This window comes from Phacochoerus africanus, chromosome 2, assembly GCF_016906955.1.
Source record: "Phacochoerus africanus isolate WHEZ1 chromosome 2, ROS_Pafr_v1, whole genome shotgun sequence".
Taxonomy (NCBI): Eukaryota; Metazoa; Chordata; class Mammalia; order Artiodactyla; family Suidae; genus Phacochoerus; species Phacochoerus africanus.
The window spans coordinates 132,371,868-132,490,856 of NC_062545.1; the positions used below are offsets into that span (position 1 = coordinate 132,371,868).

Here is a 118,989-nt window from a genome sequence, read left to right on the forward strand (position 1 = left end):
AGGGACTCGTTCCCTCCACCAGGCCCCACATGCACCTCCGGAGGGTTTGGGGCCTCATCAGGATGCACCACAGCTGGAGCCCAGAGCTAAGTGGGTGGCCCAAAGCCTGCAAGACTCGTAGGTTTTTGCCTCATTCTTAACCCTGTGTTATGTTCCTTCCTGCTTCCTAAGAAAATCTTGTTCCTACTTTATACTCCTGTTATCTCATAGTTTTGTAGACCCTTTGGAGCTGCCTTTAAATCCTTCCCTGGGAAGTACAGGCAAAAGCAAACAAAACCCAAGTAACTCGCAATAAAATCAATGGGAACGTCTTCACCTGGAACCTGCAGGCCCCTCACTTTCTGCCAGGTTCTCCTGAAGCTGCCCTCCTCCCCTCGGCCCTGTTTCTGTTGGTGGTGGCGGTGGGCTCCTGGGACAGAAAACCTGAAGGCCCCACTGACTCAGCATCTCCCTCTGCCTGAGCCAGTCATCAAGGGCTTCTCCTTTCCCCCAGAACTCCAGAAGCTCTGTCTCCCTCTCCAACCCCTGTTTCTGTCCCACCTCAGAACTTCCTGACCTGATGAGTTGTTTCTTTCTGAACTAGATCTCAATATTTTTTTCAAAATGTAACTTTTTCTATTTGGGGGCAGTGCCTGTCACATGCGGAAGTTCTGGGGCCGGGTATTGAACCCATACATGCCACAGCAGTGACAACACCAAATCCTTAACCTGTTGAGCCACTAGGGGACGCCAGTGAACTTTTTCTTTCTTTCTTTCTTTTTTTTTTTTTCCGGCATATGGAGGTTTCCAGGCTATGGGTTGAATCAGAGCTGTAGTCACTGGTCTATGCCAGGGATCCGAGGCTCGTTTGGACCTACGCCACATCTCACGGTAATGCCAGATCCTTAACTCACTGAGCGAGGCCAGGGATCGAACCCACATCCTCATAGATCCTAGGTGGGTTCGTTAACCACTGAGCCACGAAGGGAACTCCAGATAACTTTTTCTTATTACAAAAGTAATAGATAGTCCTTGTAGAAAATTTAGAAAAGGAAGATTGACAAAAAGAAGAAAGTGAAAATCACCTGTGATTTTATCTATGCGAGAGAAACACTTTGGATATTTGGGTAAATGTATTTTTTCAGTTTTGTTTTGCTAAACATATTGCCTTTTAAAATATTATTAGTATTTTAGCTCCATGACAGGGCAGGTGGGGGGGGTGCCCTCAATTTCTTTCCCAGTCTATTTTCATGGTCTTCCTGGGTCTGGGCCCCGCTGTCGGAACCCCAGGAGCCACTGTATGTGGGGAAGGAGAGACTGTGGGAGAGTTTGGGCCACCTCCAGGGCTGAAGTGGGCTTCCGGGTCTGGAGTTTCCAGGTAGCGCTATTGACCACAACACTTTGGGGGGTGGGAGTTGGGAGAGCTGAGAGGTGACTTCCCAGGCTCCAGTCTAGCTGCGGTGGGTAGGGAAGGGAGTGGTCTTGTGCAACAGGGCGCACCACTCCGCATTCACGGTTGTTTGTTTAAGTGGGTAGGGGTGAGTTTGGGAGAAACAACCCAGTTTTTGTCAGTGTTTATTTGAACTGTTGGGACCAATATGTTTTGGAGAAACTCCTCCGTATGAGGAAGTCAGGATGAGTTATAAGGGGTAAGATGATGGGCGTCTCAAAGTTGAAAGCCCAGGAGAGCACCTAACCTTGGGAGCAGCAGGCTGGGTGGGGGCTGAGGATGGTCAGCGTGGGAGGGGTTCAAGAGGACCTAGCGCTTCAGTTGCTTCAAGGATGAGGCCCCGATGGCCAGTATCCCAAGTTTTCACAAGAAGCTAGAAATATGGATTTTTTTAATTTGGCTTTTTTTTTTTTTTTTTCGCTGCACCTGTGGCATATGTAAGTTCTCAGGCCAGGGAACAAATCAGAGCTGCAGCTGAGACCTGTGCCATAGCTGTGGCAACGCTGAATCCTTAACCTGCTGCACTACAGCAGGAATTCCCTAAAATATGGATTTTTCTTTTTCTTGCATTTTTTTTTTTCTTTAAGGGCCGTACTTGCGGCATATGGAGGTTCCCAGGCTAGTGGTCGAATCAGAGCTACAGCTGCTGGCCTACGCCACAGCAATGCAAGATCTGAACCCAGTCTGTGAACTACACCACAGCTCACGGCAATACTGGATCCCTAACCCACTGAGCGAGGCCTGGGATCGAACCCTCATCCTCATGGTTCCTAGTCGGATCTGTTTCTGCTTCACCACAATGGGAACTCTCTAAAATATGGATTTTTTAAAGTTTCCTGATTCTTTAAGTGTTAGAAACTAAATATGTTAGTAACTAAATATGGATTTTAAAAACAGTTTCCTGATTCTTTAAATGTTAGTAACTTAAACTAAATGGATTTCTTTGGGTCACAGCCCGTTGGTTGCCAGTGTGCAACCTTTCCGAAAAAACTACTACACATCTACTCTATGCCTCCCACAAGTTACTCTACCCAATTTACTCATTGTGGTTTCCTCCTCCTTTCCTGATCCTATTACAACCTCTAGTGATATGGCCTGCTTACCTGTCTACTCTTTAAAGCTGAGTTTGCATTACTTCTTCCCTTGTCCCCTTTTGCCCAAATCCTCAAGTGCCCAACACCGTGACCTCACCTATCAGCCTCTCAGCTTCTCCTCTCAATGACTGAGCCAAACTGAACAGCTTGACTGGACCACAATTAAAACAAAACCTATGGGAGTTCCATTGTGGTACAGTAGGTTAAGGGTCTGGTGTTGTCACTGCAGCACCACAGCAGCTTGGGTTTCTGCTGTGGTGCAGGCCTAGGAACTTCCGCAGGTGTGGCCAAAAAAAAAAAAAAAAATGATCCCCACTGAACAGCTTTGCTCATTGTGACTTTGTTTTGCCTGGAACACCCACACCCACCTGCTCGTGCCATTTCTTACCTCCTTCATGAAGCTGTTTCTCAACTTCCTTAATCTCCATGGCTTACAGCCTCTGTTTTATTCAACAGCCATTTGTGGGATTGCTTGGATCCAGTGCAGATCCTGGCATGGTGGATACAGAGATAAATAAGACCCAGATCCTGGCATGGTGGATACAGAGATAAATAAGACCCAGATCCTATCCTGGTCCCGAGGAGCCTTGTCCTGATAAGGACAGATGAAAGGCAACATGGGTCATGTATTTGTGGCGGAACTCTGAGTGGAGAGAGCGGTGATGAACTTTTGCTGGGGAAACATCAGAGGCTTTTTGAGCTGCATCGTGGGGTAAGTAGGAGCTTTCCAGGAGCAAAGAGGCCTGTGAGGTGGAGGCAACAGAACGGAGCCGGGAAAGTTCTGAGAAAGGGAATCATTTGGCTGGGGATAGAGCAGAGAACAGCTGGGGAAATCTCAGTGGTTTGGGGACCAAGTTGTTTTGTTACATTATTTGCATTCCTTTGGCCTGCACTCCAGAGTGTAAGCTCCGAAAGAGCAGGTGCTGTGTCTCAGCTTTCCTCGCTGCACACCTGACACCTGCCTGGGACTGAGCTCTGGATCAAACCCTTACAGCAAAGCCAGCGCCCAGCAGTGGTGAGAGCGCCCCCTCGTGGCCCCTCTGCGCTCTCACCTCCCATCACCTGGCTGACCCAGACTTGGCCTCCTCCATCCCAGGGCAGTGCTTTTTTTGCCTTCATCTCATTTCATCTTCACCCCTTCCTAAAAAGAGGATGTTCCCCTTGGTTCAACAAACACTTACCAAGCTCTTATTCCATGTTGATGACTCTTCTAGGCATTAGGATACCGAATATACTTCAGCCTGGAAGTGCTCATAGAGAACTAAGGGGTAATGAGAGTTGTTCCTGGTACTGGGGAAACCAGAGGAGGAATCAAGAGCCTCAAAGGATGGATGAGTGGCTGGTGAAGTATGAAAAAAAAAAAAACCACAGTGCCTGGTGAAATAGGAACTGGTGAAGTAAGGTAACAGCCCTACCCTCCGCCATCTACTCAGTGTTTATTGAACCACTACCATTTATTAAGGTTATGGGGGGTGTGGGTTGCTGGAGACCCAGAGAAAATTAGGATGCCATCTGTGTCTCCAGGAGCCCACACACCCAATGCAAAGACAGATAAGTTGGCGTTCCTGTCGTGCCTCAGCAGAAATTAATCTGACTAGTATCCATTTACAGAAATTCATTGAACAGTACACTTAAGGACTCAAATATTTATTCACCTGCTGCACTTTAGTCCTTTACAAGTAGCCCCCAACCTCCTACATGCCACTTGAGTTCCAGCTGTGGCACAATGAGATTGGCAGTGTCTCTGCAGTGCTGGGACACAGGTTCAATCCCTAGCCAGGCATAGTGGCTTAAAGGTTCTGACATTGCCGAAGCTGCAGTCGCAACTGTGGCTTGGATCTGATCCCTGGCCCAAGAACTCCATATGCCACGGGATAGCCAAAAAAGAAAAAAAATCATGTTAAAAAAATGCAAGCATACATTGCCATTTGTTTTTTTCTGTACAGCACTGATCACAATCTAAAATCATCTCTTTTGTAAGACTAGACTCCGGAGACATAATGTTAGGGTTTGAATCCATTCTCTTGTACCAGCTCTAGGACCTTAGGAACTGAACTTTGCTGAGTCAGTTTCCTCGCCTGTAAAATGAGGATCATAAAAGTACCTTCATTCCAGGGTTGTGTGCTGAGGCCATCACTTGAGACATGTACTTACATAGTGCTTCCTGTGTACTTAACACCAAATTTCTAATGATTGGTGGTACCTGGCACATAGGAGCTTAATAATTTTTAAAAAAATCTTTTTAGGCTGCACCCATGGCAAATGGAAGTTCCCAGGCTAGGGGCTGAATCAGAGCTGCAGCTGCCGGCCTACGCCACAGCCACAGCAACACGGGATCCAAGCCATGTCTGACCTACACCACGGCTCACTGCAATGCTGGATCCTTAACCCACTGAGCGAGGCCAGGGATCAAACCCCCATCTTCATGGATACTAGTTGGTTTGTTACCCCTGAACTCCCTAATAAATAATTTGTTGAAGAAATGAATTAAAAGGATTTTGTTTGTTTGTTTTTGGCACCAGGAGGTGGGTAGCTCCAAACAAATGGAGGGGAGCACCTCCACTAAAAGTTCCTTCTGGACAGCTTAGATCTTGGGGAGCAGCTACATTCCTTCTGTGTATGGCCAGATGGGACCCCTGTCCTCATCCCCCACACCAGTGGGAGCAGAGATGAGAAGCAGGGTTCAAGCCGGTGCACCCCCACCCCACCCCCCAGTCCTCAACTGTACCCCCAGGTGACTGGCCTCAGCTGCTGAGCAGGCTTGTTGACAGGCTCAGACCAGGAGGAAATAGTGCCCTGCAGCCTCCCTAGGCCCCTACTCCCATGGCCTTCTCTCCCCTCCCCTCTGGGGGTCAGACTTGGTGCTTCTCTCTGCCTTCAGGGGCTGGGGCTAGCACAGTTTCGGGAAGGGTGGGAAAACCTGCTGAACAGGGTGACCAAAGCAGGAACCGGTTGGACAGGGCAGTCCCATCCCCCCCCCCCCCCCCCGCCCCGCAGCAGCTCTGTCCCTCTCCTGGCCCACACAGCAGAGGCAGGAGACTGAAAGAACAAATCATTTTATTACACGGTGGGTGGACTGGGCCTGTGGGAGGTAGGGGAGCAGGGAGGGTGATGCTGGAGAGCCCTGGGCGGTGGAGGCTCTGGCTCTGTGTGCCGGCCCGGCTGGGCTGGGGTTCACTCTCAGGGGAGGGGGAAGAGGAGGCAGGGGCCAGAGAGCCACTTGTCACTCCTCTTGCCCACCCCCGCAGCATTAAATAAACAAAAAGTAACTCTGTACAACACAAACTATACAGGGAAGTTCTTCCCCCAGCCCTGGACTGTGCAGAGTGGGAGGGGTGGTTCTGGAAGACAGGGTCATGGCCCCAGCTTCGGATGTGCCCTGGGCCGCTTCCCAAGGTCAAGGGGTGGGGGCGGGCAGCGCTGAACCAAAAGCAAAACTCCAACTTCTTCTGAAATCCTAGGCAGACAGGTCCAACTGGGTGTGGACCCTCTGGCTCAAAGGTTTTCTGCTCTTCTCAGACCCTTGGGCTTTCTCAGGAACCAGTGGCCTGAGCTTAGCTGAGTGACCTCGGAGAGGGGCTGGAGGCCTGGCCTTGGAGGTAGAATGGGCCTGGGAAACAGGCGGGAGGAGTCTGGTCCCAAAGTCTTGCCCAGACCTCCATCTCAGCAAGAAGGAAGCAGGGCCAGGTGAGAGCTGGCCAGAGCTCTCCAGAGCCCCAGGCCCGAGGGCCAAGGCAGCCCCAGGCTCAGAGGGGGCGGGTTGTTTGGTAATAGACCAGGTGCTCCATGTCCTCAGTGGTGGAGACCTTGGAACTGGTCGGGGTAGGGGGTGGGGGGTGGCGGTGGTGGTGTCTGTGGAAGCTCTTTCTCTGGCTCTTGAAGAAACAGTAACCCAGGATGGCCACCACCACCACAATGCAGGTGCCCAGGAGCACGGCAATGGCCACCTCTACAGAGCCTGGGGGAAAGAAGAGGCCGAATGAGCTCCCAAGGCCTGCTCGGTTCAACGCCCACTCTTGGCCTGTATCAAAGAGACCACGGCAGGTAGATGCCAGGTGTGGAAGGACCTTGGGCACTGCACGGCTGAATGGGTCCATTGGGAACTCAGCAGGAGAGATTCCCATGAGCCTCGGTCTTAGCTCCAGGTCACTCCACTTGCAGGTGGTATGGGGAGAGGGCAGGGGACTCTATGGCACACATCTGGCATGCATTTTTATGCTCCTCTCCTTGCCCATGGCAGGTGTCACTATTCCCCCCACACACACCAATTTTAGGGCTGTGCCTGCGGCATATGGAGGTTCCCAGTTTAGGGATTAAATTGGAGCTGTAGCTACTGGCCTATACCACAGCCATAGCAACGCCAGATCTAAGCTGCATCTGCGACCTACACCAGAGCTCATGGCAATGCCAGATCTTAACCCACTGAGGAAAGCCAGGGATCAAATCCACATCCTCATGGATTCTAGTCAGGTTCTTAACCCACTGAACCACAACGGGAACTCCTGGCAGGTATCACTATTGATTGTGGTGCTCTGTCCCTTTAACAAACCTCAGGATCCTTCTCAACACAGGTTTAGGCAGTCACAGTCAATTATGTGGAGTTGATCCTTGAGTTGCTACCTACTCAGTAGTGACAAGGCAGACCGGGGCTTACCTGCATTGGGAATGGGGCTTTCCCGCCGCAGACCAAACACATCCTTCTCTGCAAAATGATGGGGGTGAGAGGGAAGAGACAAGTTAATACTCAGAGACTCAGCTGCTCCTTAGCAGTGCCCAGACCCCCCCCCCACCCCAATGCTACCCTCTCCCACCCCCATTCCTGGTGCTCTGAGAAAGAAATGTGACCAGCCCAGGCCTAGGGACTGCTCTAGTGCTCTAGCTAAGCCTTTCCCCTCCCCATTTTCCATCCCATAACGCCTGGCTCACTGGAGATCCCACGACAGGACTCCAGGCACTGCTCCTCCTCCTCAAAGTTGTTCTTGTTGCCATAACATCCACCGTAGGTAAAGCGGGCACAGCGTTCAGTGAAGGGGTTGTAGTACCACCGAGGGATGCTCTCCAAGCAGAGGCCGGTGTCTGGCAGATCCACGCAGTGGCCTGGTGGGTAAGGAGCAGACAAAGGGGTGTGTGTTCACAGGGCCTCCGTGCCATCAGTAGGCTCCACATGGTTGCTACCTGCCACCTCCCTACCCGCCTCACACTGAGGCCCACATATCTGGCCCATCTGCAGTATTGCCAGAAGCAAGTATGATAAATCCAGCACGTAATCTTAGGCCCAGAATTACCCCAGGCTGCCTCACATAACTCTTTTTCAATTTTCTTTCAGCCTTCCTCATTATATCAGTCTTAGTTGTCTCTCCAACACTGGATGGTCTACCTTTTTATAAAGAAGGCTCAGGGTCTGAGCCTTGGCAGGCAACAATGTCCAGGTAAAATTTATTACCATGTTTTATTATACTTATTTTTAATTTTATATTACTATTACTATTACTTTGTCTTTTTAGGGCCACAAGCACGGCATAAGAGGTTCCCAGGCTAGGGGTTGAATGGGAGCTGTCACCGATGGCCTATGCCATAGCCACAGCAACTCCAGATTCAAGCCGCGTCTACAATCTACACCACAGCTCACGGCAACTCTGGATCCGTAACTCACTGAGCGAGGTGAGGGATCGAACCTGCGTCCTCATGGGTACTAGTCAAATTTGTTTCTGCTAAGCCACGATGGAAACTCCTATTATTATTTTTAATTATTAAGTACATACAAACAAATGTTATGACATTGCCATTACTTTTAAGTTCTTTGCTTGCTGGTCCCTATTTGAGTAACTGCTATCTTTTTTTTTCTTTGAGTATTTAAAAAAATTTTTTTTGTCATTCCCACCGTGGCTCAGCAGGTAACAAAACCAACTAGTATCTATGAGGACTTGGGTTTGATCCCCAGCCTTGCTCAGTGGGTTAAGGATCCGGTGTTGCCGTGAGCTGCAGTGTAGGCCACAGAAATGGCTCAGATCTGGCGTGGCTGTGTCTGTGGTGCAGGCCAGCAGCGACAGCTCCCATTCAACCCCTAAGCCCCTAGTCTGGGAAACTCCATATGTCATGAGCGTGGCCTAAAAAGACCAAAAAAAAAAAAATTTAAATTATAGTTAATTTACAATGTTCTGTCATCTACTGTACTGCAAAGTATAGTCGCATATATACATCCGTTCTTTTTCTCATAGTATCATCTATCATGTTCTACTTATTGCAGAAGTCAATCTCAGTTGGTAGCATATAAGAGTGGCTTTCCATTATGGTAGTGATATGAAATTTCCCTTTTTTTGTTGTTTTTTCCTTTTTTACGGTTGCACCTGCAGCATATGGAAATTCCCAGGCTAGGGGTCGAATCAGAGCTGCAGCTGCCGGCCTACAACACAGCCACAGCAATACTAGATCCAAGCTGCATCTGTGACCTATGTTGCAGCAATGCTGGATCCTTAACCCACTGAGTGAGGCCAGGGATCGAACCTGCATTCTTATGGATACTAGTCAGGTTCATAACCCACTGAGCCACAACAGGAACTCCCTGAAATTTTCTTTTTAATACATTAAGTTAAATCAATAACATCTCAGTGATATGTGGGCATGGCTAAACTTCTGAAGGTGTTAAGAGGATGTCTGATGCTTGGGAAATTCAGAACGCAAGCCCAGGAGCACCCCCGACACCCGCCCTGGCTTTCTGCCCACAGCCTGGTACACACAGCACACTCCTTCAGCACGCTGATGCCAGTCCTGACCCAGGGGACATGCTCAGGGTCTCACCTTTGTCCCTGGGGAAGTGGATCCTCTGGAGTTTATCAAATCCCTTGGTATCTGTAAAGATGAAAGATCAGAGGCGTGGACCTGACAAGAGTCTCCCGGAGGTGCAGGCTGAGTGGTCTGGACCTGTGCTGCTGCCACCCACTGCCCTGCGTCCCCAGGCCTCACATTTTTCACAGGTGGCCTCATCGGAGGCATCGGGGCAGTCGGGTGTGTCGTCACATTCCAGGAAGCTGTCGATGCAGCAGCCATCCCTGCAGCGGAACATGCTGGGGTGACAGGTACCAGAGCACACTAGGAGGAGGTGGGACAGCATGGAGAGGGAGGTCAGGTTCAAGCAGAGTGCAGCAAGTACCAAGGGTCTCTCCCGTACCTGGCCCTCTCCACCTCAATGCAGCCTCATGACACGACCCCTGTTCCCTTTCCACCCCCAGCCCCCAAACCCTCCTACACTCAAAATGGGCAGAGCCTGACAGGAGGATTCTGGGCTGCAAGGGGGTGCTGTGGGCCTTCTTGTCCTATGAGGGTAGCAATGGGTTGGGCCAAGGCAGCGTGGTCAGGGGCCTGGACTTGATATGGGCTGGAGAGCCAGCGGGGGGAGGGGAGTAGGGAAAGGAGCAAAGCCCACCTGGATGGTGCCTTTCAATCGAGGGGCCTAGGAGAGAACGACAGAGGAATGAGAGGAGGCAGGGCCAGGCCCCTCCAGGGACGAGCTGATGGGGGACCTGGGCACAGGCACTCCCACGCCCACCTTCCCGACCTGTGAGGAAAGAACACCTACCCTGGGGGAATGTCACCTGAGCCCTAACACTGCTTCGCAAAGGCCCACCTTGCACGTCTTGGCAGGCGAGCTTGCACTCTTCTTCTCGAAGGTAGTTGTTTTTGTTGCCCAAGCAACCTCCATAAACGAAACTCTTGCAGATCTGTTCTGTGGGGTCGTAGTACCAGCGGGGGAAGGAACCACGGCAGCGGCCCACCTTGCGGGATGCGAGGCAATATTCTGGGGGGGTGGGGAGCTGGTGAGGGGGATCTGAGGGGCCATCAACGGGGGTGGGGTGTATCCCCGCTGCTGCTTCCCCACCCCCTTCCTCACCTTCTGTCTGCTTGGGAGACAGCACAGTGACCGTGATGTTGGATGTGCTATCTGGCTCATCTGAACCGGCCACTGTCAGCTGGAACAGGTAGCTGCCTTCCTTCAGTCCCCATAGCTCCACCTGATCCGGTTCATTCCTCTACACACAGGAGTGGCCATCAGGCCAGGACGCCCGATGGCCTTGGATTGCCCCAGGCCCTCCCCGTCAGCGCCCTCCCCCACCAGAAGAGCAGAAGGCTTTGGTAATAAGTGGCTCCTCAGCTTCTATCCACCTCACCCAGTCTGGAGCCACAGTCTGGCCTGTGGCCCCAGAAGGGGGACCCTGAGGAGCTAAAGTGGGGGTCAGGGACCCAGCCCAGGGTCTCACCTCCACCCTGACGTCTGTGTCACCCTGCAGTAGGTGCCAATCTGTGTCTTCCACACCCTTCAGCACCAGGGGTTCCTGGGGCTGTACCTTCAAGTCTATGCCGTCCCAGGCCTTGGGGATCCGGGACCCTGGAAGGAAGTGGGGTAAGGTCAGCTCTCACTGAATGGACAGGGTCTCTCCTGGAATTGGGGCTGGTGTAGAATGGCTCACTAGACCAGCCTAGGATTCAGCCACAGGCATGAGGCACAGATGGGCATTCACAACTACACCATCTTCTGGACCTCTGTTTACATATATTATACTTAAGACATTTTATAGTGTAAAACCAACTTTCTGAAGCAAATAACTGAACAGCATTGCCATCTGATCCCATATAGGAAGGGAAAAAAAAATACATGCACATATATTTGGAAGGAGGGGGCTTTTCCTGTTTTCTCCAATAAACAGGTACCTGGCTAAGTGCTTTTATGTATTAATTCCCACCCCCACCCCCCGCCTTTTTGGCCACACCTGGGGCAGGCAGAAGTTCCAGAGCCAGGGATTAAACCCAGACCACAGGAGTAACCAGAGCCACATCAGTGACAATGCTGGATCCTTAAGTCACGGAGCCACCAGGGAACTCCTAACTGCTTAAAAAGTTAGAGTGGGAGTGTCCGCTGTGGCTCAGTGGGTTACCAACCCAACTAGTATCCATGAGGATGCAGGTTCGACTCCTGGCCTCACTCAGTGGGTTAAGGATCCAGTGCTGCCGTGACCTGTGGTACAGGTCACAGATGCAGCTCAGATCCTGCATTGCTGTGGCCATGGTGTAGGCTGGCAAGCTGCAGCTCCGATTAGACCCTTAGCCATGGAATTTCCATATGCTGCAGGTGTGGCCCTAAAAACAAACAAACAAACAACCTTGAAAAAAAAAACCCCGCAAAACCCCCCCAAAACAAAACCCACAATACTTTTGAAAAGCCAAATAAGTTAATGTGTAATAACACCATCACTGCTCACTCTGCAGCCCAGATCACTGCTGAGAAGCCCATCCTGATAGAGGCCCTAAGTAGAGTTCCTGGGTGGCACTGGATCAAGTCCCCATGTCCCAGGATGACTGGCCATGAGGACGGTGTCTCTGCCTCCAGTTATAAGGGGACTCAAGGGAACCATGCCCTTCCTCAACCAAACAGCGCTTGTACCTGAGGCTTTCTCCAGTCTCAGTTTAGGGGCTGGAGACAGAAACCAGCACAAAGCAGGATTCCAGCCTATAGTGGGTTGAATGGTGGCCTCCTTCCCCCTCAAATGTATGTCCATGTCTAACCTCCAGAATTCGTGCTATGACCTTATTTGAAAGAAAGTTCTTTGCAGAAGTCCACATGAGATAATCCTGGTTTCACTGGAGAGGCCCTACATCCAATGACAAGTGTCTTTATAAAAGAAGAGGAAAAGGTAGAGGAAGGGAAGGGAAGGCTGTGTGAAGACAGAGGCAGAGATTGGAGTGATGCAGCCATGCTCCAAGGAATGCCTAGAGCCACCAGAAGCTGGAAGAGGCAAGGAAGGATACTCCCCTGGGGTCTTCAGAGGGAATATGGCCCTGCTGACACCTTGGATTCGGTCATTTGACCTCCAGAATGGTGAGTCAATACATTTCTCTTGTTTTAAGTCACCCAGTTTGTAGTAATAGGGACAGCAGCCCCAGGAAACTGACCCACTGCCCTTGAGGGTATTATGGTTCATTCAGGCAGATTAGACCCAACAAGATGAAGGGGCTTGTGGTACATGTACAAGACAAGGAAGTGCATATTCAGAGAAGGGAAAGAGACAGCGAGCTAAAGGAGAAGGCAAGGCTCTATGAAGAAGGAAGAGAGAATTATTTATTTATTTATTTATTTTTTTAGGGCCACACTTATGGCATAAAGAAGTTCCCAGGCTAGGGGTTGAATAGGAGCTGTAGCTGCTGGCCTGCAACACAGCCACATCCACACTGGATCTGAGCCACATCTGGGGACCTACACCCAGCTCATGGCAATGCCAGATCCTTAACCCACTGAGCGAGGCCAAGTATAAAACCCACATCCTCACAGACACTATGTCAGGTTCTTAACCCACTGAGCCACAAAGGGAACTTTTGGTTTTGTTCTTACTCATTTAGTCGTGGAAGAGAATTTCTGTGTTGTTGATGACAGCAGAAAACATGATGAGCCAGAGCAAGGAGTTGGGAACTTGGTGGACATTAAGGAGACCAGCTGGGCCAGGACAGACCTCAAAGGGCCCTGGATGCTGGGTCCAGGGCATGTGGACACAGCAGGAGTGATACTTAAATACTTAGCAACTGGTAGAACAGGAAGAGGACAGACATTGGCCATGAGCAGTGGCACAGAGTCCAGGAGGCCCTGGCCTCATTGGACATTGACCTCCTAGATGCCTGATCGAGGTCCAGGAGTCCTCAGGGAGGGGCCAAGGGTCTGGGCAGCAGGGGAACTCCTGAGCTCGAGGCAGCAGCTGTTTACCCATCTGTTTCAAATGAAATTACTTCTATGGAACAAGGAGGGCAGGAGTTCAAGGCTGATGCAACAGGAACAGTCTGGATTAAGGGACAGCTAAGGGATGGAAAGGAGGGTATGAGAACGCTGGGCAGACATTTCAGACTTCCGTGCATGACAGTTGCTGGGGAACTGGGGAGGGAGAGCCAGGACACAGAAGGAAGGGAAATCAGATCTAGCAGGAACATGTGGCCTCAGTCACAGAGAAGTTGAATTTTTTTTTTTAGGGCCTCACCCACAGCATATGGAGGTTCCCAGTCTAGAGGTCTAATCGGAGCTACAGCTGCTGGCCTACATCACAGCCACAGCAACGCCAGGTCTGAGTCATGTCTGCAACCTACACCACAGCTCACGGCAACACTGGGTCCTTAACCCATTGAGTGAGGCCAGGGCTCGAACCCACAACCTCATGATTCCTAGTCGGATTTGTTCCCGATGCACCACGACAGAAACTCTGAGAAGCCGAATTTGAGGGAGGGGAGGACCGCAGTGGGAGCTCCAGAGAAGCCAGAGGTGGAGAAAAAGCTGGAGTCATGTTAACAATGCTACCACTTGCTGAAAGTGTGCCAGGCCCCATGCAAAGTACTTTACTTGCAGCATCTCCATCAGGGTTTGGCAAACTATGGCCCACAGGCCACATCTAGCCCACCACCTGTTATATGTTTAAATGGTTGAAAAAAAATTTTTTTAAATAATACTTTGTGAGAGCTATCTTGTGGCCCAGTGGATTAAGGATCCAGCATTGTTAGTGCAGCGGCTTGGGTCACTGCTGTGGCACAGGTTTGATCCCTGGCCTGGGAACTTCCACGTGCTGCTGGCACGGCCAAAAAAACCCCCACCTTCATGATGTGAAAAAAAGCACATAAAATTCAAATTTGTGTCTATAAATTAATATACAGCTTAATTGTTTATATATTTGGATGGCTGCTTTCATGTTACAATAGCAGAGTTGAGCAATTGTAACCAATACTGTACATACAGCCCACAAAGCTTACATTTTTTTTTTGTCTTTTTTAGGGCCGCACTTATGGCATATGGAGGTTCCCAGGCTAGGGGTTGAATCAAAGCTATGGCCACTGGCCTACACCACAGCCACAGCAACACTGGATCCGAGCCTCATCTGTGACCTACACCACAGCTCACAGCAATGCCAGATCCTTAATCCACTGAGTAAGGCCAGGGATCGAATCTGCATGCTCGTGGATGCTAGTCAGATTTGTTTCCACTGAGCCATGACAGGAACTCCAGCCTAAAATATTTACTATCTGAAACTTCACAGAAAGTTTGCTGACCCCTGATCTACACTGCCTACCTTCTTAACCATTCTGCCACATCTCCACGCTCATCCCTCTTTCCAGATGAGAAAATTGATTCCAGAGAAGTTAAATAACTTGCCCAGTTTCTAAATGCTGAGCTGTGATTTGAACTGTGGTCTGACCCATGCCCTTTCTAAAACATCAGAGGTATTATTCTACTCTCTATTCTATTCTATTAGAGAAGAATAATTCTCTAAGCATTAGAGAATTATTCTATTCTCTAATGCTTAGAGGTATTATTTTTTATTCCTTTTATATTAGGGTTTTGTTTGTTTGTTTGTTTTGTTTTGTTTTTTTAGCTTAGGTAACACATACACATGATAAAAAATTTAAAAAACAAAAAACAAGAAGGATAAAGAAAATTAAGTCCTTTTTTCTTAACCCTTCAGCGTCCTCTCTCCAGAGACATCCACTCTTACTAGTTTGGGTGTGAATGTATGAATATCAAGAGAGTATTGGGAGTTCCCGTTGTGGCTCAGTGGAAACAGATCTGACTAGCATCCATGAGGACACAGGTTCAATCCCTGCCCTTGCTCAGTGGGTTAAGGATCCAGCGTTGCTGTGGTGTAGTGGCTACAGCACCTATTTGACCCTTATCCTGGGAACCTCCATATGCCTCGGGTGCTGTCCTAAAAAACCGAAGAAAAAAAAAAGAAGAAAAAAAAAAGAGGGAGAGAGTATTGAATTCACAGCATGCAAGTTCTCCATCTTGCTTTTTCCTTTATATAAGGAAAATCCTTTACAGCAACACATAAAGCACTTCTTTTTTTTGGTTGCATAGTACTTACTATATGAATGCACCATAATTTACAGAACTAACCTATGCTGACTCAGAGGTTGTTATTATTGCTATTAAAAAAGCACCACACTATCCAACTATAGAATGTGTTGACAGACATTGAGATTGTTCCAAATTCTTTGCTAGTATATACACATTTTTTTCTTTTTTTGGCCACCCCGAGGTACATGGAGTTCCCAGACCAGGGATTAGATCCAAGCCACAGTTGTGACCTACACCACAGCTGTGGCAGTGGGATCCTTTAACCTACTATGCCAGAATGGTGATGGAGCCTGCGTCTTAGCTCTGCAGAGATGCCACCGATCCAATCCTAATGCACCACAGTGGGAACTCCCCATCCCCCCACATATAATTTTGGCCACGCCCATGGCATGTGGAGGTTCCTGGGCCAGGGATTAGAACCCAAGCCACAGAAGCAACCCAAGCCACAGCAGTGACAATGCTGGAACCTTAAACTGCTGAGCCACCAGAGAACTCCTCTCTGCTATTATAAACAATGCTACAGTGGCTGACTGGCTGGTAAGTTGTTTTACACATGTTTAAGCATAGCCCCAAGATGAGTTCTTGCAAGTGGAATTGTGTTGAGGGCTATGTACATTTACACTTTTGATGGCTATTGTCAAAATGCCCCCTTGGAGGTCCCATCGTGGCTCAGTGGTTAACAAACCCAACTAGTATCCAAGAGGATGTGGGTTCAATACCTGGCCTTGCTCAGTGGGTTAAGGATCCAGTGTTGCCGTGAGCTGTGGTATAGGTCACAGACGCAGCTAGGATCTGGTGTGGCTATGGCTGTGGCATAAGCCAGCAGCTACAGCTCAGATTTGACCCCTAGCCTGGGAATCTCCATATGCCGCAAGCGCAGCCCTAAAAAAAAAGACAAGAAAAAAAAAGCCCTCCACAGAGAATGAGGATTATGTCAGGTAGAAGAGTTCAAAAGGAGGAAGAGAAGATAAAGAGGGAGGAACAGCTGGTAGGAGGCTGAGTCACAGGGATTCCTGGATGATGAGGCGGAGAAAGCAGAGCCAATAGGGGACTCACAGAGTGTGGTCCCAGAGGTGAGAAGACCAGGCCACATGGTAACAGCAAAGTGATAGGAGGGGAGAGCTTCCACAGAGGAACATGTCCAAGGGTGCAGAGGCCTACAGGAAGGAGAAAAGGGAGCCTCGCTTCCAGTGGCTGAGGAGAAATAAGACCAGGAAAGCAGGAAAGTGCCTGTATGGAACCAAGCCCCAGACCAGTGGCTTGAAGACCCAACAGGGGCTAGCTCCAGGCTCCTTAAGGTGAGAGGCCAAGCAAGGAGGGAGCGAGCTAGGAGGAGCCCATTCCTCCCTCCCTGCATTTTTCAGAAAGTAATCAGCAGTCGCAAAGGTGAGAGTCTCTCTAGCAGAAAGACAGGCTAGCCCCACTGGCCCCCAGGGTGGAAGTGACAGGCAGAGTGATATATCAGTCCTTGGGCCAAATCGGCAGTATCCACCCACACACAGCTGGTCCTCTCCGAGCCCCAGCTCCCAGGAGCAAGGGGCAGATGCCCTGCCCAACCACTCCCTTTCCCCCGCCCCAAGAAGAGACAGAAGGGCCAGATTGGCCATAAAGCCAGCCCCTCCCCCAGCTGCCAGGCCTCAGGAGTCTCCAGGGAAATACAGACTCCACCTGCTAAGCCACTCCTCCTACAGAAAGAGGGGAAGGGGAGGGGAAGAGCAGGGTCCTCAGAGGGCCCCAGGGATCTGGACTGGCCTGGTCCCAGCCAGGGAAAGAAGAACAGACTAACCCACCCTGGAGAGGCTTCCCCCCAGTACAAGAATGAAAGGTTTAGAAGCCCTGAGCACTTGCCCACCTTGCCTGCCTCCATCTACACTAGCCTAGCCTTCAAGATGCCATATTGGCTTGACCCTGTTTGTACCGGATTCAGTTGAATGGACTCTGTGACAGGTGCGCAGCATCCCCCACACCCCCTAGTACTGCGGTGCCCTGAAATGGCCTGGGGTTTACACTAAGTCCAGACTCTACCCAGCTCCCCAGAGGCTCCAGGAAATCCCCACTCCGTCCTGTCTTGTGCCACTCAGGCCAGTTAGAGGGTGGGGAGGTTTCCAGGTGAGGAAGGGCCTTGTCCAGCTCAGCTCGCTGGCCAGACCCCAGAGTTCCAGGCACTGGCCCCGCAGTGGGGCTCCAATAGGTCCTGTCAAGGCAGGGAGGGCACAGGGAGCTCAAGTCAATTAGAGTCATCACCACCTACACTCTCTGCGGCTTCCTTGAGGAACAGGCTCGGGCCCTGGCCCAGTGGGAGACCCAGTGGCCCAGCCTGGCCCAGAGATGGTGTCCTCATCCCAGGATCTCCATCCCACCCTTCCCCAGAGATCCAAGAGAGTTACTGGGAGGACAGGGAGAAGAGGAAAGGCTGGAGAGAAAGAAGGAAAGTCCCTTCCCCACTTTGTACAATTAAATTTTTTTTACTTTTTAAATTTTTTTTTTTTTTTTTTTTTTTTTTGCTTCTCAGGGCTACACCCACAGCATATGGAAGTTCCCAGGCTAGGGTTCAAATCAGAGCTGTGGCTGCCGGCCTACACCACAGCCACAGCAACACCAGATCCGAGCTGTATCTTCGACCTACACCACAGCTCACGGCAATGCTAGATCCTTAACCCACTAAGAGAGGCCAGGGATTGAACTTTCATCCTCATGGATACTAGTCAGGTTCGTTAACCACTGAGCCACGATGGGAACTCCCCACTTTGGAGAATTAAAACCACAGCAAGACTCAGCCCCAGCCACATCCTGGCCCCAGGGCTCCCTGGGCTCCGATTCTGTTGTCCACTGGGCTACCTTGAGTCAGAGACAGATTTCCACTAGAAAGGTGGTCTTGTGTGAGGACTTTCAGAGGTCCTCCCTAGGGCTGAGTCCCAGGTCTCCCAGGTCTCCCATTTGTTATCCTGGGCAGATTATTTAACAGGAGAGTCAGTTTCCTAATCTAAAATGTAGGCTGACTACTAATAGCACCCTTTTCAGAGGTGGTTGTCATGATGCCTAAGTGGAGACTGAATGGCATGGCAATCAGCAAACTGAAAAGTGCTAACAGAGGTTACACTAACAGTGACCCATCCCTGCCCTAATGCCCCACCTGGCCAGAAACAGCAGGTGGAAAGAATGGGGAATGAAGGTCTCTGGAGGGGCCCCGATCCTAGCTAACTGGTCAGTCCCAAGAGGAAGAGGAGGAACCTTGGACCCCACTTTATCCTTATCCTGGAAGTAAAGGAGGTGAGTAGACAGGTTGGCTACCAGATCCTCAGCAGGGAGAGCCTTGCCTGGAAGCACAGGCGCACGCACATACACACATGCACTCATGCACCCCCCCCCCCCCCACACACACACACACTTGCCTGGACAGCTAATATCCCTCTCTTACCAGGTATACATACCAGTGGGCTGACTCACCCAGCAACCCTCCTCACCCCCACCCCAGAGCCTCCAGGCTCCTGTGCCCACAGGATCACCCCCTCCTGGCCGGGTCACCCCCAGACTAGACTTGTTCTTTAGGCTCTGAGGTCTGGCAGTTTTCCCCAGACCACCCAAAGACCTGCGTTGTGGGAAGAGGCACAGAGAGCTGTTATAACCAGTGCCAAGGCCAGCAGAGGAGAACTAGCCTATCCTTCACCAGGTTCACTTGGCATGGCCTCAAAGTGCCTAGGACAGTGCTTGGCTAGGAGTACCTATCTGTCTGGAGGTGGCCTCCAGACAGCTCACTCCCTGACTCGCCTATTAGGGCCCAAAGTAGGAATCCCAGGAAGCTGGGTCCTCTTTCCCAGTACACATATCCCAGAGCACCAGCCCACTCTACACCCGGAATTCAGGAGCCAGTCTGCGCTCCAGGATGTCACCCCTCCCCACTCCTGGAGCCTGTCTTTTATTTACTGTTTACACCGCCTACTTGTGGAGGAGTTGGGGTAGAATGGGACTCTCCTATCTCCTTTCTGCTGCCTCGCGCAGGACTCCATAACCAGCCCCTCCTCTCAGTCGCTCCAAATTCTGGCAACCCCGTCCCTACCTCCAAAGCCCTGGGTCCGCAGCTCGCGGTAGGAGCGGTAAACCTCCCGCCTGAGGTAGTTGATGAAGCCCTCCCTGGGCGCGAACTTGCACACGAAGTTCTGCTCATAGAGGCAGTTGATGAGGAAGCAGGAGGCGATGGCGTCCTCCCCACCGTCGGGCTTCAACTCCACCAGCGCCAGATTGCAGTCGCTGGAGCTGCAGCAGGCGTGCACGCAGTCCCGACCGCGGCGCAAGGTGAGGGAGCGCAGGAACGTGGCCCCGTTTCTGACCGAGGCGTCGGTGTCGAGCACGAAGGCAGGCACTCCGGGAGTAAAGCTGTTCAGGCAGTTATCCGCGGTGGGCAGATCAGGGGTCACCGGCGGCTGCCCCGCTTCGGTGCGCAGGAGGCAGACCCCGAAGAGAAGCCACACGGCGACCGCTGGAATGCTGGCCTGGGAGAGGCGGTCCTCGGCCATAGTCCTCCCAGGGACCGTCGCCCTCCTCCCCTCGGGGTAACCTTCACACTGAGGGCCTCTGGGCTCCGAAAGTGCTTGTGGCCTGAGAGAGGGGAGGGAACGGAGGAGGAGACACCGGATCAGCAGGGAGACTTCAAGGGAGGCGGAACGGCCGGGAGGAAGTGAAGGGGAGGATCAGGAAGCACCGTGCACCCCGGGAGTGAAGAGGGCACGCAGCCTCGATCCTCCCAAGCACACTCCAGTGACCCCGGCGCCTGACAGACTGCCAGACGGACGGGTAAGGAGCTCACATACCCAGACACACGCACGAGCGCAGAACAAAGGGCCAAACATGCTCTGGACTCGCTCCGCCTCTGCCTTGCTCTCCTCCGCCCAAGTTACCTGCGCAGGTGAGTGGGGTGGGGTCGGGCCTGCCGAGGTTCTGGTCCCGGCCTCCTGCGTGGCTCAGGCCGCCGCTTCCGCCCCGGTGTCCGGTGCGCGGGGGATCGGCTGCCTCCTCCTCCCCTAGTTTCTGGTGAAACTGAGTCAGCGCGGCCGGGGCGGGGCGGACCTTAACCCCGCGCGGCCTGCCCCGCCCACGCCCGGTGCACCTGGGCTGCCCAAGCTTCCGGACCGCCTCCCTGCCTCCCCGTGGTCTCCGACCCCTCCCCTGCGGCATGGTCCCCCTGAGGGGCTGAGGCCGGGGCGACATGCCCGGGGCCGCGCCCCTCGAGGCTGCTCTACTCTGGCTGTGAGTCCAGCCTCGCGAGGGTCCACGCGCCCCAGAAGTACACCCGTATCTCGGGAGCCCGGACGCTTCAGGACGCCCCAAAGAAGTCGAGGGTTGGGCGCTCTGGGCGGCTGTTTCCAGTCTCCGTTTGGGGACCCAGGCCTGACGCACTAGTGAAGGGGCTGGAGGAGGAGAAATGGGGGAAAGCCCAAGCCCGATGCAAATGATTTCGCTGCCAGCGTCAACCCTCGGGAAATTATTTCCATCTCGTGGCCGGAAGAGACCGAAAGGTGTGTGGCTGCACCTTTGGTAACTGGAATGCAGAAGCCTCTTCCATCATCACCACCTTCGCCAGCTCCAGAAACCCTCCTTTTTGCCAGAGCGAGAAACAGGCGATTTCCCGCCGCCAGACTTCCCTGCTTGATCCGCAGGGTTTCCTTTTTGTTTGAGGCGCTTCCTCATCTTGTACTAACGTTTACCTTCGGGGCACTGTTGGAACTGAGTCCCTGTTAGCCTCACTGGTCTCCTGATCCCTTCCCTGGAGCGCAGAATTCCTCTCCTCTTCCACCAAAGCGGTGCTCCTGGTCAGGAGCTGACTTTCTTCCAGTGAAATAGCATCCTTGAAAGCTAGAGGATGTTCACAGTAGCTGACCTTCACAGAACCACGGATTCCTTGAAGCCAGGCTCACTGCTTTTTCTGAGTGAAGCACTCCTCTTAAAGCCCATTCTTTACAGAGCAAAATTTGTCCTATTAATGCTCTCCCCAAAAAGAGATTCCACACATTTTCATGATGAATTAGCAACCCTCCTCCCCCCAGTGGGTATGATTTTCCCCCTTTCACATTTAGAGCAGCTTAACCTATGAGGTGCTATAGCCAAACCTTCATTTTCCTGGCTAAACTGCAACATTCCCTAGCTGCCCACATTATGGGCTTTGGGGTGGGAATCTGGAGCCTAGGGGGGATCTGTCTCCCCTTCTATGGATTTTCTGAGTTTTTCCACTGGTCCAGGCACAATGGGGAACACAGAGCAATGACAGTATGCTGAGAATGAAGCACAGGATTGTGCGGTTACTGGAAGGAAAGGATTTTGTTGAGATTTGCCTCCTTCAATACCTTATACACACAAGAATCCTAACACAGGAGACTATTACCTTATGGTAATATTACCACAGATTTATCATTACTTCCATCATACACACCATTACAAAACCCTGCATTTATCAAGCCCTGCCAATGCCCAAACCCTGTCCCTAACTACTTCCCACACCTTGCCCCATATACTCAAACCAAGAAAGTAGGTAATATTTTCATCCCCCTTTTATGGACCGGCGAACAGGCTCAGACAGGTGAACGAACTTGTCAGGTTACATGGCAGTTAGGTGGCAGAGCAGGGACTAGAATCCAGGTAGGCCAATTCATTGCTTCAGCACCTAAACACTGGGCTTTACTCGACTTCCAATCTGACTTCAGTTCATATTCAACTTGCCTGAAACACACACTTTCAAGTGGTGAGCAGCCACCATTTGTTGAGATACCTGCTGTGTGCCAGACACTTGACATATGAGTTGTTTCATCTTTGCAAAGAGGCTCACTAAACTCCATCAAGGTGACTAGCGAAGAGTGGGAGGAGAAAATAAAAAAAAATAGGAGTTCCCTTGTGGCACTGTGGGTTAAGGATCTTGTATTGTCACTGCAGGGGCTCGGATTGCTGCTGTGGTGTGGGTTCAGTCCCTAGCCCAGGACTTCCACATGCCACAGGCATGGCCAAAAAAAAAAAAGAGTAGAGGCAAGACGGTACAGGGGTTCAGTTTGTGGGCTTCAGATTCAGACTACTGGGTTCAACTCTTTCATCTGCCACTTACAATCAGTGTAGTCTTTGGTAACTTATTTAGCCCCCCTGTGCCTTAGTCTCCTTGTACACAAAGTGGGGCTTCACAGGGTTAGTATAAATATTATATGAGTTAATACAGATAAAACTTTTCACACTGTAAGTACTCAGTACACATTATCTGAAAAAAGTGACAGGACCAGAATTTTATCTCAAGCGTCTCTGACCTCAAAAACTACACTTTTCTCACTACCTTATGCTGCTTCTTAGATCCGAAAGAAAACAACTACACATGGGGTGGGGGAAGACTAAGATAATCCACCAATATGGTAAAAGTGATGGTGTTTGAATGATGGGAATATGGGGTAACATTTTCTTCTTTCTAGTTTAAAAATTATTTCTGAGGAAGTTCCCATGTGTCATAGCACGTCAAGGATCCAGCGTCACTGCATCTGTGGTGCAGGTTGCATTGTGGCACGGGTTTGATCCCTGGCCTGGAACTTCCACATGCCATAGATGTGGCCAAAAAATACCCTCAACCAATCAAACAAAAATTATTTCTGAAGTTTCTTTTGGTAGGTATGGAATGCTTCCATGATGAAGAGAAAAATACATCACGAAAACCTCCACATTCATCATATTTAGCCACAAACTGCTTCTTCTTTTTTTTTTTTTTTGCTTTTTAGGGCTACGCCTGCAGCATACGGAGGTTCCCAAGCTAGGGGTCCAATCACAGCTACAGCTGCTGGCCTACACAATAGCCACAACAATGCCAGATCTGAGCCACTTCTGAGACCTACAACACAGCTCATGGCAATGCTGGATCCTTAACCCACTGAGCGAGGCCAGTGATTGAACCCGAAAACTTTCCGCTGCGCCACGAAGAGAACTTTTTTTTTTTTAGGGCTGCACCTGCGGCATATAGAAGTTCCCAGGCTAGGGGTCCATTCGGAGCTGCTGCTGCCGCCGGCCTACACCACAGCCACAGCAATGCCAGATCTGAGCTGAGTCTGTGACCTACACCACAGCTCACACCGATGCTGGATCCTTAACCCAAATCCTCACAGATACTAGTTAGGTTCTTAGCCTGCTGAGGCAAAACAAGAACTCAAATTGATTCTTTGCTCCTTTCTCCACATTCTCTCCTGGTCTCACTGTCCCAGTCACTTTGGAGTAATCTATGCCCCCCTGCCTTTCCTTGGGCTTTCCCTGCAAACATCTAGCCAGCCCCCAAGTTCTGGCATATTTCCCCCCTCTTCCCTGGTAACTGCTCACATGCATCCCTTCTACTCTATTGCCACCGCTGCCCTTTCTCTGGGCTCTCTGCCAGCTTCCAGATGGACTCCAGGCCACCTTGCACACAGCATGAGGTTCCCTTCTCCAGACCTGCCTTCCTCTGTCCTTCACTGGTTCAGACCCCTGGTAACCCCCACTCCCAAGAGCCTCTTTAACAGTGTGTACAGAGCCAGCTATTTTCTGGATGGATTCATAAAGTTTGATTTGTGGAGAGGTGGAGAGCATTGGAACTGTTGGAGGACTTAGATAAAGCCCTTCCTCTCCCATATAGGAAACTGAGGCCCAGAGATTAGTCCTTGATTTGTTGTTCAGAGATACAGAGCTAGTATATGGCAGAGGCTACCTCCAGACCTCAGGTCTTCTGACTGCCAATCTAGGGCCCTCTCTGAGGTTTTTTTTTTCCTGTCTTTTTAGGGCCACACCTGCAGGATATGGAAGTTCCCAGGCTAGGGGTCGAATTGGAGCTGTGGCTGCCATCTTACACCACAGCCATAGCAATGCGGGTTCCTAGCTGCATGTGCAACCTAAACCACAACTCCTGGCAATGCCGGATCCTTAACCCACTGAGTTAGGCCAAGGGTTGAATGGATTTTAGTCAGGTTCATTACAGCTGAGCCACGACAGGAACTCCCCTTTCTGAGATTCTGACCTGCCTTCCTGCAAAGCATTTCCAAATGATATTGTTTTCTAATTGTATATGGCAGGCCTGAGGGGAGCTGTCTTAGTGAGTTAGCTCTTTTATTGACCATGTGGCTCCCTCTCCCTCTATGAACCTGGGGAAGAGAAAGCCTTTGTTTATGCTACAGCCTTCCTTCATATTTGCCATACCACCAGTACCAACTACTGATCTTAGCGGTGGGTGGTTTGGTGAGAATATTCAGTCCATAACACCACTGGTAGAAAAGGTACACTGGGAGTTCCCGTCATGGCGCAGTGGTTAACGAATCAGACTAGGAACCATGAGGTTGCGGGTTCGGTCCCTGCCCTTGCTCAGTGGGTTAACGATCCGGCGTTGCCGTGAGCTGTGGTGTAGGTTGCAGACGCGGCTCGGATCCCGTGTTGCTGTGGCTCTGGTGTAGGCCGGTGGCTACAGCTCTGATTCGACCCCTAGCCTGGGAACCTCCATATGCCGCGGGAGTGGCCCAAGAAATAGCAACAACAACAACAACAACAACAACAATAACAACAACAACAACAAAAAAGAAAAGGTACACTGAATGCCTTGCCTTGGCTGGTGGTCTGCTGGTTTCTATAGGTAGGAAAATGGATGGCCTTCAAAGATGGGCATTAAAGATGGTAGGCAAGGGTAGTTCCCCTTGTAGCTCAGTGGTAATGAATCAGACTAGTATCCAAGAGGATGCAGGTTTGATCCCTGGCCTCACTCAGTGGGTTTAAGGATCTGGCATTGCCTTGAGCTGTGATGTAGATCGCAGATGCAGCTAGGATCTGGCGTTGCTTGGCTGTGGCATAGCACAGCAGTTCCAGCTCTGATTCTCCACCTAGCCTGGCAGCTTACCTATACCTGTAGGTGCGTGCTGCTCCTCCCACAAGGAAGTGGCATTTACCTTTCTCTTCTCTTTGAATCTGTAACTTGCTTTGACCTATGGGGACTTAGTAGAAGTGGTACCACGTGACTTCCAGGCTTCACCCTAGAGGCTTTCATTTTCTGCTCTTACACCCCGTTCTGATGTAAAGAAGTTTGACTACCCTGTGGGAAAGAGAGGCCGCTGGAAGAGAGCAAGATCCTGGAGGATGAGAGACTGAAGGGAGAGAGGGGGCTCTGCTATCTCACAGCCACCCCAGCTGAGTAGCTTCATGAAGCCATCCTGCATTCTAGTCCCAGGCAACTTAGCTCAACGCAGACTAGTTGCACCTGCCAAGCCCTACCCAAGTTGAGAATCATGAGCAAATAAATGGCTGTGTTATCAGCCTTTACATTTTGAGGTGATGTTGTAAGCAGATAGGTTAAAGGGTCACTGGAGAAAGAGAACCAGGAGTGGCTGAGTGTGTGTGTGTGTGTGTGTGTGTGTGTGTGTGTGTGTGTGTGTGTTTAGGGCCTCACCTGAAGCATATGGAAGTTCCCAGGCTAGGGGTCGAATGGGAGCTGCAGCTGCCCACCTACACCACAGCAACGGGGGATCCGAGCCACGTCTGTGACATACACCACAGCTCATGGCAACGCCGGATCCCCAACCCACTAAGCAAGGCCAGGGATCAAACCCAAGTCCTCATAGATACAAGTCAGGGCTCGTTACTGCTGAGCCACAAGGGAAACTCCTCTTTTCTTTTTTTTTTTTTTTAAGCTTCACCTGTGGCATGTGGAAGTTTCCAGGCCAGGGACAGAACCCACCCAAAGCAGCGACCAGAGCCACTGCAGTGAAAATGCCAGATCCCTAAACCATTGCGCCACATGGGAACTCCAGGAATAGCTTAATGGAATAAGAGAACCTGTTTTGGTCTTAGCCATTTTGTGATCTAAGCCTGGCCACAATGCTTACCCTTGAACAGGTCTCAGAACTAATGATCTTAAGAGAACAAAGGACTGATTGCTGGTACAGAGAAAAGGCAGCCAAACAATAGTGCAGTGATACAGCAGAGTCCTAGTTCCCCCCTCTATGGATACATATACACATAATAATATGTCTTTTGAGTTCTTTAGGAACCTAAGGCCCCAGGTGGAGGATGGAAGGGTGGTATTGACTTTTCTGACTTCAATTAACCAAGACTTGGACTCAGTCAAACTTCGTCCCAATTCTATGCTGGATTCTTGTCTACTCAAGTCTCTTCATGAATATGCAGGTACCCTTAGCTCAAAAGTTCCCTAATTTTGCTGTTTGGGGAGATACTGTTTTGGGAAAGGTCCCCAGTGTTCTCCTTACGTGCTGTAAGTTATAATAAATCCTTCCTTCTCTGAATCTTTGGCATGGTTGTGTCTGTTGGCTGGATACCCACCGAGAGGTGAATCCTGTTTTGGGGTAATGATTTATGTTGGCAATAATAACTGCAACAGAAGGATATTTACAGAACAAAATTTAGTTTTAATTATCTAATGATCTTATATAAATTTTATAAATTTTAGTTTTAATGATCTAAATAAAAGCCCACGAATTCCCTTGATCATGCAGAGCCAAGGATTTTTGATAGGGATTTTTGGGAAAAGTAATGCAAGATTTTTCAAAGTGAATTTGCTGTCATTGGTTCAATCTTTATTTAAAGGAGGCAAGTCCCCTCAGATACTGCTGTAACCCTAAAAGGGACTTTTTTTTTTTTTAATAGATGCACGTGTGGTCTATGGCAGTTCCCAGGACAGGGATTAAATCCAAACTTGCAGCTGTGACCTATGCCACAGCCCTGGCAACGCCAGATCCTTTAATCCACTGGGCCTTCGGGAATTGAACCCATGCCTCCACAGTAGTCAGATTAACCCACTGCACCACAGTGGAAACTCCCTAGAAGGGGCATTTTATTTTATTTTTATTTTTTTCTTTTTATGGCCACACCTGGGGCATATGTAAGTTTCCAGGCTAGGGACTGAATTGGAGCTGCAGATGCCTGCAGTGCCACAGCCACAGCAATGCAGGATCTGAGCTGCATCTGTGACCTACACCACAGCTGTGGATCCTTAACCCAGTGAGCAAGGCCAGGGATTGAACCCATATACTCATGGATATTAGTTGGGTTCTTAACCTGCTGAGCCACAATGGGAAATTTTTTAAATTTTCTAAATAATTACATATTATATGTGGAGTCTAAAATATAGTGCAAATGAATCTGTCTACAGATCAGTAACAGACTCACAGCCATGCAGAACAGACTTGTGGTTGCCAAGGGGGAGTGGAGGAGGGAGTGGCAAGGACTGGCCATTGGGTTTGCATCTACAAAGCAATGAGGACCTGCTGTACAGCACAGGGAACTATATCCAATCACTTGTGACAGAACATGACGGAAGATAATATGAGAAAAAGAATGTATATTTGTGTGTGTGTATATATATATATATATATATATATATGACTGGGTCACTGCTGTATAGCAGAAATTGGCACAACATTGTAAATCAACTTTATTTTATTAAAATTTTTTTTAAAAGGATAAATCAACTATAATACTATTTTTAAAATACGTATTATATATAGCGTTTTCTCAACTGTGTTAAATATAAATGCATAGAAAAATACTAGAGAGATGGTGTTCCCGTCATGGCTCATTGGTTAACAAATCTGACTAGGAACCATGAGGTTGTGGGTTTGATCCCTGTCCTCGTTCAGTGGGTTAAGGATCCGGCATTGCTGTGAGCTGTGGTGTAGGTCGCAGACGAGGCTTGGATCTTGCGTTGCTGTGGCACAGGCTGGCGGCTACAGCTCTGATTGGACCCCTAGCCAGGGCACCTCCACATGCCTTGGGTGCAGCCCTCAAAAAAAAGACAAAAGCCAAAAAAATAAATAAATTAAAAAATGAGAAAGAAAAGAATAGGCATTTAAGAACAGTCTAGTTCTGATGGGGTCTGCCTGCTGCTTATTTTGTCCTACCCAGGCCAGACCCCTGCCAGGCCTGTACCCTCTTTATTTCCCCACCCTGATATGACCCTGTGGTCCTAGTGGTTTTTCTTCACATTTTATCTTGAACCTTGAGTTCCCTTATCTTGGGCAAACTTAACTGGTGAATGGTGACACACGTAGGTTGGTGCTATAATGGGAGAATGTAAATAAGGAGCCTTACACTGGAGTTCCCGCAATGGCAGAGGGGAAACGAATCCGACTAGGAACCATGAGGTTGCAGGTTCGATCCCTGGCCTCGCTCAGCGGGTTAAAGATCTGGCATTGCCATGAGCTGTGGTGTAGGTCACAGATGCAGCTCAGATCTGGTGTTGCTGTGGCCGTGGTGTAGGCTAGCAGCTGCAACTCTGATTAGACCCCTAGCTTGGGAACCTCCATATGCCGCAAGTGCGGCCCTAAAAAGACAAAAGACCAAAAAAAAAAAAAAAAAAGGAGCCTTACACTGTAAATAATGGTTATACCTCATTCGTGTGCATATAGAGCTTCCCTGGGGCCATATTGTATGCTCATGCAAAATCTCACAAACCCCCAGTTGACAGATGAGGAAGTATGCTCAGGGAGGGCCCAGGCATGAACCTGTCTGTGATCCTGTGTAGGAATTCAAGAAGTTTGCATTTTCCAATCCATCACTAAGTTCTGTTAAATATTACCCTCTAAATTGCTCTCCAACCCATCCACTTCTCCCTACCAGCAACATTTCCTCCTCGAGTCAAGCCCAGCAGCAATGGCCTCCCAGGCCTTCTGCATCCTCTGATTCTCTTTCTGTTCAACAGCCAGGATGATCTTTTAGAAATTTAAATCTGGGAGTTCCCATTGTGGCGCAGCAGAAATGAATCTGACTAAGTAACCATGAGGTTGAGAGTTTGATCCCTGGCCCCGCTCAGTGGGTTAAGGAGCCCGTTTTGATGTGAACCATGGTGTAGGTTGCAGACTTGGCTCAGATCCGGTGTTGCTGTGGCTGTGGTATAGGCCGGCAGCTACAGTTCCAATTCAGCCCCTAGCCTGAGAACCTCCATATGCCGAAAGTACAGCCCTAAAAAGAAAAAAAAATTAAATCTGAACATGTCAGCCTGCCTGACCACCCTTGCTTAAGATTTTGCAGTGACTTCCAGTGCTCTTGGGATAGAGACAAAACTCCTTAACATGGTTCACAGAGCCCTGAGTAGATACCTCTACCCTTTCCACCTCATGGCCCACTTTTGCTTCTCTCATCTCTTTGCTCCAGCCTCATTGACCTTCCTTAGTCCCTTGTACTCACCCTCTGCCTCCTGCCACAGAGCCTTTGCATGTGCTCTGCCTTCTGTCAGGTCTATTCCTGCTGGCCCCTGTGCCTAGTTAAACTCCTATTGATCCTTCAGAACTTAGTTCAAATGTTACCACTTGCTAGGTAACACCATCACTAGACATATAGCACCTCTTAGCTTTTCTTCAGATCATTAAATACAATTGCAGTTTTACATTTATTTGATTAGTCGAATACTGTTTATTTTAACACTAGACTGTAAGTTCCACGAGAGCAGAGACTGTGTCTTTTTTGGATCACCTATCCCCAGGATTGAGCATAATGCTTGGTCTACCAGAAGAACTCATAAAATATTTGTTAAATGAATGTGTTAATGAATGAACCAAACCCATAGACTCTTCTGAACAGGTTCCTTTTCCTGAATAGGGCTCCCAAAGCCTTCAGAAGACAGAAATAGAAGAGGGAGGGAACTACACTCTGACCTTTTGCATATCAGAGTGTAACAGGTCATCAAGGCAACAGCTGGGTCTGCAGGCTGCATTTTAGAGGCCTCCTCATTTCCACCCTCTTCCAAAGAGGGCCAGGAAGGAAGCCACTTCAGGGAAACTCCAAGGCCAGGCTTTGACAGAGCCTCACCAGGAAAGCAGGGAGGATGAGAAGGCAAACAAAGGAAGGGAAGGAGAGTTTTCCCCTGGCTCAGTGGATTACAGATCCAGTGTTTCACTGCCGTGGCTCTGGTTACAACTGTGGTGAGGGTTAAAACCCTGGCCCGTGAACTTCCATGTGTCACAGGTGAGGCCAAAAAAAAAAAAAAAAAAAAAGAGGAAGGGATATCTTGAGATGGGAAAGTGTTTGGATATTTTACTAAATGTTTACATACATCATCTCATTTAATCCTCCCCAAAACCACATTTTGCAGTTAGGAAAACAGACTCAAAGAGGTTGTGAAACTTGAGGGTAATTAAACCAATACAGAGCAAACCTGAGTTTGAACTGGGATCCTCCCTCTGAAGCCCAGGCTTTTCTAAGCTACCATCCTGGCCTCCAGCCTTTAAACACCTCCCCTACCCTGTCAATTTAGGGCCTAAATTTCATCATTAAAGACTCATCCGAGATTTCCCGTTGTGGTGCAGCAGAAACAAATCCAACTAAGAACCATGAGGTTGCGGGTTTGATCCCTGACCTCCCTCAGTGGGTTAAGAATCCACTGTTGCCGTGAGCTGTGGTGTAGGTCACAGATTCGGCTTGGATCCTGTGTTGCTATGGCTGTGGTGTAGGCCGGCAGCTACAGCTCTGATTAGACCCCTAGCCTGGAAACCTCCATATGCCTTGGGAGCGGCCCTAAAAAGCAAAAAAAGAAAAGAAAAGAAAAGACTCATCCATTGGCCTTTGTCTAAAATTCTCTTTTAGTAGTCAGTGTATGATGTTTGAAGCTGATACTTTAGAAACAGAAAATCGTCATAAAAGCAACCACTACAAGACCTAAAAATAATTACATAAACAAAAATTGGAATGTGGAAAGTAAAGAGGATGAGGGAGTAAGTATGAGTATTGGAGTTAATTTCTTTTTTTGTCTGCGGAAGTTCCCTGTCCAGGGCACTTCAGACAAAGCAGCAACCCAGCAACAATGACAATGCTGGATCCTTACCCTGCTGTGCCACCAGGGAACTCTGGGAGTTAATTTATCCTTCCTATTGAGGAGACAAAATACTGTTTAAAATGGAATAATTTATGATATTACACAAAGGGATAATGGTGATCACAGGAGAACTAAAAACAGAAGCTGTTCATAGGTTGCCACTAGAGAGTGGAGCTGGGGAGAGGAGAGAAACTTTCATTTTTCTTTTGTCCTTCTGAACTGTTCATTTAAAAAAAAATTATAGGGCGTTCCCATCATGGCCCAGTGGTTAACCCGACTAGCATCCATGAGGACGTGAGTTCAGTCCCTGGCCTCCCTCAGTGGGTTAAGGATCCAGTGTTGCCGTCGGCTGTGGTGTAGGCCAGCAGCCACAGCTTCCATTTGACCCCTAGCCTGGGAACCTCCATATGCCGTGGGGCAGCCCTAAAAAGACAAAAAAAAAAATACACATATATATATATATATATATATATACATATAGAGTATTCTCCCATTGTGTAACTTTTGTAAAGTTTTGAAATCTTTGTTTACAAAAGACTAAACAAGCGCAAACACCCTCCCTTTAGAATGCAAGGATGTTTAGAAGTAATAATCCTAACACCCAGGTAAATGTTAGGTCTGCAAGGTTTCTCTGTGTCTGGAAGGACGTGAGTCGGAGCTTAGGGGGCGGTGTGATGTGATGATGAACATGGCTTTCTAAACAGTTGCGTCTGGGGAGTGGGCTTGGGAGACAAGATTGCCTTTGCAAACACAGAATCAGGGCAACGGGAGTGCCTCTTCTCTCACTTTCCTAAAGCCAGCTCACATTTAGGACAAGAGGGTCCTGATTCCATGAGGGCCAGAGACAACCAGCCTACTAGTTATCTTCTGTCAGATGCTGCCCTCAGCAGCGCCACACTCCGGAGCCTTGACCAGCCAGGGACCCTGCTCCTGTAGGATCCCTATGACCGCAGCTTCGGGGGGCCCAGGTGGATCTAGTCCCAGGAGGGTGGGATGCTAAGGGCTCTCAGGTGAGTGACTCAGGTCAGAGCCTCACACCTCTCAGGACCCAAGGGCCTCTTCCTCCTCCGGAGACATGGCACCCTCCTGACCTTTGCTCGTCTGCAGTTTATATCACTTAGGCTCAGCAGCTGCAGAAAGGGAGGCCAGGGCATGGTGGCTCGGGAGTGCCACTCACTGGCAGCCAGGAGCCGAGAGACTGGCATTCCCAGCGCCACACAAAGGCCTGTCGATCTTTGACCCCCACCCCTCGAGGAGCCTTGGTCCTCCCTCCCGCCCGCCTTCCTTTCCTCCCTGCTGGCCTCTCCCTCACTTCTCTCTCTTCATTCCCTGACACTCTTGCTCTGACTGGCAGTTTTCCCCAGTGCCTCGCCAAGACCGATCTTCTCATGCTGTCTTCAAGCCCTGCTTCCTGCACATCTCCCAACCCGGACAAGGAGAACCCAAGTAAGAAGGTCCAGTGGGCTTCTGGGAGGAGGAGGACATCATCCACAGACTCAGAGTCAAAGTCCCACTCCGACCCTTCCAAAGTGTCCCGTTCCCGGAGACCCACTCGTCTGACGGTGAAGTACGACCTGGGGCAGCTCCAGCGCTGGCTAGAGATGGAGCAGTGGGTGGACACTCAGGTTCAGGAGCTCTTCCAGGTGGGTAGCACAGGGAAGGGGGAGGCCACGGGAGTCAGGGGGCCAGGAGGGAGCCTGCTCTGAGGCCTCAGGAGGGGCTGGTGGGGGAATGTGAAATGCTCCCTTGGAGAGAAAGCTTTTCCCCACAAATGAAGGATGGGTTGCAGTCCTGAAATCTGTCTCCCTCTGCTCTGGGCTCTGCCTCTCTCTCTCTCTTCCTAATCTGGGGCAGGTGTTTTAACATCCCTGAGGCTTAGTTTCCTAATCTGTAAAATGGGACTCTCAGTGCCTGTCAGATCTCCTTTGTATGAGGACCTCTTGAGGTTCAGATGAGAGAGTAGAAGGGCTATTTTTCTTTATGTCTTTGCTTACTTTCATCTTCAACACACATACATGTCTAGAGCAGCGTTGTTCATTCCTGTGGCTGTCAGCCATGTGTAGCTATTTAACTTTAAAGTGATAAAAATTGAAAAACATTAATAGTTCAGTTCTTCAGTCACACAGGCCACATTTCAAGGGCCCTATGGCCCCATTTGGCTAGTGGCTACCAAGTTGTCAGCACAGACATAGAACAGTTCCATTGTTTCTGAAAGGCTAGTGCTGAACTAGAATGTGTCAGAGTGACCAACCACGAGGGGCAACACCAGCCCTTGACCTAGCCTTGGCCCTGGCTCCAACTGGCTCTTCTCAACCCCACTCTGGGAAAGTGGCACTTTTTAAAACCTGGATAGCTCCGAATCGGGATCCTAGTGTGGGAACAAATGCTGCTCCAATAACAGATAACAGTTTGAGCACTTAACTGCATGCTGGGCATAGGGCCCAGCACCTGACTTGGGTTCTTTCATTCAGCCTTCCCCACAACTCCGTGAGGTTGGTACTCTTTTACGGTGAAGGAAATGGAGGCTTAGAAATGTTGAGTAACTTGCCCAAGGTCACACCCCTAGGGAGCCACGGAACCAGGAGCTATAGCTGGGGCTCTGACTTGAGCGAGTTGAGTGCTTATTTGAGCCGCTAGTGGTTCTCCACACCTGAGACACCTCAGGAAAAATCTGATGCCCTGGTTGTGCTTCAGCTGAATTTCAATCTACTAGCGTGGGGGCTGGTACTGGTCTTTGATATTAAGTTCCACCACTGATTATAGTGTGTGGCTGGCGAGAACTGTTGCACCAAGCCAAAGGCCAGAGTCCTCCTTGTCCACAGGCCACGGTCTTTGCCTCTCTCCTTCGTGACTCAGGTCCTGTCTTTTCTTTTGCGGGCAGCAAGGGCCTGTGATTTTTCCAGGTAAGAGCTATGTCTGTGCTCCTGTGGTTGGGGGTGGGGAAAAGTGACATGTGAGGCCAGGCTGCCTCGTGAGGCTCCCTGGGTCGTGTACTGGTTTGGTCCAAGTGTTGACGGTGTCTCAGCAGTGGGCATCCTGGGCCCACTCATGGAGGAGAAGGAAATGCTCTAGAGCAGGAGGCAGGGGAGACAAACTTTGTTGGCCTGTGTCTGCTCTGACCTTGCAGGACACCTCCACTGCCCTTCACTCCTGCCAGCACCCTCCCTCTCTGGATCAGTTTCAATTTCAGATTGAAATTGTACCTTTGTATTAAAAGTATCATATTTCAGACACCTCAGGGCAGGTCCTTCCAGGCATTAGAGAGAGACACAAGCCAAAGAATCTTGTTTTGCAAGATCCAGGCAGGGAAAAGCTATAGAATAATGAGCTCGTAACATTGGAAAACAGGACATGTGGGAGGACCACTCCCAGGCAATGACCGGAATAAAATACCTGGCCTGCAGTTGCCATGGCAATTGGCCAAAGGTGCCAGGTGGCAGTTCCTCTCATAATCCCCGGTCTTTTCAGCAGGAAGCAGCCAAGTGGCTGGGGAAGCCCCAGGCAGCTGGTAATCTTGGGCAGAGATTGAGGCAACCCAGCCTCCAGGAGTACCCTGCTCCGGTTCTACCCTCACAGAGCCCCTCTCCACCCACTGGGGCTGCTCTCACATGCCCACCTTGGATGGCACCCCTGGGGATGGTGCCACGAGTGGGTTGCATCACTATTTGTTTAGTTTAGTGGGACCCAACCTTCCTTTGTTGGAGGCCCCACCTCTTCTCAATGGGTGTGCAGTCTGCTTTAGGCTCTTTACAGGAACAAGTCTGGGTTCAACAGAACAGACAGACTTGGGGCCCTGGAGCTCCTGTTGTCCAGGAATAGAATGTGGATTTGGCTTCTAAGCAGGAACCTCAGTACTCATGAGTTTCTCCTGTTTTAAGGAGACTCTTGGAGTTCCAGCTGTGCCCCAAGAGGACTGGCACTGTCTCTGGAACACTGAAACACAGGTTTGCTCCCTGGACTGGCACAGTGGGTTAAGGATCCCAGGCAGAGGTCACAGCTGCAGCTTGGATCTGATCCCTGGCCCCAGAACTCCATGTGCCATGGGACAACAACAACAAAAAAGGGGAGCCAGGGAGAGACTCTTCTTAGCAATGTGCCCCTTTTTGGTTACCACTCCCTATTTCATGTCTCCTTCGTAAGACTCCTTAAAGGATTTGTCCCCACTCAGAACCTTTACTTACTTCTCTTCCTGTCATCTTTCAACCACTGTAATCTGACTTGTGTTCCTACCACTCTATTGAGCCCTCTTGACAAAGTCACCAGTCACTCCCTTGGGGCTTAAGCTCATGTACACATCAGCAGGGGACACTGTTGACCACTCCCAGAGTTTTGGACTATTCCTTTCTTATAGCTTCCATGACACCATCTTTTCCTGAGGGCAGCTGGCATTTTGACACAGCCCTTTTTTTTTTTTTTTTTTTTGTCTGTTTGCCTATTTCTAGGGCCACAACCGCAGCATATGGACGTTCCCATGCTAGGGGTCTAATCAGAGCTGTAGCTGCCGGCCTGTACCACAGCCACTGCAACATGGGATCCAAGCCACGTCTGCGACCTACACCACAGCTCACGGCAACGCCGGATCCTTAACCCACTGAACAAGGCCAAGGATTGAACCCACAACCTCATGGTTCCTAGTCAGATTCATTAACCACTGAGCCATGATGGGAACTCTTGATACAGCGCTTTTGATGCAATGACATTTTAAGAAACAATCAAATTTTTCAACTTTAAAATGGGGGAGTTCCCGTTGTGGCACAGTGAGACAAGCATTTGTTAGCTCATCTCTGAGCTTCACTCCGTTGTGGGTTTTCATGGCAGAGAGATCAGGAGAAGGGGACAGAGTGTGGAGTGGAGCTGAGCAGGGGGTCAGGTCAGGCAGCATCTGTCAGGAAACCACCACATGTAATACAGACTCACAAGCTGACCACACTTGCCCACCTCATAAGAGTTATTTGATATATCTGCTCATTTTCTAAGAATTCACAAAATACTTGTGGGAAAGAATATTTTCATTAATGGTATGAGCCCACAATCTCAATACTAGGGTGCAGTGACAATCTGACTCTCAGTAATACACATACCCTATAGCTAAAGTCATAAGTCATATAGAATGGTTTTGGGAGCAGGAAAAATCCTTCTTCAGAGGTGGAGTTCTAATCATTAGACTATTTTTTTGGTTATTTGACTCTACCCTCCACCTTCTGGGATTCCAATTACATGTATGTTAGACCACTTGATATTTTTCCACAGGTCACTGAGGCTCTAGTCTGTCCTCTTCTTTTTTTTTCTCTCTGTGCTTCATTTTGGCTTAGTTTCTTTTGCTACTTCTTCAAGTGTAAATGATCTTTTTTTCTGTAGTGTCAAATAAGCTGCTAATTTCCTTTTTTTTTTTTCCTTTCTTTCTTTCTTTTCTTTCTTTTTTTTTTTTTTTTTTGCTTTTTAGGGCCACACTCACAGAATACGGAAGTTCCCAGGCTAGGGATCAAATCAGACCTATAGCTGCCTGCCTACACCACAGCCAGAACAACTCAGGAGCCTCAACCCACTGAGCCAGGCCAGGGACTGAACCCACATCCTCTTGGATACTACTTGGATTCATTTCTGCTGCACCAAATTTTGAGCTACCTCTTTAAATCAAAAAAAACCTCAATGAATTTTATTATATTTACAGTTGTACAACGATCATCACAACCCAATTTTATTTTTTTATATTACTCAATGAATTTATTACATTTATAGTTGTACAATGATCATCACAACCCAATTTTATAGCATTTCCATCCCAAACCCCCAGTGCATTCCGCCCCCCCCCAACCTGTCTCCTTTGGTAACCGTAAGTTTTAGTTTTTCAAAGTCTGTGAGTCAGTTTCTATTCTGCAAATAAGTTCATTGTATCCTTTTTTTTTTTAGATTCTACATGTAAATGATAGCATATGCTATTTGTGCCTCACTGTCTGACTGACTACACTTAGCATGATAATTTCTAGGTCTACCCATGTTACTGCAAATGCCATTATTCCATTCCTTTTTTTGGCTGAGTAATATTACATTGTGTATATGCATCACATCTTTTATTTTTGCTTTTTTTAGGGCCCCACTTCTGTCATATTGAAGTTCCCAGGCTGGGGTTGAATTGGAGCTACAGCTGCTGACCTACACCACAGCCACAGCAACTTGGGATCCAAACCATGCCTACAACCTACACCACAGCTCATAGCAACTCGGTGTGATCCTTAACCCACTGAGTGAAGCCAGGGAGCACACCCACATCCTCATGGATCCTAGAACATATGAGTACATGTATCTTTTCGAGTTATGGTTTTCTCTTGATAGATGCCCAGGAGTGGGACAGTTGGATCAAATGGTAATTCTAATTTTATTTTTTTTGAGGAATTTCCATACTGTTTTCCACAGTGATTGTACAAATTTATTCCCATCATCATTGTAATAGGGTTCCCTTTTCTCCACACCCTCTACAGCATTAATTGTTTGTAGACTTTTTGATGATGGCCATCTGGCTGTTGTAAAGTGGTACCTCTTAGTAGTTTTGATGTGCATTTCTCTAATAATTAGTTATGTTGAACATCTTTTCATCTGCTTTTTGACCATCTGTCTGTCTTCTTTGGAGAATTGTCTGTTTAGATCTTCTACCTTTTTTTTTTTTTTTTTGTCTTTTTAGGGCCGCACCCTCAGCATATGGAAGTTCCCAGGCTAGGAGTCCAATCGGAGCTGTAACTTCCAGCCTATGCCACAGCCACAACAAGGCCAGATCCGAGCCAGCGCCTGTGACCTACACCACAGCTCATGGCAACTCTGGATCCTTAACCCACTGAGTGAAGCCAGGGATCGAACCTGTGTCCTCATGGTTACTAGTCAGCTTCGTTTCCACTGACAGGAACTCCTTCTGCCCATTTTTTGATAGGGTTGGTTTTTTTTGTTTTTTGGTTTTTTTTTTTGGATTGAGCTGCAGGAGGTGTTTGTATATTTTGGAGGTTAATCCCTTGTCAGTCACTTCATATGCAAATAATTTCTCCCATTCCATGGGTTGTCTTTTTGTTTTGTTCAGGGTTTCCTTTGCTCTGAAAAAACTTTGAAGTTTAATTACGTCCCATTTGTTTATTTTTGTTTTTATTGTCATTACTCTAGAAGGTGGATCTGTGAAGGTATTGCTGTGGTTTATGTCAGAGAGTATTTGGCCTATGTTTTCCTCTAAGAGTTTTGTAGTATCTGGTCTTATATTTAGGACTTTAATCCATTTTTGAGTTTACTTTTGTGCATGGTGTTAGGGAGTGTTCTTTTTTTAATTTTAATTTTATTTTATTTTTGTCTTTTTGTCTTTTGAGGGCCACGCCCATGGCATATGGAGATTCCCAGGCTAGGGGTCTAATGGGAGCTGTAGCTAGCAGCCTACACCACAGCCATAGCAATGCCAGATCCGAGCCGCGTCTGTGACCTACACCATAGCTCACGGCAATGCCGGATCCTTAACCCACTGAGCAAGGCCAGGGACCAAACCCACAACCTCATGGTTCCTAGTTGAATTCGTTAACCACTGAGCCACAATGGGAACTCCTTTTTCTGCACCAACTGAGTGGATCATATGGTTTTTATTCTTCAGTTTGTTAATGTACTGTGGCACACTGATTGATGTGAAAATATTAAAAATTCCTTGCATCCCTGGGCTAAATCCCACTTGATCATGTTGTACAATCTTTTTGTATTGTTGGATTCAGTTTGCTAGTATTTTGTTCAGGATTTGTGCATCTATGTGCATCAGTGATATTGGCCTGTCATTTTCTTTTTCTTTTCTTTCTTTTCTTTTTCTGTGGTATCTTTGTCTGGTATTGGTATCAGGGTGATGGTGCCCTCATAGAATGAGTTTGGGAGTGTTCCTTCCTCTGCAATTTTTTGGGAATAGTTTCAAAAGGGTAGGTGTTAGCTCTTCTCTATATTTTTGCTTTTTTTGGGGGGGGGCACAACTGCAGCATATGCAGGCTCCCAGGCTAGGGGTCGAATTGGAGCTGTAGCCACTGGCCTGTGCCAGAGCCACAGCAATGCAGGATCCAAGCTGGTCTTCGACCTACACCACAGCTCATGGCAATGCTGGATACTTAACCCACCAAGCAAGGCCAGGGATTGAACCTGTGTCCTCATGGATGCCAGTCAGATTCGTTAACCACTGAGCCACAACAGGAACTCCATTTTCTCTAAATTTTTGATAGAATTTGCCTGTGAAGCCTTCTGGTCCTGGACTTTTGTTTGTTGGAAGTTTTTTAATCACAGTTTCAATTTCAGTTCTTGTAATTAGTCCATTCATCTTTTCTATTTTGTCTTGGTTTAGTCTTGAAAGATTTTATTTTTCTAAGAATTTGTCCATTTCTTCTAGGTTGTCCGTTTTATTGGCATATGGTTGCTTGTAGTAGTCTCTTATAATCCTTTATATTTCTGTGATGTCTGTTGTAACTTGTCCTTTTTCACTTCTAATTTTATTGATTTGAGTCCTTTTTTTCTTGATAAGTCTGGCTCTGGGTTTATCAATTTGTTGATTAAAGAACTAGCTTTTAGTTTCATTGATCTTTTCTATGGTTTTCTTTGTTTCTACTTCATTTATTTCTGCTCTGATCTTTATGATTTCATTTCTTCTTTGGCTTTTGTTTGATCTTCTCTAGTTGCTTTAGGTGTAAAGTTAGGTGTTTACTTGAGATTTTTCTTGTTTCCTAAGGTAGGCTTGTATTGCTATAAACTTCCCTCTTAGAACTGCTTTTACTGCTTCCCATCGGTTTTGGATTGTTGTGTCTTTGTGGTCATTTGCTTTGAGGTATTTTTAAATTTCCTCTTTGATTTCTTCAGTGATCCATTTTTTGTTTAGTAGCATGTTGTTTACTCTCCGCGTGTTTGTGTTTTTTGCAGTTTTTTTTTCTTGTTGTTGATTTCCAGTCACATAGCATTGTAGTCAGAAAAGAGGCTTGATGTGATTTCAATTTTCTTAAATTACTGAGGCTTGATTTGTGGCCCAGAATGTAATCAATCCTAGAGAATGTTCCATGTTCACTTGAGAAGAATATGTATTCTGCTGCTTTTGGATGGAATGTTCTATAAATATCTCAACTCCATCTGGTCTAATGCATCATTTAAGGCCTGTATTTCCATGTTGATTTTTCTGTCTGAATTATCTGTCCATTGCTGTTAGTGGGGTGTTAAAGTCCCCCACTATTATTGTGATACTGTCAGTTTCTCCTTTTAAGGTTGTTAGCAGTTGTCTTACATATTGAGGTGATCCTATGTTGGGTGCATATATATTTATAATTGTTATGTCTTCTTCTTGGATTGATCCTTTGATCATTATGTAATGTTCCTTCTTTATCTCTTATAATATTCTTTATTTTAAGGCCTATTTTGTCTGATATGAGTATTGCTACTCCATCTTTCTTTTGATTACTGTTTGCATGGAATAATTTTTCCATCATCTCACTTGCAGTTTTTCTGTGTCCCTAGAACTGAAGTGGGTCTCTTGATGACAGCATACATATGAATCTTGTTTTCATATCCATTCAGCCAGTCTATATCTTTTGGTTGGGGCATTTAGTCCATTTACATTTAAGGTAATTTGATGTGTGTGTTCTTATTGCCATTTTATGAATTGTTTTGGATTTGTTTTTGTTGATTTTTTTTCTTCCTTTCTTCTCTGTTCTCTTCTCTTGTTCTTTGATGACTATCTTTAGTGTTGTATTCGGATTGCTTTTTCTTATGTGTGTATCTGCTGTAAATTATTTGTTTGCAATTACACTGAAATTTTGATATAGGAGTCTCCATATATACTAGATTGTTTTAAGTTGTTGGTCTCTTAATTGCAAGTGCATCTCCAGTGTCCTGCATTTTTACCCTCCTCTTCTCACGAGTTATGATTTTGGTAGCATATTTGCATGTGGATTATTTCCTACCTTTACTATATGTATGCCTTTATTGGTGACCCTTGTCATTTGTAATATTTTTGTTTGTAGTTTTGGCCTTTTCTTTTCTACCTAGAGAAGTTCCATTAGTATTTGTTGTACAGCTGGTTTAGTAGTGTTGAATTCTCTTAGCTTTTGCTTGTCTGTAAAGCTTTTGATATTCCCTTCATATCTGAATGAGAGGAGTTCTCTTCATGGCTCAGTGGTTAACAAACCCAACTAGGATCCAGGAAGATGTGGGTTCAATCCCTGGCCTCGCTCAGTGGGTTAAGGATCTGGTGTTTCCATGAGCTGTGGTGTATGTTGCAGACTCGGCTTGGATCCCGAGTTGCTGTGGCTGTGGTGTAGGCTGGCAGCTATGGCTCTGATTTGACCCCTAGCCTGGGAACCTCCGTATGCCATGGGTGCAGCCCTAAAAAGAAAAAAATGTATATCTTAATGAGAGCCTTGCTGGGTAGAGCAATCTTGATTAGAGGTTTTCCTTTCATCACTTTAAGTATATCATGCCACTGTCTTCTTTTTTTTTTTTTTTTGGTCTTTTTGCTATTTCTTGGGCCGCTCCCGTGGCATATGGAGGTTCCCAGGCTAGGGGTCGAATAGGAGCCATAGCCACCAGCCTACGTCAGAGCCACAGCAATGCAGGATCTGAGCTGCATCTGCAACCTACACCACAGCTCACAACAACACCAGATCGTTAACCCACTCAGCAAGGGCAGGGACCGAACCTGCAGCCTCATGGTTCCTAATCAGATTCGTTAACCACTGCGCCACGACGGGAACTCCGCATCTAGTGATTTTTTTTTCTCTTTTTTTAGGGCCACACCCATGGCAAATGGAGGTTCCCAGGCTAGGTGTGGAATCAGAGCTGTAGCTGCTGGCCTATGCCACAGCCACAGCAATGCCAGATCTGAGCCACATCTGCAACCTCCACCACAACTCATGGTAACTCCTGATTCTTAACCCACTCAGTGAGGCCAGGGATTGAATTCATGTCCTCATGGATACTAGTCAGATTCATTTCTGCTGAGCCATGGTGGGAACTCCCTGGTGAATTTTTTTATTTCAGTTACTGTATCTTTGCATCTCTGCTTGCTTAATGTTTATATCTTCTATTTCTTTGTTCATTGTTTTTTGTAATTTATCAGTCTTTGCCTCCAGTTTATTTCCAGTTCTTGAATCATCTTTACTATCATTAAAGTCTTTTTCATGGAGGTTGGTAATCTCCAGATCACTTAGCTGTTTTTCTGGGATTTTTTCTTGTTCCCTTATCTGAGTCATAATTATCTGCCTTTTCATTTTGTGTGTGGTCTCAGAATTTTGGTGTGGTCTCATTTTTGCAGACAGTAGAGTTGTAGCCTCTCTTCTGATTTCTTCCCGCCTTGTGTCTGAAGTTGGCATGGGGGGCTTGCTCTAGAATTCCCAACTGGATGGAGTAGTGCTTGCTCACTGATAGGTGGAGCTGATTCTTTTCCCTCTAGTGGGTGGGCTTTGTCTCTGGGTGTGATTAGAGTCGGCTGTGTGCTGGGGGAGAGCAGACTTTGGGCAGCCTACTTGCTGGTGGTTGGTGCTATTTCTCCCCCCCGCCCCACGCTTGTTGTTTTGCCTGAGGCTTCTCAGTCATGATGGGTGGGGCCATATTTTTTTCCAAAATGGCCACCTCACATTCGGCTTTCTGCTCAGAGGAGGCCACAGTGCAACTTTCTTCGGTCATCCCGAATCTGGATTCATCTGACACCTGCCACCTCCACCATGCCGCCTAAGTTCCACCCCAATGAGATCAAAGTCATGTACCTGAGATGCACTGGTGGAGAAGTCAGTACTACATCTGCCCTGGCCCCCAAGATTGGCCCCCTGGGTCTGTTTCCAAAAAAGGTTGGTGATGACATCACCTAGGCAACTGGTGAATGGAAGGGTCTGAGAATTACAGTGAAACTGACCATTCAGAACAGACAAGCCCAGATCAAGGTGGCACCTTCTGCCTCTGCCCTGATTATCAAAGCTCTAAAGGAACCACCAAGAGACAGAAAGAAGCAGAAAAACATTAAGCACAGTGGAAACATCACTTTTGATGAGATTGTCAACATTGCCCAACAGATGCGGCACTGATCTTTAGCTAGAGAACTTTCTGGAACCATTAAAGAGATCCTGGGGACTGCCCAGTCTATGGGCTGCAATGTTGATGGCCACCACCCTCACGACATCATAGATGACATCAACAGTGGTGCAGTGGAATGCCCAGCTAGCTAGGAACTGCAAAGAAAAATTACATAAAGATTAATTTGACAACTAATGGAAAAAAAAAAAAGGCCACCCCTAGAGGAGCACACATTGATGATTATTTCCAAGACCTTTGCCTCCAATGTGCTTCTCCCGCAACGAGCCATAGTCACCCCCTGTTTTGCTTGGAATTTTCACCCCCATGGGTGAGCCTCTGCCATCTAGCTACTTTCTGGTCTGTGGACTGCCCATGTGATGGGTATGAGGTTGCTTATATCACATAACTGCCCCTCCTACTATATTGATGTGTCCTCCTCTTTGTTTTCTGGAATAGGTTATCATTTTTGATAGTTTGCAGTTTATTTGGTTGAAGATTGTTCAGCAGTTGGTTGTAACTTTATTGCTTTTATGAGAGAAGGTGAACTCCAGTCCTTCTAGTCCACCATCTGAATCCTAATCCTGTCTCTTATGCTGTTAATTTCATCCAGTAAATTTTTTCTTTAGAATATTGTATGTTTCAACTCAAGATGCTTCATTTGGTTCTTTCTCATATCTTCCATTTCTCTCATACTATGTTCATATTTTCCTCATTTGCTAATTCCATCATCTCTGTCATATCTTGTCTGCTTCTATTAACTGATTTTCCTCCTGCTTATAGGTCATTTTTCCTGCTTCTTGGCCTGACTAATGATTTTTGATTGGATGCTGAACATTGTGTGTTTTATGTTGTTGGGTAACTAGAATTTTTTTTCTTCCTTTAGAGTGTTGAACTTTATTCTAGTAGGCAGTTTGGTTACTTGTGGTTCAGTTTCAGCCTTCTGAAGCTTGTTTTTAAGTTCTGTTGGGGTTAGTCTACAGTAGCCCTTAATCTAGGAAATAAACACATCCCCACCCCTGCATAGAGCATGGCCCTTTTGAGGTCTCTCCTGAATTCCTGCATGAACAATGATGACTGTCCACCCTGGCTGAGTGGAACTTGATTTGTCTCCCAGTCCTCTGTGAGGTCTGGGAACTGTTTATCCCTGTGCTCTCACTGTCTCATAGTACCTGGTCTTGTGAACTTTTACCTTATGTATGTGTGTCTCATGTTCAGCAGACTCGAGACCTCTTATGCGTTTTTCTGGAGGTCTTTTTCTTCATAACGCCTTCTTTTCCAGAAGTTTGTCTGGCAACTTCTAGCCACCTCAACCCCAAACTCTGTCCTCTGTCTTCATATAAATTTAGTATAACCACTGTCCTCTGCTTGGGATCTCCCTCTGTAGTATGTGGTTTGGAAATTGCCTCCAAAGAGTTTACCTCTTTTGCTTCTCTTCTTTCTCAGGTCATGCTGTTGTCTAAAGCCTGAAAACACTGTTCATATATTTTTGTCTAGTTTACTATTTACTTTTGTTGAGAGAATAAATCCAGTCCTTGTTACTCCATCATGACCAGAAGTATAAACATCTTGTTCACTCCTACTCAGCCTTTAGGTCTCAGATTAAATGTCACTTCTTCCTTGGAAAGCCTCCTATACCCCTTTCCACATGCTCCCACAGTATCTCATCAAAGTGCTTATCACTCTGTATTGTAACTGCCATTCCACTTGTCTGTATCCCTCAGGAGGCTAAAAGATTTTCTTTTACTCTTTATTTCTTTTTTTTTTTTTTAAAGCTTCTTAGGGCCACACCCGTGGCATATGGAAGCTCCCAGGCTAGGGGTCAAGTTGGATCTGTAGCCACCAGCCTCCACCACAGCCACAGAAATGCCAGATCCAAGCAGCATCTGCAACCTACACTACAGCTCATGGCAATGCTGGATCTTTAACCCACTGAGTGAGGCCAGGGACTGAACCTGCGTCCTCATGGATGCTAGTCAGTTTCATTTCTGCTGAGCCACAAAAGGAAATCCCTACAAGATTTTCAAGGGCAGAATCATGTCTGTCTGTCTTGCTGCTGTGGCCCCAGTACTCATCACAATGCTTTGTGCATAGCATGCTTTGTAAATATGCATTTAATAAATGAATGCTAAATCAGATGAGCTAAAAACCAAGAAAGCAAAAGGAAAAGGCTAGAGCTTAGAGTAAAAGAACTAACTCAGAACCCTAGCACTATTTATTTTTAAAAGGATATAGAAGGATCAAAACTATTAACCATGGTTAACCATTGGCAGTGGAGGAAATGAGAGGATAAGTGGGCTTCTTGTTATTTCTTTTCTAAACCACTTTATTGAAGTATAATTGGCAGACAAAATTTACCTGTTTGAAATGTACATTTGGATGAACTTTACCATATGTAATCACTATCCCATCAAATGGAATATTTCCACCATTCAGAAAGTTTTCCAAATAGCACTTACCTTTAAAAAATTGTACAATTAATTACTTAGTGCATGTGTTTTTATTATGTCTCCTCAACTACCCCAAACATTTAGGTTCTTTGAAGGCAGGATCTTTGTTTTGTTCACTGAGATTCCCAAGTTCACAGTGCCGATTAATAGTAGCCACTGGACATGCAATTGCTGAATAAATAAATTCCAAAGGATTAAATAATCAAATAGAAAAGCTGAAATTCATAGGGAACTATAGTCAATATTCTGTGATAAACCACAATGGAAAATATGAAGGCGTTCTCCCGTGGTGCAGCTGGTTAAGGATCTGGCATTGCCGTTGCTGTGGCTCAGGTTGCTGCCATGGCCAAGAATCAATCCCCGGCCCAGGAACTTCCACAAGCTGTGGGCATGGCCTATATATATGTACTGGACAATATACTCACACATACACACACATACATATGTGTGTGTCACTTTGCTATATAGCGGAACTTAGCATATTGTAAATCAATAAAAAAATTTTTAAAGCCTACTTCATGGGTTATTATAGGTATTAAATCAGATAATACCTATGAAAGGGTAACAAATATCAGTCCAAAAGCTTAGGTATCAAAAGAAAATATCTTTCTAAACCTGAAACTAATTTTTATTTTAAATCTCATTCTGCCAAAGCTGATGAAAAACTTTAACCAACTATAATGTGCATATCATTTACCTGGAAATCTTGTTAAAATGAAGATTCAGATTCAGTAGGTGTGAGGTGGGCCTGGATTCTGTGTTTCAAATAAGCTCTCAGGGGACGCTGATGATGCTGATAGTCCCAGGACCCCAGTTTGAAATGCAAGGATCTAAAGACAGTTAATACAGGGCAGACACTTGCTCAATTAAGGGCTGGAATAAGGTGAAAAACAAGGCAGGAGAAAACACAGGCTCCCCTCCCCTTTTATTTTTTGTCTTTTTGCCTTTTCTAGGGCCACTCCCGAGACATATGGAGGTTCCCAGGCTAGGGGTCTAATCGGAGCTGTAGCCGCCGGCCTACGCCATAGCCACAGCAACGAGGGATCCAAGCCTCATCTGCAACCTACACCACAACTCACGGCACCGTTGGATCGTTAACCCACTGAACAAGGCCAGGGGGTCGAACCCACAACCTCATGGTTCCTAGTCGGATTCGTTAACCACTGAGCCACAACGGAACTCCCAACAGGCCCATTTCAATTTAAAAGTAAAGATATCTTGGAGTTCCCGTCGAGGCGCAGTGGTTAACGAATCCGACTAGGAACCATGAGGTTGTTGGTTCGATCCCTGGCCTTGTTCAGTGGGTTAACGATCCAGCGTTGCCGTGAGCTGTGGTATAAGTCGAAGACTCGGCTCAGATCCCGTGTTGCTGTGGCTGTGGTGTAGGCTGCTGGCTACAGCTCTGATTAGACTCCTAGGCTGGGAACCTCCATATGCCATGGGAAGCGGCCCTAGGAAAGGCAAAAAGACAAAAATAAATAAATAATAAAAGTAAAAATATCTTGTGCAATAGCCACTTAATAAATGGCAGTTGTCAGCATTATCTTTGAGAACAGAATTTATCTGCAACCACTAGCTTATTGCCTAAATAAACATGACTATTTCTCCACTGTCTTCATCAGCATGGTTATTACAAGACATTCTTGCCCAGGAAGATAAAGTTGCAAATAACTTTATTATTCATTTTGGGAATATTCTAAAACTTATTTATTCTATTTACTTATTTATTTATTGTCTTTTAGGGCCGCAACCTCAGCATATGGAAGTTCCCAGCCTAGACGTCGAATCAGAGCTGTAGCCCTGGCCTACACCACAGTCACAGAAATGCAGGATCTGAGCTGCATCTGCAACCTACACCACAGTTGACAGCAACGCCAGATCCATAACCCACTGAGCGAGGCCAAGGATTGAACCTGTATCCTCGTGAATACTAGTCAGATTTGTTTCCTCTGAGCTACAATGGAAACTCCTGAAAGTTTATTTAAATGAACAGTATATTACTCAGTCTATATCTACTGCAATATATAGCCTTAAACAATTATTTATGCTCCAAGATGCCTTGCCTTGCACACTGTGTCCACTAATACTAAATGTCACAAAATTACCCAATTCTAATCAAAAGACCAGTCTCAAACCAGATCCCAGTGGTCATAAATATCCTGCCTTTGCCCTCCCCACTTTGACATGCTACTAAGAATCTGTCAGTTCTTAGTATGATTGCTTTTATTATGGTAAGAAATAAACTCAACTTTTCTGTATCAACATTTTAAAAGTGAAATGATCAAATCTCTAGAAAAATGTAAAGGTGAATATCAAATATTTACCCAAGTCAGTATGAGAAGAACTTGCTAAGCATTTAAAAAAAAAAAAATGGAGGGAGGATGGAGTTCCCGTCGCAGCTCAGCGGTTAACAAACCCGACTAGCATCTGTGAGGACTCGGGTTCAATCCTTGGCCTCGCTCAGTGGGTTAAGGTTCTGGGATTGCCAAGAGCTGTGGTTTAGGTCAGACACAATTCGGATCCTGCATGGCTGTGGCTGTGGTGTAGGCTGGCGGCTATAGCTTCAATTCAACCCCTAGCCTGGGACCCTCTATATGCTGCAAGTGCGGCCCTAGAAAAGGCAAAAAGACAAAAAAAAAAAAGGAGGGAGGAGGCAGAACTCACACTGGAAAAGACCATTACATTCAACTACATAATACATCTATTTCCCCAGTGCTTCCCCCAAATGCAAATGATATTTCCATCACATGTGGAATGCTAGAGCTAGTCAGAATAAAAAAAAACAAAAACAAAAAACTGTTTTTTTGGTCATTTTAGGGCCACATCCACAGCATATGGAGGTTTCCAGGCTAGGGGTCAAATTGGAGCTGCAGCCGCCAGCCTACACCACAGCCACAGCAACACCAGATCCTTAACCCACTGAGTGATGCCAGGGATCGGACCTGCATCTTCATGATTACTAGTCAGACTTCGTTTCCCCTGAGCCACGACAGGAACTCCAAGACCTCTTAAATCAGTTAAAACACCTCAACGACCCAATAGAAAAATGGAGAAGGCAGCAGTTTTCGAAGTGTTTTCTGGTAGCCCAGAGAACACCAAGACACTTTCAGGGGGTCCATGATTATTTTTATAAATAATATAAGATGTTGTCTCCCCCACCCTTTTTTACTAAGTTGACATTTGCACTGATGATGTAAAGGCCCTGGTGGCCCTTGGCATGAGTCAGGGAAAGAGCATCAGTCTGTACTATAGACAGGTTCCTCTCCACCAGGACACTTTCACTTAAAGTCCTGGATAAAACAGTAAAAATGTATTGTTTATTAAATCTCAGCCCTTGAGTTTACATCTTTTTAAATTTTTTTTTGTCTTTTTCTTTTTTTAGGGCCGCACCCATGGCATATGGAGGTTCCCAGGCTAGGCGTCTAATTGGAGCAGTTGCTGCTGGCCTATACCACAGCCACAGCAATGCCAGATCCTTAACCCACTGAGCAAGGCCAGGGATCGAACCCGTAACCTCAAGATTCCTGGTTGGATTCGTTTCCACTGTGCCACGTCGGGAACTCACTAAATTTTTTTTATTAAGGTATAATTTGTTTCAGGTGTACAATACAATGATTTAGTATTTGCATATATTGCAAAATGATCACCATAATAGGCATAGTCAACATCTGTCATCATGGAGTTCTCAGGTGGCACAGCAGATTAAGAACTTGGCATTGTGACTGCCATGGCTCCAGTCACTGCTGTAGTGCAGGCTCATCCCTGGTCTGGAAATTTCCGAAGGCTCAGCCAAGAAGAAAAAGGAAAAAGGAAATTTATCATCATACATAGTTACAATTTTTTTTTTCATGTGAAGAGGACTTTGAATATTTACTCTTTTAGCAACATTTACCTATCTGTCTCTTTTAGGGCCACGGCATATGGAAGTTCCCAGGCTGGGGATAAAATTGGAGATGTAACTGCTGGCCTGCAGCACAGCCACAGCAATGCCAGATCCTAACCACATCTGTGACCTAGGCAAGGCTTATGGCAACACTGGATCCTTGAGCCACTGAGCAGAGCCAGGGATCGAACCCAAGGCCTTATGGATACTAGTCAGGTTTGTTACTGCTGAACCACAATGGGAACTCCTCTTTCAGTTTTGTTACTGGTGAATCATGATGGGAACTCCTCTTTTAGCAACATTTATTTATTTATTTATTTATTGTCTTTAGGGTTGCACCTATGGCATATGGAGGGTCCCAGACTAGGGGCCGAATCGGAACTGTAGCCGCTGGCCTACACTTCAGCTACAGCAATGACAGATCCGAGCCATGTCTGCCACCCACATCACAGCTTACAGCAATACTAGCTCCTTAACTCACTGCGCGAGGCCAGGGATTGAACCTGAGTCTTCATGGATACTAGTCAGATTCGCTTCTGCTGAGCCATGACAGGAACTCCTCTTTTAGCAACTTTTGAATATGCAGTATAGTATTATTAATTTTAGCCACCATGCCATACATTAGATCCCAATGACTTATTTATTTATGTATTTAGTCATTTTTAGGGCCCCACTTGTGGCATATGGAGATTCCCAGGCTAGGGGTCCAATCGGAGGATCTGAGCCATGTCTTCGACCTACACCACAGCTCACAGCAACACCAGATCCTTAACCCACTGAGCGAGGCCAGGGATCCAACCCGCATCGCCATGGATGCTAGTCAGTTCGTTAACCGCTGAGCCACAATGGGAATGACAAGACATTTATTTTATAACTGTAAGTTTGTCTCCTTTGACCCCCTTTACCCATTTTGCCCACCTCCACCCTATTCCTACCTCTAGCAACCACCAATCTGTTCTCTGTATTTACGAGTTCATTTTTTAAAATTCTACATAAATAAGTGATCATACAGTATTTGTCTTTCTCTGTCTGACATTTCATTCAGCATAATGCCCTCAAGGTCCATCCATGTTATTTATTGTACATGGCAGGATTTCCTTCTTCTTTTTTTTTTTTTTTTTGACTTTTTAGGGCTATACCCGTGGCATATGGAGGTTCCCAGGCTGGGGGTCTAATCGGAGCTGTAGGCACTGGCCTATGCCATAGCCATAGCAACTCCAGATAGGAGCCCCGTCTGCAACCTATACCACAGCTCATGGCAACGCTGGATCCTTAACCCACTGAGCAAGGCCAGGGATCGAACCCACAACCTTATGGTTCCTAATTGGATTCGTTTCCACTGTGCCACGATGGCAACTCCCAGGATTTCCTTCTTTTTTTAGGGCTGAATATTATTCCTTTGCATCTATCTATATCTTTTTTATCCATTCATCCACTGATGGACACTTAAGATGGTTTCCATATTTTGGCTGTCACAAATAATGTTGCAGTGAAAATGAGGGTGCATGTATATTTTTGAACTAGTGTTTTCATTTGCTGTGGGTAAATATCCAGAGGTGGAATTACTGGATTATATGGTAGTTCTATTTTTAATTTTTTTAAGGACCTCATACTGTTTTCCATAGTGCCTGTACCAGTTTACATTCCTACCAATAGTGCACAAAGTTTCCCTTTTCTTCACATCCTTGCCCACGCTTGTTTTTCTTGTCTTTTGATATTAGTGATTCTAACAGGTGTGAGGTGACATCTCACTGTGTTTTTTTTTTGTTTCATTTTGTTTTTCTCTTTTCTTTTTATGGCCTCACCTGCAGCATGTGACATTCCCAGGCTAGGGGTGGAATCAGAGCTGCAGCTGCCAGCCTAAGCCTAAGCCACAGCCACAGCAATGCCAGGTCTGAGCCACATCTGCAACCTACTCTGCAGCTGTGGCAACACCAGATCCTTAACCTACTGAGTGAGGCCAGGGTTCAAACCCCCATCCTCATGTATACTAGTGAGGTTCTTAACCCGCTGAGCCGCAATGGGAACTCCTCACTGTGGTTTTGATTTTCATTTCTGTGATGATTAGCCGTTTTGAACATCTTTTCATGTACTTATTGGCCATCTTTATGTCTTCTTTGTAAAAATGTCTATTCAGATCCTCTGCCCATTTTTTAAATCAGATTTTTTTCTATTGTATGAGTTCTTTATATATTTTGAATATTAACCCCTCTCATATATATAATTTACAAGTACTTTATCCTATTCAGTAGGTTGCCTTTTCATTTTTTTGATCATTTCCTTTGCTGTGAATGTCTTTTTTTTTTTTTTTTTGAAGACTATTTTTTAAGGAGCAGCTTTAGGTTCACAGCAAAATTAAGCAAAAAGTGTAGAGAGGCATAGCCTGTCCCACTGTCAACATCCCCCACTGGAGCAGTATAGTTGTTGCAGCTGATGAATTTATATTGACACATTGTAATCATCCAAAGTTCATAGTTTATACTAGAATTTACTCTTGGTATTATACATTTTATGGGTTTTGACAAATGTATGATGTTGTTTGATATAATGACATAGTCTGCCATATAGTGTCATATAGAGTAGTTTAACTGCTCTAAAAATTCTCTGTACTCTACCTATTCATCCTTCCTTCCACCCTAACTCCTGGCAACTCCTAATGTTTTTATTGTTTCTGTAGTTTTGCTTTTTCTAGGATGTCATATGGTTATGAGTTATACAGTATATAGACTTTTATAGATTTTCTTTCTTTTTTTTTTTTTTTTTTTTGCACCACACTCACAGCATGCAGAAGTTCTGGAGCCAGGGATCTAATCTGTGCCACAGCTATAACCAGAGTCACAGTAGTGACAGTGCTGGACCCTTAACCCACTGAGCCACAAGGGAACTCCTATGTAGACTTTTCAAGATTGGCTTCTTTCTTTCTTTTTTTTTATTTTTATTTTTTTATTACTCAATGAATTTATTACATTTGTAGTTGTACAATGATCGTCTTTTTTTTTTTTTTTGTCTTTTTAGGGCAGCACCTGCAGCATATGTGGGTTCCCAGGCTAGGGGTCTAATCAGACCTGTAGCTGCTGGCCTGCACCACAGCCACAACAACACAAGATCTGAGGCATGACTACAACCTACACCACAGCTCCTGGCAACACCAGATCCTTGACCCACTGAGAGGCCAGGGATTGAACCCGCAATCTCATGCTTCCTAGTTGGATTCATTTCCTCTGCACATGATGAGAACTCCTAAGAGTGGCTTCTTTCACTTAGTGATAGGCATTTAAGCTTCCTCCATGTCTTTTTATTGCTTGATAACCCATTTTGTTTTAGCACTGAATAATACTCCATTGTCTGGATGTACCACCGTTTACTCATTTACCTACCGAAGGACCTCTTGGTTGCATCAAAATTTTGGAAATTATGAATAAATCTATTATAAACATTCATGTGCAGGTTTTTGTATAGACATGTTTTCAACTCATTTGGATAAAATCAAGGAGCACAAGTGCTTTTTTTTTTTTTTTTTTTGTCTTCTTAGGGCTGTACCTGTGGCATATGGAGCTTCCCAGGCTAGGGGTCAAATTGGAGCTGTAGCCGCTGGCCTGGGCCACAGCTACAGCAATGCCAGATCCAAGACGCATCTTCGACCTACACCACAGCTCACAACAACGCCAGATCCTTAACCCACTGAGTGAGGCCAGGGATCGAACGCATCCTCATGGATGCCAGTCAAATTTGTTCCCGCTGAGCCACAACAGGAAATCCCTACAAGAACTCCACAACTGCTGTTTTGTATGGTAATATTATGTTTCGTTTTGTAAGAAACTACCAAACTGTCTTCCCAAGTGGTTATACTGTTTTGCATCCCTACCAGCAATAAATGAGAGTTCCTATTGCTCAACAGCCTCATCAGCATTTAGTGCTGTCAGTATTTTAAGTTGTTTGTTTTGGCCATTTTAGTAGATATGTAATGGTTTCTTAATGTTGTTTAAATTTGCAATACCCTATGACATATAATGTTGAGTATCTTTTCATATGCTATTTGCCCATCTTGCAAATTTTGCTATTTGATGAGGCAGATATTCAGTTCTTTTGCTCATTTTTAAACTGGGTTGTTCAAATTTTTTTTTGTCTTTTTGTCATTTTTTTAGCCCTCCCACCCCCCACACCCTGGCACATGGAGGTTCCCAGGCTAGGGGTCCATTCGCATTCGGAACTGTAGCCACCCACCTATGCCATGAAGAGAACTTTTCAATGTATATATTTTTAAAGACAGCTTTATTGAGATATGATTCATATACCATACAATTCCCACTTAAAGTGTGCACTTCAGTGGTTTTAAGTCTCTTCCCAGTGTTGTACAACCTTCAGCACAGTCTAATTCTGGAATATTTTATCACCCATAAAAGAAGCCCTGTACTCATTAGAAGCCACACCCCATTCCCTACCACTACCACTCCCAGCCTTAGGCAACCAGTAATCTACTTTGTGTCTCTATAGATTTACCTATTCTGGACATTTCATACAAATTGAATCATATACCATGTGCCCTTTTGTAACTGGCTTCTTTCACTAACATTTTCAGGGTTCATCCATGTTGTAGCATGAATCAGTACTTTGTTCCTTTTTATTGCTGAAATATATTGTATGGCTCTATCATATTTATCCATTCATCAGTTAATGGACATTTGAATATGAATAATGCTAATATGAACATTCATAAGCAAATTTTTACATGGACATATGTTTTCGCTTCTCCTGGGAATAGACCTAGGAGAGGAATTGTTCGGTCAGATGATACTCTATATTTAGTAACTTAAGCAACTGCCAAATTGTTTTCCAAAGCAGCTGTACCATTTTACATCCCCACTAACAATATATATAATTACATATAATTCTTTAAAATTTTTTGAACTAATATTTTTGGCCATGCTCACAGCATGCAGAAGTTCCTGGGCCGGGGATCAAACCTGTATCACAGCTGTGACCCAAGCTACTGCAGTGACAACCCCAGATCCTTAACCTCCTGAGCCACCACGGAACTCCAGTAACTCTTAACATTAACAGATACTTTTTCTTTTTTTTTTTTTTTTTTTTTTTGGCCACCCCTCGGCATATGGAAATTCCTGGGTCAGGGATCAGATTTGAGCTGTAGTTGGGACCTACGCCACTGCTGCAGCAACACTGGATCCTTAATCCACTGTGCTGGGCCCAGGATTGAAACTGTGTCTCAGTGCTCGAGAGATGCCACTGATCCCACTGCACTGAAGTGGAAACTCCAAACAGACACTCTTTTTTAAAATTCTAGACTGTTTCAGGTAGAACACAGCAGGTATTCAGTAATTGTTGAATGGAAGGATGAATAGGTGTTTTGAGTAAGATAAAGAGAGGAACTGAAGGTAGGAAAACAGAGTGGGAGATGGGTGAACCCCTGACAGTAACTTTCACACCAGCACCAGCTGGCCTGGCTCCTCTGAACCCTGTTTGATTCCCCAGCAGGATCAACCAACTCCCGAGCCGGAGATTGACCTGGAGGCTCTCATGGAACTATCCACAGAGGAGCAGAAGACTCAGTTGGAGGTAGAATGGTGGGGGTGGGCAGCCCAGGGGTTGAGGGATGGAAGCTGGGCCTGGACCAAGGGAACTCAAGAACCCACCCACAGTAAGAACTAATTCAGAGGGGAGATTGCCTGGGAGACTTATGAGAGGCTGTGGCTTGGGAACACACTTTCTGCTTTCTTCCACCAGGCTGTTCTCCAAAACTGCCCCCGCCCCACAGAGGTAAGGGATGGTCTGGGGGAAAGAGGAGGACCAGAGGGGTGGCAGCTAATGAAGAGGAAATTTGGCCCTGGGTCCTTCTCCCCTTCCCTGGCTCTGAGGCACTGGGGTCAGGTGGAGACGAGAAAGGACAGCGTGGGTGGAGGGTGTGGCCCCATGCCTGATCTCATCCCCGTTTCTTTTGTAGACTTTTATCTCTGAGCTGCTCAGTCAGCTCAAGAAACTCCGGAGACTTAGTCGGCCTCAGAAATAAGCCTTGTGAGACTATCTTCAGGAGCCTCAGCACTGCCAGGTCTGCTGGGAACCTCTGGATCCTGGGCTGAGAGGGAAACAGCTCCTTGGACTACAGACAAAGAACATGGAGAACAAGGAGGGACATTTGGACACACCTGTGTGTGTGTGGTCAGCTGCGCCTTCTGGGAGCCAGTCATGGCTGTTGACCAGTGCTTTCCTTGGTAGCCAAACGGATAAAACCTTTGGGAGACCCAGCTGAATGGAGTGTGGAGTATCTGAGGGACCAGGGAGGGAGAGGGTAAAGTGTTAAATCTGAAGGCCATCCTGAGTCTCTAGGCTCTATGTACACACCTCATCCGCCCATCCATTCATACACACAGGCCTCAAGAATTCAAAGGGTCAGAATTCTGCTTCAGAGAAATCTCAAGCAAGCAAGGCCCAGAGGCCAAGCAGAGGGCATCTGGCTAGGACACACAATATCCTGGCATCACCAACAGGGAGCTCAAGTGGCAGAGACCCACAGGGGAGGTAACAGGAAAAACCTAGCTTGGTCTGGGGGCATCAGGGAAAGCTAAACCATCCTCCAGGACTAAATGATTCAGGAGGCCTCGGGCTGAGGGCTATTTCTTTTTTTTTTTTTGCTTTTTAGGACCACACCCATAGCACATGGAAGTTCCCAGGCTAGGGGTCATCAAAGCAGAGCTACAGCTGCTGGCCTACACCACAGCCACAGCAACGCCAGATCTGAGCCGAGTCTGCAACCTACACTATAGCTCACGGTAACAGTATGTCCTTAACCCACTGAGTGAGGCCAGGGATCCAACCCGCACCCTTGTAGATCTTAGTGGGGTTCATTACCACTAAGGGAACTCCCCTGAGGACTCTTTCTTGAGCCAGCTCCAAGCCAGAGGCAGCAAGAGAAAAAGCAGGGGAGGGGGGGCTAAGCAGAGGGCCTGAGAATCATTGGTGGTAAAACACTCTGGGTTTGCATGGCCGGGAGGGTGGGACAGGAGCCCTGAGAGGTGGTGTTCTTGGGAGTAAGGCAGGAGGCAGCGGATGCATCCACTGTTACTGCATGCAGTGTTGGAGTACTAGAGAAGCTGAGAAACCCAAGATGGTGGTGCCCCGGGGGCTAAGCTGGGCTGCCTTGAGCAGGATGCAGTTCAGTTCAATTAATAAATTTTGATGCCTACTGCCTGTGAGGCCACCAGGATGGGTGGGACTCTTCTTACCTCAGGAAGCTTGCAGGATGGCTTAACCTTTTCCCTCACTTCACAGGACTGGACTTGTAGCCTACTATTCTTGCCATCTCTCCTCGGGCCCAGGCTCAGGGCCCGTACGGTTCAGTTCTACAGATAAACGGCACCAGGTCCAAGGAATCAACATACTTTATTAGATCCCCTAAGTGCCAGCAGAGAGCCCTGGGCCCTTGAGCAAGTTTCAGGGCTCCTCCTTAGATTCAGCTTGGTCTCCTCCCAGCATGCCTCTCACTCCCAGTCCAGATGTCAATGCTGGAAAGCTCCCGACTTCTTGCTTTCCTCTGGCTTCTCTAGTCACTGTTGAATGGAGAGTCCTTCCTCTTTCAAGGGACACAGAGGCTCAGGAAAGGACACATTCACAAGCAGTCTAGCTCTTTTTTTTTTTTTTTTTTGGCTGCATTCTTGGCATGCGGAAGTTCCAGGACCAGGGATCAAACCCACAACACAGTAGTGACCCAAGCCACAGCAGTGAAAACACTGGATCCTTAATCTGCTGAGCCACCAGGGAACTCCCGGTAAGCAGTCTAGCCTGATGTACTCTCCCATCAGATGCGCTGGTGGGTGCCCCGGCCTGTGTGACTGCCTGTAGGATGGCCTTCCCGGGAGGACCAGGGTTCCCTCAGTGCTCTCGCCCTTTGTGCAAGGGGTGGTAGGCAGATGTCTGGTGCTCTTTAAGTTCAAAAGCATCGTGGCCTTCCCTGTGAAGCAGAGATACAGGTCAGGGGTCAAAGGAGGCCTTGGAACATTCCTGGCCCCACAGGAATTCCACCTGTACCTACCGGAAGCAGCGAACACAGTAGAGGTCTCCATCACAGCCAGCACAGCGCAGAGTGGCATCCTCATTGCAGATACAGCACCAGGGGAGCTCCTCTTCCTCAGCCTCAGGCCTGGGGGCCATGGCCTGGGCCTTTGGGACCAGAGAGGAATGGAGGACGTAAGGTACCTGATGGGGTCCGGGGAGGGGAAGCTGTGATGGTGGCCTGGGGGGGTTTGTGTCTGGAGCTTTTCTCACCTTAGGCTCTACCCTGCTGGATTGGGCTTGGGGTTGGAGATTTGGCTCTGCAGGGATGTTAAAGCCACTTGCCTCATCCAAGGCAGCTTCTTCAGTGAGCTGTGGACAGAGTGAAGAGGTACAGCTCCCTGCTCAGGCATGCCCCCAACACCCAGTATTTTTGTGTTCTGTGGCTTAGCTCTCAGCCCACCTTCCTTCATCTGCTGCCTATGGCTGCTGACACTCCACCTCAAGGGGCTGGGGGGGCGGGGCTGGGGCAGAGGGGCAGAGCAGTCCCAGCTAGAACAGGCACTGCAGAGTGACTGCCCATTGAACCCCAAAGAAGAGGCGGGGTGAATGGGGCCAGGTGGGTGCTGGAGCAGTGGGGCAGGAACAGGACGAGGGTGGTCAGGGGGATAAGGTGGGGCCAACCTGCCGAAGGACTCTCTGGATGGCTGTCTCCTCATCCTCTTCATCATCACTGTCCGGAAGGCGATAGTCCTGGAGGGTCACTTGAAGAGGGTGAGACGGGAGCAGGGGAGGAGGAATGAGGCTGAGAGCTCACCTGAGTGGCTGTGCTCCTGCCCCCAGTAATCTGGTTTCCAGTGGCATCTGTTGCAGAGCTGAGTAGCCTCTGCAGTCACTCTGGTCAGACCCTGTTCCACACTGCCGGGCTGGGTATCTGCACCTGAAGGGACCCAGGGTCCCCTGCCCCCTGATGGCTGCCACTTGTTCCTCATCCACTGCATCGCCTCAGCACCTTCTTCATGGCTCTGAACAAAGCTCGACAGACTCCTGAGCACAGGGCCCCCCAGCCCCTGACCCAGTCTGGCAGGGAGTACAGCAGCCACGGTGCAGAGCTTGGCCTGGGGGTGGGAGTTGAGGGCCTGCCCACTGGACAAGAGTGAGCCACTCCCCAGCCTCTACCTTTATCTGGGTCCTCTCCTCGAAGCACAGCCAGGCGCTTGGCGAGGGCCAAGATCCGCTCCTGCCTTGTGTTCTCCTCCCGAAGTTCGACTGCTGCCTCAGCTAGAAGCCTGCTCTTCTTCTCCTCCAGGGACCCGGTGGCTTGCCCCTCAGAACTGGCACTCTGAGCCCTTGGGCCCCCCTGGTTGAGGTCATTCTGGGTAGAGGCAGCTGGAAAGAGTGAAGCAGGTGGGCAGACATTTCAAGATCTCCCATCAAAACCACTGAGCCCATAGGTCATCAGCTTTTTGTTTAGCAGTAGCTCCTGTGGTCTATATTGCACATGAGTATTTCCTCCACTTTCCCAAATGTAAAAAACCAGTCATCTTAGACAGTAAAAAAAAATTACACCTATTTTCACCCACATGATATTTTAACATCCTGCCCTTAGAGTGGGTTGCCCCATGGTATGAGAATCACTGCCTGAAAGGAGCAGGACTGGGGAGGCCAAGGTCCAGCCAGTCTCTCTCCCTTACTGGTTGGAATCAGAGATGACATGAAGGAAGCTGAGGTCTTGTATGTCACTAGATGGTAAGAATTTTATGAGTGGGTGTGGTTCTGACATGGTCCCCTTTAGCTCAGAGTTTCAGAGCAAGAGGTTTGAAAGCAGACAGCTTTGAGTTCAAGTCCCACCTTTGCTACCCTCACGGATACTAGTCGGGTTCTTAACCTGCTGAGCTACAACAGGATCTCCTATGCTCTGATTTATATTCATCTCCCAGAGGGTGGGCAGCAGAGCCTCCCCCAACCTGGGGAGAGTGAGGGGCAGGTCCCTGGGGGAGCCGGGTGGAGAAAATACCTGGGCTTCCTCGTTCCCAGTGCTCATCAATAGCCACCTCCGCTGCTAACTGTGTCAGCAGATCCTGTGCCTGCTGGGCCTGGGTCCTAGTGTCTGGTGGCTGATGTGCCTGCTCAGAAGAGGTAAACTTAGTGGGGAGCAGGGTAGGGGAAAAGCCACACCATAAAGTTCAAAGCAGTTTAGGTCAGGGGTGGATGCTGAGTAATTCGCAAAGCTCAGGGTAAGGGGACTAATCCAGAGGCCATGTAATCAAGTAGGTCTGGCAGTCCCCAGCAAGACAGGATTGTGCTCTGTGCAATCCTGCTGCTCGTCCCTGGTTCCCTGGCCTGGCAGCAGGCCTGAGGAGCACAAGGTACTCCTGCAAAGTATATAATATACTTGCATCAGGGCTTCTGCTGGGTCCCATTGCAGGACCTCTATCCTCCAAAGCCACAGCACTCACCCACTGAGGGGTCTGAGAAGATGGAACTCTATCCTGCAGTGCAGCAAGCCGTGCTTCCATCTCCCGGATGGCAGGGATGGAACCCTGGGATTCATCCCTCAGTGCAGCTAGCCTGGCTTCTATCTCTGCCTGCGAGGGCACTGACTCTGCAATTGGCATAGGGGAGCCTTGTAAGATCCAGAGGAATACGAGTCCCAGGAGCCCCGGATGATGTCTGTCCCCTACTCACTGGGCTTGTTCTCCCGACGGAGCCGTGCTAGGCGCTCAGCAATGACTTGGTCTTGCTGGGTCAGTCCATGGCTCTGGGGAGTGCTGGGCTTCTGCTTGGCTTCCAAGGCTGCCACACGCCTGGCAGGATACGAGATAAAGGCTCTTTTTTTTTTTTTTTCTTTTTAGGGCTGCACCTTTGGCATATGGAAGTCCCCAGGCTAGGGGTCAAATCAGAGCTACAGATGCCGGCCACAGCCACAGCAACACGGGATCCAAGCCATGACTGTGACCTATACCACAGCTCACGGCGACGCTGGATCCTTAACCCACTGAGCAAGGCCAGGGATCAAACCCGAGTCCTCATGGATACTGGTTGGGTTCGTTACTGCTGAGGCACAATGGGAACTCCAAGATAGAGCCTCTTGAAGAATGCCGAAGGGAGGCAGGAAGGCACCCACTCACTGCTTCCCACTCAAATCATTTCTAGGCAGATAAGGAGGCCTTCAGTGGACATTCTTCTGTGGCCCTCACTCATGGCACCCTGCACCCTAACCCAGCCAATGAGCAGGAGGGTCCAGCTGAGAAGGAGAGGTCTATAGGAACGTTTTGTGGAGAAAGGACTGAGGAGCTGCTTTCTGCACCCAAAAGGGCAGTCAGGAGCCTGAGAGATACATATTTTCCTGACCCTGTGCTCATTTGATCTAGAGGCTGAGAAGAGAGTCGTACTCTAGAGCTCCCTTGTCCTTTCCCCACCCCCATTTGTCTCTGTCCCTTTAGCACTTACTTCTTATAGTTCTGAGGTGGTGACCACTTGGAGGCATTGGCAGGAGAAGATCCTCTATAGAGAAGAAATCTGGTGTCAGAAGCCACCTGCCATCTGCCTATCAGTGCCCCCCACCCCAAACACTTCCTGGGCTGACCTCTAGACACGGAGCATGAAGCTGCAAGGCCTTGCCAGCTGCCTGCTTCCATGCTTGGCTGAACCCTCACCTGTGTTGGTTTCTCACCTGGTCAGGACCTCATGGCACTGCTTGCAGACTTTCTGTTGCATGTTTCCAGCCCGGGGCACCACTGCACTGAAGCTAAGGCAGCCGGAACAGAATGCCCGGCCACAGTTCTTACAGCCGTACTACAAGAAACATGAAGCAGGGGGTCCACCTCTCACTCCCCCCTGCAGGCTCCTCCCTGGAACCCTCTGAACACACACACAGAACAGGCACTGAAACTGTAACCAGCTGCTGAGAGGAGGAGGAGTGGGGCCCCTAAGGCCTGGGGAGAGACAAGGGTGGAGGGTAAAGCAATTCCTCAGTCTCCAGTCTTCCATTCAAATCAGGTAAAGCTTCATGCAAAATTCTTGTGCTTTCTCCTCTAATTCCCTGACATTGGGGTGCAGAAGACAAACAGGCAAAAGACCATGCTTCAGGTCACTGACTCTTCAGCAAAGGAGCAATAAAGTGCAGAGTCCATGCCTTCTCTGCTCTAGCAGAGATGGAGGGTGGCTTGACTAGGATGGGATGGTAACAAAAGCCTCCATTATTAAGCACCTATTGTGTGCCAGGCTCTAAGCTCAGTACTCAACGTTCATCACATAATTTAATTCTCACAATTTACACACACTATCTTACTTAATCCTGATGATCACCATTCTTATTCTATTGGGATAATAGAAAGGGATCAGCAAAGTTACATGACTTGTCCAAAGCAAGTTCACCCCATGAATGACAGCAGAGCTCAAATTTGAATCCTGATCACTTTGACTCCAAAACCCAGGTTTCTGAGTGCCACACGGATCTACTTCACCACCTGCTATTCATTCATCCTATCTGGTCGCAATGGAGGCAGAGAAAGCCTGCAGTTTACCAGAGGAACTTGATAGGTCTGTGCTGAGGACAAGTGAGATTCTGCCATGGTGCCCTGGGGGCAGGAGATAAGGTGGTAATCTAACTCAAGAAAGCAGGGAAGGCTGCTTGATGGTGAAGGTTTCAGAGCAGAGAAAAAAACGGGCATGGTGTGATGGAGAGGTCAGTCACAGAGCATTAACTAAAGTCCAGGCTTCAGATGGGTAGGCTGGAGAGAAGGAAACAGCTGAACCCTACACTTGGTGGACAGAAAAACCTAGCTTTCCAAAAATGACAGGGGTTCGCTTCACAGTTTACAAAGAACTATCACCTCCTGGACCTCACTGGACCCTCGCATCAACCCCAACGGAGTGTTAACTTCATTTTACAGAAACAGAAACTGAAGCTGAGTGGCTTCATCAAAATCAGACAGGTGGAAATTGTCCGTAAAACCAAGAATGCAAGTCCTATGCATTTCCCTCCTTTCTGCGTCCTCCCTGGCCCTCTAGACCCCCGGGGAGAGAAGACTCGCCTCCTTTTTGAAGATGGTGAACTTGACAGCGCAGCCGTAGCACCTACTCTCCATCTTGGTTCCTGGCGTAACAGGGTCTGCAGAGTTGATTTCTTGTGAGTCAGGTCCAGAAGCCCTAGGACCTTCGCCCAGCCCCGCACCTGCTTCCCCACGCCCACTTGCGCGCGAGAGCCAAGGCCTCGGAGCAAGGAATTACGACAGTCACCCCAGCGGGAGAGCAGTAGCGGCGTGCGCGGACGCTGCTGGGAGTCGTAGTTCTTTCACCCCTGCCAACTTCTCTCAGAGGCAGTCAAGCCTGGCCGGCCCAGATCACGACATTTCCCAGGGGGCTAAGCGCCATTCAGCTGGCTTGGGAACCAACTGTCCCCGGTCCCGACACGCTTAGACTCCTGGGAGTTGTAGTACTAATCCAGTCAGGATTGGAACCATGGCGGTGACCAAAGAGCTCTTACAGATGGATCTGTACGCGCTGCTAGGTATCGGGGAGAAGGCGGCGGACAAAGAGGTGAGAACTGGAGCGAGGAGGGCCGTTCCCGAGCGACCTGGCCGCTCTTCCGGTCTTGGCCTCTCTCCCGAGGCTGGCACCACCAGCTTTCCAGGTTCGACCCGGCCCTGGGTGTTCGGCAACGAGGGGTCGGCCCGACGGCCTCAGAAGCGGGTTCCGAGACCTTTCCTAGTGGTCTGAGGACTTCATGAGGAAGAGAGAGCACAGGAAGGAGGTTCTTTGAGTGGAGTACGGTACTGACGTCTCCCCGTGGCCCTTGTCTAAAGGAGGCGGCATAGCCAGCCAGGCGGGCAATCTTTGCTTCCTCACTGCGCCTGCGCAATGTCAGCTTCCGATTCTGCTACACTGTGCAGACGTGAGTCATTCATTCTCTCCAGCAGGCTGATTTAACTTCGCTTAGAGCCTAGGAGAGGACAGGTCTTAGGACAGGTCTTAAGGCTTTTCCATTCCCTCTTCATCCCCTCCTTGGCAGTGTGACCTATGACTCTGCCGTCTCTGTTTTCTTTTACACCCCAGCCCATTGACTCTTCAAGTAGCAGTTGCTCAGGTGTTGTCCTCTCAGCATGTTCTAGTGGGTCAAAAGCAGGATCAGAAGGGTAAGGCAAATGGCCTGGAATTCCACAGGAAGGTGTTGATAAATGCGCGAGAGGAGTTCCCACTGTGGCACAGTGGGTTGAGAATGCCACTGCAGCGGCTCAGGTCGCTGTGGAGGTACGGGTTTGCCTCCAGGCCAGGCACAATGGGATAAAGGATCTGGCGTTGCTGCAGCTGCCCTGGGATTCAGTACCCTGCGGAGGAACTTCCATATGCTGTGAGTGCAGCCATTAAAAATTAAAATAGGGGAGTTCCCGTGGTGCCTTAGCGGAAACGAATCTGACTAGCATCCATGAGGACGCAGGTTTGATCCCTGGCCTCGCTCAGTGGCTTAAGGATCTGGCGTTGCTGTGGGCTGTGGTATAGTTCACAGATGCAGCTTGGATCTGGTGTTGCTGAGGCTGTGGCATGGACCCCTAGCCTGGGAAATTCTATATGTCGTGGGTGTGGCCCTAAAAAAAAAAAGATTAAAAAAGGAAATTTCCATTGTGGCTCAGCAAGTTATGAACCCGAATAGTATCCATGAGAATGAGGGTTGATCCCTGCCTTCCCTCAGCGGATTATGGATCTGGCGTTGCCATGAGCTGTGGTGTAGGTAGCAGGTGCAGCTTAGATTCTGCATTGCTGTTGCTATGGTGTAGGCCAGCAGTTGCAGCTCTGATTCGACCTAGCCTAGGAACTTCCATATACTGCATGTGCATAAAAAATAAAATAAAAAGCAAAAAATATATATATATAATATTTTTTTAAAAATATGCCAGAGTGGGACACTGATCAAGCTGCAATTAAGATTTCTATTACTTTCCCCTGGATTGTCGTGGTAGTTGTAGCAATGTGGGAAAGGGTGGCAGGTGATTCATCAGATGGAAATTAATGCCTACAAATGCCCATGTACTTTTAGGCGGCTCTGCTCATAAGCTGAGTGAGCTTGTGAGAAGAGGAAGCTCTGGGGAAAAAGAGCAAGGGGACCGATAAGGCCCTTGAGGAGGGTTGCTGTCAGCCTGCACAGAACTGTTTCCTACAGCTACAGCTGAAATTAGAAGTGGGCCATGGGGACATGCATAGAGCACCAAATACATCTGTTATACCTGTCTCATAAGGCTTACAATTTCACTGTTAATAATTCCTAACACCCATATAATATGTGCTGGACACTATTCTAAGTGTTCTACGTTTGTAAATCTTTAATTAGAGCTTCATTAATAGTGAGAAATTACTGCAGACATTTCACACCAGATCCAACCAGTGTGTTTGAACCTTGAGAACTCCTAAAGAAGGCAGTTGTGAGCCATTACTGTGTGTGTGTGTGTATATATATAATATTTATTTATTTATTTTTGGCCAAACCTGAAGCATATGGAAGTTCCTGGGCTGGAGTCGAATCTGAGCTGCAGCTGTAAACTATGCCATAGCTGGATCTTTAACCCCCGGTGCCAGCTGGAGATCAAACTGGTGTTGCCCAGAGCCAATGCTAGATCCTTAACCTGCTGCATCACAGTGGGAACTCCCGCTGATGTATATATTAATCAGAGAAGTGACATAGTCAGATTTTAAAGAAATTATTCAGAGTTCCCTGGTGGTGCAGTAGGTTAAGGATCCAGCACTGTCACTGATGTGGCTTTGGTCACTGCTGTGGCATAAGTTCAGTCCCTGGCCTGGAAATTTCTGTATGCCATAGGCATAGCCAAAAGGAAAAAAAAAATTCAATGTCAGTGTGCAGAAAGGATTGGAGTGGGGGGCAGGTGGAGGAGCTGCTGCTAGGGGACAGGTGGGAATTTTGTCTACACAAGAGACCAAGGTCTAAGCAGCACAATGAAGTTGGGATCCAGTTTTCACCCAGATGAGATGAGGGATATGTGAGAAGGCACTTCAGAAAAGATAACAGGTGCTGCTCTGGCTTTTTAGTAGGGGATGCAGAACTATAATACAAGGCAGAATATAAGTACCTTAAGAGGAATACAGATAAAGTGCTGTGCATGTTCAGAGTAGGCTGAGGTTGCTTCTAGTTTGCGAGATGGGGTGAGGGAAATAGAGAAGGCATTTGATGCCTTGAAGAATGGGTAGAGTTTAGATGTGTGGAGATGGAGGAAGGGTATTTTGAGAAAGGGGAGAGTGTGCATAGTCTAATTTGTATGGCGCACAGGCCAGGAAGAAAGGGTATAAGAAGATAAACCTTGAAAAGTAGGTTAGGGAAGTTCCCATTGTGGTGCAGTGAAACGAATCTGACTAGTATCCATGAGGATTCAGGTTTGATCCCTGGTCTGGCTCAGTGGGTTAAGGATCCAGCATTGCCGTCAGCTGTGGCTCAGATCCTGCGTTGCTGTGGCTGTGGAGTAGGCCAGCAGCTGCAGCTCCAATTTGACCCCTGGCCTGGGAATTTCCATGTCATGGGTGCAGCCCTAAAAAGCAAAAAAAAAAAAAAAAAAGTAGGTTGGGGCCTCTAGGTACACTGATTAGCTCCATGGTAACACATGCTTTTTGGTAGAGAGCAAAGGATTTAGGGTCTGGGATGCTCTCTTCTTGTTTCAGTGCTTGTCATAGTCTCTAGAGGCACTGGAGGACCAAAAAATATTTAAAGTATATGCAAAGAAGGCCTCCTAAACTTTGGTTTTCTGGTCTAGGATATCTTACTTTGGGTCCAAAGAAAGATGCCAAGAACGAAGTAAATTTGTGTATTTATTTTGGAAGAGTAGAGATAATTCTTATCCAAAAAAAGTTATCTAGGTCAACCTTCTGTGTAACTGATGGTGAAACTGAAACTCAGAGCAGGTGGTAGATGAAAAAATGGGAACTAGAATCAGATCCCCTGATGCCCAGTCCAGGTTGATCCCCTTCCACTCTGTCCCTCTGGCTGTACAGCTAGTGGTGGTGGGCACCAACACCAAGTTCACCTCTCATTCAGACCACTTCTCTGAATCCCCAGTCTGTGTATCCATCTGCCTCTCCATTTGGATGCTTCACAGGAGTCTAAATCTTACTACATCCAAAATGAAATTCTTAATCTTCTCTCTCCGTACTTGCTCCTTCCTTGAACTTCTCCTTCTCAGTAAGTGGCACCACCATCCGTCCACTTGAGCAAGAAACCTGGAGTCATTCTTTTTCTTTCTGTTTTGTTTTGTTTTTGTTTTTGTTTTGGGGGGGGGTTGGCTTTTTGGGCCGCACCCTAAGCATATGGAATTTCCCAGGCTAGGAGTCTAATTGGAGCTACAGCTGATGGCCACAGCCACAGCAACGCCAGAATCCAAGCCATGTCTGCAACCTACACCGCAGCTCACAGCAATGCCTGATCCTTAACCCACTGCTCAAGGTCAGGGATTGAACCTGCGTCTTCATGGATACTAGTTGGGTTTGTTTATGCTGAACCATGACAGGAACTCCTGGAGTCATTCTTCTTCTTTTTTTTTTTTTTTTTTTCTTTTTAGGGCCAAACCTGAGGCATATGGAGGTTCTCAGGCTGGGGATCTAATCCAGGCTACAGCTGCCAGCCTACACCACAGGAACACCTGAGCCACGTCTGCGACTTACACTACAGCTCACAGCAATGCCAGATCCTTAACCCACTAAGCAAGGCCAGGGATCGAACTTGCAACCTCATGATTCCTAGTTGGATTCATTTCCGATGTGCCTCGATGGGAACTCCCTGGAGTCATTCTTTTTTTTTTTTTTTTAATTGTCTTTTTGCCTCTTCTAGGGCCGCTCCTGCGGCATATGGAGGTTCCCAGGCTAGGGGTCGAATTGGAGCCATAGCCGCCAGCCTATGCCAGAGCCACAGCAATGCGGGATCCGAGCCATGTCTGCGACCTACACCACAGCTCACGGCAACATTGGATCCTTAACCCACTGAGCAAGGCGAGGAATCGAACCCGCAACCTCATGGTTCCTAGTCAGATTTGTTAACCACTGAGCCAGGACGGGAACTCCCTGATTTACAATGTTCTATCAATTTCAGCTGCATATCAAAGTGACCCAGCCATATATCCATATACATTCTTTTTTTTTTCATATTACCCTCCATTATGTTCTATCACAAGTGATCAGATATAGTTCCCTGGGCTATACATTTGTCATCCATTCCAGATGCATTTGTTTGCATCTACTAGCCCCAAACTCCCAGTCCATGCCTCTGGGCACCACAAGTCTGTTCTCCATGTCCATAGTTTGTTTATTTTCTGTAGATAGGTCATTTGTGCCATATATTAGATTCCAGATATAAATTATATCAATGGGATTTGTCTTTCTCTTTCTGACTTACTTCAGTTAGTATGAGAGTCTTTAGTTCCACTCATATTACTACAAATGGCATTATTTTCTTCTCCTTTATGGCTGAGTAGTATTCCATTGTATATATATACCACATCTTAATCTGTTCATCTGTTGATGAACATCTAGGTTGTTTCCATCCTTTGGCTGTTGTGAATAGTGCTGCAGTGAACATAGGGGTTCGTGTATCTTTTTTGGTAAAAGCTTCGTCAGGGTATATGCCTAGGAGTGGGATTGCTGGATCATATGATAGTTCTATATTTAGTTTTCTGAGGCACCTCCATACTGTTTTCCATTGTGGTTGTGCTAACAGTCATTAGATTAATGCAAATTAAAACCACAGAGATAGCACCTCAGGCCTATTAGGATGGCTATTATAAAAAAGCAAAAAACAAAACCAGAAACTTACTAGTATTGGTGAGGATGTGGAGAAATTAGAACCCTTGTACATTGCTTGTGGTGCAGCTGCTGTGGAAAACAGTATGGCTTTTCTTCAACAAATTAAATGTAGAATTATCATATGATCCAGCAATTTCAATTCTGGGTATATACCCCAAAGAAGTGAAAGTAGCGACAGATATTTTTACACCTAAGTCCATAATAGCATTATTCATGATAGTTAAAAGGTGGGATCAGGGAGCTCCTGTGTGGCACAGAGTGGGTTAAGGATCCAGCCTCGTTACTGGAGTGGCTCAGGTTGCTGCTGTGGTATGAGTTCTGTCCCTGGCCCTAGAACTTATGTGTGCCATGGTCGTGGCCCCCCAAAAAAAAAAGATGGGAGCAACCCAAGTGGTCATAGACAAATGAAAAAATGAGCTATATACATACAATGGAATATTATTCAGCCTTAAAAAGGAAGGAGATTCTGGAGCTCCCATTGTGGCTCAGTGGAAACGAATGTAAGTAGTATCCATGAGGATGTGAATTTGATCCCTGGCCCCACTCAGTGGGTTAAGGATCTGGCATTGCCGCAGCCTTGGTTCACGGTTGTGGCTAGGATCTGATCCCTAGCCTGGGAGCTCCATATGCTACAGGACGGCCAAAAAAAAAAACCCAAAAAACACAACGGTTAAAACAATCTTTTGTGTTAATGTATATCTTTTGTTATATATTTTTACAATAGAAACAAACAACTAACGAAACTAAACAAAATAAAAACAAAGAAGATCGTGTGTCATGGGAACTTAGAGTCAGCAAGTCCCAAAGGTAAACATTTGTGTTCCTCATCCAGTCCTAGAGGAGACAGGTAGGGCAAGGCCTTGTTTTCTTTTAGGAAAGCCTTGAGTTGAGGATCTGGGTTTGGTGTAGAAGTGCTCCTGGGGAGAGGATAACGCCCCAGGAATTCAGTCTCCTGTTAGAATCTGAGGCAGTAAACCCTGGATTCCTATATGGTGATGCACGTGTGCCTGTGCAAGCACGCGCACACACACACTCTCTCTCTCTCTCCTTTCCCTTTCTCTTTCTCCCTCCCTCTCCCACTCACCAGACAGGGCAGGGCCCCAGAGTCTACCAAGATTAAGAATAGATCATGGATTAATGCCATTTGTTGATCCTAAAAAGATTCTGAACTAACCTCAGGGATTTGGGGGACTGCAGTGGCCTTCCAGTTCTTTTCCTGGTTTCTGTTCTTGCCTCCTCGAGCCTCTTCACACGGCAGCCAGTGAGCCCTTAGATTGTAAATCAGATTGTGTTACCTCTGCTCCCACCTGCCCAGGTGGCATCTCTTCAGTCTTAGAATGCAGCCTGAAGGTCCTCTGGGGCCCCTGACCTCATTGCCTCTCCTGCACATTCCCTGCCATTCTCCCCTTGCTGTCTGTGCTCCAACCACACCAGTCTGCCTGTAATTCCTTTTTAAATTGTGGTAAAATATTTATAACATAAAAATTTCCATTTTTAACCCTTTTTTGAGCCTATAATTCAGTGGCATTAAGTACATTCACATTGTTATACAACCATCACTGCTGTCCATCTCCAGAACTTTCCCATCATCCCAAACTGAAGTTCCATACCATTAAATATTAATTCCTCATTCCCTTCTTCCCTCAGCCCTGTTAACTACTATTCTACTTTTTTCTATGAACTTGACATTTTATGTACCTCATATAAATGAACATACAAATATATAATATTTGTCCTTTTGTGCCTGCCTTATCTCATTTAATGTAATGTTTTCAGGATTCATCAATTTTGTTGAATGTTAGAATTTCCTTCCTTTTGAAGGCTGAATAATATTCCATTGTATGTATATACACGGTTTGTTTATCCTTGTTTCCAAAATTTGGCCTCTGTCCCCTGGTGCCGAATAGAAACTCAGAGACAGTTTTGGGTGAAGGAGAAATGAATAGCTTTTATTGCTTTGCCAGGCAAAGGAGGTCACAGCAGGCTAATGCCCTAAAGACTGTGCCCTCTTTTGGGGAAGAATTGCAAGGAGTTTTATAGTCTAAGTGAAGAAAAACAGGGTTTCAGGAGCTCCCTTGTGGTGCAGCGGGTTAAGGATCCAGTGTCACTGCAGCATCTTGGACCCTGCTGTGGCTCAGGTCTGATCCCTGACCAGGGAATTTCCACATGCTGCAGGCATGGCCAAAAAAAAAACAAAAACAAAAACACAGAAAACAAAACAAAAACACAAAAAACAAAACAAGGGTTCCAGATAAGAATCGGGGTTGAGGCAAACATGCATTCTTTCTCTCTGGGAAACTTAGTCATGGAAGCTGGTGTCAAGAGATCTCAGCATAATCCTGGTGGTGGTCCCCTGGGTTATGGCATCTTGACTTTTCCTGGAATGACAATACTTGCGAAAAGGGTGTATTTATCAGAGATTAGAACAAACTAGGAAAATTCCTAAAAAATATCATGTGCTTATAATCTTTAACCCACAGGCTGTTGTGCTCATGGCACCTCATCTTTAGTTTACAGGTGATTGTGTTTAGGGTGCAATCAGACTAGGGAGAAGCACTAGGAAGGGCTCCAGCCATTCAGTTTTTTTGTTTGTTAGTTGTTTTGTTTTTGTTTTTTGTCTGTTTTTTTAGGGCTACACCCGCAGCATATGGAGGTTCCCATGCTAGGGGTTTAATCAGAGCTATAGTTTCCAGCCTATGCCACAGCCACAGCAACGCCAGACCCAAGCTGTGTCTGAGACCTACAGCAATGCTGGATCCATAACCCACTGATTGAGGCCAGGGATTGAACCCACAACCTCATGGTTCTTAGTCGGATTCGTTTATGCTGTGCCACTCTTATTAAAGACTCAAATTTTAAGTGTATTTATCAGGAAAACTGTGACAGGAACTCCTAAAGTCTCAAATTTTAGGTGTATTTATCAGGAAAACTACCATAGAGACTTAACATTGACCTTTTCAGGTTATATTTTATCATTGCTTTTAGGCAAGAGTCTAATTTACCTTTTTGCTAGCTAATACCTTTATATAAATCACAGAAACCTGTCAGATACCCTGGATCTGGAGGCCCCTCACCCCTCCCCACTCTTGTTATACTATAGAATGTGATACACCAACGTTGTTTCTTACAGATTTAAGAAGAGTGATTTTTTGAGGACGGAGAAGGGCTTGAAGGAATGGCACGAAGATGTAGAAGGCAAAGTGTCTGGCATGACAAGGAACAGGGCGTGGCCTAGGGTTTGTTGAGGACATGGCAGGAGATGAATCTGAAAAACTTGGTATCTCTGGGCCTCTAGGCCCTGGGGTGGTTGGACTTGACTCTGTGGGCATCTAGGGGCACTTTCTGGGTTTGAGGTGTGCCTGACTCAGTCCACTGTCTCTAGCGGGAGCCTTTCCCAAAGCTTCTTGCCTCCAGAGCAGGCACTGAGACTTTGAGGTTGGGCACTGGGCCTGGTTTCACTTGATGGCATGACAGTCATGTGTTCATTCACCAAGGGCCTGACCAACACTGGGTGGGACTAGGAGCCAGGCCTCCAAGTCCTCTCAGTCTCTCTCTGATAGTTAACTCATTCCTGGGTTTGGCTGTCAGGCTGGGGCTCTGGATTTCTGAAGTTACTTGGCTGCCTGTTAAGTCAAAAGGAATGATTCATTTGTGTTTGTAAGCTGTAAGCTATTCATTAGCATTCAAGATAATACCTCACATTTATATGACACCACAGTGCTTTCACATAAATTAGCTCATTTGATGTGATCTTCAAAACAAGCCTGTGAGATACGCAAGGACTATTAGCTCCAATTTATAGATGAGAAGACTGAGGCTGAAAGGGTTTAATTGATTTGCCCAGCATAAGGTGGCTAGTAAATGCAGAGCACCTGCCCAAACCTGTATTTTCTACTCCTCTTTCAGAACTGTTTCCATGACCCACACCTCAGGAGCAATTAGGGCAACAGGAGACAGGTCTGCAGGCCCCAGAGAGCCTCACATTCCCATCAGTGATACAGATAGAGCTTTGACTCCGTGCGTGAAGTTGCACGACCTGGGCGAACCCGAAGGGTATTAAGCTGACCTGGACAGCTTGAGGAAGTGTGTTTAAATTTCCGTGAAAAATGCCGCAGTGGAGTTTTCATTTCAGCTAAGGTAGAATTCAAAATATTCTCTGTTTGTGTAGCTGCTTTCCCTATTTTTTTGCTGCTTTCCCTATTTTTAACAGTTCCTGAGCACTGTTAAATTTAGTTATTTTTCTTTAAACCCACTCACTATTTTTTACTAATATGAATTTGTTTATAAAGGGCACCAGTGCATTAAGGGGAAAAAAATACATACATATGATGTAGGAAGTACCAGGGCCCAGAGAGAGAGAGAGAGTTCTGCACTCTCGGTAGAGAGTGGCTTTGGGTATAGGGACCCAGGTCTCCAGAGCTTGAGAGTGACAGTAGGCAGTGGGGAGAGGTGATGGGCTTCGAGACCCAGGGTTATCTGAGGGGTGGGATCTCCAACCTGAAAGAAGGCAGGCAAGGACTTTGAAGTCTGAGTGTGATGCAAGTCTGCTCAGGGTAAGGGTGGGAGAGAGAGGCAGACCCAGAGAGCAGGAAGCATCTGAGACGGCAGCGGGGGGTGGGGGGGGAGGCAGGCTGTAGACCAGGCTCTAGGTGGGTAGCTGGTTTGGGGAAGTGGGTCGAGAAGGAGGACAGGGCAGGAGTTAAGGCCCAAGAAGGGATACTGGGAGGGCTAAAGGGGAACCTAGAGGCCAGAGCCCAAGGAATGGAAGGACCTGAATAGTGACCTCAGGGATGGCCTGGGGGGTCCAGATCCCAAAGGGTGCATAGGGGAAGTACAAGGGGAGAAGCAGCCCGGGCACCGTGCATGGTCCCTATGCAGGTCTCTGTCTCGAATCTGGGCCATGGGCCATGGTTACCCGACTACAAGAGATGTTGGTGTAAGGTCTGGGTTCCCCCAGAGTCATCTTGTTACCACCAGCAGGCCCACGTTTAGGAATGTTGAGCTGAGGGTGCTGATCTCAGGGGTGGCTGGCATCCTGCCTGCTCGCAGTTTCTGCAGGAATTTGGGGATTTCTCTGTAGTGCTGTTGCAGTGTGGACCACAAGCTGTAGGGAACGAAAGTGGCCAATCTTTTAGGTAGAGGGGACTTCCAGGTAAGTGCTTAGAGCTCTGTGGATTACTTCCTGCCTATGACATCAGGCAGTCACATAACCTCTGGCATTGTGGCTAGTACAGGGGTGGGGAGCTGTCTGCCTCCCCAGGCTTGGGGAGAAATTACTGCCCAGACCTAGATTACTGACTGTTCTCAGTCCTGGAACTGGGCCTGTAATGGCTTCCTAGCTGATTCACCAGCATGGTTTGTTCATTTAGTAACTGTTGTCGCATAGAGTTGCCTCCTTGTGTGTCCTCCGTATCTGGAAGTACAGAGGCACACAATAAATATTGTCTGACTGATGAGTCTGGCTTTTGAGAACTGGACTTAATTACTTGCACCACTTACCTGGCTCCAAGTTTTGTTATAGGAAAGGATAGCAGTCTTTTAAAAAATAATGATTGCTTCTTTGTAGGGCACCTTTCTTTTAGGTTAATGATGGCTATTATTTATTAGACCACTCAGTACCTGGCTTTTTTGTGTGAGTCAGGGTTCATTCCTCTCAAGAGGTAAAGCTGGAGGCAGGTGGATTTTCAGAGACTCTTGCTGGGTGCTTGGCACCAAGCCCAAGGGAGATGGTGGGAGACCCAAGTCCAAGCTCCTCTCCCTGCTTTGGGCTCAGGTTGCTGCCAGTGGACGAACGAGTGATGGAGCCCCCAGGAAGGGCTGGGTGGGTGGCTGTTAATTCATGACTTATTCTTTCTCTCTGTGATGTGGGCTTAGGGGGATAGCATTTAGTTCCCACTTCTCTTATCAGTCTGCAATAGTGATTTCTCCCCTTTTCCAGACTTAGTTTCTCAAGAGGAAGTGTAAGCAGATAGAAGGGTAAATTACGAAATAGCATGGGAAGGTCTCCCAGGGTCGGGACAGCACCCATTGCCTTCAGCTCCTCAATAGGCCTCAAGTTATGAACGTAGTTAAGGCTTCCTAATTTGAGAACAAGTGAGTGTTTGCCCCTTTCATTCAGTAGATATTTATTGTTTGCCCAAGTACTGGGTGCTGTCCAGTGTTCTAGGGATAAGCAAAGCCCCCGTCCCCTAAAGCACATTCCTTTTATTTGTAAGAACCTCCATAATATCCTATAGCTGTATGGTCTCATTTGAGGTACAGTTATAACCAATTTATCTGTTTTTCCAGACTATACCACAATAAAAATAGATAATAAGCACTTCCAGAGACACTCTGGCATCTGGCACGGTCTAGTAGAGGCTGACTAGGGAAGAGACAGAAAAACTATACAAAGAGGGAGTTCCCTGGTGGCTCAGTGGGTTAAGGATCCGGCATTGTCACTGCTGCTGCTCAAGTACCTGCTATGGCTTGGGGTCAGTCCCTGGCCTGGGAACTTTTGCCTGTTGCAGGTACAGCAAAAAAAAAAAAAAAAAAAAAAAAAAAGGAAAACAGTAAGAGGTAGAATTTAAGATGATCACCACCTAAGGAAGCATTGGAAAAGCCTCACCCTGCCCTCAGTAGCATCTGAACATGTTGTGCTCTTCAATAGTTTATTGTCTGAATGATGACCCTGCAATACGGAAGTCAGATAAAACTCAAGTAGTGTCCTAGGATGGAGAAGGGGAGAGGGTAGCCAGTAACATTTTAGAAAGACCACACTTCTGCAAATTGGAGTTTATAAAGTCCCCATGGAGATTATGATCATCTGAGATCTCTGCCATTCTGAGGCTGGGCCTGGTCCTCTGAAAAACCATTGTCTGGGCAAGGAGTTTTGGGTGGGTGACCCCTCAACTGTCACATGGCTCCTTTTTGTGAAGTCTCAGGAAATGCAGATGAATGTTTCCAAGTGCTGGGGGACTGAGGATTTAGGAAAGATCTATAGGTAAAGGAGGAAAGTTGCCAGAGTCAAGACAAGCTAGTAGTAGCCTTTGGCACCTTCTGTGGCTGCTGCAATCCTGCCTAGGTGTCCCAGCACCTGCAGACTCGGTGTCATAGAGGAGCTGCCCCTCCCCCCCATGCCTGGGATTAGATGGTCCTTTCTCCTATATCATTACACATAGAGTCCTTCTATTTCTTGTTCTTCAGACAGTTCCTCTTCCTTCCCAATTTATCATAGTTAGGAAAAATATTGTTGCATCTTTTTGCCCTGAACCCAGCCTCCTGAGCTGCTAAAAAGGTGGAATTATTTCGTAATAAACAATTTTGACACGGAAGCTTTTCAAGGGCCTGCTGTAGAATTGTGTTTACATGATGAGAATTCTTCTGGCACTAGTCAATCCAGGAAGTCTGGGCAAAGCTGAGAATCCTGTTTGTAACACAAAACACCAAACTCCAGGCCAATTGGTTCAAAGTCAAAACTGGCCTTCCATGATAAAAGCCAGCAATGGGTCCTGCCCAGGGCAGGTTTAGCAGCTAAAGATAGTCATAACTAGTTAATCAGGACAGACACACTTGACCGGTAGTCTCAGGCCAGCTGGGTTTTGGCTCACAGTCAGTTTAGATGCTCTACCTACTCGTGCCCTCAGCACTTTGAATGAGAGTAGTTCAGAGCCCCTGGAGGCTAACCAAGGATAGAATTTGGAACTGCCCTCAGCAGACTCAAAATCAGCTTGTCTACCTCAAGATTTCATACTGGGCCGACCTGGGCGCTCTGTAGACCTGTGCTCTTCCCTGGAGTTCTTGTCATGTTGGCATCATCCTGAACTGGTGTCACATTTTACCTCCCTCCCAGGAGTAGATAAGTGAGAGGTTTGGGCCTTATATTGTGCCTGGTTTTTGTCAGGGACTTCACATGGATTATTTTCTTTAATCCTCTCAACGGCCCTCCTTGTAGGGGATACTTCCTGCATTTTGTAGTTGAAGAATCTAAGACTGAATGAGATTCAATAATTTGCCCAAAGTCATGCTAGTAATATGCAGAAGATTCACAATTTGAAAACACATCTGTTCTACTCCAGAACCTTCTTTCTTTCAGTGAACCACGCTACCTCCTAGTTTAGAATAGTTGAAAGAAGCTAAACAACCCTGTTTTTTGGGGTTTTTTTTTGATATAATTAACATATGACATTATATTAGTTTGAGGATACAACATAATGATTCAATATAGTAATATATTGTGAAATGATTACCGCAATAAGACTAACATCCAGCACTACACATAGTTACTTTTTTTTTCTTGTCATAAGAACTTTTAAAATGTACTCACTTAGTAACCTTCAAATGTACCATACAATATTAACTATAGTCACCATGCTGTACATTACTTATTTATTAACATGACTTAGTGGAGTTCCTGCCATGGCGCAGTGGTTAACGAGCCTGACTAATATCCATGAGGAAGCCGCACTCAGTGGGTTTTAGGATCTGGCGTTGCCGTGAGCTGTGGTGTAGGTTGCAGACACGGCTCGGATCTGGTGTTGCTGTGGCTCTGGTGTAGGCCAGCAGCTACAGCTCCAATTAAACCCCTAGCCTGGGATCCTCCGTATGCCTCAGGTGTGGCCCTAAGAAGACAAAAAAAAAAAAAACTCAACATGACTTACTTATTTTATAACTGGAAGTTGGTACATTTTGATCCCTTCACCCATTTTGCCCACCATTATCCCCTACTGCCTGTCTGCCTGCCTGCCTCTAGCAACTACCAATTTGTTCTCTGTATCTGTGAGTTTGTTTCTTAATTTGTTTTTTAGATTCCCCACATAAGTGAGATCATGTGGCATTTGTGTTTCTCTGTCTGACTCATTTCGCTTAGCATAATGCTCTCAAGGTCCATCCATATTGTCACAAATGGAAAGAGTTCCTTTTTTATTGCTGAATGATATTCCATTGACTATATTATCTCTGTGTGTGTAAAATCTCACATATTGATCCATTCATCCATCAGTAGACACTTAAGTTGTTTCCATATCTTGGCTATTGTAAATAATGCTGCAGTGAACTTGGTGCATGTATCTTTTCAAGTTAGTGTTTTCATTTCTTTTGGATAAATTCACAAAAGTGGAATTGCTAGATTTTATGGTAGTTCTATTTTTAATTTCTTTTGTTTTGTTTTGTTGCACCCAAGGCATATGGAAGTTCCTGGGCCAGGGATGGAACTCACGCCACAACATAACCCAAGCTGTTGCAGTGACAATGCCGGATCCTTAACTCATTGCCCTACAAGAGAACTCCTGTTTTTAATTTTTTGAGGACCCTTCATGCTGTTTTTCATAGTGGCTGCCCCAACTTATGTTCCCAACAATAGAGGATAGGGGTTTCCTTTTCTCCACATCCTCTCCAACACTTATTTCTTATTTTTTTTTTTTATAATAACCATTCTAACAGGTGTAAGGTAATGTATTGTGGTTTTGATTTGCATTTGCCTAATAGTGATATTGAACACCTTTTCATGTACCTGTGTGCAATCCGTATACCTTCTTTGGGAAAATGTCTTTTCAGATCCTCTACCATTTATTAATCATATTGGTTTGTTGTTGTTTGTGATTTTGGGGGTATTTATTTTATTTATTTGCTGTGGAATTGTATAATTTCTTTATGTATTTAGATATTAACCCCTTATTGGATATATGATTTGCAAATATTTTCTCCCTCATTCCATAGGTTGCCTTTTAATTTTGTTGATAATTTCCTTTGCTGTGCAGAAGCTTTTTAGCTTGATGAAGTCCCACTTGTTTATTTTTGCTTTTGTTGCTTTTGCTGTCAAATCCAAAAGATCATTGCCAAGACTGATGTTAAGGAGCTTACTCTATATGTTTTCTTCTAGGAGTTTTATGATTTCAGGCCTTGCATTCAAATCTTTAATCCACTTTAATTTTTGTACCTGATGTAAGATAATGGTCCAGTTTCATTCTTTTTCATATGGCTGTCCAGTTTCCCTAACACCGTTTACTGAAGAGACTCTCCTTTCCCCATTGTAATATCTTGGCTCCTTTGCTATAAATTAATTAACTGTGTATGTTTGGGTTTATTTCTGGGCCCTCTGTTCTGTTCCATTGATGTTTATATGTGTTTTTATGCCCATGTGTATCCTTTTTATACAGTTTGATCACTGTAACTTTGTAATACAGTTTGAAATCAGGAATGTGACGGTTATATCTTTGTTCTCCTTCTTTTTTTTTTGTCTTTTTTTGCTGTTTCTTGGGCCGCTCCCGCAGCATGTGGAGGTTCCCAGGCTAGGGGTTGAATTGGAGCTGTAGCTGCCATCCTATGCCAGAGCCACAGCAACGCGGGATCCAAGCCGTATCTGTGACCTACACCACAGCTCACAGCAATGCCGGATCGTTAACCCACTGAGCAAGGGCAGGGATTGAACCCGCAACCTCATGGTTCCTAGTCGGATTCATTAACCACTGTGCCACGACAGGAACTCCTATCTTTTTTCTCTTCTTTCTCTTGATTGCTTTGCCTACTTGTTTTTTATGGTTCCATACAAATTTTAGGATTGTGTTTTCTATTTTGGTGAAAATGCCATTGGAATTTTGATAGGAATTGCATTGAATCCATAGATTGCTTTGGGCAGTAAAGACATGTTAACAGGAGTTCCAATCGTGGCTCAGTGGTTAATGAATCCGACTAGGAACCATGAGGTGGCGGGTTCAATCCCTGGCCCCGCTCAGTGGGTTAAGGATCCAACATTGCTGTGAGCTGTGGTGTAGGCTTGGATCCTGTGTTGCTGTGGCTGGACAGCTCCGATTAGACCTCTAGCATGGGACCCTCCATATGCCGTGGGTGCAGCCCTAAAAAAGACAAAAAAAAAAAAAGACATGTTAACAATATTGATTCTTCCAAACCATGAGCATGGGATATCTTTCCTTTTTTTCTTTTTTCTTTTTAGGGCCACACCCACAGCACATGGAGGTTTCCAGGCTAGGGGTCTAATCGGAGCTACAGCTGCCGGCCTTTGCCACAGCCACAGCAACTCGGGATCCAAGCCGTATCTGCAACCTACACCACCAGCTCACAGCAACACCAGATCCTTAACTCACTGATCAAGGCCAGGAATTGAACCTGCAACCTCATGGTTCCTAGTCAGGTTTATTTCCGCTGTGCCACGATGGGAATTCCCATCTATATCTTCCTTTAGGTCTGTTAATATTTGCTTTATATATTTAGGGTCTCCTGTGTTGGCTGCATAGATACTTACACATGTTATTTCCTGTTGGTGAGTTGACTCCTTTATCTTAAATAGATCTTTTTTGTTTTGTTTCTTTATTTTTATCCATTCATCCACTCTAACTTTGAGAATTTAGTTCTGTTTGTTTTTTGGGGTGTTTTGTTTTGTTTTGTTTGTCTCTTGTTGAGCCGCTCCTGCAGCATACAGGGGTTCCCAGGCTAGGGGTCTAATCGGAGCTATAGTCACTGGCCTATGCCAGAGCCACAGCAATGTAGGATCTGAGCTGCATCTGCAACCCACACCACAGCTCACAGCAATGCCGAATCCTTAACCCACTGAGCAAGACCAGGGATGGAACCTGCAACCTCATGGTTCCTAGTTGGATTCGTTAACCACTGCGCCACGATAGGAACTCCCCTGTTTGTTTGTTTAACAGTTTTTTCTTGATCTGAAAAGTAATACAAGCTCACTGTAAAAAGTAAATGTCAACTATGACCCTCTCCTTCAGGGATATTTTAATATTTTCGTCTGGTGAGGACAAACTCCGTTCTTGGCCTTCTCTGATGCCACCTTGGCAAAAAGTTTGGGATGCTTTGTTACAGTTGGCAAGGGTGGAAGTGTAGACTCCCAGTTCGGCCTTTGATGGCATGGGTGGGCCAGGAGCCACAGTGTTTTCTTTGATAGAAAAAACTCTCATAGAAAATCTATCTTTGGGGAGTTCCCATCATGGCGCAGTGGTTAACGAATCCGACGAGGAACCATGAGGTTGCGGGTTCGATCCCTGCCCTTGCTCAGTGGGTTAACAATCTGGCGTTGCCGTGAGCTGTGGTGTAGGTTGCAGACGTGGCTCGGATCCCACGTTGCTGTGCTCCGGCGTAGGCCAGTGGCTGCAGCTCCGATTCGACCCCTAGCCTGGGAACCTCCATGTGCCGCTGGAGTGGCCCAAAGAAATAGCAAAAAAAAAAAAGACAAAAAAAGAAAAAGAAAATCTATCTTTGGCCAGAGGAGAACAGTTATTGTCTGAAATAATGATTGCATCGTTTTTCATTGAATGGATTTTCAGTATCCTAATTAATGCCTCATTATGTCACAGTTTCCTCGGTTGTAAAATGAGGATAATAACAATTTCTATCCCCATTGGGCTGTGTTAAGAGTTAAATAAGTTATTCTGTGTAAAGCACTTCAAACAGAGCTTTCTACAGGGAAAGCGTTATAGGTCTGAGTGCTACCTACTGTTTTTGTTGTTTTGAAATGTAAATGATTTCTGACTTTCTCTTTTATGTATTGTTAGAAATGTACTGCAGAGTTTATAAATACTGTATAAATTTCTTTTTTCTTTCTTTTTTTTTTTTTTTGGTCTGTCTTTTTGTCTTTTCTAGGGCTGCACCCGCAGCATATGTTAGTTCCCAGACTGGGAGTCCAATCGGAGCTGTAGCCGCCAGCCTGTACCAGAGCCACAGCAATGAGGGATCCGAGCGATGTCTGCAACCTACACCACAGCTCACAGCAATGCTGGATCCTTAACCCACTGAGTGAGGCCAGGGATCGAACCTGCAACCTTATGGTTCCTAGTTGGATTCATGACAGAAACTCTCTACTGTATAAATTTCTAAGTATTTCTTTAGAACAGGCTCTTACAAGAGGCCTTGATGGATCAAAGGGTCTGTACTTTTTAAAATTTCTTGATATATACTGCCAGATTGCTTTCTAGAATCATTGTGGCCATTTACATATTCACCACAAAGCCACCAATATAAAATACCATCCTTTTTTCCTTTGTTGTCAGTTGATAGAAAGAAGCTTACTTTTTGTGTGTGAGGCTGAGCATTTTTCATGTTATTAACCATTTATATTTTATGAATTGTCCTTTCATGTTATTTCTTTTTTCTTATAGTTGTCTTTTTTTTTTTTTTTCTGTGTGATTTCTTTGTAAAGACTATTTGTCTGTCATCTTTCATGCAGATACATGTTTTCATTTCCCTGTCTTAATTTTGTCTGTGATTTTTTACTTGGATAAATTAATTTTTATTTTAATTTTTATTTTTTGCTTTTTCAGGGCGCACCTACAGCATATGGAGGTTTCCAGGCTAGGAGTCTAATTAGAGCTACAGCTGCCGACCTACACCACAGCCACAACCACATAGGATCCATGCTGCATCTGTGACCTACACCACAGCTCACGGCAATGCCGGATCCTTAACTCACTGAGTGAGGGCAAGGATCAAACCTGCAACTTCATGGTTACTAGTCAGATTCATTTCTGCTGAGCCACAACAGGAACTCCTAAAGATTTTTTCATTATAAATCCACTCATTTTGTATAAGTATGCGTGTGTGTGTGTGTGTGTGTGCGCGCGCGCGCATGAGTGATTTCTTCCCTTTTAATGCTTAGGAATTTCTTTCCTGTCCTAAAAGCAGATAAATGGTCCCATCATTGTCATTTTCATTCTTTGAGTTCTTTTAGTTTCTTTTCTTTTCTGTTTGGCTGCTCCTGCGGCATATAGAAGTTCCCAGGCCAGGGGTCAAACTTGAGCCACAGCAGTGACAATGCCTGATCTTGAACCTGCTGAGCTTCTTGGGAACTTCTCCTAGTTTCATTTTTTTGTATTTAGGTTTTTTTTTTTTTAATCTATTTGGAATTATTTTGATATTAGTTTGACATGAAGATCTAACTTCTTTTCGCTCAGTGTAATGAATTTTAGTAATACTTTTTATCATACATTGAACTTTAACATTTATTACTGTTTGTTTCTTGGCCTTGCTTATATATTCCATTAATCTTGCCTTTTACTTTACATTAAATTTTCATTAGCTGACAGAGAGCTTTGAGGTTCAAGTTCTTTAGGGCTTTAAGACCCTAAAAGCTTCCTCATTCATGCATCCTGGTTCATTCTCTGGCCCTGCTCACACACACCGTGGGGCTTTCTCGTCTAATTGTTCTACCCTCCAATTTATGAATCACACATACCTTATGAATCATGTTAACTTTCTTATATTTTCAGTATCATACATGAGTTAACTTTATCATTCTTGAATCTTTTTTCCTTTTCTCAGCCCCAGTTTGCATTTCTTTGCCTATAGGTATGCTTTTATTCCCTATCATTTTCATTCCAAGTTTGTGCTTTAAAACTTGGTGGTATGAATTTATTCTTTTCCTGGTTTTCTTCCATTGCTTTTCTTTGGCTGAAGAGTTGAGTTTGGTTTGGTTTGGTTTTGTCTTTTTTGGGCCACACCCATAGCATATGGAAGTTTCCAGGCTAGGGGTAGAATCAGAGCTGCACCTGCTGGCCTGTGACACAACCACAGCAACGTGGAATCTGAACCATGTCTGTGACCTACACCACGGCTCACGGCCTGTGCCAGATCCTTAACCCACTGAGTGAGGCTGGGAATAGAACCCATGTCCTCAGGGTTACTAGTCAGGTTCATTACTGCTGAACCACAATGGGAACTCTTGAAGTCCTTTTTTTTTTTCATTAACTGACTATCTTTTGACAAAAACTGTATTTTTATTCCCATGTTTTATTGCAATCATGTCTTTCCTTTTTCATGTCTTTTTATGTTCTCAGTACCTTTTCCTAATTAAAGAAAACATATTTCTCCTCTAAGCTGGTCTGGGCCTTAAAGAGAAGTCAGACTCTTCCACACCCTTTGTCTTGAATTGCCCTTTCTGGCTCTGGTTGGAGAACTGTTACTCACCTTTCAGATCCAGCTCAGATACTGCTTCCTCTGTGAGGCCTTTAGGGCTAAAATTAGCCACTCTTTTTTCTGTTTTTCCATTCTTAAGGACCTCTCTACAGGCATCTCACAACCGCAATGTGATTCATTGTTTGCAACCGCCATCCTCCTTACTAAGCAGGGTCCTTCTTTTTCAGTGTCAGGGAAATTCCTGTTTTTTCTCTGTATCCACAGTTCTAGCTCAGCCCCTCCATTCCTATATGCCATCAGTGGCCCCAGTAGGTGGGGTAGATTCCATGCTGTACAGAAGGTCTCTCAGAGAGCTCCCCTCCTACCTTTAGACCTCTCTCCCTAAGAATGAATACCAGCCTGAAGTTCCCAGTATGGCATGGTGGATTAATAATCTGGCTTGTCTCTTTCGGCATCAATTGGATCCCTAGACCAGTGCAGTGGCTTAAGTATTTGGCATTGCTGTAGCTGAGGTGTAGGTCACAGCCCCAGCTCAGATTCAATCCCTGCCCTGGGAACTTCCATATGCCATGGAGGCCGCAGAAAAAAACAAACAAACAAACAAAAAAAAAAGAATACCAATCTGGCTCTGACTTTCTTGTTTTACCTCTCTTGCTGCTGAGGTCTAGCCAGCACATCAGACTGGTAATGTTTTTTTGTTTTTTAGGGCTGCAACTGCGGCATATGTAAGTTCCCAGGCTAGGGGTCGAATCAGAGCCACAGCATGCAGGATCTGAGCCACATCTGTGACCTACACCACAAGCCATGGCAAAGCTGGATCCCCAACCCACTGAGTGAGGCCAGGGATCAAACCTACATCCTCATGGATGCTAGTCACATTTGTTTCTGCTGCGCCATGACAGGAATTCTTTTTTTTTTTTTTTTAACTCAATGAATTTTGTTACATTTATAGTTGTACAATAATCATCACAACAACCCAATTTTATAGCATTTCTATCCCAAACCCCCAGCCCATTCCCCCCACCCTCCAACCTGTCTCTTTTGGAAACGGTAAGTTTTTCAAAGTCAGAGTCAGTATCTGTTCTGCAAAGAAGTTCATCATATCCTTTTTAAATTTTTATTTATTTATTTATTTGTCTTTTGTCTTTTTAGGCCCCCACCCATGGCATATGGAGGTTCCCAGGCTAGGGTTCTAATCAGAGCTGTTGTTGCCTGCCTACGCCACAGCCACAGCAGTGCCAGATCCAAGCCGTGTCTGCAAGCTACCGGAGACATGGCAATGCGGGAACCTTAACTCACTGAGCAAGGCCAGGGATCGAACCCACAACCTCACAGTTCCTAGTTGGATTCGTTTCTGCTGCGCCAAGACGGGAACTCCTGTATCCTTTCTTTAGAGTCCACATACAAGTGATAGCATATGATGTTGGTGTCTTACTGTCTGACTAACTTCACTCAGCATGATAATTTCTAGGTCCATCCATGTTGCTGCAAATGCTGTTAGTTCTTTCCTTTTAATAGCTGAGTAATACTCCATTGCGTATATGTACCACATCTTCTTGATCCACTCCTCTGTCAATGGACATTTAGGTTGTTTCCATGTCTTGGCTATTGCATATAATGCTGCAATGAACATTGGAGTACATGTATCTTTTCAAGTCATGGTTTTCTCTGTATAGATGCCCAGGAGTGGGATTGCTGGATCAAATGGTAGTTCTATTTTTAGTTTTCTGAGTAATCTCCAACTGTTTTCCACAGTGGTTGCACCAATTTACGTTCCCACCAATAGTGTACTAGGGTTCCTTTTTCTCCACACCCTCTCCAGCACTTATTGTTTGTAGACTTTTTGATGATGGCCATTCTGTCTGGTGTGAGGTGGTACCTCATAGGGATTTTGATGTGCATTTCTCTAATAATGAGTGATGTTGAACATCTTTTCATGTGTTTTTTGGCCATCTGTATGTCCTTTGGAGAATTGTCTATTTAGATCTTCTGCCAGGTTTTTTGATGGGGTTGGTTGGTTGGTTGTTTTGTTTGTTTGTTTGTTTTGGTATTGAGCTACAGAAGGTGTGTATAAATTTTGGAAATTAATCTCTTATCATTTGCTTCATTTGCAAATATTTTTCCTCCCATTCTGTGGGTTGTCTTTTTGTTTTGTTTAAGGTTTCCTTTGCTGTGCAGAAACTTTTAAGTTTAATTCAGTCCCATTTGTTTATTTTTGTTTTTATTGTCATTACTGTAGGAGGTGGATCTGAGAAGATAGTGCTGTGGTTTATGTCAGAGAGTGTTTGGCCTATGTTTTCCTCTTAAGAGTTTTATGGTATCTGGTCTTATCTTTAGGTCCTTAATCCGCTTTAAGTTTACTTTTTTATATAGTGTTAGGAAGTGTTCTAAGTTCATTCTTTACATGTGGCTGTTCTGTTTTCCCAGCACCACTTATTGAAGGGGCTGTCTTTACTCCATTGTGTATTCTTGCCTCCTGTGTCATAGATTAGCTGACTCTAGATGGGTGGGTTTAATTCTGGGCTTTCTCTCCTGTTCCACTGATCTATATTTCTGTTTTTGTGCCAGTATCATATGGTTTTGATGACTGTAGCTTTGTAGTGTAGTCTGAAGTCCGGGAGCCTGATTCCTTCAGCTCCATTTTTCTTTCTCAGGATGGCTTTGGCTGTTCTGGGTCTTTTGTACTTCTAAACAAACTTTAAAATATTTTGTTCTTAGTTCTATGAAAAATCTCCTTGGCAATTTGATAGTGATTGCATTGAATCTGTATATCGCTTTGTGTAGAATAATCATTTTGACAATATTCAGCCTTCCAATACAAGAACATGGCATTTATTTCCATCTGTTTGTGTCATCTTTGATTTCTTTCATTGTTGTCTTATAGTTTTCAGAGTATAGGTCTTTTGTCTCTTTGGGTAGGTTTATTCCTGGGTGTTTTATTCTTTTTGATGCAGTGGTAAATGGGATTGTTTCCCTAATTTCTCTTTCTGATCCTTCATTGTTAGCATATAGAAATGCAGTATATTTCTATGTATTAATTAATTTATTTTTTTGTCTTTTGTCTTTTAAGGGCTGCACCCGTGGCATATGGAGGTTCCCAGGCTAGGGGTCTAATGGGAGCTGTTGCTGCTGGTCTACACCAAAGCCACAGCAACGCCAGATCTGAGCCACATCTGTGACCTACACCATAGCTCATGGCAACAGTGGATCCTTAACCCACTGAGTGAGGCCAGGGATCGGACCCAAACCCCATGGTTCCTAGTTGGAATCGTTTCCACTGCACCATGACAGGAACTCCTATTAATTTTATATCCTGCAACTTTATCAAATTCATTGATGATCTCTAACAGTTTTCTGGTGGTGTCTTTAGGATTTTCTCAGTGTAGTATCATGTCATCTGCAAAGAGTGATAGTTTTACTTCTTCCTTTCCAATTTGGATTCCTTTTATTTCTTTTTCTTCTCTGTTTGCTGTGGCTAGGATTTCCAAAACTATGTTGAATAGTAGTGGCAAGAGCAGACATCCTTGTCTTCATGTTCCTGATCTTAGTGGGAATTCTTTCAGCTTTTCACCATTGAGAATGATGTTATCTGTGGGTTTGTCATCTATGGCCTTTATTATGTTGAGCTAGTTTCCCTCTATGCCCACTTTCTGGAGGGTTTTTCTCAGAAATGGGTGTTGGATTTTATCAAAAGCTTTTTCTGCATCTACTGAGACAATCATATGGTTTTTATTCTTTAGTTTGTTAATGTGGTGTACCACACTGACTGATAGGCAAATATTGAAAAATCCTTGCATCCCTGGGATAAATCCCACTTGATCATGGTGTATAATCCTTTTGCATTGTTGGATTCAATTTGCTAGTATTTTGTTGGCGATTTTTGCATCTATGTTCATCATAATATTGGCATGTAATTTTCTTTTCTCCTTTTGTGGTGTCTTTGTCTGGTATTGGTATCAGGGTGATGGTGGCCTCATAGAATGAGTTTGGGAGTGTTCCTTCCTCTGCAATTTTTTGGAATAGTTTCAGAAGGATAGGTGCTAATGCCTCTCTAAATGTTTGATAGAGTTCACCTGTGAAGCCATCTGGTCCTGGACTTTGGTTTGTTGAACGTTTGTATTCACAGTTTCAATTTCAGTACTTGTGATTAGTCCATTCATCTTTTCTATTTTGTCTTGGTTTAGTCTTGGAAAATTGTAGTTTCTAAGAATTTGTCCATTTCTTCTAGGTTCCATTTTATTGCCGTTGATTGTAATAGTCTCTTATGATCCTTTGTATTTCTGTAATGTCTGTTGTAACTTCTTTTTCATTTCTAATTTTATTTTATTTTTAAATAACTGGGGCATCATTCTCTCATTTTATTTTATTATTATTATTATTATTATTATTATTATTTTTGCTTTTTAGAATCACACCCATGGCATATGGAAGTTCCCAGGCTAGGGTTTGAGATCAGAGCTACAGCTGCTGGCCACAGCCATAGCCACAGCAACACAGGATTCCTGACCCACTGAATGCAACCAGGAGTTGAATCTGCATCCACATGGATACTAATCGGATTCCTTTCTGCTGCACCACAGCAAGAACTCCTCATTTCTAATTTTAATGAGTTGAGTCCTCTCCCTTTTTTTCTTGATGAGTCTGGATAAGAGTTTATCAATTTTGTTGATCTTTTCAAAGAACCAGCTATTAGTTTCATTGATTTTTTTTCCTGTGGTTTTCTTTATTTCAGCTCTGATATTTATGATTTTTTTCTTTCTGCTAATTTTAGCTCTTGTCTGTTCTCTCTCTAGTTGCTTTAGGTGTAAAGTTAGGTTGTTTATTTGAGCTTTTTCTTGTTTCCTGAGGTAGGCTTGTATTGCTATATACTTCCAACTTAGAACTGCTTTTGCTGCATCCCATAGGTTTTGGATTGTTGAGTCTTTGTTGTCATTTGATTCTAGGTATTTTTTATTTTCCTCTTTGATTCCTTCAGTGATCCATTGGTTGTTCAGTAGCATGTTGTTTAGTCTCCATGTGTTTGTGTTTTTTGCAGTTTTTTTCTTGTTCATTTCCAGTTGTATGGTGTTGTGGTCAGAAAAGATGCTTGATATGATTTCAGTTTTCTTAAATTTACTGAAGCTTGATTTGTGGCTCAGAATATGATCAGTCCTAGAGAATAGTCCATGTGCACTTGAGAATAATTTGTATTCTGCTGCTTTTGGATGTAATGTACTATAAATATGTATTAAGTCCATCTGGTCTAATGCATCATTTAAGGCCTGTGTTTCCATGTTGATTTTTTGTCTGGATGATCTGTCTATTGCTGTAAGTGGGGTGTTAAAGCCCCTTGCTATTGTTGTGTTATTGTCAATTTCTCCTTTTAACGTTGTTAGCAGTTTCCTCATATATTGAGGTGATCTTGTGTTGGGTGCATATATATTTATAATTGTTATATCTTTTTCTTGGATTGATCCTTTGATCATTATGTAATTTCCTTCTTTGTCTTTTATAATATTCTTTATTTTAAGGTCTATTTTGTCTGATAAGGGTATTGCTATCCATCTTTCTTTTGGTTACCGTTTGCATGGAATAATTTCTTTTATCCTCTCACTTTCAGTTTTTCTGTGTCCCTAGAACTGAAGTGGGTCTCTTGAAGACAGCATTTATATGAGTCTTGTTTTCGTATCCATTCAGCCAGTCCATGTCTTTTGGTTGGAGCATTTAGTCTATTTACATTTAAGGGAATTATTGATATGTATGTTTTTATTGCCAATTTATTAACTTTTGGATTTGTTTTTATTGGTCTTTTTCCTTCCCTTCTCTTGTTCTCTTCTCTTTTGGTTTGATGATCATCCTTAGTGTTGTATGGATTGCTTTTTCTTATTTGTGTGTTTCCTTTGTAGATTACTGGTTTGCAGTTACCCTGAAGTTTGTTTTTGTTTGTTTTTTGTTTTGTTGTTGTTTTTGCTTTTATCCGAGGCATATGGAGGTTCCCAGGCTAGGGGTCGAGAATCTGCTGGAGCTACAGCTGCTGGCCTACACCATAGCCACAGCAACAACAACACCGGATCTGAGCCACGTCTGTGACTTGCACCACAGCTCATGGCAATGCCAATCTTTAACCCACTGAGTGAAGCCAGGGATCGAACCCATAACCTCATGGTTCCTAGTTGGATTTGTTTCTGCTGTGCCACATGGAAGCTCCTACCCTGAAGTTTTGATATAGGAGTCTCTATATATACAAGATTGTTTTAAGTTGTTGGTCTCTTAATTGTAGGTGCATCTCCAGTGTCCTTCATTTGTACCCTCCTCGTCTCAAGATTTCTGATTTTGGTAGCTTATTTGTGTGTGCACAATTTCTACTTTTACTATATGTATGCCTTTACTGGTGAGCCTTGTCATTTGTAGTATTTTTGTTTCAAGTTGTGGCCTTTTCTTTTCCACCTAGAGAAGTTCCTTTAGTATTTGTCATAAAGCTGGTTTAGTGGTGCTGAATTATCTTAGTTTTGCTTGCCTGTAAAGCTTTTGATTTCTCCTTCAAATCTGAATGAGAACCTTGCTGGGTAGAGTAATCTTGGTTAGAGGTTTTTTTCATCACTTTAGGTATATCATGCCACTCACTTCTGGCCTTCAGGGTTTCTACTGAAAAATCAGTCAGTAACCTTATCAGGGTTCCCTTGTATGTTATTTATTTCTTTTCCCTAGATGCTTTCAATATTTTCTCTTTGTCTTTGGTGAGTTTGATTCATATGTGTCTTGGGGTGTTCTTCCATGAGTTTATTTTATATGGTACTCATTGTGCTTCCTGGATTTAAGTGAGTGATTGCTTTCCCATATTAGGGAAGTTTTTGGCTGTTATCTCTTCACGTATCTTCTCTAACCCTTTTTCTCTCTCTTCTCCTTCTGGCACCCCTATAAAATGGATTTTTTTTTTTGCATTTAACATTGTCTCAGAGTTCTCTTAGACTGTCTTCGTTTCTTTTCATCTTTTTTTCTTTTCTGTTCCCCATCAGTGATTTCCACTAGTCTGTCTTCCACTTCACTTATTCATTCTTCTGCCTTCTGTATTCTTGCTGTTGTTTGCTTCTAATCAATTTTTTTATGGTATTTTGCATCTCTGCTTGCTTAATCCTTAAATCTTGTATTTCTTTGCTCGTTGTTTTTTGTAATTTATCAATCTTTGCCTCCAGTTTATTTCCAAGGTCTTGAATCATCTTCACTATCATCAATCTAAAGTCTTTTTCATGGAGTTTTTTTTTTTCTAAACCAATCACTTTTTTTTTTTTTTTTTAGCTATTTCTTGGGCTGCTCCCACGGCATATGGAGGTTCCCAGGCTAGGGGTCTAATCGGAGCTGTAGCCACCGGCCTACGCTAGAGCCACAGCAACGCAGGATCCAAGCCGCATCTGCAACCTATACCACAGCTCACGGCAACGCCGGATCGTTAACCCACTGAGCAAGGGCAGGGACCGAACCCACAACCTCATGGTTCCTAGTCGGATTCGTTAACCACTGCGCCACGACAGGAACTCCCTAAAGTCTTTTTCATGGAGTTTGATAATCTCCATTCACTTTGCTGTTTTTCTGGGGTTTTTTCTTGCTCCCTTATCTGAGTCATAATTCTCTGCCTTTTTATTTTGTTTAGCTTTTTGGTGTGGTCTCCTTTTTGCAGCCAATAGGGTTGTAGCCTCTCTTGCTTCTGATGTCCCCCTCCTTGTGGCTGAAGTTGGTACAGGTGCTTGCTGCAGGCTTCCTGATGGGAGGGACTGGTGCCTGCCCACTGGTGGGTGGAGCTGATTCTTATCCCTCTGGTGGGTGGGGCTCTGTCTCTGGGTGAAGGCCCAGGTTGTGTGCCTGGGGGTTCTTTAGGCAATATGGTTACTGATGGGTAGGGCTGTGATCCCACCTGGATAATTGTTTGGGCTGGGGCTTCTCAGCCCTGATGGGTAGGACCAGATTTTTCCAAAATGGCCACATCTAAAGGAACACATGCTCATGATTATTCCCCAGACCTTTGCCTCCAATGTCCTTCCCCCACAGTGAGCCAGTCACCCCATTTTCCCACAAGCTCCTCCAAGAACTGCAGTCAAGTCTGACCCAGATTCCTATTGAGTCTCTGCTATGCCCTGGGACCCAGTGCACATGAAAGCCTGTGTACAGCCTTCAAGAATTCATTCTCTGTTTCCCCCAATCCTGTGGAGCTCCTGCACGCATACCCCCTGGCCTTCAATGCCAAATGCCCTGGGGGCTCCTCCTCCCAATGCCAGATCCCCAGGCAGGGAACCTGATGTGGGGCTCAGAACTCTCACTCCTGTGGGTAAGTCTCTGTGATGCAGTTACATTCCAGTTCATGGGCTGCCCACCCAGCAGGTATGGGGTTGCTTATATCGTGTAATCTTGATATGGCCTCCTTTTTGTCTTTTGAAGTAGGATATCTTTTTTGATAGTTTGCAGTCTATTTGGTTGAAGGTTGTTCAGCAGTTGGTTTTCATTTTTTTTGCTTTTATGAGAGAAGGTGAGCTTCATTCCTTCTACTCTGCTATCTTAATCCTGTCTTCACCTTGTAATTTTTTCTAATAGGATCTTAAAACACAGACTATTCAGCCCCCTATGCCTTTAAAGACTGATTTGAGGGAGTTCCTGTCGTGGTGCAGTGGTTAACGAATCCGACTAGGAACCACGAGGTTGCAGGTTCGATCCCTGGCCTCACTCACCGGGTTAAGGATCCGGTGTTGCTGTGAGCTGTGGTGTAGGTCTCAGATGCGGCTCAGATCCCGCGTTGCTGTGGCTCGGTGTAGACTGGCAGCTACAGCTCCAATTCGACCCCCTAGCCTGGGACCTCCATATGCCACAGGTGTGGCGCTAAAAAGCAAAAAAAAAAAAAAAAAAAGACTGTATAAAACTATCACCTCTTGTTTCCTTATTTTTATTTTTTAAATAGTGGAAACAGAGCTAGATTTTGTTATTGTTGTCATTACTTTTTAATGGTGAAGGCCTAAGTTGGGGTGGGGGGTGAACACAGGTGGGCCTTTGGAAGGTCTACGCCCTCTATGCCCTCTCTGCTCAAAGCCTGTCCTGGGAGTGGTTCCTGCTTCCAGGCTCAGCGGGGAGAGCTAGAAAGGCTTGGTTGGCCTCGCCAAGGTGAAAGTGTGGTGCTAGCTTTGGCCCACCAGGTGGCAGCACAACCCCAGCAGTCCTGGGCTACGTGACTGCTGGCCCTCCCGGGCTCTGTAGGTGGGAATGGAGTTAAGCATCTGCCCACAAGCCCTCCTCTGGAGGTGCTAGCTGCTTGCCTCTGAAGACCCTTTCTTAGCACACTGGTTTCCTCCCGGAAGCTTGCCAAGTCTGCTTAGCTACTGGTAGACGTTCTGAGTCTAGAGGCTCCTCCTCCCAAGAGGTTTGAACAGTAGGGAAGGTGTACAGGTAGAAGTGAGGGCAAGGCCTCTGGAAGCAGAGAGCGGATTCTGGGATTTTGTGCTCTGCTGTCCCTTATGAGTGGAGAATATATAAAAGAGAGTCATGTAGCTATGTTTGTTTATATTTACTAATATCAGAAATAGTACCTAGAAGTTCCCTAATGGCCTAGTGGTTAAGTATCCAGTGTTGTCACTATTGTAGCTTGGGTCACTGCTGTGGCACAGGTTCAGTCCTTGGCCCAGGAACTTCCACATGCCATGGATGTGGCCAAAAAAAGAAAAACCAATTTTTTTTCTTTTTCATACAGAGAAGTGCAAATATAAAAATAAAAATGGACCATAGCCTCCCCATCATGATAACCTCTGTTATCCAAAAAAGATAATAAAGTAAGAATTATTTAAGGTTTGAAAATTTGAAGCTCAGGAAAGTATAAAATGAGAAGTAAGAGTTCCTGCTGTGGCACAGGATCTGGTGTTGTCTCTGTGGTAGCATGGGTTTGATTGACATACACCATTGTGTTAGTTTCAGGTGTACAACATAATGATTTGCTATTTGTTTCTTTTCTTTTTTTTCTTTCTTTTGTGGCCTCACTGCATTATATGGAATTCCTGAGCCAGGGGTCAGATCTGAGCCTCAGCTGTGACCCAAGCCACAGCTGTGGCAACACCAGATCCCTAAACCACTGTGCTGGGCTGGGGATCGAAATCACATCCCAGTACTCCCAAGATGCCAAGTAGGAGTTCCCGCTGTGGCTCAGTGGGTTAAGGATCTGGCATTGTCTCTGTGGCGGCTCGGGTTCAATTGACATATACCATTGTGTTAAAGATGTACAACATAATGATTTGCTACTTGTCACCATCTGTATTTACAGTTTTTTTCCTTGTGACAAGGACTTGAAGATCTTCCTAGTCAGCACATACAGACTTCTGTCTATGAATTTTTTTTTGCAGGTCTCTCTATTGTCAGAGATTTTGGTTGGCTCTACTTGAGGGCTAATATAGACTGTGTTTTAGTGGACATCCTTGTATATTTATTTTGGCATGCCTCCACAAGTCCAAATTCCAGAAAAAGTCAAAGGAAAAGTACATTTTAAATTTTATTGGCTAAATTTTGCTCCAGAAAGATTGCCCCAGTTTACATTCCATTACACCGAGTGCAGGAGAGTGCCTGTTTCCAGGTGACTGGAGGGAAACCTGCCCCTGCCAGGAGCCCACGGTAGTGAGGTAGGGGACACAGCAGGAAGCAGGTCTGCCCCTCTGCCACAGGACAGTGCTGGCTCCCTCCACCACCTTTGCCTCTGCTGCAGATCTTCTCTGTGGTTGTGAGGTGATGTTTCAGTGTGGCAGCCTTTCTTTTAGTAATGGAGAGCAGTCCCTGGATTTCCCTTATCACCTTAGCAACATTTTCTTGTCCGTCTTGGGGTGAATGAACCAAATGAATAACCACATCTTGACTCTTCCAGGTGAAGAAGGCATATAGACAGAAGGCCCTCTCCTGCCACCCAGACAAAAATCCGGATAATCCCAGAGCAGGTGAGCCTCTCATAGGCACGGAGAGAAGTAAACCGACCCCCTGGGGTGTGGTGTTGAGCGCACCCTCAGCCTGGCTTTGGGAGCTGGGCCCCGTGGGTGCACTTCATAGGTTAGGGGAACCTGGTCACTTGCTGATGTGCTCACCCTTCCTGGGCTGTTATCTGCTGATGTCTACTTTTCTGGCACCCTGTGGCTTCTTTGAGGTGCTTTTTTAGGGAGCACATCATCACCAAGTCTAACTTGACTTTTCTCCTTTCTCTTTTTTTTGATCTCTATGTTTAGCTGAACTCTTCCACCAGCTTTCTCAGGCCTTGGAGGTACTGACCGATGCTGCTGCCAGGGTAAGTGCATCCTCCTCCATCTGAATTGTCCTTGAATTTAGAGACCACTGTGTGCTTTATCCTCTAGACCCAGCTGTGCAGTAAGGTCCTTGTTGTCCCAGCCTGGAGACCCAGTCACCAGGCTGCCAGCTGACGACTCTGGGGCAAATAACAAGGCCTGGGAGCTGGCCAGCTCTGTGTGGGTTCCCGGCTGACACCTCCCCTCTGCTCGTTTCTCCTGCCAGGCTGCATATGACAAGGTCAGGAAAGCCAAGAAGCAGGCAGCAGAGAGGACCCAGAAACTTGATGAAAGAAGGAAGAAAGTGAAGCTTGGTAGGTGATAGCATGGTGCTAGTGGCCTGCGGTTTCCCTGGACCGTTTTCGTGCAGTTCCTCCACCTTTCTTCCTGCAGCTTCAGTTCCAGCAACTCAGAGCTCTGTGGCCCTGGCTCTGGGCAGAACCATTTCCTATCTACTTTTAGGGTGGCTCTTAAAGGACAGTTTTAGAAATAATAACAATGACTGGATGTGCTATTAGCTAGGCATTGTGACACATGTTTTACTGCCTCTTTTAATTATCACATCTATCCAAGGAGCTGGGTGTTATGAAACCCCACCCCCTTTTTTTTTCTTAGGGCTGCACCTGCAGCATATGGAAGTTCCCGGGCTAGGTGTTGAGTTGGATCTGCAGTTGCTGGCCTATGCTACAGCCATAGCAACTCAGAATCTGAGCCACATCTGTGACCTACGCCACAGCTCCCAGCAACACTGGATCCTTAACCCACTGAGAGAGGCCAGGGATCGAACCTACATCCTTATGGATACTAGTCAGGATCCCACAGAGGCACAACAGGAACTCTTTGAAACCCATTTTTTACAAGAAGCTAAGGCACCAAAAGGATAAGAACTTGCTGGAGCCAGGATTTGAACCTGTACAGCATGGATCCAGTCACTGTCCGTGTTGGCCACGCCCTCTTGGAACTTTTCATTCATAGCAGCTCACTTTGGCACAGAGCTTTCACTCTGAGAAATCCTCTCTGCAGGATCCAAAGAGATCTGGGCATTCATCTTTTTAAAAAATAGCTTTATTGATGTACATTCTGTTTATCTTATCTCCACTAATTTCAAATGAACAATTCAGTGATTATTAGTAAATTTACCAAATGGTGCAACTGTGATTGGAAATCAATTTTAGAACATTTTCACTAACCCCATAAGACTGGTCCGGGTATTCTTTATTTGGTTTTTCTCCCCTTTTCCTTGCCTGTTTTAATATCCATATATTTAATATGTATATATACCATCCCAGTACATCCATCAAAAACAACCAAACAAACCTGAAGAGTTTAGGTAAGTAAAGTGAACAGAAAAGAAGGTAGCGAGTCCCAGACCTGAGAGAAGTGTTTGCCCCGGCAGCTGGCCTGGGAGGGGGCCACAAGCGGGTTCCTCTTAGAAAGTGGGAAGGGCTCCTGGACCTGAGGTGATGTCCTTGCATGGAGGCTGCTGCCCATAGGAGCAGCTGTAGCCAGGTCCACAGTGAGGCTCTGTTTATGTGAATTGAAGGGGAGGTAGAAGAGATGGCAGGAACCCGAGCTCAGTGGTGGGAAGAACATGAAAGCAAAAACAAGGTCGCAGGTCAGGCTGCAGTGCCAAACTACAGGAAGAGAAGCCAGCAGCTCCACCCATTGGCAGCTCTGACCCACGGCCCTGGGCTGCTGACAGAAGCACCCACCCATACCTTGTTCACTGATTAGAGAACCAGCTTGGTCATTGTGAGCTGATGTAACTCTCCCAGACCCTGACCACTCAGCTGGAGCCTCTCCTTCCTTGTGATGACTTTTCTCAATGGAAATGAACTCGGGAGCTCATGCGCATGGAGGTGGCAGGCAGGGTTGCTGGGTGGGTTCATCCTGCGTGAGGCTTTGGGAAGCAGCCAGAGCCAGGTGGGCCAGGGACATGTAGAAACTACTTAGACCAGACATCGGGTCATTCCACCCTTGTGCCTAGACTTGGAGGCCAGGGAGCTGCAGGCCCAGACCCATGGCAGCGAGGAGGAGGAGGAGAGCCGGAGTGCCAGGACGCTAGAACAAGAGGTGGGCATCCAGGCCATGTGACCATCTGCAGGAGGAGGTGACGGGTGGGCCCAGGAGTTGCCATGACTGGGGAGGGCAGCCCTGTCCACCTTCTCCGTGGGATCTGGGTAATTTGTCCTACCTGCAGGTGGCTGAGCCCAGCTTGCAGGTGGAACGTCCCAGGGACCTTTGCAAGGTGAGCCAACCTGGAACTGAATCTGCACAGAATTGTCACCCTCCCCAACCCCCGCCCTGCAGATCGAACGCCTGCGAGAAGAGGGTTCCCGGCAGCTGGAGGAACAGCAGAGGCTGATGCAGGAGCAGATCCGACAGGAACGGGAACAGAGGTTGAGAGGTGAGAGTCCGTCCCCCATACCCACCTTCCCCTCTAAGGCAGCTCCCAAAGCCCATAGTGGCCACACTGGCTGCCTAGAGGAGCTGCTGTGCAAGCTTCTACCTGCTAGAACCCCCGGAGGCACCCTACTGGGACACATGCCGCCTGTCCCTTCTTCCTTCCAGTTCTCTGGGGCCTATTGGCTTTTCACCCTTCTTGAGACCTCCTGGCCCAGGTGGTCTTTAGTCCCAAGCAGAGCTGGCTCTATTTTGGAGCCAATCACCCAGTGGAGTGGAGTGGGGGGGCTCTGGGGTACTTTGTTTCAGTAGAACTGTGTTGTGTCTACCCCTGCCTCCTGCCCCCAGAGGTGTTCACAGCCCTTCTTGGGCAGAATGCTGACCATGGCCTTCAGGCAGCTGGGCAGCTGCCCCCAAGATGGCAGCTCCTCGGGGTGGGGGCCCCTCTACTTTCCCTACCAGACCCTACTCAGGGCAGGGCAAATACTGTCCCTGGTCAGGAATGACCTTTTCTAAGTCCTTCTGGCCCTGGGCTGTTTCTCCTTTGGGAGAACCACTGACTCCCTCGTATTCTATCTTACCCGGAATTATTTTCTAAATTTTCTAGGAATGACAGAAAATCTTGAAAGCAAAGGAACCCCCAAGCTAAAGGTGAGCCCTGCAGGATCCCCGGGCCACCTCACACCTCCTTCTGTCTTCTTCAGCAAGAATAAATGCTTTGGGGGAACAAGGGCTTCTGGGGGATGCTGGATCTCTGGGAGCCCCACCACTACCCCCACCCTTCCATCCTCCCACTGCCTAGGTGTCAGAGCTGGCTGGGAAAGGCTGCTCTTAGCTCTGAAGGCTGCAGGGCTGCCCTCCCTGAGGCCCTAAAGGAGAGCCTCATTAGGGCTGGAAGCATGGCTGTGGGTGAGCAGACCACCTGCCTGTCCATTTTCAAGGGGAACACATTTTAGGGGGGTGCCCCCTAGATTACCGGTGTCTTAAAGACCAACAGGGTGTCTTCTCAGATTGTAAAGCTTGGGTGCAGGGGCTGGTCCTGTTGGGATGAAGATCAGTGTTGAATGGCAACACCCACTGCTATATTTCCAGCTCAAGTGGAAGAGCACAAAGGAGTCCGAGTCCCAAGGTGGATATTCCAGAGATGTCCTCCTGCGGCTTTTACAAAAGGTCTGCCCTGCTGACTTCCCTCTTACCCATCACCTGAGGCCCCACATCAGCCCAAACCCCAGGATCTCCAGGCCTAACCTTCCTTCACAGCTCCTGCCTTTTTTTTTTTCTGTGTCATAGACCAAAGGACAGTCTAGAAACTTCTCCCCAGGCCATGGCCCTGTAGTCACCCATGTTGCCATGTGCCCACTCCAGCCAGGTCTAGCTCTGGCCATCCTTGGAAGCAAAGGGCTTGGCTGGGTCTGTGGGGAGAGAGGGAGTTGGCGTCTGGCACCAAAGCCCCGTCCTCTTCGTGTCCTTCATTCGCCGAGGTGGCTGCACATCTCTGCAGGTCTATACCTCCACCTCTGCCCAGCTCTCCTTTGCTGTCCTCTGTATTTTGGAAAAAATACCTTTCTTTCCCATCTCTGATCTACCCTATCTAGGAACCTAGCAATGAGAGGTTATCCTCTGTCTGATAATGGCCTAGTGGCCTCAGGGCGGCCCAGGCTTGTCTCTGGTGTGAGCTGGGCCATCCTGAAGGCTGAGCCATGCTTACTGGGACCCCCTTATCCTCACAGTATGGAGAGGTGCTCAACCTGGTACTTTCCAGTAAGAAGGCAGGCACTGCCGTGGTGGAGTTTGCGACCGTCAGGGCTGCGGTAAGTGCTATGTGGGGCTTTAGGGGCCTCAGATAGCCCTTCTATTCCAGGGGAGGAACCCAATTCTGTGGGCCCTGTGAGCTTAGGTATCCACACTCCCAGGGGATCTCCGGGCCAGCTCAGAGCCCAGGTTTCGCAGAGAGGGGCCCTCCAGCTCTCGGGAGTGGAGGCACAGCGAATAAAGGGATGGGTGGGAGGATGTTCCAGGGTTGGCTTCATTTCTTGCTGCCAGGCTCCATATGTCCTCCCTCTGGGAGCCAGTGTCCCTCCACGTTGGGGCCACGCACTGCCTTCTCCCCTTCCTCCACTCCCCAGTCAGATGGCTCTTGAGGCCCACAAGGAGGGTCAGAGCTTCAGCACACTGCCCTGTGAAGGTTGCTCCACCTGGCTTGGAGGATGAGAGCACTGGTTCTGGTTCTTTCCATGGGGGTAGAACCAGTTGTAGCTGATGGGAATGATGGGACCCGGACTGGATGCTGTGTTTGACAGGAGCTGGCTGTCCAGAATGAAGTGGGCCTGGTCGATAACCCTCTGAAGATTTCCTGGTTGGAGGGACGGCCCCAGAGTTCGATGGGCCCCAGCCACCCAGGAGCATCCCAGGTAAGGAGCCAGGCTTCACCCAGAAGAGCCTGCTCAGGCTTCAGGACACCTTTTCCTGTTCGGGCTCTTCTCAGGGCCCTTTCCCACAAATCCTGGTCATGGGGAATACGGTGAGACCAGCAGGTCCGCCAAGCCAAGCAGGACGACGTGATTCCCTTTCCTCTCTGAGTGCCGGGAATTCTTAGACCTGACTTTCCACCCTCTGGCTTCTTGCTGTGGCTCTCACCATCACCCAAAGGTGCTGTCCTGGCCTGCAGGTTGCTTGGCTGTGGTGTGAAGTGTTTGGTGCTGAGGTGACCCGGTGCTTCAGGGAAAGGACCAGTGACAGGTTTTCTTCCTTCCCCAACTTCCTTCCAAGTGTGTCTGTGGCTGCCCCAGACGGGACCTCAGGCAGTTGGAAATATCTCCTCTTTAGAAATGACACTGGTTACCCCGCCGACACTGAGGCGCTGCCTGGTGCCTGACTCGAGGTGAAGCACAGACTTGAGCTGACACGTGCCCAGTGCCAGGTCTTAGTCCTCACAGATCCTCAAAGGCTTACATTCAGCCGCATGCACACGCTTACACACACACAGCCCTGGTCACACCCACCCCCATTTTGGTGGGACAAGGGCTCTCTCCTTTCTCTGAAGTGCCTGGGAGTCTGTGGGAGCCTCAGGCTGATGTGTTCCAGCCCCTCTGTGGAGAAGAATGCCCCTCGGGTCAGCAAGGTGTCTACTCCCATTGCTTCAGGTGTGCCCTCCCCCCACCTCCTACATGCCCCTTAGCCAGGCTGTGAGGATGGGAAGCTCTCTGGAGTATGTCCCAGACCCTGGACAGAGCAGGAAAAGGAACTGGTCTGAGCCTGACTGAGGACCCTTCTCTAGAGACCATTTCCCCACCATTAAGTTTCAGCATTTCACAGCCCCAGTCGACACTCCACAGGCTGTGTTATACAGAACTTTATTCATCATCTCCTGTGCCCATGGGGGAGCCATTCAGCTCAGCACATCCACACAGGACGAGGGAAGGCCACAGGTTTGGGTCGTGGAGGCAGTGTGCATCCAGGCCTCCCTCTCCTTCTGCCATGCCTGCAAAGGCCTGAGTGAAAGAACCACATGCAGCCAGTTTGGCTCTGGCTCCAGATCTTCTTTCCAGGCCTCAGGGTGGGACCATAGCCCCTGTCATCAGAGGTTGTGAGCAGAGCAGAGCTTCTCAGTCCTGGTGAGGATTCTGGAGACCAGCTGTGCCTCTTCACCATAATAGCCAGGAGCTTTGAGTCCATTCCCAATCCAGTCCTCTGATAGCCTCTTAGACACAGGAAGGAGGGAAACCTGCCACCATTTTTGCTGCCTTTCCCGGGGACCCCCCTCACTCATAATTCTGGGAGTTCCCCAAAGCCCCCTTCATAAGCTGGCATTCCCTAGAGCCAGCGTCCTTGGGCTCCAGGGGGTGCTCCAGGCAGCTGTGTTGGCACTTTGAGTTTCTCATGCCCCCTTCTCTGCTAGTCATTTGTTGGGCCTTTTTCCTGAGTTACTCTCCATCTCTTCCTGCCTCACTTCCAACTGTGCCAGCCCCTCCCTTCCCTCACAGGCCCCACATGCTTCCCCTAACCCACCAGGCCCCAGGCCATAGTCTAGGCCAGCGCTGCCCAACAGAACTTTCTCCAACAGTGTTAACGCTCATTCTGTGCCATTCAGTGTGGTAGCTGTTAATCATATATGGCTAAACGGAGACATGTAGCTAGTGGCTACCATGTTGGACAAGGTTGGGCCTGGCTCATCTCTCTCTCCTGAGATCTTTCCTCTCCAGCCTGGATTGGAACACTTTTTGCCCAGGCCTGTTTGTAACCTCTCTCTGTTGGCAGTGGCATCAGAGGGAGCTGTTGTGCCTGGTCTTTGTGTCCTCCATTCCCTGACCATGCCTTATGCCGCCCTCCCCCTGCTGGCCTTGGTCCCTCTGGTGGCCATGTGGCCTCCCTTTTCCAACCCAGCTCTCTGCTTTCAGGGCTCCTGCCAGCAGGTGCCCACCCCCCGCACATCTGCAACTAGCCTCTGCACCTCTGTCCCTCCACTCAGGCGTGACTCAGAGGACTGTTCAGGACCCAGAGGGCAAGCAGGATTCCTATCCCTACCTTTTTCTTAATCCACGACTGTCCCCTCCCTCTCTGGATCCCCAGGCTTCAGGCTCTTCCCGTTGCCCCACCTCTGCCCACCTGCCCCCCATTCAGAAGCTGGACTCACTGGGAAATTGCTCCCTCAGCATCTGTAGAACTTCCTCAAGGAGTGAAATCCCCAGGTCCACTTGGAAGGAGAAGAAGGGATCACTGAGGTCCGGAGCAGGTGTCCTCTGGCAGGGGGGCGTGTCCAGAAGCTCCTCCTCTGTGTATTGGTGAAGGGCTTCCGCCAGGGAGAGCGCAGAGGGCAGGGTCGCTGAGTAGGCAGCAGTGTAGGGCGACGGGGGTTCCAGGATGTTGGGGCAGCTGGAGCTTTCTCGGTAGAGGCGCGGGGGCTTGGGCGGGGCCAGCAGGGTCACCCGGGGCTGCTCGTCCCCCCACAGTGGCAGGCGCCGCCCATCAGGTCTCCCTCTCAGCTCCCTGATGACCTCTCGGTTGCTATACTCCTCGTGGTCCCCACCGGCTGTGCTGGCCTGGCTGAGCACGCTGCCTTGTCGCCGCAGTCGCCGCGGCCGCCCCAGACTCAGCCTCTTGAAGAAGGAGGCGCTGCGGAAGGAGCCTTTCCGCCAGGTCTCCATGGGGCCCTAGGGAGCCAGCAGACTAGCCTGGTACCTCAGAAGCCTGGTTCAAGGGCAGCTGGGGACCATCGGGTCCGCTGGAGCAGTGAATGGTGAGAAGCAGAGGCCTCCAGCTTTCTGTTCAGCACAAGTGTCCTGGATGGTGAGCAGAGGTCCGCGGAAGTGGGTGATCTTGTCCGGGACAGCAGGGAACTGGGAGTTCCTGGTGGGAGTTTCCCAGAGGGACTGGAGTGACCTGGATACTTGACAGGGCAGTGGAAAAACCCTGAGAGGAGGGAAGAGCACTTACGGAGCCTGAGTGAGGGCAGCTCTCCCGCAGTCAGAGGTGGATTTTTCTCCTTCCCCAGCGCAGGGCTTGCCTCTCTGCCATGGCTCCTGGCCTCTGACTAGTGGCTTGGCTGTGTGCTAGTGTGCGCTGGAGATATGTTGTTGTCTTCAGCTGACTCAGTCAGGTGGGAAGCCCGGTTTCACGCTCTGAGGTAATTGCAGCATCCGCAGGCAGGGACTGGGGCAGCGCGGCCAACACCCCAGGGCACTGGGGAGCGTAAGATTCCTCTGGGGACTCCTGTAGGGGCAGCTTGTGTGTCACCAGCTACCTCTTGCCTCGCAGCCCCTGTGCCCTAGGCCCTTGCAGGCAGGCCTGGTCCCCCAGCCCCCAGGAGTCTGGGGTGGGGCTCGGGGAGGTGGGGTTAATTGAAAGGCAGGTGTGTGGAATGATTGTTGGGGAAGGAAGAGAGAGACCTGTTGCTGGTGTGGGTGACTCAGCCCTGGGACCCGGTGACAGGCCCTCATTAGCAGAGCCCACAGGGATGGGGAAGGAGGCCTATAAAGGGCTGGCTCCTCCCAGGGCTGGGCTTGGGGCATGCCAAGGGTGACTTTAGGTTTTCTCAGCAGAGCAGAATTACCTTGGAGAGGGGAGAACTGCCCTCCCCTTGACCTGACACCAAGTCTGGCTGTTCCATTTCCTCATCCTTCCTCCATTTATTCTGGATGGCCTCAGGGCGGGAGAGGACAATTGTGGGCCAAGGTCCTACTACCTCCAGTTCTTCCCATCAGGCTGCCTGGGCCTCATTTGGGGACCCTCTCTGGGGAAGGGGCTGGGTCAAGCCTAGGACGTAGGCCTGGCTGGGAGGGCAACTCTCCAGCCCTGGAGAGAGGAGGAGGGGTGGGGCTGATAGGAGAAGCAGGGGGATCTGAGTTGAGTAACACTTCCTGGTTCCGTACACCCCTGAGTCCAAACCAGTTGGCCAAGGCCTGGCATCCTAACCCTAGCCACTCCCTTCTTGTTCCTCGGGTCACTGACCACCAGACTTTTTTCCTGGCTTATTCCACAAGTGTGCACTGGCCGGAGGTACAGAAACAGGACTTAGCAGCTCTCTGCTGTGCAGCCCCCTGGCCTGGCTCGCTCCTGTGCCAGTTCCGCTGGACTTCAAACAGCTTCATCTGCACTGAGGGAGGAAGTGATTTAAGTCTCACTGCCAACCTTATCAGGGTGTGGGGTTGCTGGCTCAGGGCTGTCTGGTAGAGCTGCCTCCACTCCACAGCCTTGGCCCACTCAGGTGGTTGTTTATTATTCTTTTGATTATTAAAATATCACACCCTTTAATCCCTGACACTGTGCTGACAAGTTCATAAAAGAAAGAGCCACAGGGCCCTGCCCTCCAGGAGCCCTGGTGTGTATTTTTAGAGGCAAGCCAGGCTCTTGCTTGTTTCTCTTGGCCTCTGGGGTGAGGCTGAGCGAGGCCGTGTCTAGGGTAGGGCTCCCTCAGCATCCTCAGCAGAAGCCAGACCACGGGAAGGGTGAGCAGCTGGGAGGGGGCCTTGTTCTCACCTCCACCTGGCAGAGAAGGGTGTGGTTGTATGCCTCTGACAACTCCCCTTCACCGGAAGCCTGTGAGAAGCAGAAGCCATGGGGTGGAGGAAATGAAAAGAGTCAAGGGCCTGGCTAGAGGGTGAGGAAGTGATTAACCGGGAAAAGACCGGAGCTGACTGTAGATGTGAAGGGCCTGGGAAAGAGGAGGTGAGTCCGGGGTGACAGCTGACTGAGATGGGCTGAAGGGGAGCCAGCAGAGAACCTGGCCAGGGGCCAGAGGCCTGCTTGCTTGGAAAGAACAAGGGTCAGTTGGAACTGTGGGATGTTCTGGGGTCCTTCCCTTCCTGGACGTCCTCCTTCCTTGACTTTTGGTGGCAGCTTTGCCTCCGAGTCTGTGAGGCTGTGCGCTGACCCCTCCCTGTCCCCCCTCTGTCCTCCAGGGCTCAGTGCTATCCGAAAGGGACTACGAGAGCCTCGTCATGATGCGCATGCGCCAGGCCGCTGAGCGGCAGCAGCTGATTGCCCAGATGCAGCAGGAGGAGCAGGCGGGGCAGCCCACCTAGCCTCCTACCCCAAGCCTTCCCACCCCACAGCCCTTTTCTTACACATCACCAATAAACTTTTCTTTTTTCTTTCTTTTTTTTTTAAGAGTCTACCTCTATGGCATACATAGGTGTAGGGTGCAGGCTTGCCCTGTGCATGGCCCCAGTTTCTGGGCTTTGCCTCGGAGTGCCCCACCCAGGCCTGGCTGTCCTTCCTGGGGAGTGGGCAGACCCCCAGGGAGGTACTCCAAGCAGTGAGAGTCAGTGGCCAGAAGAGCAGAGGAGGAACCACTCATCACAGTCTTTTATTGGCTTGGACTAGCTATGCAGGACCCACCTGCCTAGTCCTGGAGCCATGCCATGAGGTGGACAACCAGCTCACTGCCAGGGGCAGCCTGGCTCTTGCCAGCCCCTCAGTCTGCCACAGGACAGAGTCTCCTCCAGGCCCTGCACCAGGCCTGAAGCTGGAGGGGTAGCTGGGGCACCAGGACCAGGGGCTCTGCTCTCCCCCACAGGCCAAGGCAGGTTTCTGAGAAGGCCATTCATTGCCCAGTGGTGCTGGGTGGAGGAAAATGACGATTTGTGAAGAACGGGCAGGATAGTAAGTGAGGCAGGGGCTTGGGGTTGGCACCCATGGCAGCCATTCCAAAGAAGGGGTGCCAGTCGCTCTTCATTGTGAGAGGGTCACTCCTTGTGCAGGCACCACACCAGCGTCTGGCCCACCCCTGTCATGCTCAGGACACGGAAGCCCCTACGTTCCAGCTTGTCCAGGACTATTCGAGGAGGGTCGTTGACATAGTACTCACAACTGCCAAGAGAAGAAGGGTGGTATGAGGAGGTACGCAGTGCAGCCCCATGTACAGACCCAGTTTCTGCTGCAAATCAGGCCTGGTCAGGGATACTCCTACCAGGGACTGAGGTTTTCTGGGTGCCCAGCTGACTACGCATTCGCTGCCCCCTCACCTGCTAAGCACTTTGTATCATCTCATTTATTCCTCCCAACAACCTCAAGCAGGTACTACAGTTGTGCCCATTTTATAAGTGAGCAAACAGAGAGGGGTAAAGTGGCTTTCCCGATGTCATCCAGATAGTAGAACCTGCAACAGGCCCACATGCCCGGGGTTACTGACCATTCAGCAGGAGCGGCCTCCTCTCCCTGACCTCCGCCCTCTTGCTGCCTGGCTGTCCTACAGTCATGAACGATAAGGTTGGCCCCCAAGAGCTCCTTCCTCTGGGTGCCACTCCCTAGCATGGAGAATCCTTGGTTTCCCTTCTTTCAGGGTTAATTGGTTCTAAAGGGCCACTGAGCAGATAAAGGGCTCCAGCCCCAGGCTGGCCATGTCAGAGACAAAAACCTCCTGGCAAAGGGATGGAGTTGGCTTCAGGCCTCTGACCCTGACCAAGGGGCTGGGACCAGCTTGCCTCCTCTGCCTTCTTTTAACTGGGGGGCACTCTGGTGACTCTTCTCAGGTGTTTGAGACTGTGTAGCCAGGGTTTTTCCTTCCTACAGGGTAGGAAGGGGCGAGGGACAGAAAAGGAAGCAGCAGGCACTGTTTAGACTTTGGAGCTCTTATGAAGGAGGCCAAGGGATGTGGCCAAGTCCCCAAGCATCAGCTGAAGTGGAAGCAAGACCCAGGCTCCCTGCTCCTTGTTTCTAGGGCTTAGCTTTGTCACTCAACCAGCTCTTCAAGGCAGAGGCCTTTCTCTGTGCCTGTCTTTGCCTCGATGGGGGTCTAGCTTAGAAATGAGAGAACAGGGCAAGGAGCAGCCCATTTGGGAGTCCTGTGCTCAGGGAACTGGCCTCTGTTCTAGGACTTTGTCCAGGGGTTCCCTTGGGAAGGGAGGGCCAGTGGGAAGACTCTCAGATCAGGCCTGGGGGGTTGTGGGAAAGCGGGCAGATGGAGCCCACCCTACAGAGGACAGAGCCCCAGGATGCAGTCAGAGGGGCCCTGAGGCTGGGCAGTGGCATTGTCCTGGGCTTGGTGGTTGTGTAATAGGAACAAGGACAGGACTCAGGGCTGGCAGGGAGAAGATCCTTAGGAATACTACTACTTACAAGTTGTTTCCTAGGACACTTCTTTTTGAGGCTCCTAGATGCTGCATCAGTTCTGGATCCGAGTGCTCATCACCCACCATGGTGGGGCCCACCTCCTGCAAGGTAAGCCACAGTGGCTGCTTGGCTGGCTGCCAGATAGAGGTAAATGATCTCACCTCTCCTTCCTCCCCTGCCTGCTGGCTCTGAGCCACCTTCAGTTAAAGGCTGGAGAGGAAGGGAAGGAATCTTGGGTGCTAAACACAAGCTGGGAAGGGGTGAAGTCCACCAGTGATGAGACTGAGCAGTGTGGGCTCCCTGTCCCCTCTTAGCTGGGCAATACCTAACTACTGGCACCTTCATGCCAGGCACCATCACCCGTATCTGTGTATCAGAGTCACCTGGAAAATAGAGAAATGAGGACATATGTCCACAGGACACCTTGCACACAAATGTTCACAGTAGCATTATTCATGATAACCAAAAGGTGAAAACCAAAAGTAATGAACAGTGGATAAATAGAATGTGGTAAAGCAATTCAATGGAATTTTCCTTGACAATAAGAAAGAACGAGTACTGGAATTCCCTGATGGCTCAGCAGGCTAATGATCTGCTGCTGTCGCTGCTATGCCTTGGGTTTCAGCTGTGGCACAGGTTTGGTCCCTGGCCCAGAAACTTGTGCATGCCTTGGGCGCAGCCCCCAAAAAATAATGAGTACTGATGCATATGGATGAACCTTAAAAACATCATGTAGGTGAAAGAGACCGCATATTATGACAGAAAGTAAATGAGTGGTTACCTGGGGTTGAGGGGCCCAGGAGCAATGAGGAGTGACAGCTGAGATACAGGGTGTAGGTACAGGGTTTCTTTTCAAGGTGATGGAAAAGCCTAAAGTTGCCTATGGTGATGGTTGCACAGTTCTCAATAAACCAAAACAAAACCCACTGCCATCGAATTGTATACTTTAAATTGGTGAATTCTATGATTATATGTATTTTATGTCAATAAAACTGTTATTTGCCTGAGAATCACTGAGTTCCCAAGCCTCAGGCTTAAAGAGTGCTTCTAGAGGTTTGTCAAGAGACCCAGAAGCATACATTTTAACAACTACACAGCTGACTGGGTTTTTTGTCTGTTTGGTTTTGGGTTTGTTTTTGTTTTTTGTCTTTTTAGGGCAGCACCCAGGGTGTTTGGAGGTTCCCAGGCTAGGGGTCAAATCATAGCTTTAGCTGCCGACCTACCCCACAGCCACAGCAACGCAAGATCTGAGTGGCATCTTCTGCCTACACCACAGCTCACGGCAACATGGGATCATTTTAACCCACTGAGCAAGGCCAGGGATCGAACCTTCGTCCTCGCGGATGCTAGTCTATTCATTTCTGCTGCCCCACAATGGGAACCCCCTAGCTGGTTCTTAAAACACTGCTCTGTGACACTGCCAAGACCCCTCCTGTCCAATGGTGAGCCCACCTGCTATTTCCTGCATCCCAAGGGAGCTGGGTACTCTCTGATGGACCCTCCAAGCCCTGGGGAGGGAGAGGGCAGAAGAACATCCTGCTGCCCAGCTGGGGGACCCAGTCATATTCAGAAACTAATAGGGGATTCCTGGAGCGGCCAGGATCTTCTTTTTTGCAGAGTAAACTGAAAAGGGGCGTGGCTTTTGATGGTGCCTGGTTTTCTTAAACCTCTAACCCCATGGGCTATCTGGTTCTTCTCTTCCTTTCCTAAGGCCTCAGGGAGAGCTTTTCCTGGAAGCGCCTAAGGGTGCAGCTAGTAGCTGTGGGTGAGGTCACTTGGCACAGGTGTTTGAGCATCTTCATCCTTTCCTTTCCCAAACCTCTTTCCCTTGGGTTAGTCCCCACCCCATGCCGCGCATAGCGGTTCTGTGTAGTGCAGTGGATGCTGCACGTGTGAGACCGGAACTTCCTGGGTCCCCCCGGAGTCTCCGATCTCCTGCAGGCAGGTAGGACTGGAGCCGCAGGCGCCTGCAGCTTGCTTGGTGGCGGGGAGGACATGCACCTGGCCCCCTTCGCGGCCCTTGAGGCGCCGGGCCGCAGGAGCTCGCAGAGTCCCTGGATCCCGCCTGGGTTCGATCCACAGCCTCCCTCCCCCGCGGGCCGGGGGGCGTGTCCCGGGTAGCTTCCGGGTCCAGCCTTGAGAGGGCATGGCCCTGGATAGAGGCACCAATGTGCGGTCTGCAGCGCCGTCCTGCCCCCCCCCCCGCCCCCGGCTCTCTCCCTCCCCCCGATGCTCCTGGCCATAGCCCCGGCCCAACGCCAACTTCCAAGAACAGCCGACAGATAACTAACTCACCATGCGGATCTGGGTGCTGATGAGCAGGTAGGGCATGGTGGGCACGACCCGGCCGGGCTACCTCTCTGCCCTTTAGGCCAGCGCGGACTCCAGCCGCTTGTACTTGGTCTGCAACCCTCCGCCCGGAGTCCGGTTACTCTGGCTGTGGCCTCCGGCGACGCCAATCCCAGAGCGCCTAGTCCGTGACCGCCAGCGGCCGACCAATCAGGAACGTTTGCCCGTGACGCGCCCCGAAGCTCAGCGATTCGGGTCCTGCCCCCTACCCTCCTGCAAAGCACTGGGACCCGCCCAGCCAGCTACCTTCTTCCTCAGATCGTGCGGAGACCAGGAGGGGACTGTGTGTTGGGGAGGCCGCCCCTGCACCCCCGCACTGAAGGCTGGGGTAGCCCGCCGGGCTCGGCTGGCTGGGGGGCCGTGGCGCTCTGCTCGCTAGTTGACCTTGCACTCTGTTACTGCAACGCCTGCAGAGTAACAGGTTCCAAAGTCGTGCTGGTCCCTCCCCCCCCCCCCCGCCCCCACACCACCACCACCACCCAATGAAATGGAGCAGGGAGCAAATAGCGACCCTACTGAGGCTTCCTAAGCTTCTGCCTATCCCACCCAGTGACGTTTCTAAAGCATTTAGCGGATCCCCACTTCCTGACCCCAAGACTGTCTCCTGAGATTCCTTCAGTGCTTCAGCAATTGCCTTGGGTGCACTTACGCATTCCCGCCTCTGACTTTAATTCTTAGTACAGCGGCGGAAGCTTGCATTTCTGTGGCCCTGTAGGTAAATCCGTAAAGGGAACTGAGCGGTTGGCTGAGCTCCAGGCCTGAAGAGACTAAAACTAATGGAATCTGGACCTCAGTTCTCAGAGCTTCCCTCAAACCTGGAAAGACCCGGCACCATGAGCAAGAGATCACAAGGCAACATTTGGGGCAAAAAAAATTTCCTCACACAAGCCACCAAAGAGAGAGCAGCGAGTTTAACTCCCGTTTCCACGCCCTCATCTGGATGTATCAAAATCTGACAGCTCAATTTTTTTTTTTTTTTTTGCCTTTTTAAGGCCGTACCTGCAGCATATGGAGATTCCCAGGCTAGGGGTCTAATCGGAGCTGTAGCCATTGGCCTACGCCAGAGCCACAGCAACGCCAGATCGGAGCTCTGTCTGCGACCTACACCACAGCTCACGGCAACGCCGGATCCTTAACCCACTGAGCAAGGCCAGAGATGGAACCACAACCTCATGATTCCTAGTCGGATTCGCTGCCGCTGCACCACGACAGGAACTCTGGACAGATCAACATTCTTTATCTGCCTCGTTGTGATTGGTTCTCTAAAAAGCAAAGCCAAATGAAGACAGGCTGTAACCCCTCCCAGGCCCCTGAAAAATCCTCGTTTCACTGAAGAACACTCATAGGGCATGCTCAGAACTTTCAGCACTGTGATGGATGTGGAGAGAGGTACAAGGAAAATGGAAAATTGTAATCCTAAAGGATCCTTACTGTTTATTATCCTCTACTCTCTAACCCTATTATCTACCTCCAAGACCAACAGTTTAGCTAGAAAGAAAAGACATGTTTGTGCTCAACAAAGGATTTGGTAAACTGACAAATGATCAATGCCCAGGACATATAGAGAATGCACACCAATTAGAAAAAGATAAATGAGTAGAAGGAACATGCGCAAGTGACTCCAGTAGGCACTTTTCAAAAGAGAGAGTGGAAATGGCCAACAAACATATAACATGATGTTCAATATCATTAGAAATCCCAGAAATGCCAGTTAAACCCCAATGAGACACTGCTTTACAGATTTCCCAAAAGATAAGAAATCAAAATTTGTAAGCATCATATATTGGGTGAAGATGTCTAACAACTGAAACATTGTTGGGAGGATTCTCTTGTGGTGCAGCAGGTTAAGGATCTGGCATTTTCATGGCAGCAGCTCAGGTCACGGCTGTGGTGCAGTTTCCATTCCTGGCCCAGGAACTTCCATTTGCCTCAGGCATGCTGCTTCTGCCCTCCCTGCCAAAAAAAGAAAAGAAATATTACTGTTAGGATTGCAAATTGTTATAGACTGATACAATCACCTTGGAAAACAAATTGGCATCATCTAATAAAGTTTAAGATATGCATCACTGTGACCTACCAAACCTCTCCTAGATAAACCTAGGAAAACTCACTGACCACAGCACTGTTTGTAATTAGCAAAAAAAACCTGGAAATAGTCTTTATGGCCATCAGAAGTGGAATAAGGTTTTTTGTCTTTATATATATATATATTTTTTTTTGGGGGGGGTCTTTTTAGGGCTGCTCCTGAGGCATATGGATGTTCCCAGGCTAGGGGTCTAATCGGAGCTGTAGTCACCAGCCTACGCCAGAGCCACAGCAATGCGGGACCCAAGTGGCATCCGAGACCTACACCACAGCTCATAGCAACGCCAGATCCTTAACCCACTGAGCAAGGCCAGGGATCAAACCTGAAACCTCATGGTTACTAGTTGGGCTCATTAACCACTGAGCCACTATAAGAATTCCTCCTCTTTTTTTTTTTTGGCTGCACCCACAGCTTGCAGAAGTTCCAGGGCCAGGGATTGTACCTCCACCACAGCAGTGGCAACACCAGACCCTTAACCTGCTGTGCCACCAGGGAATTCCTAGAGTAAAGTTTTGGTTGATTCTTACAATAAAAACTATAGCAATGAAAATGCTGAATGAAACAGTGAATCTTGGAAAAATACAGAATCTGTTTACCTCAAGTTCACAAACTTGCAAAATTAAGTGGTAGATGGTTTTGAGATAAAAGCATATACTCAAATTATAAAGGAAAGAAAATGATAAATGTAACATTTAGAGTAATGGTTACCTCTGAAAGAGATGGGATAGAGACAGGCAGTGTTCTTAAAAGACAAAATCAATGTTCTCTTTCATACACTAGGACAAGGGTGCAAAGGATTATGAATGCACTCCTTTTTTTTTTTTCTTTTTTGGCCACTCCATGGCATATGGAGTTCCCCAGGCCAGGATCAGATCTGAGCCTCAGCTGGGCAACACTGGATCCTTTAACCCACTGCACCAGGCAGGGGATCCTATGCTATGCATCCTGTGCTGCAGAGAGAGACGTCACCGATCTCGTTGTGCCACAGGGAGAACTCCTGTACTCAATTTTTATGCACATATTATAAATATTCTTTTGTAGGAGTTCCCATTGATGTGCAGCAGAAACGAATCCCACTAGGAAACATGAGGTTGCAGGTTCAATCCCTGGCCTCGCTCAGGGAGTTGAGGATCTCGAGCTGCTGTGAGCTGTGGTGTGGGTCGCAGACACCGTTCATATCTGATTTGCTGTGGCTGTGGTGTAGGCTGGAGGCTGTAGATTTGACCCCTAGCCTGGGAACCTCCATATGCCACAGGTGCGGCCCTGGAAAGCAAAAAATAAGTAAGTAAATAAATAAATATTCTTTTGTAGCCATTAGGTATTTTATAAGTTTTTTTTTCTTTTTTAGTGTCAAGTACCTTAGAGGTTAGACACAAGAGGTAAGGCCATCGTAAAGGCATATGCTGTCTCTCTTAAAAGAGCCAGGCACATGAGGCTCTCATGTTCTAGGCAGAGAGCAGGACAGGGGCTCAGGGTCTACTCTGCTCTCTTCTCTCAGGCTGGGCTGTGGATGGGTGGGGAATAGACATGAGGGCAGTGCCTATCTCAGACTGCCAGGGATTTATTACATTTGCAAGACAGGTCTGCAGATGCAGTATAAGATAGGGTGCTCCATGCAGAATCACCCACCCCGTTACTGATTGCCCTGGCAGATTCATGCCCTCCAGATAACATTTTTAATATCCAGCAGGAAATTAATTCCCCCGCTCAGTCTTCCCATTTGGTCTCGCCTCTTGCCACGATCGGTTTATCTGGCAGATCTTCTCTGTAAAAAGAGAGGAAATTGTTCTTCTACAACTCAGCTTTTCATTGTGAAAGTGAACTGTGCCCACAGGGTTAACTTTAACAAAGGCTTGTGACTAGCAGGAATTCTTTTTTAAAAAAATCTTTTTGGAGTTCCCATCGTGGTGCAGCGGAAACGAATCCGACTAGGAACCATGAGGTTTAGGGTTCCATCCCTGCCCTTGCTCAGTGGGGTAAGGATCAGGCGTTGCCGTGAGCTGTGGTGTAGGTCGCAGATGTGGCTTGGATCTGGTGTTTCTGTGTCTCTGTCGTAGGCCAGCAGCTACAGCTCTGATTAGACCCCTGGCCTGGGAACCTCCATATGCCACGGGTGCGGCCCTAAAAAGACAAAAGAAAAAAAAGATCTTTTTTAAGTAGAGTTGATTTACAATGCTCCGTCGATTTCTGCTATACAGCAAAGTGAACCCAGGTACACATACATTCTTTTTCTCATATTATCCTCCATCATGTTCCATCACAAGTGATTGGATATAGTTCCCTATGCTGTACAGCAGAATCTCATTGCTTGTCCACTCCAAATGCAATAGTTTGCATCTACTAACCCCAAACTCCCAGTCCATCCCACTCCCTCCCCCTACCTGTTGGCAACCATAAGTCTGTTCTCCAACGTCTGTGAGTTTATTGCTTTTCTGTAGATGGGTTCATTTGTGCCGTATATTAGGTTCCAGATATAAGCGATATCATATGGTATTTGTCTTTCTCTTTCTGACTTACTTCACTTAGTGTGAGAAGTTAAGTTCCATCCATGTTGCTGCAAATGGCATTTTTTGTTCTTTTTTAATTTAAATTTAAATTTAATTTTATTTGATTGCTTTTTAAGGCCGAACCCATGGCATATGGAGGTTCCCAGGCTAGGGGTCTAATCAGAGTTACAGCTGCTGGCCCATGCCACAGCCACAGCAACGCCAGATCCAAGCCGCATCTGTGGCCTACACCACAGCTCATGGCAATGCTGGATCCTTAGCCTGCTGAGAGAGGCCAGGGATTGAACCTGCAACCTCATGGTTCCTAGTCAGATTCATTTCCGCTGCACCACGATGGGAACTCCCATTTTTTTTTATGGTTGAGTAGTATTCCATTGTAGATATGTACCACATCTTCTTAATCCATTCTCTCTCGATGGACATATGTGTTGTTTCCATGTCTTGGTTATTGTGAATAGTGCTGCAATGAATATAGGGGGTGCATGTATTTTTTGTTGTGAGCCACATGAGAAGTCCAAAGGGGTGCATATATTCATTGAATGAAAGTTTTGTCTGGATATATGCCCAGGAGTGGGATTGCTGGAACATATTGTAATTCTATATTTAGTCTCTTGAGGTACCTCCATAGTGTTTTCCACAGTGGTTGTACTAATTTACATCCCACCAACAGTGTAGGAGGATTCCCTTTCTCCACACCCTCTCCAGCATTTGTTATTTGTAGACTTTTTTTTTTTTTTTTGGTCTTTTTAGGGCCGTACCCTCAGCACATGGAGATTCTCAGGCTAAGCACTGAGTCGGAGCTATAGCTGCTGGCCTATGCCAGCCACAGTAATGTGAGATCTGAGCTGCATCTTTGACCTACACCACAGGTCATGGCCATACCAGATCCTTAACCCAATGAGCAAGGCCAAGGATCAAACCTTCATCCTCATGGAAGCTAGTCAGATTCGTTTCTGCTGAGCCACGATGGGAACTCCTATTTGCAGGCTTATTAATAATAGCCTTTCTGACCTGTGTGAGGTGGTACCTTATTGTAGTTTTGATTTGTATTTCTCTAATAATTAGTGATGTTGAGCATTTTTTCATGTGCCTATTGGCCATCCATGTGTCTTCTTTGGAGAAATGTCTATTCAGGTCTTCTGCCCATTTTTCAATTGGTTTTTTTGCTGTTGCGTTTATGAGTTGTTTGTATATTTTGGAGATTAAGCCCTTGTTGGTTGACATAAGAAACATTTGTATGGTTGATTTCAGAGAATATTTTGCCTATGTTCTCTTCTAGGAGTTTGATGGTGTCTTGTCTGATGTTTAAGTCTTTAAGCCATTTTGAATTTGTTTTTGTGCATGGTGTGAGGGTGTGTTCCAGTTTCATTGATTTACATGCAGCTGTCCAGTTTTCCCAGTACCACTTGCTGAAGAGACTGTTTTTTTCTCCTTTTATATTCTTGCCTCCTTTGTCGAAGATTAATAGAACATAGGTGTCTGTGTTTATTTCTGGGTTCTCTGTTCTGTTCCATTGGTCTGTATGTCTGTTTTTGTACAGTACCACACTGCCTTTTTTTTTTTTTTGTCTTTTTGCCTTTTCTAGGGCCGCTCTCACAGCATATGGAGGTTCCCAGGCTAGGGGTCTAATCGGAGCTGTAGCCACCAGCCCACGCCAGAGCCACAGCAACTCGGGATCTGAGCTGCATCTGCAACCTACACCACAGCTTATGGCTACGCCGGATCCTTAACCCACTGAGCAAGGCCAGGGACTGAACCTGCAACCTCGTGGTTCCTAGTCGGATTCGTTAACCACTGTGCCACGATAGGAACTCCAGTACCACACTGTCTTGATTACTATGTTTTGTAATATTGTATGAAGTCTAGGAGAGTTATGCCTCCTGATTGATTTTTTTTTTTTTTTTGAGAATTCTTGAGCCTGTTTTACAAAACAACAGATAAGACAACAGCTTGTTAACACCCCTCTGCTTGTAAACTGCCTCCACTGATTAAGCTAGCTTTAGTTTGTTTTTTTTTTCCTTTCTTTAATTGCATACCCTCCAAGCATCATATAGCCTAAGTAACATATCAGAAGACTCATTAGTCACCTCTATAGATAACACCTCTGAAGTATGAGACGCTATTGTAATGGGGGGCTTATGTTGTTTTTTAGGAAATTGGAGTCATCTCTTGATCAGTTCAAGCTGGCTAAGACTGGTTGAGCCCACTGACCCTAAAAGTGAGCCTGCACAGGTGTCCAGTGAACCACCTTTTGACCTAAGAGTGCCAAAACTTCACCTCAGACCATGCTAAGAACCTCCATTTTTGAACATGCATTCTATGAAGAAGCATATAATCCAGATATGCCTGTGCAGAATATTGTTTACCTCCCCTTCTCCTCCCACCAGTCACCTTTCCCCATGCTTAAGACCACTCTGCTTCTTTAAAAAGGAATATATGGGGAGCTCCCGTCGTGGCTCAGTGGTTAACGAATCGGACTAGGAACCATGAAGTTGCGGGTTCGGTCCCTGCCCTTGCTCAGTGGGTTAAGGATCTGGCATTGCCATGAGCTGTGGTGTAGGTTGCAGACACAGCTTGGATCCCACGTTGCTGTGGCTCTGGTGGCTGCAGCTCCGATTTGACCCCTAGCCTGGGAACCTCCATATGCCGTGGGAGCGGCCCAAGAAATGGCAAAAAAAAAAAAGACATAAAAAGGAATATATGTATATATAATATATTAAATGTATCTATATATATATATATACACATATATACACATATATGTATATGTGTATTTATGTGTATATGCCACACCCATAGCATGCGAAAGTTCCTGGACCAGGGATAGAACCCATACCACAGCAATAACCAGGGCCACGGCAGAGACAAAGAGGTAGATAAGCTACTGAGCCATCAAGGAACTCCCAAGACAAACCTGGTTTTTTTTTCTTTCCCATAAATATCGCAAGCCCCTTGCCTTTAGGGAGGCAGAGCTGAGATTTGTTCTCTTGTCTCCTGGTGTCTCTTGGCTGCCTTGTGAATATATTATTTCTGCTGCAAATTTCTGTGTCTTGGCATTTGGCTTGCCATGTGTTGGGCAAACAAACCTGGTTTTGTAACAAAAGCATTGTCAGTGTGACCGGGTCTGGGTATTGGTCATTCTTTATTCCTTCCTTCCTCCATTCAACTTTTATGGATGGCTTTTGCTTTAAGGCTGTGCTAGTCATGAATCAGGCATTAATCCTATTCTGGAAGAGTGAGCAGTCCAATGGCCTAGACAGACTAGAATGCAAATAATCATGGAATCAATTGTTGCCTCAAAAGCAAAGAAAGATAAAAAAAAAATATTAATTCCACCAAGCAGGTGGTCAGGGAAGTTTTCCTAGAGGAAATGTTTTCATTCCCACCAAAGTAAATATTTTTTCTTTTTCTTTTTTCTTTGTCTTTTCCTTTTTTTTTTTTTTTTTCTTTTTAGGGTGACACCCAAGGCATATGGAAGTTCCCAGGCTAGGGATCAAATCGGAGCTACAGCCATTGGCCTACACCACAGCCACAGCAACACAGGATCTGAGTTTACACCAGAGCTCATGGCAACGCCGCGTCCTTAACCCACTGAGCGAGGCCGGGGAGCGAACCCTGCAACCTCACTGTTACTAGTTGGATTCATTTCCGCTGCGCCACGACAGGAACTCCAGTATTTTTTCTTTTTTTTTTTTAATTTTTTTTGGTCTTTTTGCCCTTTCTAGGGCCGCTCCCGTGGCATGTGGAGGTTACCAGGCTAGGGGTCTAATCAGATCTGTAGCCACCGGAGCCACAGCAACTTGGGATCCGAGCCTCATATGCAACCTACAGCACAGCTCACAGCAATGCCGGATCCTTAACCCACTGAGCAAGACCAGGGATCGAACCCACAACCTCATGGTTCCTAGTTAGATTCATTAACCACTGCACCACGACGGGAACTCTGAATATTTTTTCTTATTAAAAAGAAATATATACTTACTTCAGTAACTTGAGGAAAAAATACAGAAAAGATATAAAAAACATTATTTTTTCACCACCAATAAAGTTACCCTTAGTGTATCTCAAGAGGTTCTAATTAAACCAAATCCTTAAGCGGTACTAGGAGGTATTGGTGAAGTTCTATTCCTTAGTATTCCTTAGGCTGTGAGATGGGTACCTCGCTTTTAAATGATTCTTTACAGTGTACATCTTCATCAAATGTACTTTTTTTGTTACTTTTTATGGCTGCTAGGGGTCCAGTTGGAGCTGTAGCTGCCTACATCACAGCCACAACAAGCCAGATCCCACCACAGCTCATGTTCAGAGCAATGCAGACACCTTAACCTACTGAATGAGGCCAAGAATCAAATCTTATACTCATGGATACTAGTCGGATTCACGACCACTAAACCATGATGGGAACTCATCAAAGGTACTTTTATATGTGTAAAATACCTCACGATTTAAAAGTAAATCAATGTAATATCTAGTCAAGGATTTGGAGAGGGCTGGTCCAGATATTTCAACCCCCACCGAACTATAATTTAACTCTTAAGGAATGTGGACAACTGTATTTTCCATAGTCCATAAAATCGTGTCTTAGTCTCTAAAATTACAAGTTGCATACAATCACAGGAGTAAAATGGAATTATAAAAGAGACCATGGGCCAGAGTTCCCGTCGTGGCTCAATGGTTAACGAATCCAACTAGGAACCATGAGGTTGTGGGTTCAATCCCTGGCCTTGCTCAGTGGATTAAGAATCCGGTGTTGCTGTGAGCTGTGGTATAGGTTGTAAACGCGGCTCGGATCCTGAGTTGCTGTGGCTCTGGCATAGGCCAGTGGCTACAGCTCTAATTCGACCCCTAGCCTGGGAACCTCCTTTATGCCGCAGGAGTGGCCCAAGAAATGGCAAAAAGAAAAAAAAAAAAAGAGAGAGAGAGAGACCACGGGCCACAGGTGGGTTAAGAGAAAAAAAAGATTAATAGAAATTAGAGTAAAAACAAACCTGAAATGCTATCTGAACAATCAGAGACCATCTCCAGTTTCAGTCTCACCCAAATGTTAAAAAATGTTATCATTAGGAGTTCCTTTGTGGTGCAGCAAGTTAAGGATCCCACTTTGTCACTGCAGGGACATTGCTATGGCATGGTTTCCATCCCTGGCCCAGGAACTTTCACATGCCAGGGCGTGGCCAAAAAAATTAAAAAGTAATTAGAGGAATTAATTTTATTTACATTTTGAAAATGAAAAAAGTTTTTAATAATCCTGTCCCTGATTAATGTAATAAAGTCAGCGCAAGGTTTAAGATTTTTATGTTTTTGTATACATGGGGGTATATTTGTTTTTCTTTTTTTGGCTACACCCCCCACCCCTCCCCCCGTGTGGAAATTCCTCAGCCAGGAATCAGCTTGCCTCACTGCTCTGCCACTCCCTATCCTTTAACCCACTGTGCCACAGGGGACTTCCAGGTGTAAGATTTTTGTTAATGCTGGGGTATGGTTCTATAAGTTTTTAGGTGTCAGATGGCAGAAGCTGACTCTGGAGTGTCAGGGACCTCTTGTGGATAATCAACAATCTATCTGTTCTAATTTGAAGGTCCAAAGGCACTATTGTCTAATGCTTA

General features: G+C 47.1%; 6 protein-coding genes and 1 pseudogene across 12 annotated transcripts; 3 read left to right on the forward strand and 4 right to left on the reverse strand.

The window, feature by feature from the left end:
* Window positions 1-5,563: 5,563 nt before the first annotated feature.
* SPINT1 (serine peptidase inhibitor, Kunitz type 1) lies at window positions 5,564-20,452 on the reverse strand. 2 transcript variants are annotated; one of them, XM_047766684.1, is made up of 11 exons: window positions 20,296-20,452; window positions 19,458-19,996; window positions 10,779-10,906; window positions 10,412-10,550; window positions 10,148-10,318; window positions 9,947-9,973; window positions 9,487-9,612; window positions 9,322-9,372; window positions 7,450-7,620; window positions 7,178-7,225; window positions 5,564-6,481 (listed from the first exon to the last, which is right to left on the reverse strand). In XM_047766684.1, the coding sequence occupies exons 2-11, from the start codon at window positions 19,912-19,914 to the stop codon at window positions 6,270-6,272; spliced, it is 1,530 nt and encodes a 509-aa protein (XP_047622640.1). In that variant the 5' UTR covers window positions 19,915-19,996; window positions 20,296-20,452; the 3' UTR covers window positions 5,564-6,269. The 2 variants fall into 2 exon arrangements, with proteins under 2 accessions (XP_047622640.1, XP_047622639.1); XM_047766683.1 differs by lacking the exon at window positions 20,296-20,452 and having other exon boundaries at window positions 10,100-10,318; window positions 19,458-20,062.
* Window positions 20,065-55,822, forward strand: PPP1R14D (protein phosphatase 1 regulatory inhibitor subunit 14D). 5 transcript variants are annotated; one of them, XM_047766691.1, is made up of 6 exons: window positions 20,219-20,303; window positions 26,409-26,548; window positions 32,542-32,830; window positions 55,053-55,136; window positions 55,305-55,337; window positions 55,522-55,822. In XM_047766691.1, exons 3-6 carry the CDS (start codon window positions 32,576-32,578, stop codon window positions 55,585-55,587), a joined length of 438 nt encoding a protein of 145 aa, XP_047622647.1. In that variant the 5' UTR covers window positions 20,219-20,303; window positions 26,409-26,548; window positions 32,542-32,575; the 3' UTR covers window positions 55,588-55,822. The 5 variants fall into 5 exon arrangements, with proteins under 5 accessions (XP_047622646.1, XP_047622648.1, XP_047622649.1 ...); XM_047766690.1 differs by lacking the exon at window positions 26,409-26,548 and having other exon boundaries at window positions 20,065-20,303; XM_047766692.1 differs by lacking the exons at window positions 20,219-20,303; window positions 26,409-26,548 and adding an exon at window positions 20,070-20,191.
* On the forward strand, window positions 42,872-43,425 carry LOC125119549 (60S ribosomal protein L12-like; annotated as a pseudogene).
* A 1,116-nt stretch (window positions 55,823-56,938) lies between the features above and the next one.
* Window positions 56,939-62,787, reverse strand: ZFYVE19 (zinc finger FYVE-type containing 19). Its single transcript, XM_047766688.1, has 11 exons — window positions 62,606-62,787; window positions 61,243-61,364; window positions 61,020-61,073; window positions 60,255-60,373; window positions 60,026-60,171; window positions 59,584-59,692; window positions 58,746-58,955; window positions 58,251-58,330; window positions 57,840-57,938; window positions 57,607-57,734; window positions 56,939-57,525 (listed from the first exon to the last, which is right to left on the reverse strand). Exons 1-11 carry the CDS (start codon window positions 62,657-62,659, stop codon window positions 57,447-57,449), a joined length of 1,200 nt encoding a protein of 399 aa, XP_047622644.1. The 5' UTR covers window positions 62,660-62,787; the 3' UTR covers window positions 56,939-57,446.
* Window positions 62,788-62,927: 140 nt separating this feature from the next.
* Window positions 62,928-104,485, forward strand: DNAJC17 (DnaJ heat shock protein family (Hsp40) member C17). Its single transcript, XM_047766685.1, has 11 exons — window positions 62,928-63,110; window positions 94,081-94,150; window positions 94,433-94,491; window positions 94,716-94,803; window positions 96,477-96,562; window positions 96,800-96,896; window positions 97,500-97,543; window positions 97,985-98,062; window positions 98,623-98,703; window positions 99,193-99,303; window positions 104,290-104,485. The coding sequence occupies exons 1-11, from the start codon at window positions 63,033-63,035 to the stop codon at window positions 104,410-104,412; spliced, it is 915 nt and encodes a 304-aa protein (XP_047622641.1). The 5' UTR covers window positions 62,928-63,032; the 3' UTR covers window positions 104,413-104,485.
* Window positions 100,230-104,292, reverse strand: C2H15orf62 (chromosome 2 C15orf62 homolog). Of its 2 annotated transcripts, XM_047766686.1 has the most exons (2): window positions 101,526-104,292; window positions 100,230-100,590 (listed from the first exon to the last, which is right to left on the reverse strand). In XM_047766686.1, exons 1-2 carry the CDS (start codon window positions 102,034-102,036, stop codon window positions 100,286-100,288), a joined length of 816 nt encoding a protein of 271 aa, XP_047622642.1. In that variant the 5' UTR covers window positions 102,037-104,292; the 3' UTR covers window positions 100,230-100,285. The 2 variants fall into 2 exon arrangements, with proteins under 2 accessions (XP_047622642.1, XP_047622643.1); XM_047766687.1 differs by having other exon boundaries at window positions 100,230-104,292.
* A 191-nt stretch (window positions 104,486-104,676) lies between the features above and the next one.
* GCHFR (GTP cyclohydrolase I feedback regulator) lies at window positions 104,677-109,195 on the reverse strand. Its single transcript, XM_047766695.1, has 3 exons — window positions 108,737-109,195; window positions 106,448-106,542; window positions 104,677-105,199 (listed from the first exon to the last, which is right to left on the reverse strand). Exons 1-3 carry the CDS (start codon window positions 108,770-108,772, stop codon window positions 105,076-105,078), a joined length of 255 nt encoding a protein of 84 aa, XP_047622651.1. The 5' UTR covers window positions 108,773-109,195; the 3' UTR covers window positions 104,677-105,075.
* Window positions 109,196-118,989: the final 9,794 nt, after the last annotated feature.

Bases quoted from the DNA above. Each gene is read 5' to 3' on its own strand.
- SPINT1 (XM_047766683.1), bottom strand. From the start codon at position 19,914: ATGGCCGAGGACCGCCTCTCCCAGGCCAGCATTCCAGCGGTCGCCGTG. The intron at 10,551-10,778 runs GTGAGACCCTGG...TCCTGTGTGTAG, and splicing joins ACACAGACGTCAGGGTGGAG to AGGAATGAACCGGATCAGGT. The intron at 10,319-10,411 runs GTGAGGAAGGGG...CCACCCCCCCAG, and splicing joins GTCTCCCAAGCAGACAGAAG to AATATTGCCTCGCATCCCGC.
- PPP1R14D (XM_047766690.1), top strand. From the start codon at position 32,576: ATGCTGTCTTCAAGCCCTGCTTCCTGCACATCTCCCAACCCGGACAAG. The intron at 32,831-55,052 runs GTGGGTAGCACA...TTGATTCCCCAG, and splicing joins AGGTTCAGGAGCTCTTCCAG to CAGGATCAACCAACTCCCGA. The intron at 55,338-55,521 runs GTAAGGGATGGT...TTTCTTTTGTAG, and splicing joins ACTGCCCCCGCCCCACAGAG to ACTTTTATCTCTGAGCTGCT.
- ZFYVE19 (XM_047766688.1), bottom strand. From the start codon at position 62,659: ATGGAGAGTAGGTGCTACGGCTGCGCTGTCAAGTTCACCATCTTCAAA. The intron at 58,331-58,745 runs GTAGAGGCTGGG...ACCCTCTTCAAG, and splicing joins AGGAGAGGACCCAGATAAAG to TGACCCTCCAGGACTATCGC. The intron at 57,526-57,606 runs GTAGGTACAGGT...TCTGCTTCACAG, and splicing joins TACTGTGTTCGCTGCTTCCG to GGAAGGCCACGATGCTTTTG.
- DNAJC17 (XM_047766685.1), top strand. From the start codon at position 63,033: ATGGCGGTGACCAAAGAGCTCTTACAGATGGATCTGTACGCGCTGCTA. The intron at 94,151-94,432 runs GTGAGCCTCTCA...CTCTATGTTTAG, and splicing joins TCCGGATAATCCCAGAGCAG to CTGAACTCTTCCACCAGCTT. The intron at 98,063-98,622 runs GTCTGCCCTGCT...TTATCCTCACAG, and splicing joins TCCTGCGGCTTTTACAAAAG to TATGGAGAGGTGCTCAACCT.
- C2H15orf62 (XM_047766686.1), bottom strand. From the start codon at position 102,036: ATGGAGACCTGGCGGAAAGGCTCCTTCCGCAGCGCCTCCTTCTTCAAG. The intron at 100,591-101,525 runs GTGAGTCCAGCT...TGTGTCTAAGAG, and splicing joins GCTGAGGGAGCAATTTCCCA to GCTATCAGAGGACTGGATTG.
- GCHFR (XM_047766695.1), bottom strand. From the start codon at position 108,772: ATGCCCTACCTGCTCATCAGCACCCAGATCCGCATG. The intron at 106,543-108,736 runs GTGAGTTAGTTA...CTTACCTTGCAG, and splicing joins TCAGCACCCAGATCCGCATG to GAGGTGGGCCCCACCATGGT. The intron at 105,200-106,447 runs GTAAGTAGTAGT...TTCTCTTGGCAG, and splicing joins AGTGTCCTAGGAAACAACTT to TTGTGAGTACTATGTCAACG.